Source organism: Theropithecus gelada, chromosome 6 (assembly GCF_003255815.1).
Source record: "Theropithecus gelada isolate Dixy chromosome 6, Tgel_1.0, whole genome shotgun sequence".
Classification (NCBI taxonomy): domain Eukaryota; kingdom Metazoa; phylum Chordata; class Mammalia; order Primates; family Cercopithecidae; genus Theropithecus; species Theropithecus gelada.
The window spans coordinates 32,418,383-32,562,561 of NC_037673.1; the positions used below are offsets into that span (position 1 = coordinate 32,418,383).

Here is a 144,179-nt window from a genome sequence, read left to right on the forward strand (position 1 = left end):
GAGAAAGAGAGACACAAAGGGAGAGAGACAGTGAGACAGAGGGAGAGACTTCATTGGCTCACGCCAATGTCAGGGCTGGCAAGTCTAAAATCTTCAGGGCAAGATGACGGGCTGGAGACCGAGGGAAGAGTTGATGTGGCCATAGTCCAAAGACAGTCTGGGGGCTGAATTTCTTCCCCAGGATGCCTCAGTCTTTTTCTCTTAATGTGTTTAACTGACTGGATGAGACTCACCCACATTATGGGGAGTAGTCTACTTTACTCAAAGTTCACATCTACAGATTTAAATATTAAGGAAGGCATCCAAATGCCTTGACAGCATTGATTTGGGGAGGCAAAGGTAATAAATAGGAAATAAAGCAAAAGAAATAGAACAAGGACAAAATACCTTCACAGCAACATCCAGACTGATGTTTGACCAAAAACTAGGTACCATGGCCTTGCCAAGTTGACACATAAAATTAACTTTCACAGGCTCTTAATCTTCAACCTGGACAGGACACATCTCACTTCTGCTCATGGGTCATTGACTAAAGTATATCACATGGCCACATCTAACCTCAGGGGGGCAGAGAAATGCAAATCCTACCATCTGCCCCGAAAGAGAAGAGTCAGAACATTTGTGAACAGCCCTGATGGCCACCATAATCCTCATTTCACTAAGGGAGTGCAAGCATGTTCTGAGTCAATTTGGTATCCCTTTCTTTCCCTGGGTTCCACCTACGGAGGTGGTAGGAGGACTCACATATGCCATGGCAGTAGATGATTCCTGGACCTGGTTCATTATCTATTCAGGTTGGCATGTCTTGAGACATCATCTGTTTGCAGTTGTCTGCCTACCACATTTCAGTTTACAGGGCTCCATGAGAGCCAGTCACTTTTGTGGGCATATCAGCACCTTTCTGGGACAAGCAGGAATTATACTGTTCTTCCTGGGCCATCCTAAGTCATAAGAAATTATTTGAGGATGGGGTGGTGGAGTCTGCTAGTTGCCCCCAGTGTCTGTTCTCTTCTTCTCTAGATATTATTATTACTTTTTTAGAGACAGGATTTTGCTATGTTGCCCAGGCTGGGCTCGAACTTCTGGGCTCAAGGGATCCTCCTGCCTCAGCCTTCCAAGTAGCTTGGACTATAGGTATGCACCACTGTGCCTGGCTTAGAACACTCAATTTTTAGCTGGGCAGACATCCAGAATAATGAATACAATTCCCATACTTCTTTGCCGCTTGGTAGAGTCACCAGTCTAGAGTCTGGTCACTGGCATATAGGCAGCGGAGAATATATATATAACATCTATTATGGGACCTTAAAGGCCAAGGCTGGGCTTTCCTTCCTTATTTTCTTCTTCCTGCTGTCTGGAGCATGGATGAGATGACTGGACTATGGGCAGTCATTTTGGAGAATGAGGAGACTTTGGGAATGGAGGTCATACATAGTAAAGCAAAACTCGGAGTGCTACAGCAAGCCTCGATCACCAATCTGCTATGTGAAAGGCAAATTTACTTCCTACCTGTTTAAGCCACGTGCTTGATTTTCTGTCACTTGCAGAACGTAATGTAATGATAGCACAGCAAGAATTTCCATACCTGGCTGGGCGCGGTGGCTCATGCCTGTAATCTTAGCACTTTGGGAGGCCGAGGCGCGTGGATTGCCTGAGGCCAGGAGTTCGAGATCATCCTGGCCAACATGGTGAAACCCTGTCTCTACTAAAAATACAAAAATTGGCTGGGCGCAGTGGCTCACGCCTGTAATCCCAGCACTTTGGGAGGCCGAGGCGGGCGGATCACAAAGTAAGGAGTTCAAGACCAGCCTGGCCAATATGGTGAAACTCTGTCTCTACTAAAAATACAAAAAAATTAGCTGGGCATGGTGGCACATGCCTGTAGTCCCAGCTACTCAGCAGGCTGAGGCAGGAGAATCGCTTGAACCCAGGAGGTAGAGGTTACAGTGAACTGGGCTCGTGCCACTGCACTCCAGCCTGGGTGACAGAGTGAGACTCCCATCTCAAAAAAAAAAAAAAAAAAATTAGCCAGGCGTGGTGGTGCACACCTGTAATCACAGCTACTCAGGAGGCTGAGGCATGAGAATCTCTTGAACCCAGGAGGTGGATGTTGCAGTGAGCTGAGATCATGCCACTACATTCCAGCCAGGGTGACAGAGTGAGACTGTCTCAAAAGAAAAAAAAAAAAAAATTTCCATACGTGGTAGGAGATAGATCCCTGAGCATTGATGAGGCCTCTCCCTCACTGAGTGGTATGAGAGGCAGTGAATCCATAGCTCCCAACTGCCCTGCACGTTCCCACCTCTATGGCTACACCTCAGAGAGGAGCTAAGGATATATCCCCTCACCTACTTGAATCCTCGTGTGTATCTTTGGCACTCTGTTTGCCAGCTCAGATGCCAGCTGAAGAGAAAGTAGTCCTGAGGTGTATACAGCTTGTCATTCACGTCACTCTTTGACCCTGCCCTCGACTTTGATGAAATGACTTGTCTTTATTCAGGTTCCCGCTGAAGTGTCCTGATATGAGGATTTGAGTGCAAGTATAAATCGTTGATTCAGGAGATAATTGCGGGAAACTTATTCTCCATAGGGAATGGAGAATAAGATGGGGAGGTAAGGGAAGCCAGTGAAGTGTGCACATGGGTGAGCAAGCACCTTTCTCCCACGGGCAGCTGGCGCTCACTCCTGGGGAGAGCACTGGGAATTGGGCAGGGCATGCCTCAGAATGATCCCGAACATCATCCTTCCTGAGGGTCGAGGACTTTGAGATCCATAACCACCAACTCTCTGTTGGCCAAAGGTTGCTTCTACAGGCATTCACTCTCCAGCACTTCAGGATTGCTCCAGCTGCAGGCCAAGCAGCTTCCTGTGGCCAGATAAGAGTCTGAGAGAATTTGTGGGTGTCGGAGGTGAACCGCCTTCAGAGTGTAGCCACAAGTGTCCGGGGGATCTGGGCAGGGCACTCATCCATGCCGGCTTTCCTCTAATTTATTCTCCAGTGTGAAATTAATGTGATTAGGCCAGGCTCGGTGGCTCACACCTGTAATCCCAGCACTTTGGGAGGCCAAGGCGGGAGGATCACGAGGTCAGGAGTTCCAGACTAGCCTGGCCAACATGGTGAAACCCCGTCTCCACTAAAAATACAAAAATTAGCTGGGCATGGTGGTGCAGTCCTGTAATCCCAGCTATTCGGGAGGCTGAGGCCAGAGAATTGCTTGAACTGGGGCCTGGGAGGCTGAGGATGTAGTGTGTCAAGATCACCCCACTGCACTCCAGCCTGGGCTACAGAGCGAGACTCCGTCTCAAAGATAAAAAAGAAAGAAAAAAGAAAGAAAATCAATGTGATTTGAGGAAGGGGAAGAAAGCCTCTCCTTCAAAAAAGAAATTAACTTTACATAAAATGAAAACACTAAATAACTACCTAGAACTTCTGTTTTCCAGGTTCCACACAGTAAGTTCTTTGCCGGGACTAGCTACATAATTTTCAGGGCTCAGTGCAAAATAAAAAGGTTTGGGACCTTATTCAAAAATTATTAAGAATTTCAAGATATTGACTGTAAAGTGTTAACTAAGTGCAGTGCCCTTCTCTGTACAGGAACGTGCAAATGTGCAGGTCACACACCCATGAAACCTACTGGGCTCCTACTCGGGAGAATTGATAATATCTTGTAAATTGTAGAGTTCTTTGGAAGATCTGTTAGTCCGAGCTCAAAGTTTCCATCTTGGATCTTATGCTTCTCCCCTCAGCTTTCTTTCACAGATTTTTTCCTGCCTCTGATTTCTGACACTGAAAATCCAGGAAGATTAGAGCTCTCTCGAAAGTGCCTCAGAGCCCGTCTTCCTGTTTTTGACATGAAACAGCCCCTTTCCTGGATTAACTTCATGCTAGATGAAGTCATGCAATATGGTTAGTGTGGAAGACAGGGTTTTTTGTTGTTGTTGTTTTGTTGTTTTAAATTTGTTAGTTGTAATGAACTCGGCCGGGCGCGGTGGCTCAAACCTGTAATCCCAGCACTTTGGGAGGCCGAGACGGACGGATCACGAGGTCAGGAGATCGAGACCATCCTGGCTAACACGGTGAAACCCCGTCTCTACTAAAAAAAAATACAAAAAACTAGCTGGGCGAGGTGGCGGGCGCCTGTAGTCCCAGCTACTCGGGAGGCTGAGGCAGGAGAATGGCGTAAACCTGGGAGGCGGAGCTTGCAGTGAGCTGAGATCCGGCCACTGCACTCCAGCCTGGGCGACAGAGCGAGACTCCGTCTCAAAAAGGAAAAAAAAAAAAAAATGAACTCGTATGCTGTTCTGTAGGTCCCCGGCTCTCCTTTTTTTGTCTCCTGAGTTTTGTTCCGCCTTAGTCTAGGGGTTGAGGAAGCTGTTTAGGTCAGGCCCACAGAAATTCTGGCCATGGGCTAGTGCATGGTCCAAGTGAGACATAATGGCAACTGGAACGGGGAAGAAGCCTTGGAGATAGAAAAGGGCTGATTCAAGAGAGAGGAAAAGTGTACAATCAATAGGAGTAGGTGGTGAATTGAATAAGAGAAACAAGGGTATCAAGGACTTCCAGCTTGAATAGAACATTGTTCCTCTTTCATGTGCTGGATCAATATTTAATGAATTTCCCCCATGTATCAGGCACTGTCAGACTGTTTCAGATATTTAACCCCTTCCCCCCTCATCATTATTGTTATTATTTTTGAGACAAGGTCTCACTCTGTCACCCTTTCTGGAGTGCAGTGGTGCAATCTCAGCTCACTACAACCTCTGCTTCTTGGGTTCAAGTGATTCTCCTGCCTCAGCCTCCCAAGTAGCTGGGATTACAGGCATGCACCATCATGCCCCGGCTAATTTTTGTATGTTTAGTAGAGATGGGGGTTTCATCATGTTGGCCACGTTGGTCTCGAACTCCTGACCTCAAGTGATCTGCCCACCTCTGCCTCAAAAAGTACTGGGATTACAGACGTGAGCCACCGCACCCGGCCTGATCAGGAGGTGGATCTTAAGACTCTCCCATGAGAGGGCTCCCACCCTATACCATGGGGGAAGGAATGTTGATGTCATGAAGCTTCCATAAAAACCCAAGAGGACATGGATCAGTGAGTTTCTGGGTATCTGAGCTCCTGGAGGTTCCTGGAGGGTGGCGCCCAGGGAGGGCATGGAAACTCTGTGCCACTTGCCCCACACCTCGCCCTATGCATCTCTTCTCCTGTATCCTTTACTATATCCTTTATAATAAACCAGTAAATGTGTTTCTCTGAGTTCTGTAAGTCACTCCAGCAAATTTATTGAACCCTCAGTAAGAGGTTCTGGAGGGCCGACCTTGCAACTGGTGTGTGTGGGGGGGTTCAGGGGGGGCAGTCTTAGGGACTGAGTCCTCAACTTGTGGGATCTGACACCATCTCTGGGCAGATACAGTTGGAACTGAATTAGAGGACCCTCCCTGGTGTCCGTTCCTTGGTGTGTGGGGGAAAAACCCCCACACATTTGGTCACAGAAATCTTCTGTGTTGATGATTGTTGTGTGAAAGTAGAGGAAAAACATGGTTTCAGGAGAGTTTTTCCCTACACAGTTTGGTACGCTGAACGTCCCTAATTTTGGTGAACACCCTTAAAATTAGTGCTTTTGGGGGAAGAAGGGACTAGATTGATGGGTTTTTCCAGGAATAAAGAGAAGAAAAGAAGCTTGAGAAGCTTTTTATTGGCCGGGCATGGTGGTCCCATGCCTGTAATCCAGCACTCTGGGAGACAGGAGGATTCCTTGAGGCTAGGAGTTGGAGACCACCCTGGGCAACAAAGCGAGACTGCCACCTGCCCCCAATCTCTACAGAAAAAAAAAAAAAGCTAGCTGGGTATGGCGGAGCGTGTGCCTGCAGTCCCAGCTAATTGGGAGGCTGACATGGGAAGAGTGCATGAGCCCAGGAGTTTGAGGCTGCAGTGAGCTGTGATTGCACCTCTGTATTCCCACCTGGGTGACATGATGAGACCCCGTCTCAAAAACAAACAGGCTGGGTGCGGTGGCTCACACCTGTAATCCCAGCACTTTGGGGAGCCAAAGCGGGTGGATCACTTGAGGTCAGGGGTTCAAACCAGCCTGGCCAACATGGCAAAACCTCATCCCTACTAAAAATACAAAAATTAGCTGGGTGTGGTGTCATGCACCTGTGATCCTAGCTACTGGGGTGGCTGAGGCATGAGAATCTCTTGAACCCGGGGGACAGATGTTGCAGTGAGCCGAGATTGCACCAGTGCACACCAGCCAGGGCAACAGAGTGATACTCCATCTCAAACAAACAAACAAACAACAATAACAAAACAAACAACAACAACAAAAAGAACCTTTTATTCATGGAACCCAATAGAAAAGGTGGAGAGACACACACACACAAAATTAAATTCTACAGAGGCATCCACCTATCCCTGTGCCCAGTCTGCCACCCAGAGGTTTGGTTTCAGTTTTTAGTCATTACCTGTGTGTCTAAATACACACACTGCTTGCTGTTTCCTGGTTTATCATCTTTAGACATTATCTCTTGACTTCCTGTTGTGAAAGATAAGGATTTAACTTGTTCACACTCCTGCCCCAGTAGAGCTGTATCATTATTTTTAGTTCCTCTACTGGTTTCTAACAGTAAGTAATGGACTGGAATCTCTCCTGTTCTAGTGATTTCAAGGAGTATCTTCTTCTCCCTCTATTGAAACAGAAAGAAAGCTTACCTTTCCATTAAACACTTCTGTCCATCTTTTACTTCCCAATTTCTGACATCTGTCGTTTCACTTTCACCTCGTCAGGCTGATAAGCTTTACATTCTGTTCTGTATCCATAGTTGACTCCTCCATGCTTTGTCTGTAGAGCTGGATTCTAAAAGGTGAACATCTCCAGGGGAGGATGGGAGTAGGGATCAAGGTTTGGGCGTTTCTCTGAGAGAGGGCCTGACCTGAAGGGACCACCTGGACAGGAATAAGGGACTTTTCTTTAAAGGGTTTTGTTCAAGAACCCAGGAACTGGGTGGGAGCTGAGTTGTTATCTGCAGATCAGTGGTCCTTACGGGTCCTTACCTGTCCCCAGGGGCTCGGCTGGCTCTGCTTCCCACTGACATCCCTTGAGAACCATCTCTTTAATAATGGCCAGCATCTCCTTCAATGTCAGTGCAATCTAGTGACTCCTATCCATCTCCAAACCTTTGCTCAGCCCCTATATTACTTTTCCTGTAAGGTTAACCCACACTTCATAACACCCTGTGACTTCAATAAGCCCCAGAAAAGGAAGCTGTAACCTGAAATTCATGGGGTGGAATCCCCCTACATTGGTCTTGGAGTTTGAGAGGGTGGAGAGGTACCAGCTTATGACTTCCCTATCCACCCACCTAGGACCGGAGCAGTGGCTATCTAGACATTTTCCCTCTTACACAGACCTTTCTTTTCCTTTCTCTCTCTCTCTCTTTTTTTTTTTTTGAGACAGAGTCTCGCTCTGTCACTCAGTTGGAGGGCAGTGGCACGATCTCGGCTCATTGCAACCTCCAGGGTTCAAGCAATTCTCCTGCCTCAGCCTCCTGAGTAGCTGGGATTACAGGCACCTGCCACAGTGCCCAGCTAATTTTTGTATTTTCTTAGCAGAGACGAGATTTCACCTCATTGGTCAGGCTGGTCTCCAACTCCTGACCTCAAGTGATCTACTTGCCTTGGCCTCCCAAAGTGTTGGGATTACAGGCGTGAGCCACTGTGCCTGGCCCACAGATGTTTCATTGAACTCTTTTTTTTCCACTTCACTTCACCATCTGCCTCTCCTACCTACAGAATGTTGGGAGGCCTTTCTCTTGGTATTTGACACGTTTTATGGCAACTTTCGGCCAGATAATGGCCTTAAAGATTGTTTGTTTAGCAGACATCTTTGGAAGCCAGAGACGTGTCTCCCTCTGGGTCAGAGGACAGTTTTGTTTCCTGACCTCTGTTGTTGTAGGAAAAGGGGTCCTTGGGAAGTTTTCACTTTTTAAAGCGTCTCCGGAAAAGTTTCTTGTAAAGCCCTGGCTGTTAGAGCCAGGCCAGCTACCTTTGATATGCAATGCAAGCCATTAGAAACTGGGTCCACCCAAACATGGAGATTCCTTCGGCCTTCTTGCCCTTTCTCCACAGGTTCCTGGCAACGTGGCTGCCCCAACATATCCCCGCGTGTGTAGAACATCTTGGTGCCCTATATTTGCATATTAAAAGGCTGGGGTGGGAAGGCCAGCTTTTTCTCGGGCGACGTGAATGACGTGCCTAGTCAAACCAATCCCCTGAGCCCTATGCAAATCAAACACCGCCTCCTCTAGCCTTTGCTTATATACCTGGCTGGTATCCCTGGCAGGTGGAGACCTCCTCTTTTGGCTTTGGAGCCCCTCTCCCTTTGTCTCTGTACAGGGAGCTTCTTCCTTCTGTCGTCTCCTTTCCTTCTTGCCTATTAAACTCTCCACTCCTTAAAACCACTCCACCTGTGTCCATGTACTTTTATCTAAACCGACATGAGGACCAAGAATTCTGGTGTTCCTCCACTATTCAGAGCCATATCACTGTGATAAAGACAGTGTCAGCCAGTCACGGTGGCTCACACCTATAATCCCAACACTTTGGGAGGCAGAGGCAGGTGGATCACCTGAGGTCAGGAGTTCGAGACCAGCCTGGCCAATATGGTGAAACCCCATCTCTACTAAAAATACAAAAATTAGCCGGGCGTGGTGGCGGGTGACTACAGTACCAGCTACTGGAGGCTGAGGCAGGAGAATGGCGTGAACCCAGGAGGCAGAGCTTGCAAAGTGAGCCGAGATTTCACCACTGCACTCCAGCCTAGGCAACAGAGCAAGACTATGTCTCAAAAAAAAAAAAAAAAAAAAAAAAGATAGTGTCTTCCTCTGGGGCAAAGTTGGGGCAGGTGTGCTAGTGGTTCCCTTGGAAAACTGGGGGTTTCATGAACTCAGTGTTCCTCAGGGGCAGTATTCACCTGACCAGCACTGGTATTGCCCCCATGAGGCTTGAGGGCAAGCAGAACTGATGGGAACATTGGGGTCATGCTGTCTGCTGTGTTCTGAGTAGTAAATGACATCTATTTGGGAAAGTGGGGCAAGTCAGCGGACCCAGCAGCTGCTATTTGGGGACAGCTTGGCCGCTTGACACAGACTCTGTGAGGGGCTGCCCACTTTCTTCCCTGGGTCAGGCACACCCTGTATTTTAAAGGTGGGGACATCCTCCACTCTCAGGCCTCTGAAACCCTTAGCTGTTGACACCTCCTTTGCATTCTCCTCCTTTACAGTCATTTTAATGAGGCATCGGGTGGTGGGAGTGGTAATTATTCATGTGTGTGCTCAGATTACCTAGTTGAAGCGGAGCTCATTTGCATTTCAATATACTAAAGAAATATATCAAGAGAAAACTTTTTGAGATTTTCAGCAGCTTTGTAAATAGAATACAACATTCAATAGTAAATTGCAAAACATAATGCATTGTAAAAAGGGACATTTTTGCTGATTCCAGAATTTCTCTCTCCTGCATAGCTTCTCAGATTTACGCCACAGGGATCAGCAGAACCTTTTAAAGATCAGAGGCTGAGTGGTGTTTTTCAGAGGCTGCGAAAAGTGGAGAGCAGGGGCATGATGTGCTTGCTTCACTGCAAATCTGAGATTGTGACTGCAGATTGGTTTGCAGAACGTCATTCCATGAATTCCCATATGCAGGGGCTGGACAGCAGAAGCCTATAAGTACTAGACTCCTTTGTAGTTAGGCTTCCTCAGGAGACCCTACTCCATCAGAACACCCACTGGGTGAGACTTCAAGGTAGAAGTGTGAGACCCTGGCTGAGGGGTCGAAGGCAGCATCTTCTGAAAGCACCCCTAGGGGGGGGTTTATTTTTTCTGACACAGGTGTGGTGAAGTCTCTATTGTTTCATTTCTGGTTTCATGGGTATGGTTACGGCTAACCTGTACAGCATCTTTGTATTAATTAGAAAAAGACACCTAATTTTGCCTGAAGCACCTCAATTCCATCTGTAAAATACATGAACTCCTTGTATTTTAAAGGCAGCAATTTCCTCCACTCTCAGGCCTCTGAAGTCCCTTACCTTGATACCTCCCTTCCATTCTAATATGTCAATCATTAGTATACCAGTGTATTAGAATAAGACTCCATCTGGTGGAAATTGTAAGATGTCTACAATGTGACTACCATGCGTTGGGATTATAAAGAGAATCCTGGTCAGAGATGCCAAGAGGCATGTAGTGGCAATAGTGAGGTTCTTGTTAGAAGATCCTACCAGGGTGGTTCCCTAGTTCAAAGCTGGTCCCTTAGTCCTCTCAAAAATGCATTAGCAGGCTGGGCACGGTGGCTCACATCTGTAATGCCAGCACTTTGGGAAGCAGAGGTGGGCAGATTACTTGAGGTCAGGAGATCGAGACCAGCGTGGCCAACACGGTGAAACCCCGTCTCTACTAAAAATACGAAAAAATTAGCCTGGCGTGGTGGTGGGCGCCTGTAGTCCCAGCTCTTCTAGGGAGGCTGAGGCAGGAGAATGGCGTGAACCTGGGAGGCAGCGGAGCTTGCAGTGAATGGAGATCACACCACTGCACTCCAATCTGGGTAACAGAGTGAGACTCCGTCTCAAAAAAAAAACAAAAAAAAAAAAACAAAAATTAGCCGGGTGTGGTGGCACACACCTGTAATCCCAGCTACTCAGGAGACTGAGGCAGATGAATTGCTTGAACCCAGGAGGCAGAGGTTGCAGCAAGTCAAGACTGTGCCATTGTACTCCAGCCTGGGCGACAGGGCAATACTCCATCTTGAAACAAAAAAAAAAGCATTAGATTACCTAATACCTTTGAATTAATCTCTTTGTGTTTAAACTAGTTAGAGAGGGTTCTTGTCTGCCACTAATAATCCTGACCAATACAGACACAAAAGACACAGAAAGTAGAAACAGTGATGGGGCCAAGGGAGAAGAAAACCAAATGAGTCTTTGGGGTCTGTAGGAAGAAAAGAAGGGTTCCATTGGAAGAAACCAAGAAATAGAGAAGTCAGCTTTCACTTAACTGATGAGAAGACAGAGTGAGTTCCTTGAAAAGGACTCGTAGTATTCACATGTAGGGGAGTTTTACAGGTTCAGTAGAGGAGAACAAATACATTCACTTGAGAAATACATTCAATAGAGAATTTTGAAATCAGCAAAATATCCTTCTTATGATACATTATGCTTTGCAATTTACTAGTCAAATGCTTTTAAAATAAATAAATCTATAATCCCATAGGTTTACCCCTGTGTTGGAAGAAAAGTAGTTGTCTGATCTGTGGCACACATGGACTTGCTGATGGAGTACAGACACCGAGTCTGAAAGGATGTCCATGAGAGGGTCCACAAAGCAGCTGGAGATTTGTGGGTGGTCCTGAGACAGGAATAATACAGCATGGTCACAGGAGAATAAAAATTCCAGACAGCAGTTTCACATGACTGAAGGCTATGGGCTAAAAAGACTTTGCAAAACCACTGTGTGGGCCGGGCGTGGTGGCTCATGCCTGTAATCCCAGGGCTTTGAGAGGCCAAGGTGGATGGATCACAAGGTCAGGAGTTCAAGACCAGTGTGGCCAACATAGAGAAACCCCATCTCTACTAAAAATACAAAAATTAGCTGGGCATGGTGGCGCATGCCTGTAGTCCCAGCTACTCCGGAGGCTGAGGCAGGAGAATTGTTTGAACCTGGGAGATGGAGGTTGCAGTAAGCCAAGATTGCACCACTGTACTCCAGCTTGGACAACAGAGTGAGACTTCATCTCAAAAAACAAAAACAAAAACAAAAACAAAAAGGGGCCGGGTGCGGTGGCTCACACCTGTAATCCCAGCACTTTGGGAGGCCGAGACGGGTGGATCACGAGGTCAGGAGATCGAGACCATTGTGGCTAACACGGTGAAACCCCGTCTCTACTAAAAATACAAAAAATTAGCTGGGTGCGGTGGTGGGCGCCTGTAGTCCCAGCTACTCAGGAGGCTGAGGCAGGAGAATGGTGTGAACCCGGGAGGCGGAGCTTGCAGTGAGCCGAGGTCGTGCCACTGCACTCCAGCCTGGGCGACAGAGCGAGACTCCGTCTCAAAAAAAAAAAAAAGAAAGAAAGAAAGAAAGAAAAACCACGTTGTTTTTTTCTGGCTAAGATAGGCTGGATCTGCCTAGGCACGGTGGCTCATGCCTGTGGTCCCACCGCTTTGAGAGGCTGAGGCCGGCGGATCACAAGGTCAAGAGTTGGAGGTTTCACCAACATGGTGAAACCCCATCTCTACTAAAAATACAAAAATTGGCAGGGCATGGTGGCGCATGCTTGTAGTTCCAGCTACTCGGGAGGTTGAGGCAGGAGAATTGCTTGAATCTGGCAGGCGGAGGTTGCAATGAGCTGAGATCCTGATTCCTTGAATTCCTGATCTCTACCTCTTATGGTGCTCTGCCTTCTCTTAACCCCTTGCCCTTTTTCCTCAATTTAAATTGCCAGTCTCTCAGCTTCATCCTGTTCTTTCCTGGATGGATCCAGGGCTTTGAGCCAGGAGAGTGCTGGAAAAAGAGGGCCTGCTCTCAGGGAGTCGCAGAGGGAGGGATCCAAACATTGGACACTTCCCAGCTTCACACATTTTTAGGTTATTATGTTAAGAAGCCTGTCTGCCTCATTTTGTTATTCTAGTCTATTTTGCATTCAACCCCAGGAGGAAGAAGGGTAAAGGAGAAAAAAAAAATCCTTCCTGCCACGAATAAAATGTAGCAGATGTTAGCTGATGATTACAAAAAGACAGTAAAGCAGGCCAAGAAACCATGGGAGGGAGGGGGTGGACCACAGCAGAGGGCGGGGGAGTGGGTGTTCCTGGAGCTGAATGTTCAGGGCAGATGCTCCGGAGGATTAAATTACACCGAGAGTGAGGCTGCTGGTGCCGTCCCTCAGCCCTGCTCTGTAGTGCTGGGAGCTATTTCAAGCCAGTGAGAAAGAGAGTCTGCACTGTTTGTCTCTAGGAGGCACTTTATTTCCTTCCCTGTTTTGGAAAATGATACCTAGCTCTGCATGTATGTGGGTGCCCTTTTTTATGAAGTGCTACTCAAGGACCCAAAAGAAGGAACAGTGGTTAGATGGGACATCTGTGGGTTTTGCCTGTTCTGCAGCCGTTCCCCGCTCCTCTGGTAACAGCACTATGATTTGGTGGCGGGGGAGGGCTGGGGGGTACACCTTTTTCACTGTAAGTCCCTGTGGTTCAGGTGAGACTGATTCCATCCTACCCAATGCCCCTGCTCCAAGCTGGGCACTTATGCCAGCCTCAGCCATTGATTGCCCTGGAATGTTCATGTGACCTAAGTTAGGATGAGGAGAGTCAGCTCTGGGACTTTTGCTGACACTGTTGTGAAAGAGGGGCTTTCTGCTGCAAATGCCAAGCGGATGGTATGTAAGTCTGGAGCTGTTCCTGGCTTATTCTGTGAAAACCTATGGGAGAATGAAGCCAACTAGAAGAGATCCATTTGAGCAATGAAGAAAGGAGTTTCCTGAGGACATTGAGCATCTGGATCCGGCTACAGCTGAAACTGATCCTACCCTAGGACTTTGCAGGTATATGTGCCTCTAAGTCTTCCCTCACCTCTTTGTTCTCACCACTTTGAGTTTGGGTTTCTGTCCCTCGCACCTAATACAAGTGCCTTCAGAAGGCCCGGGAGGCTTGTCCAGGTCACTGTGCTGGGCAGAACAAAATGAGGGCAGCTATCTGCCGTTGCCTCGATGCTGCTCTCGCTGCGGATGAAGCCTGGAGGCTTATTTCCAGGTCATGTTTGACTCTGAGTACACAGCTGCCTCTGAGAAAGATTGCCAGGCAGGAGTCAGCAGCCAGAACTCAGCTCAACAATCGTATTCAGTTGTGCCATTGTACAGCAGTGCTCTCCAAGGACACCCTTGAATAGAAATGAATGCACATAAAGGTCCAACACGCATTCAGGAAGCCAGAGTCTACACTTGCACCCATATGCAAAGGAATCATTGTTCTCAGACCCCCTGGTAGAGACAGCTCTCAGCTCACTGACATGAACTGATGTGAAAATGTTCTTTAAGTGGAAAGCAGCAGGAAGCAGCTGTTAAGGCGGTGGGCAATTAGAAAGGAGAGACTACTTTACCGTTTATCCTTTGTCCAGCATGCATTGATTGAGCACCTTCTATTGTGCTAGGGCCAGAAATGATAATAAAAGACAAAGTTCGTGCTCTCAGGAACATGCAGTTGAGTCAGGGAGTCAGCAAGAAAAATCAACTGGTAAATAAATGTAATTGTGATTATTTAAATGGAAATAATAGGAGAGTGCCATCTACCCATCAGCATAACTCTCTTCTTCTTAGTTTATAGAATCTGGATTTTATTCTAAAAGGCAGGATGCTCAGGTCCCTCCCCCAGGCTCAGGATTAACTATGATACATCTAAGCTAGTGATTCCAAATTTTGGCTTGCATGAGTCACCTGGAGGGCTTGTTGAAACCCAGAATCCTGGGCCTCACTCCCAGAGTTTCTGATTCAGTAGGTCTAGGTGAAGCCTAAGAATTTGCTTTTTTTTTTTTTTTTTTTTTTTTGAGACAGAATCTCTCGCTGCAATCTTGGCTCACTGCAACCTCTGCCTCCTAGGTTCAAGCAGTTCTCCTGCCTCAGCCTCCCAAGCAGCTGGGACCATAGGCGTGCATCACCATGCCAAGCTAATTTTTGTATTTTTAGTAGAGATGGAGTTTCACCATGTTGGCCAGGGTTGGTCTTGAACTCCTGGCCTCAAATGATCCACCTGCCTTGGCCTCCCACCGTACTGGGATTACATGTGTAAGCCATCGTGCCTGCCCCCAAGAATTTGCATTTCTAACAAGTTCCCAAGTGATGCTGTTGCTGTTGGCCTGAAGATTACTAATCGCAATCAAGCATGGTGATTTGGTTTACCTGTTCTAGTATTTGGTTTAGGGTTAGGCACATGACCAAATTCTGACTGATTAAATGAGAGGAAAAGTCAATGGAGTTTTAGGCTAACTTTTTGCTTCTTGGTAAAATGTGACATGGGAAGGCGGCCTATCTTTTCATCCCATCCTGTGTTGCAGAACTTTATCCTTAGTTCAGCTAAAACTGGGTTCTTGTCACACAACTAGGAAAGATTAGGCTTGTGGACACACGGAAGGGTGAGGAAAATGGAATTTATTAGGCAAAAAGGAAAAAGAAAGAAAAACCCTCAGCAAAGTGAGAGGGGGTCTTTCCAACAACCTCCCACCTCACAGTCTGAATCCCAGGTTACCACACAGGCACTGAAGAGGCCAGACTCCTCCCCGTCGCAAAACGGTATGAACTTCCCAAGGCTCCACCCGATCCTCTCAGTGCACAAGCAGGCATTATTCAGAATCAGCTGGGAAAGAGCAGACTTCATTCTCGACCAGCAGACAGGTTTTTCAGCCTTCAGGCTGTTTTAGGCTGGAAGGCAGGGTTTCACTCGGGGACTCTTGGCTGTCTTCGGTCTCTATCTCCTGAAATGAGGTTATGTGGGGAGCTGCTGTTTAGAGCTACTGGTATCATGTGATGAAGTGCACTTGGCCAAGAGGCTTGCAAAAGTCCTGATCCAGACCCCTGACATTGTTGAGGAGCTGAGCAAACCCTGGAACCACCCACCTCGGACTCCTTGTTGTGGAGAAATTAAATGTTGTTATTCCCATTTTCCATCAGAGTTGGAAGTATCCCAGCTGATTCAGAGGGCTATCAATCTGAGGCTGACTAGGATGGAATATCAGGAAAGGCTTCCAAGAGGAAGTAGACTCACTTTTCTCCAGCTCTTTAGTGAGAACGATTCCCATTTGTGCTTTGGCAAAATGACAAATGATGACATCCCATAGACTCACTTTGTAGACTAACTTTTGAATTGCCTAAACGAGGAATTTTAAATTTATGAATGTCAAGGGCTTATTTCATGTGTAAATAACTGTGTTGGAACAGAGATTGAGAAAACCATTAATTTTATCTGTGGCGAAGTCCAGGAAAAATTTGTGAAGGAGGACTGGGCCTGGTGGCTCATGCCTGTAATCCCAGCACTTTGGGAGGCCAAGACGGGCAGACCACTTGAGGTCAGAAACTTGAGACCAGCCTGGCCGACATGGTGAAACCCCATCTCTACTAAAAATACAAAAATTAGCTGTGCATGGTGATGCATGCCTGTAATCCCAGCTATTTGGGAGGCTGAGGCAGGAGAATTGCTTGAACTGGGGAGGAGGAGGTTGCGGTGAGCCAAGATCACACCACTGTGCTCCAGCCTAAGTGATAGAGCAAGACTTTGTCTCAAAAAACAAAACAAAACAAAACAAAACCAAAAAACAAACAAAAAAAACTTTGTGAGGGAGATGACATTGGGCCAGGCTACTAAGAGCTGATGGCGCGGGTTGGGGATTAACATAGTGCTGGAATCTAGCAAAGTGTGTGTGTGGTGTATAATAAATACCCATATGCTTCCATGGCTTACCTAACCTTAAGAATATATCATCCAGAGGAAATGGCATGGCCAGCAGGCCGAAGCCGTGACAGTTTGGTGTCTCTGGCTATGAGTACACAGCTTGGTGTGGTGATCTAGAGGTAGTATGGGTTACACTGAGCCATGATATGAAAAAAGTGGGGAAGCGTTGGATTAGATTAAATTGGAAACCGAAATCACGGGTCTCAGTTAGGTTAACAACAGCAAATCCCAGTCCTCAAAGACTTCTGAAACTAGGAAGGTTGAGTTTCAAGAGGGTTGCCTCAAGAAGAACCCTTGCCTAACAAGGGTTGGATTGCCTCTCCTCTGCCTAAGGAGGCAGTCCCTCCCTTGGAGTATGAATTGCTTCATGACCTACTTCTCGTTTTGCTATGCCAGTAACCTAAATCCAAATACAATATGGCCTGGGGTGGAGCAGGGTGGGATTGAGCAGGATGTGAAATGACCAAGGATATGATAATAGAAAATGATCATTTGTGCAGCATGCTGGGTTAAATATGAGATTGCTTAGAGTTCCGAGTGGGCAGCCCAGGGATTCCATTCACCCAGAACACAACCACAACAATGAGAACACTATTGCTACATATCTGTAAGCTGTTGCTTATTTACATTTTCAAAAGCCCTGATGATGTTTCTAAGAATGAATTTTGAGGATGTATAAACTAGGCTCGTGGAATATAGTTTTAGCTTGGGCTAGATTTAGTGATGTGAGTATAGTTATATGCTAGAGAAGACAGGAAGATCATTTCTCTTTGTGAAAATAGCCTTCAAAATAATTTAAAACAATGTTCATTAAAACAATTCAGAAAAGTATAAGAAAGAAAATTAAATCACCTGAAATCTCATTACATTGATAATAGCTTAATAATTGTTCTAAGTTTGCTGCAGTTGGCTGATGTAGCCCTGGATCCACTGCTGGTCCACTTTTGATAATAGGGAAAGGCCAGAAATAGCTTGGCATGACAGAGAGCAGTGGATCTCAGGCTGAGTGCAGTGGCTCATGCCTGTAATCCCAGCACTTTGGGAGGCCAGGGAAGGCAGATCACTTGAGGCCAGGAATTTGAGACCATCCTGGCAATATGGTGAAACCCTACCTCTACAAAAATTAGCTGGTCATGGTGGCACACGCCTGTAATCCCAGCTACTCAGGAGACTGAGGCAGGAGAATCGCTTGAGCCCAGGAGGCGGAGATTGCAGTGAGCCATGATTGCGCCACTGCACTCCAGCCTGATGACAGAGCAAGACTCTGTCTCAGAGAAAATGCTTAAAAATGGAGCAGTGGATCTCAGAGTTGGCTGCACATTGAAATCTCCTGGGTGAGTTAAAAAAGCTCTGGTGTCTGAGCAATTCAGCCAGAATCTCTGAAAGTATAGAGCATATAGGCATCAATGTGGTGTTTTTGGGGTTTGTTTTGTTTTTGTAGTGTGTGTGTGTGTGTGTGTGTGAGAGAGAGAGAGAGAGAGAGTGAGAGAGAGAGAGAGAGAGAGAGAGAGAGACAGGGTCTCACTCTGTTGCCCAGACTGGAGTGCAGTGGTGTGATCCTGGCTTACTGCATCCTCCGGCCCCCTGTGCTCAAGTGATCCTCACACCTCAGCCTCCTGAGTAGCTGGGACCACAGGTGCACACCACTATGCCAGCTATTTTTTTGTCTTTTTAGTAGAGATGGGGTCTTGCCATGTTGCCATGCTGCCCAGGCTGGTCTTGAACTCCTGAACTCAAGCAATCCTCCGACTTTGGCCTCCCAAAGTGCCTGGATTACAGGCGTGAGCCATTGTGCCCAGCTGGCATCAGTGTTTTTAAGCTTCTAGATGAGTCTAATAGGCAGCCTGAGTTGGGAACAACTGATATAAACAGAAGAATTCTAAAACGTTAGGAGACAGTTCTGGATTGGCTCTTTCAAGCCTGTTGTGTCAATCAGGAGTCCAGTCCAAAAAACACAAACCATTCTAGATATTTCAAGCAGAAAGGGATTGAATGCAGGGGACTGGTTACAAAGGTTTTGTAAGGGCTGGAGTTGCAAAATGGAGACATGGGTTTATCTAGAGATCAGGGACCTCCCACCACCTGGGGCTGACACCTGTGGGTTCACACTCACCGCTATGCTGCTCCAGATGACAAGTGGCCTGAGTAGGAGCTGTGATTGCTGCCACGATGGGAACTGGTATTCTGCTGCAGCCCATTTCTTGTCTGCAATTGGCTGCTTCTGCCAGAGCCAGAGAAGGCTAGGGGTCATCTTCTTCCTACCTTCTGTCTCCCTTCAGTGGCAGAACCTATCTATCCAGTACTCAGCTGGTGAGAGAATTTGGGAAATGTAATATTCCAGTGGCTCCAAAAAATACACAGAAGGGTATGGAAAGGGGGATATGAAGGCTGAATATCAGTCAACCAATATCTGAATGTCAATCAATATCTGACATGCATTTCTTGCCCACTTGCCTGCTGACTGCATCTCCTTCACAGAGCTTGGAAGACTCTTACTGGGTTTTGAAATTGAAGAGCCCATCTTTACCAAATGCTGACATATTTGGGTGCCATGGCAGGAGATAAAGACAGGACATCTGGGCCAGAGGTGGTTTGTTGAGGGCTGGCGTGTCTTAGGTGTTCTGTTTCATTACTATTATGTCACTATATAAAATTATCTTCATTTTGCAGATGAGGAAACGGGCTCAGAGGGACAAAGGACAAGATCCCATAGTTCAGAAGGGGCAGGGTGTAATTGGCACTGTTTGCCTGACTACAAAATTCAGTTCTCACACCTTGCACCACACTGCCTGCCAGGGTCCCAACCCCAGAGGGCGAGGCCACCAGCACCAGACCTCCTCAGGGAGCAACTTTATGGAATGGGTGTGGGAAAGGAGGCCTGGGGGCAGGGGACCCTGCCTGTCACTGCTCTCACAATCTCTTAAGCTCTTCTTGCCTGTGGGTGTCAGGACTGACACCAGAAATCCCCTGTGATCTTGCTATCTCCCCTGCAGAGGATCACAGGCATATGTCCTGTCTCATCACTCCCACCCTTTCTGGCCTGGCCCACGTGCCCCTGCTTCTTAGAGAGTCATGGCAGTCTGGATGTCAATGTGGGCAGAGCTTGAGGACACTCTAGGTGCAGCTGGTTTGGGCCGGCAGATGAGGTGAGGGGGTTGGGAGGATGTCCCTGCTTCTCACAATTCCGGGGAGGGAACAGAGCAGGAGGGCAGGCTTTGGGCGAGGTCCCACCATGGTGGACTTGGCTGAGCCAGCAGGCTGCCGCACTCCTCTCCGCCCACAGTGGCCTCATTGTTTCCAGTGGCTAAGCAGTTTGGAGAAGGTCCCTTGGCCACTGCTAGGCCCCTAAATAGGGGCCAGCTTATCAGAAACATATCAGAAGTCTGCAGGCTAGAATTGCTGGTAGGCAAATGCCAAAGTTGAAACTTGTTTTCTATTATCAGCAAGTGTCTTGGAGTGAACTGTGGCAAAGTACAAGTGATGTCAATTATTTAATGACTGTAGGCAACTTGGGCACGGTTACATGAGGCTCTAGGGCAGGCTTGGGAAAAATATTTGACAAGGGTCTGATCCTCCAAGATCTCTGCTATGGCATCTGGGGTAATGAGATCAACAGATGACCTGCGCAGGTTTTCTGTGATGTGAATAACTAACTCAAACCAAACAAAGCTTCAGCTTGGTGAATAGAGGCCTGATTTGAACCACCGTGGTAGACATAGCTTATCTTCCAATTCACAGGTCTGAGATTGGTAACAGAACCAGATGCACAGAATGGAGAGGACACCAAATGCCTACAAGGAAGGACCCATATAACAGCTCAATTACATACTTGAAACCTCCTGCTTGCCTTTCTCAGAGGAACTATTTATCTGGATAGCTGTGTACGGGGGCAAGGGAGAGACACAAACTTTTCAGGGAATAGTGAATATTGGCTCTGAACTTACATGAGATACATAAATCTACTGTAGTTCCTGATTACAGTGGGTCTAACGCTCATCAGGTGGTAAGTAGGATTTTAACCTGGGTCTATTTATAAAAAGCCCAGTAATTATTTCTCCAGATCCTGAATACAGCACAGAGTTGGATTGGTAGGTCCCCAGTAGTGGCTCTCCGACACACACAGTAAGAATGACTGTCGTTGGAAGAGCCAAGAGGGAACCATTGAAGTTTCTTCTCCCTACCAGAATAATAAATCAAAACCAATACCACACCTCCAGGGGAATCACGAAGATTAGCCCCATAGTTAAAGATTTTGAAACTACAGCTAAGTTCCTCAGAATGGCCAGTATGAGGATAGACGGATTCTGGAAACAACAGTGGATTAAGTAAGCCTAATTAGTTGATAACTTCTCCTACAGCGACTGGCCAAGACATGGTTTCCATTTTGGAGCATATTAACACAGTCCCTGGCACCAGCAACTGATCTAGCAAGTGTATTTTTTTTTTTTTTTTGAGACAGAGTCTCACTCTGTTGCCCAGGCTGGAGTGCAGTGGCGCAATCTCGGCTCACTGCAAGCTCTGCCTCCAGGGTTCACACCATTCTCCTGCCTCAGCCTCCCAAGTAGCTGGGACTACAGGCGCCCGCCACCAAATTTTTTGTATTTTTAGTAGAGATGGGGTTTCACTGTGTTAACCAGGATGATCTCGATCTCCTGACCTCATGATCCACCCGCCTCAGCCTCCTAAAGTGCTGGGATTACAGGCGTGAGCCACCACGCCCGGCGCAAGTGTGTTTTTTTACCCATTCTGATAAAGGGTATTCCAGAAATGGTTAGCTTTCACCTAGCAGACATATATACTTTTACCATGCTGCCTCGGGGATATATTGAGTCTGGTAGGGATCATGACCATCTCACCATCCCATAAGACATAAGGCTGGTCTACATTGAATACAGCACACGTATAAGGCCTGGGGAATAAGAAGTAACCAGTATCACAGATGTTGATCTAGATATCTTAGACCCATATATGCTAGCGGGTGAGAAACAAATCCGATGAAAATACAAGGACTTGCTACTTCAGTTAATCTTCTGGGGGAGGGTTGGGCACCATAGCTCATGCCTGTAATCCCAGTTTTTGGGGAGGCCAAGGTGGGAGAGTCACTTGAAACTAGGAATTTGAGACTATCCTGGGCAACATAGTGAGACCCTGTCTCCACAAAAAAATTTAAATATTGGCTGGATGTAGTGGTGCACACCTGTACTTCCAGCTACTCAGGAGGCTGAGGTGGGAGGGTCACTAGGTCTGGAGAATTCAAGGTTACAGTGAGCAGTGATTGCACCATTGCACTCCAGGCTGGGTGACAGAACAAGACCCTCTCTGTAAAAACAGAAAGAAAAATAAATGCTAGGAGAGGACCTAGTGGACTGAAATATCGATAGATAATCCTCTCCAATTGATAGGGCTCCTTGCATATTAGAGGTAACAGAGAACACATTTGGGGCCCTGCTTCAACCCATTTACTTGGTGAACCCAGTTATGCTAGCCTTATTTGGGTACAGAACAAGAGAATTCTCTCTAGCTCATCCAGACTGTAGAAGAAGAGGAGGTACCAATTGGTCTGTATGACCCAGCAGATAAAATGATGGTCCAAGTGTCTGAGGGAGATAAGTCTTCAGTTAAGGAACTCACTTCACAAGGAAAGTAAAAGACAGTGAGATACCATGCTAACAGTTAACTAGTTTTATCATGTACTTAGGAACTTGAAGCATCTGATACCTGGAAGGAAATACAGGTACAGGAAATACAGGATTTGGCAGTGGTGCCTTTCAAAATTTTACCTCATTACTCAATTATAAAATGTTTGCTTCCCATGTATGCAACTCTGGGCTTTGCTGTCTTGTTTAGTTTGCTCTCTTATTTATTTATTTACTTTACTTTTATTTTATTTTTTGAGACGGAGTCTCGCTCTGTCACCCAAGTTGGAGGTCAGTGGCACAATCTCGGCTCACTGGAACCTCCACCTCCTAGGTTCAAGTGATTTTCCCGCTTCAGCCTCCTGAGTAGCTGGGATTACAGGCATGCGCCACCATACCTGGCCTATTTATTTATTTTTAATTTTTAAAAACTTTTGTTAAAAAATAGAGATGTGGTCTCACTGCATTGCCCAGGCTACTCTCCAACTCCTGGGCTCACATGATCCTTCACCTTCCCCTCTCAAAGTGCTGGGGTTACAGGGATGAGCCACCATGCTCAGCTGGTGGTCTTACTCTCTAAGGGAGGAATACTTCCCATAGGGGACACAATAATGGTTTCTGTCCTAGCCATGAGCAGGCAAAAAAGGGTAATGGCGTTGGCTGGGGTGAATGACACTGTGAAACGGGAAATGAGGTTGCTCCCACACGACGGGAGTAGAGGGGGTACACAAGAAACCCAGCAATTCATCAGGAATTGCTCCTTGTTTTATTATTTATGTCCATGCCCAGCAGTTGTGGTCAGTGGAAGATTATTTCAACCTTCCATTGGCAGGTGCACCAAAGCTGAGATCATTTAGAAATGCAGAGTTGGGCGGAAAAGTTGCCATCTATCCGAGGTGCTGGCCAGCATTCAGGGGGACAAGGAATTGGATAATGGAGGAGAGAACACCTAATTATTAGTGGTGGTCTAGTGACCAGATAGAGTGTTTCCTTCTAAGTGTCTACTCCTTCAATAAGCTGATGTATAAATATAATTATCACACATATACACACACACGTGTGTATGTATATTCTTGAATAATAAAGTGGTGTTTTTTTTTCTCCTCTGACCACCCTGTTCAGACCAGGGAACATGGGTACACCGTGGGTCTCAGGAGAAAGCCAGAAATGGACAGAGTAGACTCAGCTTCCAATTCTAGAGCTGAGAGTTTAACCTAAGATGGAAAACTTGAAAGGATTTGCAAATGGCAGGAATCCTTTTTTCCTGAGTCTTTCTCACCCCAACTAGAAAAAATCCTTCAAGTCAAGAAGAATAAAGCAGTTGAAGAGTTAGGAAGAATATAAGGGCCATACATTACACCCCCAACCCTCACTGTCATGGGCCTGGGTGATAAGAACCCCTCTTTATGTCCGCAGATCTAAGAGCAATATGGACTTCTGCTTTGCGTCTCACCTAGAATTTTAAGAAGGTGGCAGACTGGCAGATGTGACCCACCACAACGTGAGGAGAACAGAAGAGATGGTGGCCTCGTGAGACTAGTTAGAGACAGTCAGGAATTATCCCTTAAGTTTCCTGCGGCTCCCAAGTGGTAAAGGAGAGCTGAAGGTTCCCGTGGGCCATGAGAGAGGGAAGGAGTGCGGCTGAGAGGAATTGGTTATGGATCATGAATTTATACCGGGAGAACTGGGCGTGCTTAGGTTATTTTTTTTGTTTAGATAATCAATGTGAAAACATTCTTGCTATACAGAGTTTTGATATTTTTTATTTTTTAGGACACTGTATTTTTGAAAGTAGGGTTTGAAGAGAATTTTATTATAGGCAACCCCACTGACAAAATGAAGTCAATCTATCAGTTAATAAATAAAACTTCCAATAATATTATTTTCATTATTTTAGTACCTCCTTTCTTTTTCTTTTCTTTTTCTTTTTCTTTTTTTTTTTAGGTGGAGTTTCACTCTTGTTGCCCAGGCTGATGTGAGGTAGCAGGATGTCAACTCACTGCAACCTCCACCTCCCAGGTTCAAGCAATTCTCCTGCCTCAGGCTCCCGAGTAGTTGGGATTACAGGTGTCCACCACCACGCCTGGCTAATTTTCTGTATTTTTAGTAGAGATGGGGGTTCACCATGTTGGCCAGGCTGGTTTTGAATTCCTGACCTCAGGTGATCAACCCACTTCAGCCTCCCAATGTGCTAGGATTACAGGTGTGAGCCACAGCTCCTGGCCCGTACCTACCTCCCTCCCTCCCTCCTTCCTTCCTTCCTTCCTTCCTTCCTTCCTTCCTTCCTTCCTTCCTTCCTTCCTTCCTTTCTTCCTTCCTTCCTTCCTTCCTTTCGAGACAGAGTTTCACTCTGTCACCTAGGCTGGTGGGCAATGGCGCGATCTCCACTCACTGCAATCTCCGCCTCTCGGGTTCACGCTCTTCTCCTGCCTCAGCTGCGGGAGTAGCTGGGACTACAAGCGCCCGCCACCATGCCCGGCTAATTTTTTGTATTTTTAGTAGAGACGGGGTTTCCCCATGTTAGCCAGGATAGTCTTGATCTCCTGACTTCGTGATCCACCCTGCTTGGCCTCCCAAAGTGCTGGGATTACAGGCGTGAGCCACTGCGCCCGGCCCCGGTACCTCCTTTCATTCAAAAGTTTTCTGGTTTGGATGATAAATTAGTCACCCTAACTATGTGGGACCCGGAAAGGGAGCAGATAAAACATTTTTTGTTATTCTTGTCCCTTTATCCCCCTCAAAGTCATAAAAGATTGAGTTGAAGATCAAAAAGTCTGGAAACGATGTCTGAGTATGGTGGCTCATGCCTATAATCCCAGTACTTTGGGAGGCCAAGGTGGGAGGATTGCCTCAGCCCAGAAGTTCAAGATGAGCCTGGACAGCAAGACCCTGTCTCTACAAAAATTAAAAAATTAGCCGAGCATGGTGGGACAAGCCTGTGGTCCCAGCTACTCAGGAGGCTGAGGTGGGAAGATCGCTTGAGCCTGGGAGGTTGAGGCTGCTGTGAGCCAAGATCATACTACCACACTCCAGTCTGGGTGACAGAGAGCAAGACCCTGTCTGAAAAAAAAAAAAAAAAAAGGATTGGAAAGAAAGGATTTCTTTGGAGAGAGTGGTTAATGGGCCATACTTGCAAGAGAACTATCTAAAAAGCTTGACAAAGGTCCCCCATCCTAGCCTACTACAGTTTGAAAAATCCCCAGGGCAAAACCACAGTTGGTGATGCCTTTCAGCCAGCTTTAAAAAGGAGGCCAGGATCCAGAATATATAAATAACTCTAACAATTCAACAACCAAAGCACAAAAACCCAGTTTAAAAATAGGCAAAAGGGGACAACCAAAGCAATCCTAAACAAAAAGAACAAAGCTAGAGGCATCACACTACTCGAATTCAAACTATAAGGCTACAAAAGTTAAAACAGCATGGTACTGGCACAAAAACAGGTGCATAGACCAATGGATAGAGAACCCAGAAATAAAGCCACACATCTACAACCATATGATCTTTGACAAAGTTGACAATAACAGGCAATGTGGAAGGGACTCCCTATTCAATAAATGGTGCTGGGATAACTGACTAGCCATTTGCAGAAGAATGAAACTGGACTCCTGCCTTTCACCATATACAAAAATTAACTCACAATGGATTGAAGTCTTAAACGTAAGACCTTAAACTCTACAAATTCTAGAAGAAAACCTAGGAAACACTATTCTGGACATTGGCCTCGGCAAAGAGTTTATAATGAAGTACTCAAAAGCAATTGCAACAAAAAATTGACAAGTGGAACCTAATTAAAATAAAGAATTTCTGCATAGTGAAAACAAACAAATAAAAACCAAACAAACCAAAAAACTATAAACAGACTAAACAGCCTACCTACAGAATGGGAGAAAATATTTGCAAACTATGCATCCAACAAAGGTCTGATATCCAGAATCTATAAGGAACTTAATTCAACAAGCAAAAAACACACAACCTCATTAAAAAATGGTCAAAGGACATGAACAGACACTTCTCAAAAGATGATATACATGGATGGCGGTTCCAAGATGGTCGAATAGTAACAGCTCCAGCCTCCAGCTCCCAGTGTGAGTGACACAGAAGATGGGTGATTTCTGCATTTCCAACTGAGGTACCGGGTTCATCTCACTGGGGTGTGTCGGCAAGTGGGTGCAGGACAGGGGGTACAGCACACCAAGTGAGAGCCGAAGCAGGGCATGGCATCACTTCACCCAGGAAGTGCGAGGAGGAAGGGAATTCCCTTTCCTAGCCAAGGAAAACCATGACACACAACACCTGGAAAATCGGGTCACTCCCACCCTAATACTGTGCTTTACCAAGGGTCTTAGCAAACACCACACCAGGAGATTATGTCCCACACCTGGCTCAGAGAGTCCCACACCCACAGAGCCTCCCTCATTGCTAGCACAGCAGTCTGAGATCTAACTGCAAGGCAGCAGCCAGGCTGGGGGAAGGGCGCCTGCCATTGCTGAGGCTTGAGTAGGTAAACAAAGCGGCTGGGAAGCTCGAACAGGGTGGAGCCCACCGCAGCTCAAGGAGGCCTGCCTGCCTCTGTAAACTTCACCTCTGGGGACAGGGCATAGCTAAACAAAAGGCAGCAGAAACCTCTGCAGATTCAAATGTCCCTGTCTGACAGCTTTGAAGAGAGTAGTGGTTTGCCCAGCATGGAGTTTGAGATCTGAGAACGGACAGACTGCCTGCTCAAGTGGGTCCCTGACCCTGAGTAGCCTAACTGGGAGACAACCCCCACTGGGGCAGACTGACACCTCACACCTCAGACCTCACACGGCTGGGTATCCCTCTGAGATGAAGCTTCCAGAGGAACAATCAGGCAGCAACATTTGCTGTTCAGCAAAATTCACTCTTCTGCAGCCTCCACTGCTGATACCCAGGCAAACAGGGTCTGGAGTGGACCTTGAGCAAACTCCAACAGACCTGCATCTGAGGGTCCTGACTGTTAGAAGGAAAACTAACAAATAGAAAGGACATCCACACCAAAACTCCATCTGTACATCACCATCATCGAAGATCAAAGGTAGATAAAACCACAAAGATGGGGAAAAAGCAGTGCAGAAAAGCTGAAAATTCTAAAAATCAGAGTGCCTCTCCCTCTCCAAAGGAACGCAGTTCCTCACCAGCAACAGAACAAAGCTAGAGGGAGAAAGACTTTGATGAGTTGAGAGAAGAAGGCTTCAGATGATCAAACTTCTCCGAGCTAAAGGAGGAAGTTCAAAACCATTGCGAAGAAGCTAAAAGCCTTGAAAAAAGATTTGACGAGTGGCTAACTAGAATAACCAACGTAGAGAAGTCCTTAAATGACCTGATAGAGCGGAAAACCATGACACTAAACTATGTGACAAATGCACATGCTTCAGGAACTGACTCAATTAACTGGAAGAAAGGGTATCAGTGATTGAAGATCAAATGAATGAAATGAAGTGAGAAGAGAAGTTTAGAGAAAAAAGAGTAAAAAGAAATGAACAAAGCCTCCAAGAGATATGGGACTATGTAAAAAGACCAAATCTACGTCTGATTGGTGTACCTGAAAATGATGGGGAGAATGGAACCAAGTTGGAAAACACTTTGCAGGATATTATCCAGGAGAACTTCCCCAACCTAGCAAGGCAGGCCAACATTCAAATTCAGGAAATACAGAGAATGCCACAGAGATACTCCTCGAGAAGAGCAACTCCAAGACACATAATTGCCAGATTCACCAAAGTTGAAATGAAGGAAAAAATCTTAAAGGCAGCCAGAGAAAAAAGTCGGGTTACCCACAAAGGGAAGCCCATCAGACTAACAGCAGATCTCTTGGCAGAAACTCTACAAGCCAGAAGAGAGTGGGGGCCAATATTCAACATTCTTAAAGAAAAGAATTTTCAACCCAGAATTTCATATCCAGCCAAACTAAGTTTCATAAGTGAAGGAGAAATAAAATCCTTTAGAGACAAACAAATGCTGAGAGATTTTGTCACCACCAGGCCTGCCCTACAAGAGATCCTGAAGGAAGCACTAAACATGGAAAGGAACAAACTGGTACCAGCCACTGAAAAAGCATGCCAAAATGTAAAGAACATCGATGCTAGGAAGAAACTGCATCAACTAACGAGCAAAATAACCAGCTAACATCATAATGACAGGATCAAGCTTACACATAACAATATTAACCTTAAATGTAAATGGGCTAAATGCTCCAATTAAAAGACACAGACTGGCAAATTGGATAAAGAGTCAAGACCCATCTGTTTGCTGTATTCAGGAGACCCATCTCACATGCAGAGACACATATAGGCTCAAAATAAAGGGATGGAGGAAGATCTACCAAGCAAATGGAAAACAAAAAAAGGCAGGGGTTGTAATCCTAGTCTGTGATAAAACAAACTTTAAACCAACAAAGATCAAGAGACAAAGAAGGCCATTACATAATGGTAAAGAGATCAATTCAACTATTGATCTATATTTAGAAGAGCTAACTATTCTAAATATATATGCACCCAAAACAGGAGCACCCAGATTCATAAAGCAAGTCCTTAGAGACTTACAAAGAGACATAGACCCCCACACAATAATAATGGGAGACTTTAACATCCCACTGTCAACATTAGACAGATCAATGAGACAGAAAGTTAACAAGGATATCCAGGAATTGAACTCAACTCTACACCAAGCAGAACTAATAGACATCTACAGAACTCTCCACCCCAAATCAACAGAATATACATTCTTCTCAGCACCACATCACACTTATTCCAAAATTGACCACATAATTGGAAGTAAAGCACTCCTCAGCAAATGTAAAAGAACAGAAATTATAACAAACTGTCTCTCAGACCACAGTGCAATCAAACTAGAACTCAGGATTAAGAAAATCAATCAAAACTGCTCAACTACATGGAAACTGAACAACCTGCTCCTCATGACTACTGGGTACATGATGAAATGAAGGCAGAAGTAAAGACGTTCTTTGAAACCAATGAGAACAAAGATACAAAACCAGAATCTCTGGGACACATTTAAAGCAGTGTGTAGAGGGAAATTTATAGCACTAAAAGCTCACAAGAGAAAGCAGGAAATATCTAAAATTGACACCCTAACATCACAATTAAAAGAACTAGAGAAGCAAGAGCAAACATATTCAAAAGCTAGCAGAAGGCAAGAAATAACTAAGATCAGAACAGAACTGAAGGAGACGGAGACACAAAAAACCCTTTAAAAAAATCAATGAATCCAGGAGCTGGTTTTTTGAAAAGATCAACAAAATTGATGGACCACTAGCAAGACTAATAAAGAAGAAAAGAGACAAGAATCAAATAGACACAATAAAAAATGATAAAGGGGATATCACCACTGATCCTACAGAAATACAAACTACCATCAGAGAATACTATAAACACCTCTATGCAAATAAACTAGAAAACTTAGACGAAATGGATAAATTCCTGGACACATACACTCTCCAAAGACTAAACCAGGAAGAAGTTGAATCCCTGAATAGACCAATAACAGGCTCTGAAATTGAGGCAATAATTAATAGCCTACCAACCAAAAAAAGTCCAGGACCAGACGAATTCACAGCCGAATTCTACCAGAGGTACAAGGAGGAGCTGGTACCATTCCTTCTGAAACTATTCTAATCAATAGAAAAAGAGGGAATCCTCCCTAACTTATTTTATGAGGCCAACATCATCCTGATACCAAAGCCTGGCAGAGACGCAACAAAAAAAGAGAATTTTAGACCAATATCCCTGATAAACATCGATGCAAAAATCCTCAGTAAAATACTGGCAAACCAAATCCATGATCAAGTGGGCTTCATCCCTGGGATGCAATGCTGGTTCAACATATGCAAATCAATAAACATAATCCATCATATAAACAGAACCAAAGACAAACACTACATGATTATCTCAGTAGATGCAGAAAAGGCCTTTGACAAAATTCAACAGCCCTTCATGCTAAAAGCTCTCAATAAATTCGGTATTGATGGAACGTATCTCTAAATAATAAGAGCCATTTATGACAAACCCACAGCCAATATCATACTGAATGGGCAAAAACTGGAAGCATTCCCCTTGAAAACTGGCACAAGACAGGGATGCCCTCTCTCACCACTCCTATTCAACATAGTGTTGGAAATTCTGGCCAGGGCAATCAGGCAAGAGAAAGAAATAAAGGGTATGCAATTAGGAAAAGAAGAAGCCAAATTGTCCCTGTTTGCAGATGTATATTTTGAAAACCTCATTGTCTCACCCCAAAATCTCCTTAAGTTGATAAGCAACTTCAGCAAAGTCTCAGGATACAAAATCAATGTGCAAAAATCACAAGCATTCCTATACATCAATAATAGACAAACAAACAGAGAGCCAAATCATGAGTGAACTCCCATTCACAATAGCTTCAAAGAGAATAAAATACCTAGGAATCCAGCTTACAAGGGATGTGAAGGACCTCTTCAAGGAGAACTACAAACCACTGCTCAATGAAATAAAAGAGGACACAAACAAATGGAAGAACATACCATGCTCATGGATAGGAAGAATCAATATCATGAAAATGGCCATACTGCCCAAGGTAATAGATTCAATGCCATCCCCATTAAGCTACCAGTGACTTTCTTCACAGAATTGGAAAAAACTACTTTAAAGTTCATGTGGAACCAAAACAGAGCCCACATTGCCAAGACAATCCTAAGCCAAAAGAACAAAGCTGGAGGCATCACGCTACCTGACTTCAAACTATACTACAAGGCTACAGTAACCAAAACAACATGATACTGGTACCAAAACAGAGATATAGACCAATGGAACAGAACAGAGCCCTCAGAAATAATACCCCACATCTACAACCATCTGATCTTTGACAAACCTGACAAAGACAAGAAATGGGGAAAGGATTCCCTATTTAATAAATGGTGCTGGGAAAACTGGCTAGCCATAAGTAGAAAGCTGAAACTGGATCCTTTCCTTACGCCTTACACAAAAATTAATTCAAGATGGATTAGAGACTTAAATGTTAGACCTAAAACCATAAAAACCCTAGAAGAAAACCTAGGTAATACCATTCAGAATATAGGCATGGGCCAGGACTTCATGTGTAAAACACCAAAAGCAATGGCAATAAAAGCCAAAATTGACAAATGGGATCTAATTAAACTAAAGAGCTTCTGCACAGCAAAAGAAACTACCATCAGAGTAAACAGGCAACCTACAGAATGGGAGAAAATTTTTGCAATCTACTCATCTGACAAAGGGCTAATATCCAGAACCTACAAAGAACTCAAATTTACAAGAAAAAAACAAACAGCCCCATCAAAAAGTGGGCAAAGGATATGAACAGACACTTCTCAAAAGAAGACATTTATGCAGCCAACAGACACATGAAAAAATGCTTGTCATCACTGGACATCAGAGAAATGCAAATCAAAACCACAATGAGATACCATCTCATACCAGTTAGAATGACAATCATTAAAAAGTCAGGAAACAACAGGTGTTGGAGAGGATGTGGAGAAATAGGAACACTTTTACACTGTTGATGGAACTGTAAACTAGTTCAACCATTGTGGAAGACAGTGTGGCGATTCCTCAAGGATCTAGAACTAGAAATACCATTTGGCCCAGCCATTCCATTACTGGGTATATACCCAAAGGATTATAAATCATGCTGCTATAAAGACACATGCACATGTATGTTTATTGCAGTACTATTCACAATAGCAAAGATTTGGAACCAACCCAAATGTCCAGCAATGACAGACTGGATTAAGAAAACGTGGCACATATACACCATGGAATACTATGCAGCCATTAAAAAAGGATGAGTTCATGTCCTTTGTAGGGACATGGATGCAGCTGGAAATCATAATTCTCAGCAAACTGTCGCAAGAACAGAAAACCAAACACCGCATGTTCTCACTCATAGGTGGGAATTGAACAATGAGAACACCTGGACACAGGAAGGGGAACATCACACACTGGGGCCTGCTGTCGGGTGGGGGGAGAGGGGAGGAATAGCATTAGGAGAAATACCTAATGTAAATAATGAGTTAATGGGTGTAGCACACCAACATGGTACATGTATACATATGTAACAAACCTGCACGTTGTACACATGTACCCTAGAACATAAAGTATAATTAAAAAAAAAAAGATGATATACATGCAGCCAACAAATACATGAAAAAATGCTCAACATCACTAATCATTAAAGAAATACAAATCAAAACCACAATTAGATACCATCTCATGTCACTCTGGTTGGCTATTAAAAAGTCAAAAAATGGGCCAGGCGCAGTGGCTCATGCCTGTAATCCCAGCACTTTGGGAGGCCGAGGTGGGCGAATCGTGAGGTCAGGAGAACGAGACCATCTGGCTAACACAGTGAAACCCTGTCTCTACTAAAAATACAAAAATTAGCTGGGCGGGTGCCTGTAGTTCCAGCTACTCGGGAGGCTGAGGCAGGAGAATGGCATGAACCCAGGAGGCCAAGATCACGTCACTGCACTCCAGCCTGGGTGACAGAGTGAGACTCGTCTCAAAAAAAAAAAAAAAAAGTCAAAAAATGACAGATGTTGCTGAGGTTGCACAGAAAAGGGAATGTTTATACACTGTTGGTGGGAATGTAAATTAGTTCAGTCCCCATGGAAAAGGGTTTGGCGATTTCTCAACTTAAAACAGGACTACCATTCAACCCAGCAATCCTATTACTGGGTATATACCCAAAGGAAAGTAAGTCATTCTACCAAAAAGACATGTGCGCTCATATGTTTATCACAGCACTTTCACCATAGCAAAGACAATACATCAACCTAGGTGCCAATGAACGGTGAACTAGATAAAGAAAATGTGGTACATATACACCATGGAATACTATGCAGCCATAAAAAAGAATGAAATCATGTCCTTTGCAGTAACATGGATGCAGGTGGAGGCCATTATCCTAAGTGAATTAATGCAGGAACAGAAAACCAAACACCACATGTTCTAACTTATAAGTGGGCGCTAAATATTGAGTACACAAGGACATAAGAAGGGATAATAACACTGGGGACAGAGTGAGAATTAATTAATTTTGAGACAAGATCTCACTCTGTCACCCAGGTTGGAATGCAGTGGCACAATCACAGCTCACTGTAGCCTTAACCTCCAGGGATCAAGTGATCCTCCCAACTTAGCCTCCTGAGTAGCTAAGATTACAGGCATGTGCCACCATACCTGGATAAATTTTTTAAAAAGACAACTTTTTTTTTTTTTTTTTTTGTAGAGACAGAGTCTTACTATGTTGTCCTGGCTGTTCTCAAATTCTTGGGCAAAAGCAATCCTCCTTCCCTGGCCTTCCAAATGCTGGGCTCATAGGCAAGAGCTGCCTTGTCCACTGACACTGGGGGCTACTAGAGGAGGGAGGATGGAAGAAGGGCGAGGGTTGAAAAACTACCTATGCCCACTACCTGGGTGATGGGATCATTTGTACACCAAACCTCAGTGACACACAATTTACTAATGTGTCAAACCTGGACATGTACCCCCTGAACAAAAATAGAAGTTGAAAAACAATGGGCAAAGGATTTGAATAGACTTTCTCTAAAGAAGATATACAAGGGACTAGTAAGTACATGAACAGCTGCTGAACATCATCTGGTAGTTTGGGAAAATGCAAATCAAAGCCTCAGTGAAATACTACTTCATGTCTGCTAGATGTGTAAAATAACAAAGAAAACAAAATAGGAAGCACTGGCCAGGATATGGAGAAATTAGAAACCCTCATACATTGCGATGGGATTGTAAAATGGTGCAGCCATTTTGGAAAACAGTCTGGCAGTTCCTCAAAAATTTAAACATAGAGTCACCATATGACCAGGCAATTGTGCTCCTATGTATATGCCCAAGAGAAATGAAAACATATGTCCATACAAAAACTTGCACATGAATGCTCATAGTAGCATTATTCATAATAACCAACAAATGGAAACAACCCAAATGTCCATCAATAAACAAACATAAATAAACAAAATGTGGTATCTCCAAACCATGGAATATTTTCAGTCATAAAAAGAAATGGTGTTCTGATTCATGCCACAACATGGATGAACCTTGAAAACATAATGCTAAGTTAAAGAAGGCAGACACAAAAGACTACATCTTGTACAGTTCCATTTATATGAAATGTCCAGAATAAAAAATTCATAGAAACAGGAAGCAGATTGGTGGTTTCCAGAGGTTAGAAGAAGGAGGGAATGCAGAATGATTGCTAATGCGTCAGGGGTTTCTTTTTGGAGTGATGAAAATATTTGAAATTAGAAAGAGGGGATGGTTATGCAACCTTGTGAATATGTTAACACCCATGGAAATGTGCTTCAGTGCTGAATTTTATGATATGTGCATTATATCTCAATAAATTTGTCATTGAAAAAAAAAGGTTTCGAGGCTGCCTTAGAAGCAGCTGCGTTCCCCAAGCAGTGGGTCTAAGGTGCTTATTTTCTGGGACCAGAGGTGAAACATGATGTATGAATTCTGACCTGGCATCATTTATAAAGAGATTTTGCCTGGCACTGTGGGGTGTGACTATAGTCCCAGCTACTTGGGAGGCTGAGGCAGGAGGACTGCTTGAGCCCAGGAGTTGGAGGCCACAGCGAGCTATGATCGCGCCTATGAATAGCCACTGCACTCCAGCTTAGGCAACATAGCAAGACCCTGTTTTTAAAAAAGAGAAAAAGAGATCTTGCCCAAGAGGACTGCCTGAGGGTGTGATGGGACACAACAGAGAGAGAGTCCGTGTGGAGATGGCCACCCCATGCTAAGGTTGCCAGTGGTGATGAGTGACCAACCAAAGCAGAGGCCATCCCCTACCTCCAAGTGAAGAGGAACAATCAGAGAGCTTCCTGGCTAGCCCATCGGAGTAACCAGGAGAGAAGCATCAGCTCAAATCATTTAACATGTTCAGAGAAACTCCAAGCCCGAAGGGTTAGAAGTCCCAGAAAGTGCAGGCCGTGGAGGACAGGCTCCCAGGGGAAAAAGAGAAGCAGACAATCACCCTCTTCTTGACTGCAAGCTTCTGCCTTGAGCAGGCCACGCTGAGGAAAGGAAGGTGCTTTAAGTTGACATAAAGTCAAGAGTTCCGATTATTATACTGCATCAGACATACTAATTTCTAACATTAGTTTTTCATGTGGCTGAAAGCAATCAGAATATTTTCTTTCTTTTCTTTTCTTTTTTTTTTTTTTGAGACAGAGTTTTGCTCTTGTTGCCCAGCCTGGAGTGCAATGGCTGATCTCGGCTTACTGCAACCTCTGCCTCCCAGGCTCAAGTGATTCTCCTGCTCTAGCCTCCTGAGTAGCTGGGATTACAGGTGCAAGCCCCCACGCCCAGCTAATTTTTGTATTTTTAGTAAAGACAGGGTTTCACCATCTTGGCCAGGCTGGTCTTGAACTCCTGGCCTTAAGTGATTTGCCTGCCCCGGCCTCCCAAAGTGCTGAGATTACAGGAGTGAGCCACCACGTCGGGCCGTGATCGGAATATTTTTTACCTCTTAGAATGAAAGATAAACTATGGGGCTTGCCCAGGTTTCATACATATATGGGTAAGAACTAGCGCCACAGAGCATCCGGTGCCTATTCCTCAACATAGATCTAATCCGAATAAATCACTACAGAGAGTGGTAAGTCCTATGATGAAATAATAGTTCAGATGAGAGATGAAGAGGTGACATCAAGTATATGGGGAAAAGGGGAAAACATGGGTATAAAAATCGACAAATTTGGCCGGGCATAGTGGCTCATCGGGGCCTGAGGCGGGAGGATTTAAGCTCAGGAGTTTGAGGCCATGGCGAAACCCCGTCTCTACAAAAAATACAAAAAATAGCCAGTCGTAGGCGAGTTAGCGGCCTCCGGTGTGGGATGGCCGCGGAGCCGGGCGGAGCTGGCGTGCGGCTTCCGGGGCCTGCTCTCACGCGGGAGACAGGACCCCGGGCCCCGCCCGCTAGGCAGGCCACGCCCCGGTACGGTCGCCATGCCCAACGGAGGAAAGCGACCCAAGTTCCAGGCCCACGACGCCTGCTTCGGCCGAGTGACCGAGACGGATTACGCCAACTCGAATCCGCCGGTCGTGAGGTCTGGACGAGTCAAGAAAGCCGTAGCCAACGCTGTTCAGCAGGAAGTAAAATCTCTTTGTGGCTTGGAAGCCTCTCAGGTTCCTGCAGAGGAAGCTCTTTCTGGGGCTGGGGAGCCCTGTGACATCATCGACAGCAGTGATGAGATGGACGCCCAGGAGGAAAGCATCCGTGAGAGAACTGTCTCCAGAAAAAAGAAAAGCAAGAGGCACAAAGAAGAACTGGAGCGGGCTGGAGGAGAGGAGTATCCCATGGATATTTCGCTGTTGCTGGCTTCCTATATCCGTCTTGAGGACCTTGTGAAATTTTCTCTGATTTGTAAGAATGCTTGGACTGTCATTTGCACTGCTGCCTTTTGGATCAGGTTGTACCGAAGGCACTACACGCTGGATGCTTCCCTGCCTTTGCGTCTGAGACCAGAGTCAATGGAGAAGCTGCGCTGTCTCCGGGCTTGTGTGATCCGATCTCTGTACCATATATGTATGAGCCATTTGCTGCTCCAATCTCCAAGAATCCAGCCATTCCAGAAAGCAACCCCAGCTTTCTGGTGCTTTAAAGAATTTCTGGTACTTTCTGGCACTTTCTGGTGCTTTAATGTGCTTTAAAGCACATTAAAGAATTCCAAATACTTACTTTTCTGGTGCAGAAAGATTGTTGGGAAAAGACAGGAACCAATGTGGAAATTCAACTTCAAGTTAAAAAAACAGTCCCCTAGGTTAAAGAGCAAGTGTACAGGAGGATTGCAGCCTCCCGTTCAGTACCAAGATGTTCATACTAATCCATACCAGGACTGCTGCCTACTGCAGGTCACCACCCTCAATTTCATCTTTATACCCATTGTCATGGGAATGATATTCACTCTGTTTACTATCAGTGTGAGCACGGACATGTGGCATCATCGAGTGAGACTGGTGTTCCAAGATTCCCCTGTCTGTGGTGGTCGGAAACTGCACAGTGAACAGGGTGCACAAGTCATCCTGGACCCAGTGCACAGCTTTTGACTCTGACTGGTGGCACCCTCAGTACCCATTCTCCCTGAGATCATAGTTACTGCTTCCCATCCCTTGAGTGCAGCCCTGATTCTCGTCCATTAGTAATCAGATTCCTGTTTGGACAGGGCGGCTGGATTGTATATTTGGTTAGTAATGTACATGCTCTTCAGGCTCTAGGGCTCCTGTTAGGGGAGGGAGAAATGTTGAATCAAGAGGAAAAACAATTACTATGATTTGTAAACATATTTATTTATTTATTTTTTGAGACGGATTCTCGCTCTGTCGCCCAGGCTGGAGTGCAGTGACGGGATCTCGGTTCACTGCAAGCTCCGCTCCCGGGTTTATGCCATTCTCTTGCCTCAGCCTCCCGAGTAGCTGGGACTACAGGCGCCCGCCACCTCGCCCAGCTAGTTTTTTGTATTTTTGGTAGAGATGGGGTTTCATTGTGTTAGCCAGGATGGTCTCAATCTCCTGAACTTGTGATACGCCTGCCTTGGCCTCCCAAAGTGCTGAGAGTACAGGCGTGAGCCACCGACCCCTCAAAGTTTTGTTTTGAACATGCTGAGCTTGAGGTTCATGTGTTACAGAAGGGTCAGAAGCCAGGAACCAGTTAAAAGTACAGCCTAGAGCTTTAGGTGGCAATTCAGGTGGAATAGATTTTTAAATTTTCAGGACGTTGGCCAGGCACGGTGGCTCACGCCTGTAATCTCAGCACTTTGGGAGACTGAGGCAAGCAGATCACCTGAGGTCAGGAGTTTGAAACTAGCCTGGCCAACATGGCAAAACCCTGTCTCTACTAAATGTACAAAAATTAGCTGGGTGTGGTGGCAGGCACCTGCAATCCCAACTACTCAGGATGCCGAGGCAGGAGAATTGCTTGAACCTGGGAGGCGCAAGTTGCGGTGAGCCGAGATTGAGCCACTGTACTCCAGCCTGGGCAACAGAGCAAGACTCTGTCTCAAGAAAATAAATAAACAAACAAACACATTTTCAGGACATGGGTAGCAAGGGAAGCGCAAGGCTAGATAAAATCATATAGGGAGGAAGAGCATAGGGTGAGAAAAGGGCTTGAGATTGAATCAACATTTAATGATTAGTGGAAGGTGCCAAGGCAACTATAAAGGAGAAGATAGAAAGATCTAGAGAAAAAGAGAACATGTAATCACACAGTCAGTACAAGAAATGAATGAGGATGTCTGAGACACACAACCACTCCTTTCAGTAGCACAAAATAAATATTGGTGATGGCCGATCCAATAGTAACAAGGTGCTGTTTTCCATAACATATTAGCTAATAGTCTTGACCAACTGATAAGGAATGTTGCCTGAGCAAATGGTGAACTTGCCCCTTACCTTTGCCTGAAATGTGTGACTTAAACTTGCAAGGTAATTGGATTGGGCTGGGCTTTGGACCATGGTTCAGAATGAAGTGAATTGTTGACTTCTGGATCATTTATAAGATCCCGAATACCTTCACATGGTGTAGAAGGCCCTTCCTGCTGTGGCCCCTGACTCTTTTCTAATCTTATCTCTCACTGCTTCCCTTGCTCATCCTACCCTTCAAGCAATCCAATTACTTGAATATGCCAAGTGCTCCCTCACACCTGCATGCCTTTCACTATACTGTTTCTTCAGCTCAGAATACCAGTCTCTGGTCTAAAACCCTTTGCCAACCTCCCCTAGTCTTGGAATCACTTCAAATCTAATTGTGTGCGACACTATCTTTACCTACTGATGAACAGAAACAACCCCACAATAGAGCTTCACACGACTTAAACTCCCCATGAGAGAAAGGGTTCAAACCTTAGCGAAACCCCAGCTTTTAAAAATTTTGCTGGACACTGTGTCCTATTTGATATGCATGCTATCAGAGTATTTGACTGAAGCCAGACTTGTTTTAGAGACGGAGTTTCGCTCTGTCACCCAGGCTGGAGTGCAATGGCATGATCTCAGCTCAATGCAACATCCACCTCCTGGGTTCAAGTGATTCTCGTGTCTCAGCCTCCTGAGTAGCTGGGATTACAGGTGTGTGCCATCACTCCTGGCTGATTTTTTGTATTTTTAATAGAGACAAGGTTTTGCCATGTTGCCCTGGCTGGTCCTGAACTCCTGACCTCAGGTGATCCACCTGCCTTGGCCTCCCAAAGTGCTGAGATTACAAGCGTGAGCCACCACACCCGACCCAAAGCCAGACTTTTGAACTTACTCACTTATGATCATGTTTCTCCCTCTTTGTGAAATAACATGAAATCCTTCTCCCCACCTCAGTTTCATGAAAACCTTCCCCTTCTTCACCTGAATATTACAATATCTCTCCTCCCCTGAGTGTCACAAGACAGTTCTCAGCCAGGCTTTTTTTTTTTGGTCAGCCAAGAATGAAAAAAAAAGAAGTAAAAGAATGCTTGTCACATGACCTCTGTTGTTTCGTCCTTAAAATTCATAACCTGAGTCTAATCATGAGAAAACATCAGAAAAATTCAAATTGAGAAACAGTCTACAAAATACCCGGCACTCTTTGAGAGTGCCAAGGTCAAGAAAAACAAGGAAAGACTGTGAAACTGTCACAGATTAGAGGGGACTAAAGAGATATGACAAATGATGCAATGTGGTATCCTGGAACAGAGAAAATAATATAGTGGAAAAACTGGAGAAATTGGAAGAATCTGAGTTTAGTAGAATAGTTAATAGTATTGTACCAGGATCAATCTTTTATTTTTGAAAAATGTACTGCACCATGGTATGTAAGATATTAACATTAAGAAAGCTAAAAGAAAGCCGATAATCTGATGTATTAAAATAACTAAGTTGTGGTCAGGCATGGTGGCTCACACCTGTAATCCTAGCATTTTGGGAGTCTAAGGTGGGCAGACTGCTTGAGCCTAGGAGTTCAAGACCAGCCTGGGTAAAATGGTGAAATCCCAACTCTACACAAAATGCAAAAAATTAGTCACACTTGGTGGTGTGTGTCTGTAGTCCCAGGTACCCAGGAGGCTGAGGTGGGAGGATCACCTGAGTCCAGGAGGAGGTCAAGGATGCAGTGAGCCATGTTCGAACCACTGCACTCGAGCCTGGGTGACAGAGTGAGACCCTGTATCAAAAATAAAATAGTATAATAAAATAATTAAGATGTGAAGGCCACCCAGTTTCTAGGTGGCGATCAGCCCCCTTCTTCCTTCCTTAGTTCTTAGTAATGACAAGTCCTGACATTAAAAGTTTAATTTCCACACTACCTCTTTGACTACATCTCAGGCCATCTTGCCTTTGATGGATCCCACCCTTGTCATCTGGCCTTCTAGTTCCCAGGACACTCTGAAGCTGGCTCCACTGCAGGGCCACTGTGCTTGTTGCTTCCTTCTTGGAACCTTTCCCTGCTCCCTCTTTGCAGAGCTGGCTTCTGTCTTTCAAGTCTCAGCTTCATGTCACCTTCTCAGAGAGGCCTGCTGTGACTGCCTACCCCAATAATCTCTGTCACAGCACTTTACGTATTTTTCTTAATTGCCCTAATCATAGTCTATAATTTATTGATGTATTTGCAATCTTTCTTCCTTTAGAATGTTTGCTGTGTGAGGGCAGAGACCACATGTATTTTGTTCTCTGTAATATCTCCCCCTGTATTTTCTTTTTTTTTTTTTTTTGAGACAGGGTGACAAACTGAGACCCTTTGCAGTAGGGCGAATATGGCTCACTCCAGCCTCGACCCCTGGGGCTCAAGTGATCCCTGAGGGTTAGCCCCCCAAGTAGCTGGGACTTGGCAGCTACTGGGCACCACCATGCTAGGCCGATTTTTGTGTGTATGCGCGTGTGTGTGTGCACGCACGCATGTGTGTGTATATATATACACACTATATATATGTACTATATATGTATATATACACACTATATATGTACTATATATGTGCTATATATATACTAGATATATGTATTTATATATACATATATATATATATTTTTTTTTTTTGGTAGAGATGAGGTTTTGCCATTGTTGCCCAGGCTTCCCTCAACATTTATATGTTGAACTCCTAACCCCTAGTGTGATGATATTAGGAGATGTGGGTCTTTGGGAATTGATCAGGTCTTGAGGGTAGTACCTTCAAAAATAGAATAAGTGTCCTCATAAAAGGAGCTCTAGAGAGCTCCTTTGCCCCTTTTGCCTTGTGAGGCCATCTGTGAAACAGTAAGTAGGCTATCACTAGATACCAAATATGCCAGTGTTGTAATCTTGAACTTCCCAATCACCAGAACTGTTAGAAATAAATTTCTGTTGTTTATAAGCTACCCAGTCTATGGTATTCTGTTCTAGCAGCCTAAACAGACTAAGATGCCTATAATAGTTGTTCAATAGGCCGGGTGCGGTGGCCCACACCTGTAATCCCAACACTTTGGGAGGCCAAGGCAGGTGGATCATTTGAGGTCAGGAGTTCGTGACCATCCTGGCCAACATGGCGAAACCCCATCTCTACTAAAAATACAAAAATTAGCTGGGCATGGTGGCACGCACCTGTAATCCCAGCTACTTGGGAGGCTGAGGCAGGAGAATTCCTTGAACTGGGACCTGGGAGGCAGAGGTTGCAGTGAGCCGAGATTGCGCCACTGCACTCCAGCCTGGGCGACGGGACGAGACTCCATCTTAAAAAAAAAAAAAGAAAAAAAAAAGTTGTTCGATAAATATTTGTTAAATGAATGCCAAAGGATAATTTTCTTTATTTTTTTAGGCTGAGTCTCCCTCTAAGAGTTAAAAACATGCTGTCATCAAATATATAGTGAGCATGTGTCAAATACTAATCTAACACATTTAATGAAGGGACCAGAGAGATAATAAATCTGGGTGAAGGAGAATTCATGGAACAGAGGTTTATATAGCAGAAAAGACATGCTGAAATAAGTTAGCTAGGTTAAAGGGAAATCTAATTTATGTCCTACAGGTGAATAAACTATAATGTTTAGGATTGTCTTTTATACAGAATAGGAATCACTTGCATCTCTAACAGACAAAAACCTACAAGTTAACAGGTAACTTCCTAGAATCTGGACCCTAATAATAATAATTAACGAGTCAAACAAAGGTACGTTCTCCAGATAAATAACACTTGGGTGGACCTGTTTGGACAAAGATCCAGCATGACAGTGAAAGGACATACAATTATCTTTTTGCCTTAATTCTAAGATTAGGACATTTTAAAAGATAGAAGACTGAAAAATATAGAATGAATGTACAAGTGCTCCAACTGAAGTTTGGAAAGGGGAGGTCAGTCAGTTCAGGGGCAAAGCATGGGCATCTATCTGCTTCATCAGGTCTTCCCCCAAAGCCATCATCACTGGATCCAGCCTTCATTCTTTGAGAGCCAGCCAATGTTTCATCTTCTCTGTGAAGTCTGTCTAGATTTTCCTCTCACTCCCTATCAGGCAAACTGAGGTGGACAAACCTTGTTATCAAGATGGTGATTGTGGCATGGCATAGTCGCTCACGCCTCTAATCCCAGCACCTGGGGAGGCTGAGGCTGGAGGATCGCTTGAACCCAGGAGTTCAAGACCACCCTGGGCAATATAGTGAGATCCTGTCTCTGCAAAAAATGCACAGAGTCTGGGTCGGGCACAGTGGCTTATGCCTGTAATCCCAGCACTTTGGGAGGCTGAGGTCAGGAGTTCAAGACCAGCCTGGCCAATGTGGCAAACCCTCCACCCCCACCCCTCCGTCTCTACTAAAAATACAAAAATTAGCCAGGCTTGGTGGTGCACACCTGTAGTTCCAGCTACTAGGGAGGCCGAGACAAAAGAATCACTTGAACCCAGGAGGTGGAGGTTGCAGTGAGCCAAGATTGCGCCACTGCACTCCAGCCTGGGCAATACAGCGAGACTCTGTCTCAAAACAACAACAACAACAACAACAACAATTCACCATGCATGATAGCATGTGCCTGTGGTCCCAGCTACTTGGGAGGCTGAGGTGGGAGGATGGCTTGAGTCCAGGAGGTTGAGGCTGTAGTGAGCCGAGATCGCACCACTGCACTCTAGCCTGGGTGACAGAGCGAGACCCTGTCTCAAAAATAAAAAAGACAATGATTGCTATCAAGGCCCTAGATTTTTTTTTTCCTATGAGTTGCATATCCCTGGTTTGAGCCAAGACGCTCTATTACCCTTGTTACCCTTACATCCCAGGCCAAATTTTTGTTTGTGGATTATACATAAGAGCCCATGTGAGGATTTTCACAAATAATTGAGATAGGCTGTAAAGGAGAATTTGAAAGTGAGAGCCCAGTTTTTTTTTTTTTTTTTTTTGAGACGGAGTCTTACTCTGTTGCCCAGGGTGGAGTGCAGTGGTGAAATCTCGGCTCACTGCAACCTCTGCCTCCTGGGTTCAAGTGATTCTTCTGCCTCAGCCTCCTGAGTATCTGGGACTACAGGCACGCACCACCACACCAGGCTAATTTTTGTATTTTTAGTAGAGATGGGTCTCACTATGTTGCCAAGGCTGGTTTTGAACTGCTGAACTCAAGTGATTCTCCTACCTCTGCATCCCAAAGTGTCTAGTTTCAGAACTTACTTTATTCAGAGGTATAGCTATCTTTGTGACCAAAATTGTGAGCACTGAACCAGTGACTAGCTTGAGAAGAAAGCATTTCCAAGGCAAATAATACTCCAAGCTGAAAACAGTCCTCTTAGTGCGCCAGTAGGGACCTTTTGGCAAGTGGCATCTTGCCAGAAAATTAACTCAAAACAAATCCCTAACAGCTCAGAGATGGTGGAGGGGAATTTCAGAAACAGTCAGCAGGGCAGGGCCGTGCAACTGCTTACAGGAATTGCCTTACTCACACTTTGATGTTGATTCTCTGCAGAGCTTCCGCTGCTTCAAAACTGCGTGCAGGAATCAGAGACATTACATCAGGAAGATACTGCAGAGATATTCTACTCCATCTCATTCATTGTACAGGTGAGGAACCAAGGGTCAGAGATTTTAAGGAATTTGTCCAAAGCCACAGAGTGGAGAACTGTGAGTAGAACTCAGATCGCTTGTTGCCTAATTCAGGTGTTTTCAACCCCTTATAAATGTACTAGGGAGGTGTGGCATCCACATGATTTGCTTTCTGGCTGATGTATCTCGATTCCTAGTGCAGAGCTCAGGCATCAATTGGTAAACAAAAGGAAGAGATAGATGTGGCTCTATCTATCTAGTGTATGGGAGCAGCATGTGACATTGTGATGAGATGTGTTAGCACAGGCACAATTTAAAGCAGTGCCATGGCAACCGGCATTCACTCTGGCTCCAGATAACACCGTGAACTACAGGGTGTAGTTGAAAATGGCTTCTCACTCTTCTCACTTAGTGAGTGGAATGTTCCAGCCTCTGTGTCCTGCAGTGAGTGACTCTGAAATCTACCAAGCAATGTAGCAACAAGACTGGTTCAGGTTATTTACTAAGGGTTGGGGGTTTTCAGCATAACTCACAGGAGAAATAAACTCAGCAGCCTTGGGAATCCCCAAGAATTACTGTGCCTATCTGCAAAGCAGTATGGGTTTGCTTCCTCTGAGCAATGCATTGTTTCAGTGTCTTCCCAGAGCACTATTATTTCAAAGAGGTGCCCTGGGCATGAGGGGAAGGTAATGGGGAAGGGCACCATTTGTTTCTTTCTTACATATTGCAGAATCTGCTGCTACCCTCCCCACAAATTCTTTTTTTTTTTTTTTTGAGACAGGGTCTCATTCTGTCACCCAGGCATGATCACGACTCACTGCAGCCTCGACCTTCTGGGTTCAAGTGATGCTCCCATCTCAGCCTCTCGAGTAGCTGGGACGACAGGTGCGTGCCACCACACCCAGCTAGTTTTTGTATTTTTAGTAAGGATGTTGCCCAGGCTGGTCTTGAACTCCTGGGCTCAAGCAATCCACTCACCTAGGCCTCCCAAAGTGCTGTGATTACAGGCTTGAACCACCACCCTCGGCCCCCACAAATTCTTAAACCATGGCAGTAGACAAGGGGAGATCTGGAATGAGTTAAGTTTCATCAGTAGGATTGAATATTAGGGTCATTCGTCCTGAGATGCTAAAGCCTTCTTGATTTTAACTTAAATGCTCATGTCATCATTTCTAAAACAGAACTGAAACAGAGACCACTTATGGTCTCATCTCAAAAATAAAAGAGTATATACATGCTCTTTTATTTTTATTTTTGTGTTTCTAATTGTGCGCATTCAACTAAAGACTTCCAGCTTCCCTGACAAGTAGGTGTAGACGGAGACCAAGTTCTGACCAGCGCGCTGTGAATGGAAGTGTTGCAGCTTTCTGGGGTGTGCCCTGTCTTTGGGCCTGCCCCTCTTTTCTTGGCTAGCTTGCAGTTGTATTTGTGGCAAGTCATCTTGGACCATGAGGATGAGGACAACCCCCAGGAATGGCAGTGCAATAAAACATACTCTTATATAAAAATATTGCTACTTATTTTATCACTACTAAAAAAAGAAAGTGAGAGGTATCCAATATGCTAAATAAAGAAAACTACTTCTGAGCAAAACTCTCAAAGCAGAGCTGCACTACCAGTCCTCCTTTTAAAAAAAAAAGGCAGGTGGGGGGGGGGGCGCTGGGCGTGGCAGCTCACACCTGTAATCCCAGCACTTTGGGAGGCCAGGGCTGGAAGATCACCTGAGGTCAGGAGTTCAAGACCAGCCTGGCCAACATGGTGAAACCCCGTCTCTACAAAAAGTAGCCAGGCATGATGGTGGGTGCCTATAATTCCAGCTACCCGGGAGGCTGAGGTGGGAGAATCGTTTGAACCCGAGAGGTGGAAGTTGTAATGAGCTGAAATCAAACCTTTGCACTCCAGCCTGGGTGACAAGAATGAGACTCCGTCTCAAAAAAAAAAAAAAAAAAAAAAAAAAAAAATTCTTCCTGTGTTAGCAGCTGAACCAATATCCTGACTAATAGCTCCACTAAAACTGCCAGCAGTCATGTTAAAAGTATGTTTTAGGATGCTTGGGACTTACTTGTAGTCCCAAGCCTTGCTAAAAGTAGCTTACAAAATTTGGAGTTTAACAAATGATGCCATTTTACAAGAAATCAAGAGGAAGCATGTTCCCTGGGTTGGTTCAGTTTTAGGTTGTTGTATTAATTTCCTACTGCTGCTATGACAAATTACCACAAACTTGACTTAAAACAGCACAACTTTATTCTTTTATAGTTCTGGAGGCCGGAGTCTAAAATCAGTTTCACTGGACTAAAGTCAGTTGGCAGGGCTGTTTTTTTTCTGGGAGCTCTAGGGAAGATCTGTTTTCTTGCATTTTTTAGTTGCTGGAGGCTCTCTGCATTCCTTGGCTGGTGACTCCTTCCTCAAATCACTCCAACCTCTGGCTTCCATCATCTCCTCCCCTACTTCTGTTGTCAAATCTCCTTTGCTTCCCTCTCATGAGTACACTTGTGATTATGTTTAGGGTCCACCCAGATAATTCAGGATAATTTCATCTCAAGATCCTTAACTCAAATCTATAAGGTAAAATTGATAGGTTCCAAGGCTTAGCATATGGATATCAGCCTACCAAAGTTGAAAAAAGGTTTTCATTTTCCTGCTCCGCTGTTCTAATGTTTTAGTGCCATCTCCTTTCATGGTTTTAAAATCACTTTGGACCAAGGTGGGCAGATCACTTGATGTCAGAGGTTCGAGACCAGCCTGGCCAACATGGTGAAACCCTGCCTCTACTAAAAATGCAAAAATTAGCTGGGCACTGTGGTGGCTGCCTGTAATCCCAGCTACTCGGGAGGCTGAGGCAGGAGAATTGCTTGAACCCGGGAGGTGGAGGTTGCAGTGAGCGGAGATCGCGCCACTGCACTCCAGCCTGGGTGACAGAGCGAGACTGCGTCTCTGGAAAAAGAAAAAAAAAATCACTTTGGAGCTCCCAAGCATTACATCCTTACCAGGCCATGTCCAGGCCAGGAAGGGAGGGGTGTTCCCATTCCTGCATCTTTTAGTTATTAATGGAGATGTGCTTTGCCAAAGGTTCCCAGCAGAAGCCACATCAGGTCCCGATAGCCAAGACTGAGTCACCTGCCTGTGCTCTGTCTGCACACTGAACTGAGAATTTGCATGTCTGGCAGTTTTAACCTCTGCATCACAATGTCAGTGCTCCCACCAAGAGGTTGAAGGACTGCTAGGGAGTCACATTTATTTGTTTATGTATTTATGTATTTATGTATTTATTTATTTTGTAGAGACGGGAGTCTCGCCATGTTGCCTAGACTGGTCTCAAACTCCTGAGCTCAAGCAACCTGCCCACCTTGGCCTCCCAAAGTGCTGGGATTACAGGCATAGCCACTGAGCCAAGCCTAACAACTCACTTTTGAAAGTCCTGCAGGAGATTCCACAGGCACGAGCGACTCCAAAGAGCCCTTGTTTTCTAGCAGTCATAAAAAGCATGTGTGAGACCAGGCATAGTGGCTCATGCCTGTAATCCCATCCCGGCACTTTGGAAGGCTGAGGTGGGCAGATCATCTGAGATCAGGAGTTTGAGACCAGCCTGAGCAACATGGAGAAAGCCAGTTTCTGCTGAAAATGCCAATATTAGCTGGGTGTGATGGTGTGCACCTGTAATCCCAGCTGGCTGGGATCTGAGGCAGGAGAATCACTTGAACCCGGGAGGCAGAGGTTGCAGTGAGCCGAGATTGCACCATTGCACTTCAGCCTGGGCAACAAGAGTGCAACTCTGTCTCAAGAAAAAGAAGAAAAAAGAAAAAAACATGTGTGATGAGAAGATCTGGGGGCTGGGGTGGTAGTGTGGTAATGGGGTAATTAAAAAAAAACCTTTTGACTGGAGATCTAGAATTCGAACTAAGCCAGGAACACATCCTCATCTGTAGTGCTTCCAGGGCATCTGCATGACAGTTTGAATTGTATTCCCCTCCAAATGAATATGTTGAAGTCCTAATCCCCGGTACCTCAGAATGTAATCTTTACAAGGTAATCAGATCAAAATGAGGTCACTAGGGTGGGCCTTTGTCCCATATGCCTGGTGTCCTTATACAAAGGGGAAATTTGGAGACAGACATGTACACAGGGAGACTGACATCTGAACATGAAGATGGCCATCTATAAGCCAAGGAGAGAGACCTGGACAGATCCTTCCCTCATAGCCCTTAGATGGAACTAACACTCCTGATATTTAAGTTTTGGACTTCTAACCTCCAGAGGTATGAAACAAGAAGTTCTGGGCTGGGCGCAGTGGCTCATGCCTGTAATCCCAGCCCTTTGGGAGGCTGAGGTGGGTGGATCACCCGAGGTCAGGAGTTGAAGACTGGCTTGGCCAACATAGTGAAACCTCCTTCTACTAAAAATACAAAAAATTAGCCTGGCATGGTGGCAGGTGCCTGTAATCCCGGCTACTTGGGAGGCTGAGGCGGAGGTTGCAGTGAGCTGAGACCACGTCATTGCACTCCAGCTTGGGCAATAAGAGTGAAACTCCATCTCAAAAACAAAACAAAACAAAAGTTCCTTTTGTTTAGGCCAGGGGCCCTCAATCCCAGGGTCATAGAACAGTACCATAGACCAGTTAGGAACTAGGCTGCACTGCGGGAGGTGAGGTGAGCAGTGGGCAAGCGAACATTACCGCCTGAGCTCCGCCTCCTGTCAGATCAGAGCTGGCATTAGATTCTCATAAAAGCACAACCCCTATTGTGAGCTGTGCATGCGAGTGATCTAGGTTGTGTGCTCCTTATGAGAATCTAATGCCTGATGATCTGTCACTGTCTCCCATCATCCCCAGATGGGACTGTCTAGTTGCAAGAAAACAAGCTCAGGTCTTCCACGGATTCTACATTATGGTGAGTTGTATAATTATTTCATTAAATATTACAATGTTATAGTAATAGAAATAAAGTGCACAATAAATGTAATGTGCTTGAATCATCCTGAAACTGTCCCCCCACTTCTCTGCTGCTCCTGATCCAGGTCCGTGGAAAAATGGTCTCCCATGAAACTGGTCCCTGGTGCCAAAAAGATTGGGGACCACTGGTTTAGGCCACCCGGTTTGCAGTACTTTGTTACAGTGGCCCTAGCAAACTTAAAAACCCCGACTTTCTCACTTCTCTTGCACCCTCCAAGGCTGTACCAGCCCCATGCTCCTACCCAGTATGCACCTGGCTCTCCCCTGTGTTTCCTGATCTCCAGGTGGTCTCTTTGCAGTGTTTTGAAAGCTCTTTTGATAGCACCTCTTTCTTGTCATGAATCCTCCTAGATTCCACAGAGAAAATGTGCTCTCCACTGTCGTGGAGAATTATTATTAAATCCATTCTCTACAACATTATGTGGGGTTTTATAAGTCATTCATAAATATACAATATTTTGATTCTGCTGCCATATGTTTTGTGTAAATAGTCATGCTTATTTACAAAAGAGTATTCTATTTAGCTGTCAACCCATGGATGGCAGAAAAGATGTTTCATATTTGTGTGTGTGTGTGTGTGTGTGTGTTTAAAGCACCAAACATAATATCCAATACTTTTTGTTATGACACACATGTTCTTTCAGGATAGTGTGTGATAATCAAGTTGTTCTTTTATTTATTCAACTGACATTTGAATCACTTTCTCTGTGCCTAACTATTCTACCATGGGCTGTTGTTACAAATCTGAATTTAAAAAGGTCCCTGGCTGATTGTGAGAGAAGCAGACATTATAAGTGAAGAAATAGTGTAGCTATGATGGAGAAATGAGATAGTGGGATGACTCGCAGTGATGCTTTATGGAACCTAAGGGCCACGAAGGTTCAGAAAGTAGGGGAGCAGGAAATGAACTACCAGGATCCAGACTTACTGGTCATCCCTCATTTTCCCATTTCACACTTTCTTTTTTTTCTTTTTTTGAGACAGAATCTCACTCTGTCACCCAGGCTGGAGTGTAGTGGCGTGATCTTGGCTCACTGCAACCTCTGCCTCCTGGGTTCGAGCAATTCTCCTGCCTCATTTCATTAAATATTTCATTAAATATTACGAAGTTATAATAATAGAAATAGCTAGGATTATAGGCGCGCACTGCCACACCCAACCAATTTTTGTATTTTTAGTAGAGATGAAGTTTCACCATGTTGGCCAGGCTTGTCTCGAACTCCTGACCTCAAGTGATCCTCCCGCCTCCGCCTCCCAAAGTTCTGGGACTACAGGTGTGAGCCACTGCACCTGGCCCCATTTCCCACCTTCTTCCCTCTGTGGTTTCTCTCTATTTCTAGAGAGAGATACGACAGAAGTCAGCTGCTCTAGAATCAACAGACTCCTCCCCAGTTGGCGTCCCACCACAGAGCGGTGGCGTCATACATGCATACATATGCTACAGCCAAAGGGGAAGGCTCGCCAATGCAGGAGGAGGCACCCACAGGTGCCTCTCAGAGGTGGTGAAAGAGGAAGTGGGGGTAGGCAGAGGTAGTGGTTGTAATTTGAGTCACTTCTGTTAACTGTACCCACTTTTAGACAGCTTAATCCACTTTGACTCTGGAAAAGTGTGAACAGAAACCTTGCTGGGTTTGGAGGAGAGAGAGCCTCCCACTGCTCTTCCCAGGGGAGTCCTGGAACAGGCTGCCGTGGAGGCTTAGGGCAGGTCTGGAGATATGGCACTGGTCCAAGTCCAGACCCTGCTGTGTTTTGGATGGACTAGGAAAAGTTCCTGTACAGAAATAACAGAGACTGGAGATTATGTGTGGGAATTACTCTACTCTTATCCTGAGTATGTCTGTACTTCAGACCTGGTGCTCACTTCAAGAAAGAGGAGGATGGGGTTGCCATTGCTCTAGCAGACTATTGTTACTCCAGGAACTCACTTAAAGGTTCCATTTCCATAACCAATTACAGAGCAAATGCTTTTTCATAGGAATTGGTCTTTGCGGGGTTGACATTTCAGGTTGTGAAGACCCTGAAGCTTTAGGAAAGCTGAACTTTGCTGTTGAGAAATTTAGAGGGGTAGAAATTACAACACTATCTTAGCTGCAATTAGCTGGCATTTCTGCCAAATGCTAATACATATTTCACCCTAACTTCCAGTGATAAATGACATTGATAAGAAGATATTGGGAGTAGCTGTGAAAGTTCATCTGGTTTTAAAAGGGAAACATTGTCCTTTTCTCTGCTGATTGGAGAACAGGTCAGACATGAGGCTGGCCTCACCCAGGAAGGACTCACATGGTTCCTTCTGTCTCCAGGAATGGTAGGAAAAGCAATGTGTTTTGAAATACTGGGTTTTCCCTGGCCCGGGAGAAAGTGGATCAAAAGAATTGCTGTTTCCTTCCCTGTTGTTGGGGTCCTCTAGTTTGAAAGGGTCATGGTGGTGTTTCCTGATGGGCCATTAAAGGCAATGTTTAGGAATAGAGAAAATACACAAAGAAAGAAGAAGGAAAAATCAGACATTTGGCAGAAAAGCCCAGGATTCCCTGGAGAAAAGTTGGAGGTAGTGCTGAGAGAGTCTGCTATACCAGAGGTGCCCCACCAGGGGCCCTGCCAGAGGACTCTTTAGAATGTTCTTGAGCTAAAATCCTGCCAACCTTCCCATGTAGCTGGTGCAATTTTCACTCCATATTCTGCTTTCTTTATTTTCTACTGCAACTGAATTCTGAGTTCCTAATCCACTGGGACTCGCACTTAATAGCCTGTCCGTCTACTGGCATTTGTTTGCATTGTACAAATACAACCAAAGGCTTTAGACTTTTGGGAGCCACAGTCAGGAAGAAGTCTATCTGTCTCTCTCTCTGTTTTTTAGCCTCAGTCTTCTTACACCCTTTCCAAATGGCAACGGGCACAAAATGGCCTATCTACTGGAAATGGGCAATGAGCAAAAGAGACACATACATGGAAACAATGAGTTAAGAATTTAAAATATTATTCTGCACACACATAAGTGGCAACTTCATGTCCTCTGTTCAGAAGTAAAGCAGTTGGAACTTCTGGAATCAGAATCATCTGTGCATTTGCTAAAAATGTAGATTCCTGTGCCCTACCCAAATTCTGCACCCGAAAATTCTGATTCTGCCTGAATCAGAATCTTTCCAGGCAATTCTTATGTGCACCAAAGCCTAGATGCAGCCTCAGTTGAACCATCTACTGTGTTTTAATACTGAGTTGTGCTTGTTCTCAAGCTGGTTCAGAGCACTCTAATGTGCATTCAAATCATGCCGAGGTCTTGTTAAGTTAGGTGGTGGGAAGTGAGATTCTGCATGTCTAACAAACGCTTGGGTGATGCTGCCACTGCTGGCTGGAGGATCACCCCTTGGGTGGCAAAGTGCTAGAGAGACTATTTTTATCTCCTTTGCACTCCTGTGAGGCCATCTTGAGGCTTCTTAAGTCCCTGGGGCCAGTGATCTGCTGGCGCTGGGATTGGAGATTGCTGCACATTCATGGGTACTGTGCTTTGTTGACTGGGCTCTATCTCATGCTCATCCAGATTTGCCCTGCCTTCTGCTTCCCCTTCCATCTCCTCAGCCAACACCCCTATTCCCACCCTCACTCTTCTACCCCCACTCTGCCTAAGGGGCAGCCCTATTGCCATAGCCTGGTCTTCCTCACACTGTGGGTCTACTCTGACTATAGATGCATAATTGAATATCTTTAGAGAATCTTCAGATTTGCTAGTATGATAAAGTCCTTCTTCCTCCTAGGAGTAAAGGGGAAGTGGGACTCAAAGCAAGCCTGTAAAAGTGAGTCAGGAGTTCTTTCTTCTCTTTAGGGCCACCATCAGTGGGTGGCCCCAGGGTAATTGAATGGAGTGGAAGATGTTACCATTTCCTACACTGTCCTTGACCTTGAAAGAAGAACTGAATCTGTGGGACCTACTGCCACTTTCCATAGGTGGAGGGGAAAGGGGAACCCCATTGCATAGCGTAAGCTTACCCCTCAAGTCCTTGGTGAGCGGGTATCGGGGTAAGGGGGAAGAATTATAGGGTATCAGAAGTGGTGAGATTCTTTTCTCCAGCCATGGAGAACTTCTGATGTCCAACCTAGCATGACTTTAATCACTACTAGTTAATAGTAAGAAAGAAGGTCTAAAGTTGAGGTTTAGGGAAAGACTGGCTTGTAGTGCTCTTCAGGCTTGCAGTCACATTGAAAGGTCTAATGGTGGCCGGGAGCGGTGGCTCATGACTGCAATCCCAGCACTTTGGAAGGCCGAGGTGGGCTGATCACCTGAGGTCAGGAGTTCCAGACCAGTCTGACCAGCACGGTAAAACCCCATCGCTACTAAAAATACAAAAATTAGCTGGGCGTGGTGGCAGGTGCCTGTAATCCCAACTACTTGGGAGGCTGAGGCAGGAGAATTGCTTGAACCCGGGAGGCGGAGGTTGCAGTGAGCTGAGATTGTTCCACTCCACTCACACGAGATCATGCCACTGCGGCAGAGCAAGACTCCGTCTCAAAAAAAAAAAAAAAAAAAAGAAAAGAAAGAAAGGAAAAAGAAAGGTCTAATGCGTAGAGTGAAGCCAGCCGTAGCCACTGGACTGTCATGACAGTAGACCTGGATAAAAATTCCTGACTGTACAGTTGTTGACTGTGGCTCTGGGCCAGAGTAAGATCTCTTAGGCCTGGGAAAGTAACCACAGATGTCACTGGCCCTGAAGCCGAGCAGAGCCAGTACCTCTCACAGCAGCGGCTTGCAAACTAGGGTCTGCAGAAAGCTCTTTCAGCATCACCAGGGGAGATTCATAACAGTACTGTGAACACCCACCCTAGAGAGTGATTCAGCAGGGCCTCCTGGGCTATATTTAAAAAATATATTCTATGGGCAATTTAACAGTAAGTTAAATTACAAGTTTTGACTTTGTCAGGTTTAGAAAGCAACGCCTTAGCACAATGGTTTCCCAAATTTTTAGCAGAGAAAAATTTATTTACTAGAAAAATATTTATCGAGCAATTACTATATGCCATGTATTGCTGTAAGTCCTGGCCAAAAAGTGGCAAATAAGACTGATGAGGTGGCTGGGCCCCTGCAATCCCAGCACTCTGGGAGGCCGAGGCCGGCAGGTCTTCAAGACCAGCCTGGCCAACATGGTGAAACCCCCATCTCTGCTAGAAATACAAAAATTAGCTGGGTGAGGTGCTGAGCGCCTGTAGTCCCAGCTACTCGGGAGGCGGAGACACGAGAATCGCTTGAACCCTGGAGGTGGAGGTTGCAGTGAGCCAGGATCGCACCACTGCTCTCCAGCCTGGGTGACAGAGCAAAATTCTGTCTCCAAAAAAAAAGAAAGAAAGAAAAGAAAAGAAAGACTGACAAGGTTTCCATTGAACTCTAAGGTAGATAAAAATGAGGAGTGGATTTTTCAGGAATGTTAAAGACTCATTGGAAGAAAATGCTGTTTGTTGTTGAACCCCCAAAGTACCATCAGGTTCCGTGATACACAGTTTGAGAACCATTTTCTTGGGAAGGAGCTTGGAGCAATAAAACTAGAAGATGGCAGAAGGAATATCCAACACAGTGGGGTTCAAATGACAAACCTGGAAGGCTTTTCCACTTCCTCGTTGATCAAGTGGGGACAATGACATCTCCCTCAAGTCTTACTGAGAGTAAGAAAAGAACTGAACACATATTGTGGAGCTCAATGCTGGGTGTGCAGCGGGGCCCTGCTGCATTTTTGCTCTCTTTCGTTTCTCTTTGCTTGGGAGCAGGTCACTTCACTTTGATTGGGAGTAAGTTTGAGGAGAAAACAAGACATTCCTGGAAGTGTGTTGCCGTTTGAGGCTCAGGTGGGATAATGAGGAGCACAAAAGGCAGAAGCCAAGAAAAGGCCCTGCCACGCCACAGCCAAAAGCAACCACAGATGTAAAATGGTCTGTGGATCTGGCAGTTCTCCTCAAAACGTTAAGCACAGAGTCATCATATGACTCATCAGTTCCACTCCTATGTATATACCCAAGAGAACTGAAAAAGATGTCTGCACAAAAACCTGTACATGAAATTCACAGAAGCATTATTCATAATAGCCAGAAAGTGGAAACAACCCAGATCTCCCTTAACCAACGAATGGATAGACAAAATACGGTATACCTATACAGTGGAATATTATTCAGCCAAAAAAAGAAATGAAGCGCGGACACACGCAACAGCACGGGTGAACCATGAAAACATTATGCCAAGAAAGAGGCCAGGCACAAAATAACACATATTATAGAATTCTTTTATGTAAAATGTCCAGAATAAGAAAATCTATAGAAACAGAAATTAGGCCAGGTGCAGTGGCTCACACCTGTAATCCCAGCACTTAGGGAGGCTGAGGCAGGTGGATCGCCTGAAGTCAGGAGTTTAAGATCAGCGTGGCCAACATGGTGAAACCCCATCTCTACTAAAAATACAAATATTAGTTGGGTGTGGAGGTGTGTGCCTGTAGTCCCAGCTACTCAGGAAGCTGAGGCAGGAAAATCGCTTGAACCCAGAGGCGGAGGTTGCAGTGAGCCAAGATTGTGCCACTGCACTCCAGCTTGGCCACAGAGCGAGAGTCTGTCTCACAAAAAAAAAAAAAAAAAAAAAAGGAAACAGAAATTATATTAGTGGTGTCAAGGGACTAGGAGAAGTAGGAAATGGGATGACTGCTAATGCACATGGAATTTCTTTTTGAGGTGATGAAAATGTTCTGAAATTAGATAGTGGTGATAGCTCTACAATCTTGTGAATATGCTAAAAGTCACTGAATTGGACACTTTAAAAGGGTGAATTTTATGGCACATAGATTATCTCTCTCTCTCTTTTTTTTTTTTTTTCTGAGACAGAGTCTCACTCTGCCGCCCAGGCTGGAGTGCAGTGGCGTGATCTCTGCTCATTGCAACCTCCGCCTCCTGGGTTTAAGGGATTCTCCTGCCTCAGCCTCTTGAGTAGCGGGGATTTGCCACCACACCTGACTAATTTTTCTTTTTTGAGACGGAGTCAGTGTTTCACCATATTGGCCGGGCTGCTCTCGAACTCCTGACCTCAAGTGATCCACCCACCTCGGCCTCCCAAAGTGCTGGGATTTACAGGCGTGAGCCACCACACCCAGCCCATATCTCAATTTTTAAAAAGAAAAGAAAGAGGCCGGGCGCGATGGCTCAAGCCTGTAATCCCAGCACTTTGGGAGACTGAGAGGGGCAGATCACGAGGTCAGGAGATCGAGCCCATCTTGACTAACATGGTGAAACCCCCTCTCTACTAAAAAATACAAAAAACTAGCCGGGCGAGGTGGCGGGCGCCTGTAGTCCCAGCTACTCGGGAGGCTGAGGCAGGAGAATGGCGTAAACCCGGGAGGTGGAGCTTGCAGTGAGCTGAGATCCGGCCACTGCACTCCAGCCTGGGCGAAAGACCGAGACTCCATCTCAAAAAAAAAAATAAAAAAAAAAAAAAAGAAGCAACCACAGAGAATGAAGCCAACCAGTGATCCGTGGATAAGCACCAAGAAAATGCTCAAAGCCTGTCATGACTCAGATGGAACCCACAGGAGAGGGCAGAAAGAATATCCCACATACTGGGGTTCAGATGACAAACCTGGTCAGGTTTGAGACCCTGCCTTTCCTTGCTGGGGCTTGAAGAAGTTACCAATTTCTCAGAAAAGACAGGCAATGAAAAGACTATGCCTGATACACTTCTTTTTTTTTTTTTTTTTTGAGACGGAGTCTCGCTCTATCGCCCAGGCTGGAGTGCAGTGGCGCGATCTCGGCTCACTGCAAGCTCCGCTTCCTGGGTTCACACCATTCTCCTGCCTCAGCCTCCCGAGTAGCTGGGACTACAGGCGCCCGCCACCACGCCCGGCTAATTTTTTGAATTTTTTAGTGGAGACTGAGTTTCACCGTGTTAGACAGGATGGTCTTGATCTCCTGACCTCGTGATCCGCCCTCCTCGGCCTCCCAAAGTGCTGGGATTACAGGCGTGAGCCACGGCGCCCGGCCTGCCTGATATGCTTCTAATCGTCATTATTTTCAGTGCCACATGAATTGCTTACATATGCTTATATTTCTGCTATCATGATGGTTTGGTAAGTTCTTCTTTTTCTTTTCTTTCTTTTTTTTTTTGAGACAGGGTCTCACTTTGTCACCCAGGCTAGAGTACAGTGGTACCATCATAGCTCACTTTAGCCTCAACCTCCTGGGCTCAAGCGATCCACCCATCTCAGCCTCTTGAGTAGCTGGGGCTATAGGTGTGTGTGCATGCCACCACACCCCGCTAATTAAAATTTTTTTTTTTTTTTTTGTAGAGATGAGTTCTCACTATGTTGCCCAGGCTGGTCTTGAACTCCTGGGCTCAAGTGATCCTCCTGCCTTGGCTTCTCAAAGTGCTGGGATTACAGGCATGAGCCACCGCACTTGGTCAGGTACGTTTCAAATGTTTCAATTTTTTTCCCCAAGACTCAGTTCTAGAAGCTCCATTTAGGCTATTCAAAATACAGCTCTAGGTCCTTGTGTAATGTGGGCTGATGATCTTGGGGGACTAGAAATGCCCTGCACGTTAGCCCCCAGACAACCAGCACAGGGACCTTGACTGGGCAGAGCTTCTTCTTTTTTTTTTTTTTTTTGAGACGGAGTTTTGCTTTGCTGCCCATTGTGGAGTGCAATGGTGCAATCTTGGGTCATGGCAACCTCTGCCTCCTGAGTTCAAGCAATTCTCCTGCCTCAGCCTCCCGAGTAGCTGGGATTACAGGCAAGAGCCACCATGCCCAGCTAATTTTGTATTTTTAGTAGAGACAGAGTTTCTCCATGTTGGTCAGTCTGGTCTCGAACTCCTGACCTCAGGTGATCCACCCGCTTTGGCCTCCTAAAGTGCTGGGATTACAGGCGTGAGCCACCACTCTGAGCCTTGGGCAGAGCTTCTTGAATAAGTCTTACAGGCTCCTGTAGGGTGGGTGAGAAAGGTATTTTTGGGAGAAGCCACTTGAAATTTACATGCTGTGCAAAAATGTGTTATGGGGACAGAAGGTGTTTTTAAGCATGAAAAGTTTGGATCATTGGCGGGAATAAAGGCCTGCCAGTGAATTGTGGTTCCACTTTCAGCCTCACCACTGCCTTCGGGCTTTCTCCCGCGAATGGTTCTGACAATGTGCCATTTTACAGAATGTGTCTCTGTTGCTTCCGAGCTGCCACATATGCTCTGCTGCACATTTGGGACTACCACATCAGGTTTTAAAAACTGATTTAAAAAAAAAATAAAACTTTTGAAGTTTGCCTTTAGCATTTTGCAAGGAGGCTGCTCACCAGCTGTTTGTTTATAGTCTCTGGTGATTGTTTTTGCACATTATCCATGAATAGAATGCAATTACATCATTATAATGACAAGTAGTAAACTGAATTCCCTGTAGGGCATTTCTAGGGGAAGAGATGTACTGCCTCTAGCCCGAATGCCCCAAAGAGACTGTATAGTTAGATACTCCTGTGGCTCCAGAGAAGTGTGAGTCCTGTGGTAAGTCCCAAAAGCCTAGGGCTTTTTGCAGCTCTAGGCAGGTGTTTAGTCGCAAATCTCAAAGTTTCCTGGTCACTCAGGAAACCTTCTTTCTGCTGAGATCGACATTGAACTAAAACAACCCCAATGATCTGTTTAGAATTTAGAACCTCATTTATTCTTTTTTTTTTTTCTTTCGAAACAGAGTCTCACTCTGTCTCCCAGGCTGGAGTGCAGTGGCACTATCTTGGTTAACTGCAACCTCCACCTCCTGGGTTCAAGCGATTCTTGTGCTTCAGCTTTGCAAGTAGCTGGGATTACATGTGTGAGCCACCACACAGGGCTAATTTTTGTATGCTTTAGTAGAGACAGGGTTTCACCATGTTGAGCAGGCTGGTCTCGAACTTCTGACCTCAGGTGATCTGCCTGCCTCAAAGTGCTGGGATTACAGGTGTGAGCCACTGCGCCCGGCCTTTGTTCATTTTTTATGACAGATTTATTGAGATATAATTCATACCTAATAAAAGTTATGATAAAAGTTACTCCCTCATTTTTTTTTTTGTTTGAGACAGAGTATCACTCCCGTCACCCAGGCTGGAGTGCAGTGGTGCGATCATAGCTCACTGCAGCCTTGACTTCCCAGGCTCAGTGATCCTCCCACCGCAGTCTCCTGAGTAACCGGGACTACAGGAGAGTGCCACTACATGCAGGTAATTTTTTGTATTTTTTGTAGAGACATGGTTTTGTCCTGTTTTCCAGGCTGGTCTTGAACTCCTGGGCTCTAGCGACCTGCCTGCCTTGGCCTCCCAAAAGTGCTGGGATTACAGGCATGAGTCACTGTGCCCGGCCAAAAGTTAACCTTTATAGGCATACCTCTTTTTTTTTTTTTTTTTTTTTTGAGACGGAGTCTCGCTCTATCGCCCAGGCTGGAGTGCAGTGGCGCGATCTCGGCTCACTGCAAGCTCCGCCTCCCGGGTTAACGCCATTCTCCTGCTTCAGCCTCCCAAGTAGCTGGGACTACAGGTGCCCGCCGCTGCGGCCGGCTAATTGTTTGTATTTTTAGTAGAGATGGGGTTTCACCGTGTTAGCCAGGACGGTCTCGATCTCCTGACGTCGTGATCCGCCCGTCTCGGCCTTCCAAAGGGCTGGGATTACAAGTGTGAGCCACCGCGCCCGGCGGCATACCTCTTTTTGTATGCAGATACTGTGGTTTTTAAAAATTGAAGGTTTGTGGCAACAAACCTTGGAGAAAGTCTATCAACGCCACTTTTCTAAACAATTTTTTCTTTCTTTTTTTTTTTTTTGAGACTGAGTCTCACTCTGTCACCCAGGCTGGAGTGCAGTGGTGTGATCTCGGCTAACTGCAACCTTTGCCTTCCAGTTTCAAGTGAACCTTCCACCTCAGCCTTCTGAGTAGCTGGGACCACAGACAATTATGCACGCCACCATGCTCAGATAATTTTTTATTATCTGAATAATAAAAAATAATAATAATAAAAAAGATGGGATTTTGCCGTGTTGCTCAGGCTGGCCTCGAATTCCTGAGCTCAAGAGATCTGCCCGTTTGGGCCTCTCAGAGTGCTAAGACTACAGGGGTGAGCCACTGGGCTCAGCCCTGGCTAATTTTAATTTTTTTTGTAGAGACGTTATCTAGATGCTATGTTGTCTAGTCTGGTCTTGAGCTCCTGGCCTCAAGTGATCCTTCTGCCTCATCCTCCCAAAGTGCTGGCATTACAGGTGTGAGCTATTGCACTTGGCCAATAAATTTTCAATGTAGATGAAACAGCCTTGTATTGGAAAAAGATGCTACCTAGGACTTTCATAGCTAGAGAGAAGTCGATGTCTGGCCTCAAAGCTTCCAAGGACGGGGTGGCCCTCTTGTTAGGGGCTAATGTGGCTGCTGATTTGAAGATGAAGCCAATGCCCATTTATCATTCCAAAAATCCCAAAGTCTTTAAGAATTATGCTGTATCTACTCTGCCTGTGCTCTATAGGTAGGACAAAGTCTGAGAGACAGAGTATTTGTTTACAGCGTAGTTTTCTGAATATTTTAATCCCACTGATGAGACCTACTGTTCAGACAAAAATACTCCTTTCAAAATAGTATTGCTTATTGACAATGTGCCTAGTTACTCAAAAGCTTTGATGGAGAAGCACAAGGAGATTAATGTTTTCATGCCTGTTACTAACAAAATATCCATTCCGTAGGCCATAGATCAAGGAATAATTTCAACTTTCGAGTCTCATTATTTAAGAAACACATTTTCTAAGGCTATGGCTTCCATAGGTGGTGATTCCTCTGATGGATCTGGGCAAAGTAAATTGAAAACTTTCTGAAAAGGAGTCACCATTCTAGATGCTATCAAGAATGTAACAATTCTTTCAGCTACCATGTGGAGATTAAGATTAGAAAAAGAGGCTTCTGGCTGGGCACAGTGGTTCACACCTGTAATATTAGCAGTTTGGGTGGCTGAGGTAGGAGGATTGATTGAGCTCAGCCTGGGCCACATAGTGAGAACCTGTCTGTACTAGAAATTGAAACAATTAGCTGGATGTGTTGGTGCATGCCTGTAGTCTCAGCTACTCAGGAGGCTGAGTTGGGAGAATTGTTTGAGCCTGGGAGGTCAAGGCTGCAGTGAGCCATGATTGTGCCATTGCACTCCAGCCTGAGCAAAAGAGTGAGACTCCGTCCCCCCACCACCCCAAAAAAATCATGATTCATGAGAGGAAGTCAAAAGAGCTAGGTTAACTATGGAAGAAGGTGATTCCAATCCTTATGGATGACATTGAGGGGTTCAGGGCTTCAGTGGAGAAAGTCATTACAGATGTGGTAGAAACAGCAAGAGCCTGAAGATGTGACTGAATTGCTGCAATCTCATGATAAAACTTGAACAGATGAGGAGTTTTTCCTTCTCCTTCTCCTTCTCCTTCTGCTCCTCTTCTCTCTCCTTCTCCTTCTCCTTCTTCGTCTTCTCATGAGCCACTGCACTTGGCCTGGAGTTGCTTCTTATGAATGTGCAAAGACAGTGGTTTCTTGCAGTGGCATCTACTCTTGGTAAAGATGCTGTGCACATTGTTGAAATCACAACAAAGAATTTAGAACACTACGGAAATTTAGTTGATAAAGCAGCAGCCAGGCTTGAGTGACTCCAATTTTGAAGGAAGTTCTACTGTGGGTAAAATCAAACAGCATCACATGCTACAGAAAAATCTTCCATAAAAGGACTAATCAATATGACAAACTTCACATTTTCCTACTTAAAAAAATTGCCACAGCCACCACAACCATCAGGACCCACCACCCTGATCGATCAGAAGCCATCAGCACCAAGGCAGGATCCTCCACCTACAAAAAGATTATGACTTGCTGAAGGCTCAGATGACTGTTAGCATTTTTAGCAATAAATGATTATTAGTAGTAGTATTATTTTGAGATGGAGTCTCACTCTGTCATAGAGACTGAAGTGCAGTGGTGCAATCTTGGCTCACTGCAACCTCTGCCTCCTGGGTTCCAGCAATTCTCCCGTCTCAGCTTCATGAGTTGCTGCGATTACAGGCGTGTGCCACTATGCCCGGCTAATTTTTGTATTTTCAGTAGAAACGGGGTTTCATCATGTTGGCCAGGCTGGTCTCAAACTCCTGACCTCATGCAATCTGCCCTCCTTGGCCCCCCAAAGTGCTGGGATTACAGGTGAGCCACCGTGCCCAGCCAACAATAAATTATTTTTAAATTAATGTATGTACATTTTTTTAAAGACATAATGCTATTCTATACTTAATAGACTACAGTATAGTATAAACAAAACTTTTATATGTAGTGGGAAATAATTTTTTCTTTTTTTGAGACAGGGTCTCACTCCGTTGCCCGGGCTGTAATGTGGTGGCATGATCTAGGCTTACTGCAACCTCTGCCTCCTGGGTTCAAGTGATTCTCCCACCTCAGCCTCCCAAAGAGCTGGGATTGTGCAGGTGCGTGCCACCATGCCCAGCTATGTTTGTTTGTTTGTTTTGGAAACGGAGTCTTGCTGTGTAGCCCAGGCTGGAGTGCAATGGCACGATCTCGGCTCACTGCAACCTCTGCCTCCCGGGTTCAAGCGATTCTCTTGCCTCAGCCTCCTGAGTAGCTGGGACTTCAGGTGCCCACCACCACGCCCAGCTAATTTTTCATATTTTTAGTAGAGATGGGGTTTAGCCATGTTAGTCAGGATGGTTTCGATCTCCTGACTTCGTGATCTGCCTGCCTTGGCCTCCTAAAGTGCTGGGATTACAGGCGTCAGCCACCGCGCCCGCCTAATTTTTGTATTTTTAATATAGACGGGGTTTCACCATGTTGGCCAGCCTGGTCTTGAACTCCTGACCTCAGGTGATCCATCTGCCTCGGCCTCCCAAAGTGCTAGGATTACAGGTGTGAGTTATGTGACTTGTTTTATTGCAGTATTCGCTTTACTGTAGTGGTCTGTAATTGAACACAAAATATCTCTGAGGTATGCTTTCATACAATTCAATGATATGTATATATTCATAGAATTGGAATCATTGCTATCTAATTTTAGAATATTTTCATCACCCCAAAAAGATACCTTGTATCCATTAGCAGTCACCCCTCATTCCTCCTTCCTCTCAACGCCTGGCAACTGCTAAACTACTTTCTGTTTCTATGGGTTTGCCTATTCTGGACATTTCACGTAAATAGAAGAATACAATAGTGGTGTTTTGCATCTGGCTTCTTTCACTTAATCTAATGTTTTCAAGGTTTATTTATGGTATAGCATATGTCAACACATTTATTCATTCCTCTTTATTAAAAATGTTAATTGTGGTAAATACACATAACACAAAATTTACCATCTTACCCATTTTTAAGTGTACACTTCAGTAGGGTTAAGTATGTTTACACTGTTGTTCAACCAATCTCTAGAACTCTTCATCTTGTAAATCTGACACTCTGTACTTATTAAATAACTCCTCATTCCTCCTTTCCCCCAGCCCCTGTCAACCACGATTCTGTCTCTATGATCTATTCTAGGTCCTCGTGTAAGTGAAATCATGCATATTTGTCTTTTTGTGACTGGCTTATTTCACTTAGCATAATCTCCTCCAGGTTCCTCCATGTTGTAGCATGTGTTAGAATTTCCTTCCTTTTTAAGGGTAATACTCCATTATATGTATATACCACAGTTTATCTATTCATCCATCAATGGACATTCAGATTGCTTCCACCTTTTGGCTACTGGGAATAACACTGCTATGAACAAAGGTGTACAAATATCTGTTTAAGCCCCTCCTTTCAATTATTGTTTTATTTTATTTTATTTTTTGAGACAGGGTCTCACTCTGTCACCCAGGCTGGAGTGCAGTGGCACGATCCTGGCTCACTGCAACCTCCACCTCCCGGGTTCAAGTTATCCTCCCACCTCAGGCCCGAGAGTAGCTGGGACCACAGGCATGCACCGCCACACTTGGCTAATTTTTTTTTTTGTTTTTGGTACAGAGGGGTTTTGCCATGTTGGCCAGGCTGCTGACCTGACCTCAAGTGATCTGCCTGCCTCGGCCTCCCAAAGTGCTGGGATTACAGGCGTGAGCCACCACATCCGGCTCCTCCTTGCAATTCTTTTCGGTGTATACTCAGAAGTGGAATTGCTGGATCATATGGTAGTTTTATTTTTAGCTTTGTGGGGAACTGCCATACTGTTTTCTATAGCAGCTGCACCATTTTGCATTCGCATCAACACAAAGGCTCCAATTTCTTCCAGATGTCTGAACATTTGTTGTTCTCTTCTCGTCTCGTCTCGTCTCTTTCTTTTCTTTTGGATAATAGCCATCCTAATGAGTGTAGATGGCATTCATTCATTCTTTTTTTTTTTTTTTTTGCCACAGGGTCTCACTCTGTCACCCAGGCTGGAGTGCAGTGGTGCGATCACAGATCACTGCAGCCTCAGCCTCCTGGGCTTAAGCAATCCTCCCACCTCAGCCCCTCGAGTAGCTGGGACTACAGGTGCCCGCCACCACGCCTGGCTAATTTTTGTATTTTTTGTAGAGATGGAGTTTCACCATGTTGCCCAGGCTGACCTTGAACTCCTGAGCTCAAGTGATCCACCCACCTCAGCCTCCCAAAGTACTGGGATTACAGGCATGAGCCACCGCGCCTGGCCTGGCATTCCTTCATTCTTAATTGATATCTGACACACTGTGCTAGGTGGGCAAGAGGGTGGGCTATCAGTAAAAGAAACGTGTGAACAAGATATTAGATATAGTCCTTGCCTCAATCTTACAATCCATTTAAATCATAATTGAACTTCAACATTTATTAAGCAATTATCTTGTGCCAGGTACTGTGCTGAGTGCTTACTTAACTTGTTTTCTCTCATTCAGTCTTTTCAGCAGCCCTTTGAGTTAGATAGATTGTCGCACCATCTTCCAGGGGAGGAAAGTGCAACACATCAGTGATTTGCCAAATGTCTTCAGGCCAGAGTTGAAAGCCTGGCTGTGTCTCTTTCACTCTGAAGCCTGTGTTCTTACTTTCAACAGAGGATGATATTAGCCCGATCTTGTTAACCTGACTTGCAGGGTTGGAGTAGCTGGCCTTGGTCTTCATAGATCAGGACAGGGCTTGCCAGGGCCCACATTTGAAATGGTAGTCTTCTGCTGTAATACACTTTTACCCCACTAATGGAGCTAGAATAAAATTCGTAAGTAGAAGGGATGAAGAATTCTCACCTGATGCCCTCCATCCTCTCCATTGCTGTTTTTACGGAGGAGGGAACAAGGCCCCCAAGCCTCCAGCTTGTGTCTTATCCAATGTCATATAGATAGTTACGAGAGGTGGGAGACCAGGAGCAGAACGCTGGTCTATGGACAAGTCTGGTTGTTGTTTATCCTAAGATTGCATTGTTGTTTAACACTTATACCAATTATATATTGTAAAATAAAAATCAAAATGGAGGCTGGGGCTGACCTTTGCCTCTGAGCCAGTGGCCTACAGCCAGCTCAGCAAAACTCATTAAGCCCCATTTCCTGAAATACTCACTAAAATTATAATGAACTCTTGAAATTTATTTCCTCCTTCGGCATGAATCAACACATTGTAGTCAATCAGCTACGGCCTAAGTAAGCTGCTTGCTCTAAAAGGAAAATATACTTTAAAATAACCAATGAAAATTAAGCTCTATGAACTTCCTCTTTTACTCTTTATAAGCCTTACTCTAACCTTTACAAGGAGGCCATTCTATGTGTGAACAGTTTGTTTCTTCCTCAATAAAAAGTTTATATCAGTCAGGTGCAGTGGCTCATACCTGAATTCCTAGCATTTTGGGAGGCTGAGGCAGGATTGTTTAAGGCCAGGAGTTTGAGTCCAGCCTGGGCAACACAGGGAGACCTGTCTTTAAAAAAATTGAAAAAACAGGCTGGGTGTGGTGGTTCACGCCTGTAATCCCAGCACTTTGGGAGGCTGAGGCAGGTGGATTGCTTGAGGCCAGGAGTTCAAGACCAGCCTGACCAACATGGTAAAACCCTGTCTTTACAACAAATACAAAAATTAGCTGGGTGTGGTGGCACATGTCTGTAGTCCCAGGTGCTTGAGAGGCTGGGGTGCGAGAATTGCTTGAACTGAGGAGGCGGAGGTTGCAGGGAGCCAAGATTGTGCTGCCGCAATCTAGCCTGGGCAACAGAGCGAGATCCTAGTTCAAAACACACACACACACACACACACACCCCACAAAGAACAAAGAACAAAAACCAAAAAACCAAAATCACCCAACAAAAAAGGTTTATGTTAAATTGAATGAAACCAGAATATGCTACTTCAAAATGTATCTTTTTGACATAAAAATTATTTTAGATCTAAAGACAATTAGGAGACAGCAAAAGAAGGAAAACTCTCTCTATCCTTCCTGTTCTCTGTCTAAAGACAGGAGATAAATTCTCCTTTACTGGAGACAGTTCTAAACTCTTAACAGACCAACGATAGCACAGAAGAGTCTGCAGATAAACCTCACTCCGTTAATTTCCTCCCATCTACTTACCTTTCCACAGTTTTCTGCTGTTGCAAGCCTAGAACTGCTTTCTTTTTTCTATCATTTCCACATAATTTTATTGTTCTTTGTTAAAGATGCTATATAAGCCAGAGTTCTAAGCCACTGCTTTGAGATATGTTTCCTTGAGGTTTCTTCTGTTTGATGTGTGCCACGGGCATTCATAAACTTGTTTATTTTTCTCTTGTTAATCTGTCTTTTGTTATAGGTGTCCCAGCTAAGAATTATGTAGGGTTGAAGGAAAAATTGTTTTTTCTTCCTGGAAAAGTAAAGCTCCCTGAATCTTCCTGTGACTATGTATATATAATAGAAAAGAAATACAGTTTACACACACACGTACACACACACAATTCTCACTGTGAGTATATAAATTGCTGAATTTTCTTTCAATTATATATACAGAAAAGAAATATGTGTGTATATATATACTACCTGTGAATATATGAACTTTCATTTGAATGTGTGTGTGTGTGTGTGTGTGTGTGTGTGTGTATATATATATATATTTTTTTTTTCCTTTTTCTCCCTGTGAGCCATTTTCTTCCTTGTTTGGTCAGCAACCACAGAGGCACCCAGAGATAAATCATGCTGGGAATCCCATTTCCCTTCATCAAGATTAGCCTAGGGTAGGTAGTGTGACCCAACTCCAGATGATAAGATAAAAAGGGAAGTCTGTTGTGCACCTGGAAAATATTTTTTTTTTCCTGAAGAAAAAAAGTAGAGCCTATCAGGCAAAAGCTTTTTTCCTTATGCCTCTACCTTCCTTTTAGGCATTAGTGTGAAGACAGAGAGCTTGGCATGGTAGCAGCCATGATGTGTAGGCCTAAGGACTTGCTGCAGAGAGGCTGTCAGAGAGGGTCTGTGTCCTTGATGATTTCACTGAGCCCCTGATTCAGTCCTGGAGCTGCCAGCTTCCAGAAACAAAACAAAACAAAACAAAACAAAACAAAACAAACCACGTTATTTTATTTTTTAGAGCAGTTTTAGATTCATAGCAAAATTGGGAGGACGATACAGAGGTTTCCCATACACCTCCTGCTTCCAAACGTGTCGGGAAGTCGAAGTCCACCTCCAATCCTCCTTAAGCTCTAATGCGGGCTCTTCTGCTGGATCTAGAATCCAAATTGACACAAGGCAGATTAACTAGAGAAAAACATACACATTTTATTAGTTTTACTTGTCCATGGGGATCTTCACAAGAGAGTAAAGTCCAAAGAAGTTGCCAAAGAAAGATGCTTTTATACTTTTTTTGTAAGTGGCACAAGGGCAGATATAACCAGGTCTATGGGCATTTGTGTCTTTCTACAAGGTCAGGTTTTCATCGACACGGTCTCAATCACAGGAGCCACGAGTCTATGGAGTCCCCAAGGAGGCAATTCTCCTAGTACTTCCGTTCACTCAGTAGTTAGAGCTGCATGCACACAGGCTCAAGCCATTCCACCCGTCAGTCAATATTGCAAACCATACATAATGATACACTTAATCAATATATAAATGTTACAGATAAACATTCCACAACAAAGTAACATTTTACATCAAGAGAAAAGGGATAGGGAAAGGGTTAACAAACCAGCCCAGGAAGAGTGATATAGAGAAAAAGAATATCCTGGTCTGGCCTGAGAGGTCCGCAGGTCTTGCAAGGGGGAGACTTTGAAGTGGGCAGAGCCTTTGCCTGGCAGATGCTAGGTGCTTATCACAAGTGACAGCAAGATCATGTCTGTCTTTCTTTTCTTTTCTTTTTTGAGATGGAGTTTTGCTCTTGTTGCCCAGGCTGGAGTGCAATGGCGCGATCTCGGCTCACCGCAATCTCCGCCTCCCGGGTTCAAGCGATTCTCCTGCCGTAGCCTCCTGAATAGCTGAGATTATAGGCATGCGCCACCATGCCCGGTTAATTTTGTATTTTCAGTAGAGACGGGGTTTCTCCATGTTGGTCAGGCTGGTCTCGAACTCCCAACCTCAGGTGATCCACCTGCCTCAGCCTCCCAAAGTGCTGGGATTACAGGCGTGAGCCACCGCACCCGGCTGGTGTCTTTTTTCTTCTTTTGTTTTTGAGACAGAGTCTCACTCTGTCGCCCAGGCTGGAGTGCAGTGGCATGTTCTTGGTTCACTATAACCGCCTCCTGAGTTCAAGCAATTCTCCTGCCTCAGGGCCCTGAGTACCTCGTGTAGCTGGGATTACAGGTGCCCGCCACCACACCCAGCTAATTTTTGTATCTTTCGTAGAGATGGGGTTTCACCATGTTGGCCAGGCTGCTCTTGAACTCCTGACCTCAGGTGATCCACCTGTTTCAGCCTCCCAAAGTGCTAGGATTACAGGCATAAGCCACTGTGCCTGGCCAAGAAGATGTCTGTTAAGATGGTCATTTCAAGCTGCTGAAGTCCTGCTCTTTTCCTGGACACAGAGTCCTCCAGTAAGGACTGATAGTAGAAGACTGTGCTTGGTTATGTCCATATTTGGTTGGATTCAATCTTTATTAATCAGACGAAACATCTAGCCCCTGTTGGCAAAGTGCCTTATGAAATGTAAGATGGAGTCTTTCTCTAAGATGGAGTTACTTATGTCAAGGGTGCCCTACGCAACTTTTAAGACACAGAACAATAAGTTTGAGAAGAAATAACAGGACAAAGAAAACCAGAAAATCTGGCTAGGGGCAGTAAATTTTCTAGGGGAGTCACTAGGAGATATATTGGGAAGGTGCAAAGCTAGTGAAAGATAAGAATTACTTCATTTAGTGCACGCGTGTGTGCACGCACACACACACACACACACACACACACACACACACTCTTAGGGTCTCACTCTGTCATCCAGGCTGGAGTGCAGTGGTGCCATCGTAGCTCACTGCATCCTCAGTTCTGGGCTCAAGGGAACCTCCTGCCTAGGCCTCCCAAAATGCTGGGATTACAGGCATGGGCCACTGTTCTCAGTCCCTGTCAAGTATATTTATTCAGGTCCATTGCAGCCCTCAGTGCCCAGTGTCTGGTGATAAGACCTATCTTCTTGCCCTGGTGTGGCGAGGGTACCCCTCCCAGAGGAGTCTTTATGGCTTGCTGTATGCAGGAAGAGAAATGTCAGCTAGGCTTTTCTGAAACTACGATTCCTCCAATGTTTTCAACATGATGTACACAATATACCAATCCAGCATGTTTTGGGATGGCATGTCCTTCACTCCTTCACATGTGTAGCCGCCAGTCATCAACATCCCCTACCAGAGTGGAACATTTGTTATAACTGACGAACCTACCTCGACACACCATAATCACCCAAAGTCCTCAGTTGACATTAGGGCTCACTCTTGGTGTTGTGCAGTTTATGGGTTTGGACAAACCTGTAATGTCATGTATCCACCATTACAGTGTCATACAGAGTAGCTTCACTGGCTTAAAAATCCTCTGTGCTCTGCCTAGTCATCCCTCTCTTCCCTGTAACCCCTGGCAACCACTAATCTTCACTGTCTCCATAGTTTCTCCTTTTCCAGAATGTCCAGACTTCTTTTTTTTTGCAGATGAATGAAGGTCTACAATGCTTAGGCCACTGTTGTTCAGGAATTCTGCTATTCGCAGCCAAACACATCCTAACTGAATTATTTCCCAACCGGATTTTAAGTTCTTTGAGGCAGAGACACTGCATTTAATGTATTTGTATTTCTCATAATACTATGGAAGATTTTCTTACATAGGGTAGGCACAAGTTTAATAAGTGAATGGATAAAAGGACAAATAATAGCAATCCAGTCTGGGCATGGTGGCTCATGCCTATAATCTCAGCACTTTGGGAGGTTGGATGGGAGGATCACCTGAAGCCAGGAGTTCGGAGGCTGCAGTGAGCTCTAATTGTACTACTGCACTCCAGCCTGGGCAACAGAGCAAGAACTCATCTCTTAAAAAAAAAAAAAAAAAAAGGCAATCCAAAATACTCTGGCTCCTAAAATATGGGTCAGTTTGCCTGTGGATTGGGTGGCCATCCTGTAGTCAGACCCCACATTACAATAGCCTAATGAAATCAACAAATCTAGAGCTGGAATGGACTATACTGCTCAGGGTCACTGAACCCAACCCTCTCATTTTACAAATAAGGACATACATACACAGTGCTTAATCGATATTTGTTAGTGACAAATACAGTGCTAGGTTACCCTGCTCCCAGGCTAGTAATCTTTCCATTACATTGTGCTTACTTATCTTGGCTCTTGGTTCCAACCCAGGCTCCTCCATCCCAGAATAGCTCCAGGCTCCCCACATTAGTGCTCCAATAATTGTGGCCTAGGCCTACTTGAGGATCTAGCCAACCGTTCTGATTTTGAACTACCAGCAACTACAAGGGGCTTGTGTAAGCATTACGGAAATGCTTGGAAAGGAAATGTGGGGTTCTAGCAGGAGTTATAGTTTTAGGGCAGACTTGAACAAGATGGGAGCAGACAGGTAGGTGGAAGGCAGACCTGCCTTCCCATTTATCAAGTTCCGATCATCTCAGAGAGGCTCCCTAGAGGCAGTTGCCTATCTTTCAGCCCTGATTCAGATCCTATTGTACTTGGTAGGTTGTAGGATTTACTCTGATGGTCAATTGTATGTGTCAACTGGGTGAAATGCCAGTCTAGATGTTGCTGTGAAGGTATTTTGGATGTGATTAACATTTAAATCAGTAGACTTTGAGTAAAGCAGATTACCCTCCATAGTGTGAGTGAGCCTCATCCAATCAGTTGACAGCCTTAAGAAAAAAGACTGAGATCCCTCAAGGAACAGAGAATTTTGCCTGCAAGCAGCCTTGGACTTGAGCTGTAGCATCGACTCTTCCCTGGGTCTCCAGTCTGCTGGTCTGCCCCTGCAAATGTTGGACTTGCCAGCACCCATAATCTCTCTCTCTCTCCACACACGCGCGCACGCACACACACACACACACAGACACACACACTATATCCTGTTGGTTCTCTGTTTTTTGGAGAATCCTAACTAACAAAGCTACCCTGAAGTCTAAAGATGTACGGCCATTGTACTCCTTATCAGTTGTTAGGGTAGCTATTTACAACTGGTGGGGATGGCTTAGCCCTCAGACTCTGTCTCACTGGGGACCAACAGGAAGCATGGAAAGAAATACAGTGCGCCTTAACAGCCCTGTTTAAACAGCACCTGAAATCGTCAACAGCCTGCCCTTAAGGAACCTTTTTTAAAGTGGAGTTTTCTTTCCCCATTGTAGCTTTCTGTCTGTTCCATTCATCCTTCTGCTGTAGTTTGCTTTTCTCACTCTTATGGGAAACCTGCAAAACAGCTGCCTCCCCGACATCCCGGACTTCTTCACAGGGAGATAGTCAAAGAAATGATGACATGCCTTGGGAATTAATGGTCCATCTCCGTTCATTCCCAGAGCTAATCACTGAGCCAGCTATACAGGAGGCATCAGGGGAGGTGCTTTAAGGATGCTCAGAGACCTGGCTTGAAGCAATGAAAAATGGGTGTTACTGAGAGGAGAGAACTGCAGAGCAGTAACTGCAGGCAGAACTAGCATGGGTGGGGATGGGGGCTGGAGGAAGGGGAGATGGTGGGGATGGCAGGCCTGGGCCTCCTTATAAATAACAACTCGATTACCTTGTCAGCCATAAGACAGGACATAGAGGCTGCAGAGAGGGGTGGTCCTGACAGGCGGTTTCTCTCCATGCAATGTACAATGTGCACCACGTTGCACTTCCTCTTTGGTGTCAGCGGTAGTTAAAGGCCTATTATCTATGTGACTACCATGGACACCAGATGCGTAAGAAATGACACTAATCACTTCCCCACCTTATTGTGAGCATCCATGGAGAGGATGTTGCGTTGAGGCACTTGAAGCTGCCCCAGCATCCATTTTACTATTATCTTTGGTTCCTATAAAAAACTAACTCATTTTTGTCTCTATAAATTACCCAGCCTTAGGTTTTCTGTTATAGCAACACTAAATAGACTAAGTATCAAAGTCTAAACAGGATTTTTTTTCTTATTATGATTAAAAAACATATAACTTCTCTTGATAAGGCTGTCCCAGAGAAAAAAACAAAACAGTCTGAAAACAGGAGAAAAAATGAATCCAGGGTTATTTGATAATTACATTTTAAGCTCATGTGCTCTACAAGGGTTGGGAAGAGGGGCCAATTGATATTACTATATACAATAAATGTATATGTATATTGTATATATTACTATAGACAATAAAATTATATATAGTGTATATATAATTTCATATATAAAAATATAAATAGGCCGGGCGCGGTGGCTCAAGCCTGTAATCCCAGCACTTTGGGAGGCTGAGACGGGCGGATCACGAGGTCAGGAGATCGAGACCATCCTGGCTAACACAGTGAAACCCCGTCTCTACTAAAAAATACAAAAAACTAGCCGGGCGAGGTGGCGGGCGCCTGTAGTCCCAGCTACTCGGGAGGCTGAGGCAGGAGAATGGAGTAAACCCGGGAGGCGGAGCTTGCAGTGAGCTGAGATCCGGCCACTGCACTCCAGCCTGGGCGACAGAGTAAGACTCTGTCTCAAAAAAAAAAAAAAAAAAAAAAATGTATATATATATATATAAATAATTTCATTTATACAGCACACATATATATGAACTTTTTAGGTCTATGTAAAGTTCAACACTTTAAAAAAATTGTCATCTATCTAATGATCTCCATTGAGAGTCCCTGAATTGTAGATTTAAAAAGATGTAGCTGTTGGCATCATTTTCAGATAAGAAGGGTGGGATGAGGGAGCATCTGCAGGTGAGTTGTTGTGGATGGAGAGGCACATGGTGTTTTGGAAGTCTCCGTGAGGGGCATAGCGAGCCCCCTGTGTCTCCCCTTCTCCACTAATTTAGGGCTTCCATATAATATATAAAAATCCATTTGTAATCTATTTTTGGTTATTATTCTAGGGTAACTGGAATGATGAGTTACTGTTCTGTGACATGTCATTTTGAAGAATACTATTGCCTTTCTTCTCATTCAGAGTTAACAGGAATTCTATGATGGGAAAGTTACTTCGATGAACTCAGCTGAAGCACTGATAACTCCCCAGAGCTGTGGTTCTCAGTCAGGGACTATATTTGTTCCCAGGGAACATTTGGCAATATATTGGGACATGTTTTTGGTTGTCACAGTTGGGGCAGAGGCATCACTGACATACAGTGGGTTGAGGCCGAGAGTGCTGTCAAACATCCTGCAATGCAGAGCAGAGTCCCCACTGCCAAAGACTTATCTGACCCCAAATGTAATGTTGTCAGGGTTGACGAACCCTGCCCAAGAGCCAATCATCAGTCTTTCAAACTGGCCCCTCTTCCCAACCCTTGTAGGGAACATGAGCTTAAAGGGTAATTATCAAACATTCTTGGACTCATTTTTTTCTCCTACATTTTCAGATTGTTTTCTTTTTTTCTCTGGGACAGTCTCATCCAGAGAAGTTACATGTTTTCTAGTCGTAACAAGAAAAAACATTCCTGTTTAGGCTTTGATGGTTAGTCTATTTAGTGTTGCCATAACAGAATACTTAAGGCTCAGTAATTTGTAGAGAAAAAAAAAGTTTATTTGGTTCATGATTCTGATGGCTGTAAAGTCCAGGATTGGACATCTGCATCTGGTAAGGGCCTCAGGCTGCCCCTACTCACGGTGGAAGGTGAAAGGGAGCTGGTGTTTGCAAAGATCACATGGCAAGAGGAAGCAATGGAGAGAAGGTGATATGGTTTGGATGTGTATTCCCGCCCAAATCTCATATTGAAACATAATCCCCAGTGTTGGAGGTGGGGCCTGGTGGGAGGTGATTGGATTATGGGATGGCTTTCTCATGAATGATTTAGCACCATCCCCCTAGGTACTGTCTTTGTGATAGTGAGTGAACTCTCATGAGATCTGGGCATTTAAAAGTGTGTAGCACCTTCCCTACTCTCTCTCTCCTGCTCTGCCTTTCATCTTCTGCCATGAGTGTAAGTTTCCTGAAGCCTTCACAGAAGCCAAGCAGATCCCAGCGCCATGCTTCCTGCACAGCCTGCAGAACCATGAGCCAATTAAACCTCTTTTCTTTATAAATTACCCAGTCTCAGGTATTTTTTTATAGCTATGTGAGAACGGACTAATACAGGGTGGGAGGTACCAGGTTCTTTTTAACAACTGGCTGTCTCCCAAGAAGTAATAGAGCTAGAGTGTAACTCACTCACCCTTGAGGGAGGGCATTAATCTGTTCACGATGGATTCACCCCCATGACCCAAATTAATCCCACTAGGCCCGACATCACCATATTGGGATCAAATTCAACATGAGTTTTGGGGGGCAGAAATAAGCCATATCTAAACCATAGCAGATACTTTCAATCCTTATTTCTTTTTCACCTTTAGCTTTTTTTTTTTACCATCAAACTAGCAAAAGAGCCATGCACAGGCAGGCCATAGAATCCAGATCACAGAGGGGTATGAATAGCAAGGCCTCCTGGGTGCCTCCTGTGTCCTCACAGAGATCTTCTTGAGGTTCCTGTAGGCCTGCTGCAGGGAGGAATTCCCTGGGGTGGGTCCTCCTTTTTAAGACACTTGAACTTTGATGACTTGAAAGTTAATCTAAAGAAGCCGGGCGCAGTGGTTCACCCCTGTAATCCCAGCACTTTGAGAGGCCAAGGTGGGCAGGTCACCTGAGTTCAGGAGTTTGAGACCAACCTGGCCAACATGCCAAAATGCTGTCTCTATTAAAAATACAAAAAATTAACTGGGCATGGTGGCAGGCACCTGTAATCCCAGCTACTGGGGAGGCTGAGGCAAGAGAATCACTTGAACCTGGGAGGTGGAGATTGCAGTGAGCTGAGATTGTGCCACTGCACTCCAGCCTGGGCGACAGAGTGAAATTTCATCTCAAAAAACAAAAAACAAACAAACAAACAAAAAGGCCAGGCACAGTGGCTCACACCTGTAATCCCAGCACTTTGGCAGGCCAAGGTGGGTGGATCACGAGGTCAGGAGATCGAGACCATCCTGGCCAACATGGTGAAACCCCGTCTCTACTAAAAATACAAAAATTAGCTGGGCACGGTGGTGCATGCTACTTGGGAGTCTGAGGCCCGAGAATCGCTTGAACCCAGGAGGTGGAGATTGTAGTGAGCCGAGATTGCACCACTCCACTCCAGCCTGGCGATAGAAGGAGATTCCATCTCAAAAAAGAAAGAAAGAGAGAGAGAGAGATTGAGAGAGAGAGAGAGAGAGAGAAAGAAAGAAAGAAAGAAAGAAAGAAAGAAAGAAAGAAAGAAAGCTAACCAAAAGCAAAAGCAAATAGTAGGAGACATTCAGCTTTTGTTTGAGTGCTCCCCTGGGTGAAGGGATGCCTTGCTTCATCAAAATTGTCTAGACTCAGAAACTGAAATGTCTTCAAGGGCTCATAATAGGAGGAAGGTTGGTAAATTATACAGCTTAAAATGGCTTCCTTCATATTGTTCAGGGTTTGGTATACTCCTCAAGACCTCAAGACCTTGCTTATCTATAAGCTCTCCAGAGCTGGGGACTGGGGTGAGAGAAAGTGAGGTACCTAGTGTGCAAAATTTAAGGAGTAAGGAGGCACTTAGGGTGATGCAAGTCCAGGGTCAGTGTGGGCACCAGGCATCTCTCTTGCTTTATCGGAGCCCTGATTTTGAGGCTCTCCAAACTTTAGGAGGAGCCAGAGCTGCCTTCTATCACTGGAAAGGACACAGGAGGGTATAAAAGGCTTGGAAGACATTCCCAGGGCCATGAATAATCTTTTTGTTTTCTTTCTTTTTTTTTTTTTTGGAGACCCAGTCTCACTCTGTTGCTCAGGCTGGAATGCTGTGGCATGATTTTGGCTCACTGCAACCTCTGCCTCCCAGGTTCAAGCGATTCTCAAGCCTCAGCCTCCTGAGTAGCTGGGATTACACACATGTGCCACCACACCAGGCTTATTATTATTAATATTATTATTTGTATTTTTAGTAGAGATGGGGTTTCACATTGTTGGCCAGGCTGGTTTTGAACTCCTGCCCTCAGGTGATCCACCTGCCTCAGCTTCCCAAAGTGCTGGGATTATAGGCATGAGCCACCATGCCCGGCCGCCGTGAGTAATCTTGAACCATCTTTTGTCTAGATTTGGAGATAAACCCTTACTGGGTCTCTTGGTCTCAAAGTTTCCCCCCAGCTCTGATGCAGCCTGTTTGTAGTCTAGAGTTATTTTACCTGTTCCCCATGATGTCTGTGTTATCTTTCCATTTCCAGATTGTTTATACTCTTCTTTTGGGCTCTCCAAGTAATATTTCTCTTTTGGCCTTCTGAATCCTATGTTTCTCAGTTTGCTTGCTCTTTTTTCAAGGCAATTGCCAATGTGATCACCCTTTTTTATTTCCTTGCACTTAATAATTTCTAACTTACTATTTATGGTAGGCTGAATAATATGTCAATCATATATACCTTATAAAGCAAAAGAATTTTTTTTGCAGATAGGATTAGGTTAAGAATCTTGAGATGGAGAGATTATTTTAAATTGTCTGGATGAGCCATAAGTGTAATCACAAGTGTCCTTATAAAAAGGAGGAAGAGGGAGATTTCATTATGAAAGTAGGAGATGGGACACAGAAGCAAGAGCCTAGAATGATTCAAGAAGGGGGCCATGAATCAAAGAATGCAGGCAGCCTTCAGAAGTTAAAAAAGGGCAATGAATTCTCTTCCAGAGCCTCTAGAAGAAACCAGCCCTGCCAACACCTTGACTTTAGCCCAGTGAAACTGATTTTGGACTTCTGACCTCTGGAAATGTAAAACCTTAAATTGTTGTTATTTAAAGCTACTGAGTTTGTGGTAATGTGCTACACCAATAATAGGAAACAAATATAGTATCTTTATGTCACAGTAAGTAGTGCAAATGCATTTCTAGACTATATACTCCATGAAGGAGTCAGCATCACCTGGGGTTAGCAGTGCTGGCTCAGGAGCAGTCAAACCTGGGTGTAAATCCTGGCTGATCCCTGTAGTAGACATTTGCCCATCTTTGTCTACCCAGGCTTTTGAACTTTCTTCCTGTATGAGGCAGAATGTGTTAGTTGCCTTCCTACTGTTCACTCTTCATTTTCCATTACTAACAGCATCCTAATTTGTACAGGGTGATAAATTTCACCATCTTAGAAATAATCAAATTTTAGTCCAGGCACAGTGGCTCATGCCTGTAATCCCAGCACTTTGGGAGGCCAAGGCAGGAGGATTGCTTGAGCCCAGGAGTTCAAGACCAGCCTGGGCAACATAGTGAGACCCCCCCATCTAAAAAAAAAAAATTCCTATTTATAAAAATAAAAAAAAATTTTACAGTCTCCCTTGAAATCACAAGCGGCCACTGAAATAGTTCTTGCCAAGTGGTCATTTCTGGGAGAGACTTCAGAGGGGGCCTAAAAAGGTGTTAGTTTGACTGGCATGTGCCTTTGTCCTTTGACTTATCCTTCCTCCACAGAATGCCACACGCTAAGGATGGTGGCATGGAAAGGAAGATATATCTCGGGTCGCTAATGGAAATGTGAGGATGATCTTCTAGCTCTGGACTGTATCCTCGGGCTTCTTGCTTTGTGAAAAGAATAAAGGCCTACTTTGGTTAAGCCACTGTTTTCTGTGTTCTCTGTTATGTTAACCTCATAATTCATTATTTGTTTCACTCTAGTGGAACTTACCAATTTCTATTTTTGATTCTAGTATTCTAGTACATTGTATATGTATCTGTCAACAGATTCTAAACTCCCTGAAGGAGACAAATTACCAGTGGATAAGAACACAGCCTCTGGAGTCCAATAGACCTGGCGTATTTGTTAGCGTAAGTGGTGCTAGGTGCTATAACAGATAAAACTCAAATTCTTTGTGACTTCACACAATAGAACCTTATTTCTTCACTCATATGAAGTTGTTTTTAATACACATTGCCATTTATGGACATAGGCTCTTACCTTCTCATGATTCTTTGCTGCTTAATCTGGCTAGAGTGGTTTCCTGATGTACACATTTTTGAACTCAGAGAGAGCTACTTACTAGATTGAGCTATGAGAAACTGATGACATATGAACATAAATACTGTCTAAAGATGGCAGTTTCACATGATTATACCTAAGTTCATGTGTGATTTTGAGCAAGGGACTCTTTAAATCCATTTCTTTAGCTATAAAATGGGGTGCCAACACTCATTCCCTCCAAGGAGGTTACAAAGATCAAATAAGAGGATGTATGCAGAGAACTTCGCATACAGGCTGATACAGAGTCAGCGACTCAAACAGGTTAGGTATGATTTACCCAATGACTAGCACAGACTCTCTGGCACATACTAGCTATTCTTTAATTATAGATATGCATGCATGTATGTATAAATTGAGATAGAATTCACATACCATAGGCTGGCCGCGGTGGCTCATGCCTGTAATCCCAGCACTTTGGGAGGCCAAGGCAGGCGGATCATGAGGTCAAGAGATCGAGACCATTCTGGCCAACATGGTGAAACCCATCTCTACTAAAAATACAAAAATTAGCTGGACACGGTGACACGTGCTTGTAGTCCCAGCTACTCGGGCGGCTGAGGTAGTCTCCTACCTCATCGCTTGAACCTGCTCTCCTATTCTCATCGCTTGAACCCGGGAGGTGGAGCCTGCAGTGAGCCGAGATTGCACCACTGCACTTTAGCCTGGCAACACACAGAGACTCCATATCAAAAAAAAAAAAAAAAAAAAGGAATTCACACACCATAAAATTCACCCTTTTAAAGTGTACAATTCAGTGATTTTTAGTATATTCACAGTTATATACTCATCATCACTGATTCCAGAACATTTTTATCACCACAGTCAGAAACCTCATACCTGGCTGGGCGTAGTGGCTCATGCCTTTGGGAGGCAAAGGCAGGCGAATTGCTTGAGGTCAGGAGTTCAGGTCAGGAGTTTGAGACCAGCCTGGTCAACATGCTGAAACGCCATCTCTACTAAAAATACAAAAAATCAGCTGGGCGTGGTGGTGGCACATACCTGTAGTCCCAGCTACTCGGGAGGTTGAGGCAGGAGAATCACTTGAACCCAGGAGGCAGAGGCTGCAGTGAGCCGAGATCACGCCATTGCACTCCAGCCTGGGTGACAGAACAAGACTCTGTCTTACAATAAACAAAAGGAAACCTCATACCTGATAGCAAGACTCTGTCTCTATTTAACAAAGAAAAAAGGAAAAAAAGAAAAAAGAAACCTCATACCCATTAGCAGTTACTTTACCTTTTGAATGAATCATCCCTTTTGTTTCAAAATGGCTGGCACAGTACCTTGCTCTTCAAATTCACTCTGTATTTATTGATTTTATTGGCATCTCCTGTAGAGTTGACAAAACATTTCTTGTTTATTCAACAATGGATAGTATGTCATTTAATTTGTCATTTAATATGTATGTGTGTGTATGCACACACACACACACACACACATTTATGCCCAGGGAATCAGATTCTCCCACATCAAAATAATAAAATGACAAAAATAATAATAACAATAATATTGCTGATAACAATCCTGGTTATGCATTTAAAATGACACAAGGAGGTTATTGTAATATGATGCCATGGGGCTTTCCACCTCTGAGAGAATTCACAAGGGAGGCTGGAAAGAAGAGCTCCAGTTTCCATGTTCTCACATGCAATCACCTTTTTTCTCTCCCTGTCGGCAGTCACTGCAGCTCAGGTTGCTGAAAGAGAAGAAACTGAGCCAGTGTCTAAGAGGGTGCCTCGAAAGTTACTCGATTGTACTAATCTTTTGATTTCAGAACTTTTATAAATAGCACTCCTTTGAACACACACAAAGAAGGGCAAGTCAAAGTGAAAATAGCCCAGTTCTTCTTCTCAGCTAAGAATGCCTACTTTCTGTACCTATTAGATGCGCCACTGGGGGACTTTGCTTGATTCTGTTCAGAGTCACAGCTGTAAAAGCAGGTGCATTTTTTGCCATTTTACATTCTTAAAGAAAAGTCATCCTGGAAAACAACCCAATTTAGTATTTACTTTACTCTGCATGGTTGATGGTTTCAAAAGATTAATGTTTATTTTGGGAACGGTTCATTGTTTTTATCTTTGAAACAGCCAATTTCTCTTTTGCACCTGCTGTGGCTATGAGAGCACTGTGCTGGCTTGGGTCCTTCATTAAAACTGTGAGCTGCTGTCAAGAAGGAGAAAGAAATACTGTGCTGAAATATATTACCTTTTTTTTCCCTTTCTTTCTTTCTTTCTTTCTTTCTTTTTTTTTTTTTTTTTTGAGACAGGGTCTCACTCTGTTGCCCAGGCTGGCCAGTGGAGCAATTATAGCTCACTGCAGCCCTGACCTCCTTGGCTCAAGTGATCCTCCCACCTCAGCCTCCTGAGTAGTTGGGACTACAGGCACATGCCACCATGCCCGGCTAATTTTTGTATTTTTTGTAGGTGGGGGTAGGGGGTTCACTTTGTTGCTCAGGTTGGTCTCAAACTCCTGGGCTCAAGTGATCCACTCTCCTCAGCTCCCAAAGTGCTGGGATTACAGGCACGAGCCACTATTCCTGGCCCTATTTCCATTATTTTAACTTCTAATGCCTGAAAATGAATAGATGCAAGAAGAAACATTTAAATGGGAATGTAACTAATCCAATGGCAAAACATTAAAAAAAACCCCCAAAAATGATTAAAATAAAACTGACCAAAGAAAGAAAGAAAAGTAGAAGTTAAAATGTTTCACTATTGGGTTCAATATACATTATTCAGAAGACAGATACACTAAAAGCCCAGACTTCACCACTACACAATTCATCCGTGTAGCCAAAAACTACTAAACCCTTAAAACTACAAACTACTGATTTTTTTTTTTTTTTTAGACGGAGACTTGCTCTGTCACCCAGGCTGGAGTGTAGTAGTGTGATCTCGGCTCACTGCAACCTCTGCCTCCTGGGTTCAAGCAATTCTCCTGCCTCAGCCTCCCGAGTAGCTGGGATTACAGGCGCATGCCACCATGCCCGGCTAATTTTTATATTTTTTTAGTAGAGATGGGGTTTCACCATGTTGGCTAGGCTGGTCTCGAACTCCTGACCTTGTGATCCACCCACCTCGGCCTCCCAAAGTGCTGGGATTACAGGCATGAGCCACTGCGCCAGGCCAAAAAATTTTTTTAAAAGGTCTGGGGTGGACCAGCCAACTGGTTACACAGTTGTCTGAGATCCCATGGAATGTTTAACCTGACCTCTGATGGGAACAGGACATTGAGACCCAGGGAGGTAAAATAACTTGCCCTAGCCCTGTTATGGTCAATATCACTGTAGGTCTCTGGACCCAGCTCTTTAGCAACCTTTCCATGCCTCTATGCAGCTCCCCATGTATCAATTCTCTGAGAGAATGCAGCTTGGGCATCTGTAACTATTAGCTTGAATTCAGGCAGTTTATTACTTCTTCTTGGCTCATAATGTCTAGGACAGCCTTGAATAAGTTCAGAAATCATGTGGCAACAAAATCCCCGCTTGATATCATGGTATATGGGTTATGTTTAGTATTTGCAAAGCAAACAACTGGGATCAAATTCCAGCACTGCTACTTAGCCACTGTGTGACACTGGTGTCTTTGTGTTCTAGGACTGTAATAAATTGTCACAAGCTTCGTAGTTTAAATCAATAGAAATTTGGCCAGGCGAGGAAGCTCATGCCTGTAATTCCAGCACTTTGGGAGGCCGAGGTAGGTGGATCACTTGAGGTCAGGAGTTTGAGACCAGCCTGGCCAACATGGTGAAACCCTGTCTCTTCTAAAAATACAAAAATTAGCCAGGTGTGGTGGCAGATGCCTGTAATCCCAGCTACTCGGGAAGCTGAGACAGGAGAATTGCTTGAACCTAGGAGGCGGAGATTGCAGTGAGGGGAGATCATGCCACTGCACTCCAGCCTGAGCGACAAGAACAAGACTCTGTCTCAAAAAATCAATCAATCAATCAATCAACAGAAATTTATTATCTTAAAGTTCTGGATGGTAGAAGTCGAAAATCAAGGCAACGGAAGGGCCATGCTCCTCCTGAAAGCTTTAGGGAAGAGCCCTCCCTTGCCTCTGCCTAATTTCTGGTACCTGCCTACAATCCTTGGTGTTCCTCAGCTTGTAAGATGCATCCAAATTTCCTTCTGCTTTCTGTGGTAAAGACAGGAGTCATTGTATTTGAAGCCCATCCTAATTTAGTATGACTTCATCATACCGTGATTACATCTGCAAAGACCTTATTTTCAAATGTAGTCACAATCACAGGTACTGGGGTTAGGATTTGGGTAGACTTTTTTTTGGGGGGGTTACAATTCAACCCACTAACTCGGGTAACTCCCTTCACCAATCTGAGTACCGTTTCTTCCTTTCTGTCATGGAATAAAATACCTCTCTCCCGGGCTTAAAGTGAACACACTGAGATGACACACACAAGTGCCCGGCATATGCAAGGTGCTCTGAAGATGCTGCCACCTCCCCCTTGTATGGCTTTGTTCCTAAAGTCAAGTTCAGTGATTGCACATAGTAGATATTCAATAAGTTTGGCAGTTGATTGATTTTCTAAATCAGAAGTGTTAATGCCCAGTGGACTTCTCACCAGAGGACCCAGAGTTCTGGCTATGCATTCTCTAAGTGTCTCTTCACGAGGCAAGACTCTCCCAGTCCCTCTTGGAGAATCACTTTTGATATACTTTACTAGTTCTACATGCTTTCTCCTTAAACCACCATGGATAGCAGCATCCTTTCTGCATATCTAGGGTTCTGCTTGGATTTAGCAGCAACTCCTTGATAACAAGTTATGAGGACAAAATCTCTGCTTTCTATGTGGAATTGACACAAAGACATTTACACTATTGAATCAAGGCTTCTCATTTGGCTTTATAGGTGAGCTCCTGGTCAGAATACTGAAGAATTAATAAAAATTACATAAATGACCTAAAGAATTGTGAATTTGTATAGATTGTTTAAAATGGGCAAGTTTTATTAGAAAACTATCCTATTTAACAGCATACCTGGTAAATAAGAAAACAAACAAACAAAAAATGGCCAGGCGCAGTGGCTCACGCCTGTAATCCTAGCACTTTGGGAGGCCAAGCGGGGCTGATCACCTGGGGTCAGGAATTCGAGACCAGCCTGGCCAATGTGGTGAAACCCCATCTCTACTAAAAATACAAAAAAAAAAAAAAAAATTAGCCAGGCGTGGTAGCAGGTGCCTGTAATCCCACGTACTTGGGAGGCTGAGGCAGGAGAATCACTTGAACTGGGAGGTAGAGGTTGCAGTGAGCCAAGATCACACTGCTGCATGCACTCTAGCATGGGCGACAGAGAAAGACTCAGTCTAAAAGAGATAAACAAAACAAAACAAAAAACCACCAACCAACCAAGCAACCAAACCAAAGCAAACAAAACAAAAAATAGAAGAGAGAAAAAAGAAAAATATCTTCCAGAAGAGCAGTTCGAATTCATAGAGGAAATACCTCATTGGAAAAAAAAGGCTCCAGGTCTTTAGAGAAAATAAATTAGTAATCTGATAATATATTTCAGCAGAATCTAATGTGGTAGATGTCTTTAGAAGTTTCTTTAAAGCCCAATTTAGAGCAAGGGCTAAAACGAGAAAGAACAGAAAACTAAACCAGCAGGGCACAAGAAAGGAGAATTGTTGAGGAATTTGCTTAACAATTATAACAGTTGAAGTTCTTTTAGCAAATAAATTAAAAACCCATTGGAGATAAATTATTTACTGATTTATTTACCTTGCTACTTTCTTCTGTGTGTAGATCCCAGTTTTTCTTGTTGGATGCTATGTCCCAGACGGACTTAGTCGGATATATTTCTGCATGAGTTTTCATTTTCAGTATTGTCCTGTTCAGTGATACAAAGTCAACTATGTCCTAGGTTGTGCCATGAAACAATACACTATTTAACTATTGAAGTCTAGGGCTTGACAATCTAGCAGAAGTCACTGAGGAACAAGAATGTCCATATAAGGGGTTACTAAAAAGTAGACCTTTTAAAAAACTGAGAGACCAGAATCAATACACCTGTCTTGGTTTGTTAATCATAGTTAAAATTTTGAAACTGAAAGCAATAAGCTGATCTTTCAAACAGCAAATACATTAACTGAAGACACAATGATGTGAAAAGATCACTGTGAAGTACCAGTGGTATGAAAAGTTCAGGACGTCATTGAGTAGCATTGTAATCTTGACCCTGCGCTGCTGGTTTCTCTGACAGTTCAGAGGTGAACATTCTGCATATCTATGATAAACTGTAGTACTCTGAAGGTATTGCCCAATTAAATAATTTGGGTTTCTCAATGCAGGTATCACTTTCTACTGTGATTTCTGGCTAAGCAGGGCTGTTGGCAGATCAAGTTCTTGTTTCAGTCGAGACCATGATGGTATTTGATTGTCTATTCCGTCACTATACCTAACCCATTGGCTGATACATCTCATACTATGCTTCCTGCGAGGGGTGTGATGGTCAACCAGTCAGCCTAGTGCTGGGCCCCAGCTAAGAGGGGGATACTTGGATTGGATTTTTCAAATTTTTTTTATTGACTATCACAAGCATAGCAACATAGTATGCATGTTAAGTATTGAGCACTCCAGAAAATTTAAGACTTAAATAGACTATCTTTGTAACACGTAACACATAACATGTGAAACCAGAACACGTAAATGAACTATCCTCCATAGTAGTCTTCTTGGGACATTACATATTTGTTCAAACAGTGATCCCACATTTGCACTCAACATTTTTCTTTTTTGGAATTGTTACCAGGGTCAATTAGTAATCCATAAAATTATATCATTTTTATAAATTTCTTAATTACTCATATTACTGATCATGGAACTTAGAAACTTTTTTGCTCTTCACAAATAGAAATTGACTGCAAAAGCTAAAGATTTCTTGTTGCTGGGAGCCTATAAAAGACTATGCCTCAGCTCTGACAGCCATTTTCAAAGAGGAATTCTAAAAGTTAACTTTGACCAATGTCAGAATCATTACAATGATTTTGCAGCCTCCAAGAAGATGATTTTTGAAGGAGAAAACACTCATTTGAATATAAGTTGCAGCATATTTACTAGAAAGTAATTACACTATTTTATAGCACATTAAATAAGTCAGGTATAGCTAGCAAGAGGAGTTGTGCTATTCACCTACTAAAAATTGTGTACGTATATTTGCTATTACAAAATGCATTCTTCTATAAACGGTGACACTGCATTTCTAACGAAAGTTGGATCTAAGAATAGCTCTAGTACTGAGTTCAGAAAAGTCACCCTAGGGGAGAAATGCTTAGCAGTTTGTAATTAAATAGCTTCCTTAAATATATTGCTGTTACTCATTGCATATGAGTTTACACCTAATTCATATAATTCATGTTTATTTATAATTACTTGAGTAATAAGGAGTATTAAACTTTTGGAATTACGTATTCTCAGCTTTTTAAATGTTGTACTATGAAAGTTAATTTTTGACAGTAGATAAAATACAAGGGTCTGTAGCAACTTGTTTGGTAGAAGAAAATTTTAGCGCATGGGTCATAGCGCTGCTATGGGGAGCAAGTTCAGTCCTTCCTTTTCTCCTCTCGTCCATATCAGATTGTCCACTTTGGTCTCCAGATGACCAGAATTACCACTGTAACTGCTGACAGAGGAATTTTGCTCTCTTTGTTTTTGACTGCCGTTGTTGGCTTTCTGATCTGGGATTATGTCTCATTGAAGCCAAGCCTACATAACACCAGGTGAACACAGTTGCTGGTTTCTTCCTGTCTGTATCTAGGCTTAACACTCCAGGGTTTAGCAAGGCAGGAAAGGGAGAAAGTAAATTATTTTTCCCAGCTTTTTCAAAGCCTGTGAAGCAAGCCTTTTGTTTTTTTGACAGAGTCTTGCTCTGTCACCCAGGCTGGAGTGCAGTGGTGCGATCTCAGCTCACTGCAACTTCACCCTCCTGGGTTCAGGGGATTCTCCTGTCTCAGCCTCCCAAGTAGCTGGGATTACAGGCATGTGCCACCATGCTCAGCTAATTTTTGTATTTTTTGGTAGAGATGGGGTTTTGCCATGTTGGCCAGGCTGGTCTTGAACTTCTGGCCTCAAGGGATCCACCTGCCTCAGCCTCCCAAAGTGATGGGATTACAGGCATGAGCCACCAAGCCCCACCCACAAGGCTTTTTTTGCCTTAACTTTTTCTCACATCACTGCATCTGATGGATATAACTCACACCCTACAAAGAGTAGGTGCTCCCTGTGTCTCCTCTTGGGAAGAGTGTATATTGCCCCTGTCTTAGTCTGCTGTAATACAAATACCGTAGACTGGGTGGCTTAAACAACAAACACTTATTTTATTCAATTGTGGAGGCTGAGAAGTCCAAGATCAAGGTGCCTGCATATCCGGTGAGGGTCCACTTGCTGGTTTGCAGATGCCTGTCTTCTTGTTGTATCCTTACATGGCAAAGAACAGAGAGAGAATTAGGCTCTCTCTTGTCTCCTCTCATAAGAGCATGAATTCATTTATGAGGGTTCCACCCTCATGACTAAGTATGCCCCAAAGTCCCCACCTCTAATACCATTCCACCGGGATCAAGGGTTCAACATATGAATCTGGGGGAACAAACAAGCATTCAATCCATAACTTTACCTGGTACTGTCCTGGTACAGTCTTTACCTGGTACAATCCTTACCTGGTACTGTCTCCCTTCCCAGTTCTTCAGAATCACTAAACTGGAGGATGCCCAGGTTTTTGTTTTATTTGTTTCCTCTTTTGCATGTATGATCCACATGGCCCCATCCTAGGTGTTCCTAAAACCTCTAGACATCCAGAGCCACCATCTCCTTTAATACCCAAATTGAATGGTTGGTGCTACCATTCCATATGCCATAGGACCTCCAGAATTCTCCTTAAGTTTTCCCAAAATATCCTGGAAGAAGTTATGGTCTCCTGGTCATTCATGCTGTGATCTGCTTTCCTGCTTTAGCCTGGATGTTAAACCAGAGGCGGCTGACCTCCCTATATGCCCACCACATCCCTGGCACATAACCCTTTTCCTCTCCCTTTCTTTCTTGTTTCCTTTTCTTTGTATGTTACTGGTATGTCTCTTGTGCTACAAACTCAGGCTCTCAGGAAATGTGACTTTCTTGATCTTCTTATATTGTGTTTAATGATCACCATTTCACCTAGTGATAAAAGCTTAATCTTAGCCAATTTCAGGTCAAACTCATAATTTCTCCCTTTCCCCCTTTCTCTCCTAAATTCTGACAGAGGTGGGGAGGACTACATGGTGTCAGAGCACCAAGGGTGGTGGTAGAGTTTGGCCTATTTTCCCCATCTGTCCATGACAGCCGCATTAGTCTGTTCTTGCATTGCTATAAAGACTTACCTGAGACTGGATAATTTATAAAGAAAAGAGGTTTAATTAGCTCATGGTCCCACAGGCTGTGCAGGAAGCATGGATGGGGAGGCCTCAGGAAGCTTACAATCATGGTTGAAGGTGAAGGGGAAGCAGGCACGTCCTACACGGCTAGAGTAGGAGGTAGAGAGAGAAGGGGGAGGAGCTACACACTTCTTTATTTTTTTAGATGGAGTCTTGCTCTGTCGCCAGGTTGGAGTGCAGTGGCACAATCTCAGCTTACTGCAACCTCCAACTCCGTGGTTCAAGTGATTCTCTTGCCTTAGCCTTCCAAGTAGCTGGGATTATAGACATGCACCACCATGCCCAGCTAATTTTTGTATTTTTAATAGAGACGGGGTTTCACCATGTTGGCAAGGATGGTCTCTATCTCCTGACCTTGTGATGCACCCTCCTTGGCCTCCCAAAGTGTTGGGATTACAGGCATGTGCCACTGCGCCTGGCAAGTGCTATGCACTTTTAAACAACCAGATCTCGTAAGAATTCACTTACTATCATGAGAACATCAAGGGGGAGATATCTGCCCTGAGGATCCAATCACCTCCCACCAGGCCCCTCCTCCAACATTGGGGATTACAATTCGACATGAGATTTGGGCAGGGACACAGATGGAAACCTTATCATTGGCCTTTGCTTAAGAGTTCATCTTGTCTGATTCTTGGTCCTTCTCACATCTTCACACTGGTATTTGTTGAGATGTCCTTTGTTACACCACTCTATGCAAGTCAAGGGTGGTGAGATTTCCTCTTCCTCACTGCAAGGCCCCCCCAGGTCTGCTGGCTGTCAGTGACACATCTGTGCCACTCTTGGCCAAAGAGAAAGACATTCCACTGAGTCCTGCAGTACCCTGGGGGCAACTCTGAACTCGATGAGGCTGCCTGAGGTCTGCCATCCTGATACACCACACAGACATCTCTACCCCAACTCTGTGGTGGAGGGAGGGGCGCTTGGGTTGCAGAGGACCTCGGAGAGCTTGGCCACCTGGAAAGCAAGGCATTAGTTTGCTTTGCTCTCTCAGATCCCCAAGCCCTCTGGGGATTTGATGCTTCCTTCCTTCCCCAGGGCTGGTAGGGGGACAGAGAGCAGAACTACTTCTCTACTCCTCAGACACTGAAGAGGGGCCTCATCTCCTTTCTCTTCTGACCCTTCCCTTTCACAGTAGCAATAATCTCTACAGGCTAGTGGGGTGGGCTAAAAGGAACTGTTTTTGTTTGTTTGCTTTTGAGACAAAAACACGCAGGCTGTCACCTAGGCTGGAATGAATGCAGTGGCGCACTCACGGCTCACTGCAGCCTCGACCTCCCAGGCTCAAGTGATCCTCCTGCCTCAGCCTCCTAAGTAGCTGAGGCCACAGGAGCATACCACTACACCCAGTTATTTTATTTTATTTTTTTTTTGAGATGGAGTCTCTCTCTGTCACCAGGCTGGAGTGCAGTGGCATGATCTTGGCTCACTACAACCTCCGTCTCCTGAGTTCAAGCGATTCTCCTGCCTCAGCCTCCTGATTAGCTGGGACTACAGCCGCGCACCATCATGCCCAGCTAATTTTTGTATTTTTAGTAGAGACGGGGTTTCACGATGTTGGCCAGGATGGTCTCAATCTCCTGACCTCGTGATCCACCCACCTTGGCCTCCCAAAGTGCTGGGATTACAGGCGTGAGCCGCCATGCCCGGCCCATTTTTTAGTATTTTTTGTAGAGACAGGGTCTCACTATGTTGTCCAGGCTGGTCTCCAGTGATCCATCTGGGCTCCAGTGATCCGCCCACCTCGGCCACCCAAATTGCTGGGATTACAGGCAGGGGCCACAGCACCCAGCCAGAAAAAACTTTAATAGCATATTATCTTAAATCTATAGTTTATGCCTGGAATCCTTATAGTTTAAAAAAGTCAAAAGCCAAGAATCTGGTCTGTGTGTTCTGGTCTAACATCCTTCTTCTAGTCAAATGATGGGGAAAGGGTAAAAGTCAGAAAGCAGGAAGTGCTAGTAACAAGAGCCACATTGGGTAAGATGTCAAAATAATATCCTGATACTTGAATAAGCCTTTTTCTGAAGCTTTGAGAGAAGTGAGTAACGGAGGGTGTCGACAGCATAAGGCCTTGGAGGGACTGCATTAACAGTCCGGCGCGATACTCCAGGCCTCCAGGAATTTCTTCCTGGCAGTCTCCTCCTCAAGCTCTGTCCCTTTCACAGTTTGTGAGCTAGTTCCCTTCTCAGCCCTACTTCCCAATCTACCTCCCTTTCTGGGACACCTACAGATTCTCCAAATTCAGCACATTCCTTTTTGTGCCACCCTCTTCTTCCAGACCAAGGCTTGGAGTAGAAAGTGGGAGTTATTTCACTTTTAAAGATGCCCTCTAGGAATCTGCCTATAAAAGGAGCTATTCCCCACCCCACAATGTACAAATGCATGTGAATTACACTTCCTTCCCATTCTATTATTTGAAAGCAACTGCTGTCCTATTTTTTTTTTTGAGATGGAGTTTCGCTCTTGTTGCCCAGGCTGGAGTGCAATGGGTACGATCTAGGCTCAGTGCAGCCTAGGCTCACTGCAACCTCTGCCTCCTGGGTTCAAGCAATTCTCCTTGCCTCAGCCTCCCAAGTATCTCACATTACAAGTGCCTGCCACCATACCTGGCTAATGTTTTGTATTTTTAGTAGAGACAGGGTTTCATCAGGTTGGCAGGCTGTCTCAAACTCCTAACCTCAGGTGATCCACCCGCCTCAGCCTCCCAAAGTGTTGGGATTACAGGTGTGAACCACCATGCCCAGTCTCTATTTTGTTTAAAATAAAAAAATTTCCTTCCTCTTTCACCTATGTAAAAAATTATTTTTGTTTATTTTCTTGAGTTATGTTTACCTTTTAAAAACGGGCAACGCTTAGGATCAAGGATTTTTGATTAGTTTTACAAAGTACCACACCCAGGAAAATTGAGCCAACAAATTTGCATGCAAAGCTTCAGGTCTCCCTACTTCTAAAAATGCATACCTCCTTAACAGCTCTCCACCTCCGACGCTTAGAGAACCGAAACCCAAACCTACAGCAGGCACACTGCCCAGTTCCCTCAGTGACACAGAAACTGAATGAAAACTTGTTAAAGCAGGAAGGGTTGCAGATGCAGGGGATGCCATATTAGTTTAAGTGCACGTGGTTTACCTTGAATATTAAGCATTTCTTTAGGTAGGTGTGGAGCTGCGCAGTGTCCCATGACAGTGTATAATGTCAACGTTTTTTTTCTTTTTTCTTTTTCTTTTCTTCTTCTTCTTCTTCTTTTTTTTTTTTTTGAGACGGAGTCTCACTCTGTCACCCAGGCTGGAGTGCAGTGGTACAATCTCGGCTCATTGCAACCTCCACTTTCCAGGTTCATATGATTCTCCCGTCTTATCCTCCTGAGTAGCCGGGCACATGCCACCACGCCCACCTAATTTTTGTATTTTCAGTAGAGACCGGGTTTCACCATATTGGTCAGGCTGGTTTTGAACTCCTGACCTCAGGTGATCCACCTGCCTCGGCCTCTCAAAGTGCTGGGATTACAGGCGTGAGCCACCGCGACGTCAGTGTTTATTTTCATGGCTGCTTTGATTTCATTATGATCAAGAGTTTCAGAACAAACTAAGGAATTAATTTGTATTTTTGTCTGCATTTAATCCTTTAAAAGTCAAATAATTCTAGAAAGGCACGTGTGGGGGATGCGTTCACGTTTAGTGTTCAGACTTTGATTCCATCCGCTGTATTCTTTGCGTCTCAACCTCATTACACATTCTGCCCCCAGCTTTAATGTTTCCAGGCAATATATAACTCTTCTCCTATAAGGGTGGAATGGGTGGGAACCATAGGTCTAATTGCTCCATATGTAGATTCAAACACTCCTCCCTTTCTGCAACCCACTGCCCTTCCTCAGCCTCTGTTGCATCTCCGATGGATGTGCAATTCTGAGTTTCAACAGGATTCCATCCTCTACTTTGTACAATCTCATACCATTCCTCTACCTGAGGTAGGAAAATAGGGTCTGGAGGCAGGGAACATAAGGCCAATTCACGCTTCAGCTATAACAGGAAATATCCTCTCCATAGGGCGTTAACCTTGGTTTCCTCGTCTATAAAATGGAGAGAGTAGTCATTCCTGCTTTGGAACGTGCTTTTTAGGATGAGTAATGTAAATTGCCTCATGCAGTGTCTGACACATAGTGGGTGCTTGATAGATCTTTGTTAACAGATATGCCTTTATATTGATTCTTAGCTGTAGGAGGCATTCATTCAAACACATATTCAAATAATCTTTTAGCTATATTGCTGCTTGTATATGAATTTCTCTTGCCTTCTGTGAACTCCCTTATATCTCCAAGATTTCAATACAGGAATAAGGAGTACTCCAAAGATTTCTTGCACTTTCTGGAATTAGACGCTGTGACTTTAGCTTCCTTCCTTTGGATTTTAGGAGGCAGAGTCATGTATTGAGGTGGGTGCAGTGGTGTAGGAAGAAGGCCATTTCTGGGAAAATGGGACAGAGTATCGATCTTTTTCATTATGGCCCCTTTGCTTCATTAGAATAAACATTTATTGAACAAGTGTAAAGCATGGCGCTAGTAACTCATGTTTTATTGGCGTTTTCTTTTCCTTTTTTTAAAAGCTATCTCCTACAGGAAGGATATTAGCTCTTTCATTCTCTCAAGGGTCAGATGTAATCTTCCAATATCTGACTTTCTCGTCACCCATCTGGGAAAGACGCCGTCCCTTTAAGGCCCTGGAAAGGGTTTAAGTGTTGGTTTCGGTGGGGAGGCCACGCCCCATCACGTGACCGCAGCCCCAGCGGGGCGGGGCCGGCGTCTCCTGGCTGCCGTCACTTCCGGTTCTCTGTCAGTCGCGAGCGAACGAGCAAGAGGGTGTTCGACTGCTAGAGCCGAGTGAAGCGTGAGTGCGCGGGATCCCCTACCCCTACTCCTCGGGGGCCCCCCACCGTCCCAGCCGGGCCGTGAGCTGCCTTTGGCCCTCCACTCCTCTCGCCGGTAACGGCCGCGGGAAATGGCGGCTCTGCCTTACCTCCCCTTTCCCCTCTTCGGCGTCCCCAGGCCCCCTGCTCGGTTCCTGACTCCGCGCCTGACGCGCTTTGGGCCCTTCCGCGCTAGACTCCCGTCCCCGGGGAGCCGAGCCCAGGCGACGGTCGCTGCGGCCCTGGGCGGCAGATTGAGGCCGGCCGGGGGCAAGGAGCCGCGGGGAGGGGTCGCGGTCCCTCTAGGGACAATGCGGCGGCGGCTGGCCTAGGTGGGGCGCGTGCAGTTATATACTCTTCCCCCGGCCCTCGCCCTGAGCGAGGTGGTCTGGATACTGGGAGAGCGGATGCGGGCGGGAGGGGGCGGTGGAGCGGTGGGAGAACGGCTGATGTGCTGGGGGAGGGAACCCTTCGAGAGAAGAAAATGGCGCTTGGTGCAAGTCCCGCCCCTTCCCACGCCGTGTTCTCCGCACTTCGCCGCCTCCCACGCCCCCTCCGACCAACCTGTCTACCCTCGCCCGAGGGGCTGCTAGCCACGGGGTTCTAGCAGCTTGCTGGGTCCTTGCGACCCGTTCCCAGGTCTTGTGTTTGTCACCTTCCTGTTATGCCGAAGTCGTGTGCCCTTCAGTCCTGGTTCATTTTCACCTCGGTTTTTCTGATCTTCCTCTCAGTCAGCAAAGGCTGAAAGATTCCGTTTCTCTTTTTAAAGTTGCGTTTTGTATAAATTCTACAATAGCGGTTTCAGTATCAGTTACTTGAATTACAAGCTGCTTTTCCCCTCACCCCCACATTGGAACAGGTAAAAATATATTTGTTAAAAGTTGAGAGGCTGGCTTTAGTTACCGTTACCTTTCTTTTCCAGTGGACTTCTTTGGGTTGAATACCAGGTGGTTCTTTGAAAAATTCTTGGGGCGGGGGGTGGGATTGCATTGGGAGTTATACCTGATGTAAATGACGAGTTGATGGGTGCTGACGAGTTGATGGGTGCAGCACACCAACATGGCACAAGTATACATATGTAACAAACTTGCACGTTGTGCACGTGTACCCTAGAACTTAAAGTATAATAATAAAAAAAGAAAAAAAAGAAAAATTCTTAGGCCCCCAGGCCGTTTTTAATAACAGACGGTAGTTATGATCGAGAGTTTCAAAGTGAAAAATTATATTCAATTTAGTTACCTTTTTAAAAAATATCTTTTTGTCGTATTAACTAGCATAAACTGAACTAAATTGATTTTGGAGATTAGGTTGCAAAGTGGAGCAGAAACAGAAAAAATGGATAAAACGTGGTCATGAACGTTGCTTTTGCCTTCTCAATTTACTCTTGAAGACGTTACCAGTTAAAATCAGATTGAGCTTTTTGAATTTAATGGCTAGGATTGGGGTGGCCCACTTCTTTTTCCTTGACCTCCTCTTTTGGAACACATGCAACATCAGTGCTAATGCAGGTTTCGTCTAGAGCGCTAGATTATTTATGATTTTTTATTTTGAGGAGGAATTTTAAGTCTTTTTTTCTTGTATTCAGCAAATACACTGTGTTGTGTTTAGGCCCTTTAAGGCGTATAGAAATTAACCTATTTATGGCTAGTGTTCCGTTATTGGAACGCTAAGCATGTGGCAGTTTTTTATATCCTACTGCTCAAGGTCATCGCCAAGGTCTGGTTGCAAAATTCAAAAAATTGTAACCTCCGGCATAAATGGGTTAATAGGACCTAATCTCCTCTGAGATGGGGAGAGCAAAAGATATTTTGATAATCAGCGTTTTACGATCTGGTGTTATAAGTGCCTTGAATAGAGGTATCCACATGTTTTGGAATTCCTTGATATTTGGGACCTAGGCTTACTGATAGTTTGCTCTCTGCAAACTTGCACTCAGGCACTCAGTAAACACCCACTTGTAAGCAATGCACTAAGCTATGTGTGTCTCTGGGGGAACCTGGGGAGCTACCAGCACGGTAGGAATTTGCGGGAAGGTTTTGCACCTCACATAAGTAGGTTCTTCAAATTTTAATTATGTTCCAGAGTAGAAAATCTGTGTGAAATGTAATGAATTGCTGAATTGCTGTGAATTGTGTAAAAATTTTTTTTTTTTTTTGAGACGGAGTCTTGCTTTGTTGCCCAAGCGGGAGTGTAATGGCGTGACCTCGACTCACTGCAACCTCCGCCTCCCAAGTTCAAGCGATTTTCTTGCCTCAGCCTCCCGAGTTGCTGGGACTGCAGGCGCGCCACCGTGCCCCTCTAATTTTTGTATTTTTAGTGGAGATGGGTTTCACCATGTTGGCCAGGCTGGTCTGGGAACTCCTGAGCTCAAGTGATCCACCCGCCTCGGCCTCCCAAAGTTTTGGAATTACAAGTATGAGCCATCGTTCCTGGCCTGAATTGTGTATAATTTTGTATACTCTTGAATTAGTACCTGTTGTTATTTTGGTGATATGACCAAAAAGGCAAAATATGAATAAAATATGTGAAAATTAATTAGATGTCACATTTGCATAGTACAGCTAGTTCCCTGTTGTGTAAATGTTGGAGTCAGTTCCCCACAGTGAATAATTTTACATTAGTTCTGATCTCATTGGTGTGAAGTCTAAAGCAGTAATAGTAGAATTACATTTTTTCTGGTTTTAACAGTAATTGTTATCTGTTGCCTTCTTGCAGTCTACCCTACCCATAGTGTGTAATGCCACTAAAACGAAGTATAGAAAGATCCATTGGCTTGGAGAAAGGTTAGAGGTGTAGGAGTGTATGACGTTTAGTTCATTGTTCTTACTGAGTTCAGCACATTGCACCCTGCATGTTATTTGCAACTTAAAAGAGTATAAATTAAAACTTGTGTTCAGTGTAACAACTCCAGTACCACAAAAATGGTAGAATGAACCATGGAACTTGTCCTTGATTTTTTTCTTTGACTGGGGGAGAGCTAAGTTGAAAGTAATAGAGTACCTTGATTTATGTAATGTATTTTTCTTTCAGGATGCCTAAATCAAAGGAACTTGTTTCTTCAAGCTCTTCTGGCAGTGATTCTGACAGTGAGGTTGACAAAAAGGTGACTATTACTGCACCAAGTCGTTTTTGTGATATTCAACAATATTGTCCATATCCCATTCTGAAGGATAGTAAAAGGCATATTGACATCTTAAAATGAGGATCTAGATGGGAGTGGTGGCTCATGCCTGTTACCCTAGTTCTTTGGGAGGCTGAGTTGGCAGGATTGCTTGGGGCCAAGAGTTCAAGACCAACCAGGCTCATATTGCAAGACCCTGTCTCTTTAAAAATAAAAATAAAAAATGAGAATGTGAATGGGTATTTCTGGTGGTGTGGTTGGTCTGTGGACCACTTGAGTAGAAGTGCCTAGGATGCTTTTTGCACATTCATACTCATAGGCCCTAATCAGACTTAACAAGTCTGTTGAGGACCATTAGGAACCCTGAAGTTGCAGAGCCACTGCCTTGGATCCTAGGGTCATATAATTCTAAGTAGGCCAAAGTCACTATTTGCCATTATTTAGAAATTTACCTGATTTTTTTTGTAAAATGTTTATTTTTTTAAAGACGGGGTCTTGCACTCTTAACCAGGTTGGGGTGTGGTGGCAACATCATGGCTCCCTGCAGCCTCGACCTCCTGGTCTCAAGCAATCCTCCTGCCTCTGCCTCCAGAGTAGCTGGAACTACAGGTATCATGCCTGGCTAATTAAAAAAAAAAATGTTTTAGTAGGGTCCAGGTGTTGCTGTGTTGCTAAGGCTGATTTCAAACTCCTGGCCTCATGCTGTTTTGCCTCAGCCTCCCAAAGTGCTGGGATTACAGGTGTGAGCCATCATGAATGGCCATAAAATGTTAATTATGACAGTTCTCTCAGTTACTGGTGTTTATTCTGCACATAAGGTTTTCTGAATTTTAGACTTGGTACATTTTAAGTTGGAATGTACCAAGTTTGTGCTCTGGTCCTTTCCATTTAACTAAATCAGCACCCAGTAAAGCTAACTTGAAACCCATTTTGACAAGATAGGCTTTTTCTGTGTTAGATGACAGCTGCACCGTAATTGGTGCATTTTGCTAAATTGAGCATCTCAGTGGAGCATAACTGAGCGTCTCACTCTGCGGTCAAGTCTTCCGTCAGAATTGTCCTTTATCTCATAGAACTTTACATATCTGAATAGATATTTATATCCTAGAAATAGAATAAGTTGGTGGTGTTTTTCCTAATCAGTATATATCCTTTGTAAAATAGCAAGTAATGACTAGCCTTAGTAGACCTGTGGTTTCTAAAAGTTTATTAAAAAGAAGCAGGCTCCCCATCTTTTTTTTCCTCCTGAAGCTTAGCAATTTTAGCTATAAAAAAAGGGGAGAGCCTATGGGAGATTGGAGAAGTTGTAATGTTAAAGTATAAATATAGACTATAACAACACTTGGAAGGGTAAAATAAGGCTTCAAAGACTATACTTGAGTAAATTTCTTAATTTAAAAATTTGCACCCTATATAGTATTTGAATATGTTCATAATAACAAATGTGTATTGAGCTTTTATTTGCCAGACATGCACTAGTCCACAGGGAAAACTTAGAGCCTGATTTATAGAATAATTACTTTCTGCATACTGAGCTGAGTTAACTTTTTGTTTGTCCCAAGTAGTAATATTAATCTTGTAAACACTTAACCTTATATACCATGTTTTTCATTTCACGTTTTACATGTATGTAATATTTTTCCTAGCTTCATCTAATTTGATAACTTTCAATTAATTTAGTAATATTAAAATATTTATATTATTTCATCAAGAAGGAACATGACTGCCCTCTCCTGTTTGGATTGGGAATTCTAGTGGTTTTTATGGGTTGTTAGCTCTTTTTGAGAATGAGACTTTCTAATAAGTTTTTAAAATAATGCAGTTTTTAAAACACTTGTGATTTTTGAAAGCTAGTCTAACACATAGCTGTCTATCTTCAATGATTTTTTTTTTTTTTTTGTGGTGAGGAAGTTCTTGAGTTGTTGGCTCTCAGTGCCCAGTGCAAAATAGCTCTCTTCAGATTTGCCTAGTCATAAATTCCTTTTTTTAAAAATTTTGAGATGAAGTTTTGCTTTTGTTGCTCAGGCTGGAGTGCAGTGGCGTGATCTCGGCTCACTGCAACCTTTGGGTCCCAGGTTCAAGTGATTCTCTTGCCTCAGCCTTCCGAGTAGCTGGGATTACAGGCGTGTGCCACCACGCCTGGCTAATTTTTTTTTTTTTTTTTTTGAGACGGTGTCTCACTCTGTCGCCCAGGCTGGAGTGCAGTGGTGTGATCTTGGCTCACTGCAACCTCAGCCACCTGGGTTCAAGCAGTTCTCTGCCACAGCCTCCCGATAGCTGGGATTACAGGTGCCCGCCACCAAGCCCAGCTAATTTTTTTGTGTTTTTAGTAGAGATGGGGTTTCACCATTGTGGCCAGGCTGGCCTCGAACTCCTGACCTCAAGTGATCCTCCCGCCTCGGACTCCCAAAGTGCTGAGATTATGGGCGTGAGCCACTGCTCCCAGCCCATAACTTCCTTAAGCCAGCATAAATCCCTTTTGGAATAGGCAGGACATATCCTGGAAATGGAGTAAGTTGGTTGTATTCTTTTTTTTTCTTTTTGAGGCGGAGTCTTACTCTGTCACCCAGGCTGGAGTGGGTTGTATTCTTTCTAATTAATATATCTGCTTCATAAAATAAGTAACTGACTAGCTTTAGTAGACCTGTGGTTTCCAGGTTTATTCAGAAGCAGCAAGGTCCCTCCTTTTTTTTTTTTTTCTACCAAAGAAATCATACGTGGGATCCCAAACCACAAAATAACTGTTCCTGTGGTTAATACCATTCTAATGCCTGAAGTGTCTTTGGGATCCTGAGAACAGAGTTTGAAAACATTACTAGTTAGAAGGATTGGTCAGATTCATAGTTTTGTTGTCAAGTGAAATTTGCTTGTGTATATATTTATGATATTTTGGATATAGTCTTTTGATTGTTTAACACTGAGATGTGTTTTATTCTTATGTGTGCAAATTTTAACCATATTCTTTTCTAGTTAAAGAGGAAAAAGCAAGTTGCTCCAGAAAAACCTGTAAAAAAGCAAAAGACAGGTGAAACTTCGAGAGCTCTGTCATCTTCTAAGCAGAGTAGCAGCAGCAGAGATGATAACATGTTTCAGGTAAAGTTGGCTACTTTTTTTTTTTTTTTTTACACATGGAGTCTCGCTCTGTCAGGCTGGAGTGCAGTGGTGCGATCTCGGCTCACTGCAACCTCAGCCTCCTGGGTTCAAGCAGTTCTGTGCCTCAGCCTGCCGAGTAGCTGGAATTACAGGCACCTGCCATCATGCCCAGCTAATTTTTGTATTTTTAGTAGAGTTGGGGTTTCACCATCTTGGCCAGGCTAGTCTTGAACTCCTGACCTTGTGATCCACCCGCCTCAGCCTCCAGAAGTGCTGGGATTACAGGTGTAAGCCACCGTGCCAGGCCAAAGTTGGCTATTTCTTTAGATTCAGAGGAATTATTATCTGGCTTGATCTGAAGAGTGTTAAAAGTACTATAATCTGATAATTGCATAATATGTGTGTTACAATCCTCTTAACTAGAGACATTTATTAAAACAGAACAAACTAGTTAAAGTATTTTGTACAATGCTGGATTATTGGTAAAGTCTCTAAAGTCCAGTTTTGCTGTATTTAAACCAATGCAAATTTAAATGTTACAGAAATCCAAAAAATGAGATTGAGAACTGCACATTTTGAAAGCAACTTGGAGGAGGCAGGTCAAGTGTTGGGACAGTAAGCTATGAATAGATTATTATGTGCCTAATTTTGGCCTGATGAGCAACAGAAAGGGGAATGAGTTGAATAGGTAAAGTGAAGGAAGTTCTTTAGAGGGACTTGATGAAATCACCTGGAGAGGACTCGTATAGCTTCTCTTGGGTTTCCTATCTTGTTTTAGGGACATCTGGCATCTTTGTACAAGAAGGATTTGTGAGGAAGGGGTGTTGGGGTTAAATGGAAGCAGGTGAGATTGCTTAGATGATTGTAGGCTTTAATCTGTATGTGAGGTGATAAGGGCTTAGATGGGTTTTCCTAAAGGAGAAATTGTGCCGATTACAAGATACAGGTTGGAAAGAATGGACCAGAGGAATTAGGCAATCAGTGAAGATGTGGACTTGATTGTGGATGTGATTAAAAAAAAAAATTGGCCGGGCGCGGTGGCTCAAGCCTGTAATCCCAGCACTTTGGGAGGCCGAGATGGGCGGATCACGAGGTCAGGAGATCGAGACCACCCTGGCTAACACGGTGAAACCCCGTCTCTACTAAAAAATACAAAAAACTAGCCGGGCGAGGTGGCGGGCGCCTGTAGTCCCAGCTACTCGGGAGGCTGAGACAGGAGAATGGTGGGAACCCGGGAGGCGGAGCTTGCAGTGAGCAGAGATCCGGCCACAGCACTCCAGCCTGGGCAACAGAGCGAGACTCCGTCTCAAAAAAAAAAAAAAAATTGAGTTGCTTCTGTAGCACCTGAAGGACTTAGTTGGGAAATGTTCATGTGGGATTATCAGCATGGTTGACTAAAGTTGCCTACTAAAGTGTTAAACAGGAAGAACAGGAAGCAGATGAGGGCATGTCTTGGGTTATATTCAGATAAAGAATGGAAGGAGAAAGAGGTGTAGGTTAAGAGAGAGGGTGAAGGAAAATTAGAAGAGTGCAGTAATGGGAGCAAGAAAAGGATGAGTGTTTCCAGAAGCCATAAGTATTAGTTGAAACCAAAAAGTTGGGTGGAATGAGCGACGACTTTTTTTTTTTTTTTAGACAGGGTCTCTGCTGTGTCACCTAGGCTGGAGTGCAGTGGTGTGATTTCTGCTCACTGCAACTTCCGCTTCCTGGGTGCAAATGATCCTCCTGCCTCAGCCTCCTGAGTAGCTGGGACTACAGGCAATGCTCCATGATGCATGGCAAATTTTTTTTTTTTTTTTTTTTTTGGTAGAAATGGTGTTTAGCTGTGTTGCCCAGGCTGGTCTTGAACTCCTGAGCTCAGGTGATCCGCCCACCTTGGCTTCTCAAAGTGTTGGGATTACAGGCATGAGCCACCCTCCCTGACCAAGACTGTAAACATTTATATGACTAGAAAGCAAGGCTAACATACATGTATTTTTTGACCTGTTGATAGCTTTGAAAGGTGGAGTGCCAAGATTAAGGTGAGAATGGGAAAATTTAAGTTTTTTTTTTCTAATGCTTATTTTTGCCTTGTTATACTTCTGGGTAAAGAAGATAGACAAAGTACCGATGAACTATTTAGTTCGGAACACACATTTTAGAGATTCGATTCTGTTAAGAGGAGTTTGTGAAAACTAGATCAATTTTTAGGAATTTTCTCACCAGAAAAACGGAGCTTCATTTCTTAAACCCTCATCTGGAAAGATTCCCAAGCCTCCTAAGGCTGACATTGCATCTTTTGAAAGCCTGCCTCTAGGAGGAACATAGGTCATTTTTTTTTTTGAGATGGAGTCTCACTGTGTCACCAGGCTAGAGTGCCGTGGCATGAATCTTGGCTGACTGCAACCTCCGCCTCCTGGGTTCAAGAGATTCTCCTGCCTCAGCGTCCTGAGTAGCTGGGACTACAGGTGTGCGCCACCACCTCCAGCCAATTTTTGTATTTTTAGTAGAGACAGCATTTCACCATGTTGGCCAGTATGGTTGGCCAGGATGGTCTCGATCTCTTGACCTCATTATCCGCCTGCCTTGGCCTCCCAAAGTGCTGGGATTACAGGCGTGACCCACCGCACTGGCCTAGGCCTTATTTTCAGAGTGGCTTTCAGGGATCTAGTAGTGTAGGCATTGTAAGAGATAATATAATAATTTCATTGCCATTACAGCTTGATGTACATTAAACATCAGTACATAAGCCGTTCTCTAAATGTAGTAAAGAGTTGTACCAAGGGAAAATCAATACACTAGTCTTTTAAAGTCTGAAATAATTGAGGCAGAATCGTGACTAGAGAGAAGATATTAGAGATGCTTGCTTCCTGGTTCCTTCAGCCCTGATTTTGAAGAACTTTCTTCCGTAGGGACATAACCTACCTGGAGTGACATCTGTTATTATAAAGAGACTGGAGAATTATCTCATAATCACCTAGTACCTGTGTCTTGAAAGGTCAGAATAGTTGAGGCAGGAAACTTTGATCCATATTTTTCTTCGAGTTAGGCACAAAGGGTCAGTAATAACTACCTTAATTGATTTGATGATTTAAGGATACTTGATACTTTGAAATTATTTAATTTAAAATGATTATAACTGGTCATTTTAATCTGGGGCAGGAGTCTGTAGAATTTTTTTTTAATTTGAATTTTCTTTTTTGTGTTTGAAGGAATTATTCATAACCTTTATCACAGGGGTCCCCTGCACAGGAGGTGAGCGGCGTGTGAGTGAAGATTACCGCCTGAGCTCTGCCTCCTGTTGGATCAGCAGTGGCATTAGATTCTCATAGGAGCGCGAACCCTATTGTGAACTGCGCATGCGAGGGATCTAGGGTGTGCGTTCCTTCCGAGAATCTAATGCCTGATGGTGGGATAGTTTTCATCCTGAAACTGTCACCTTTCCCCTTCCCTGCCTGTCGTGGAAAAATTGTCTTCCATGAAACTGGTCCCTGGTGCCAAAAAGGTTAGGAACCGCTGCTTTATCAGATCTTCACAGGGGACAGGGAATCAAATTCATATAAGAATCACAGTTCTTTATGAGGTATATGGTATTTTTTGCTGCTAATCTCCAGATTTTGTGGATATAAAATATTTTCTGTCATCTGATTTTATTTTCTTCCAATAAAATGGGATTTCAGTGATCTTTATTTTTTCTACCTTTTTTTTTTTTTTTTTGAGGTGGAGTCTCGCTCTGCTGCCCAGGCTGGAGTGCAGTGGCCGGATCTCAGCTCACTGCAAGCTCCGCCTCCCGGGTTCACGCCATTCTCCTGCCTCAGCCTCCCGAGTAGCTGGAACTACAGGCGCCCACTACCTCGCCCGGCTAATTTTTCGTATTTTTTAGTAGAGACGGGGTTTCACCGTGTTAGCCAGGATGGTCTCGATCTCCTGACCTCGTGATCCGCCCGTCTCGGCCTCCCAAAGTGCTGGGATTACAGGCTTGAGCCATCACACCTGGCCTTATTTTTTCTACCTTTAAGTAATATGTCCCCTATACTAATATCTCATCACTTGTTTAATTTTTGCTAATAAGAATTTGTCAATTTTACTCTTTTTTTTTTTTTTCTAAAGGAGAAGCAAATGTTGGGCAGATTTCTTTTTTTTTTAAGAAATGTTTTTGAGGTATAGTTTATGTACAATAAAATGCACACATTTAAAAGCATACTTTGATAGACTGTGATAAATGTACATGGTTTTGTGGCCAGACCATTTTCATCACCCCAGAAAGTTCCTCTTGGCTTTGCAGTCATCGCTCGTGTCCTAGGTAATCACTGATCTTATTTCTACCACTATAGATTTTTGTTGCGTGTTCTAGAACTTTGTATAAATGGATACATGCAGTCTGTTTTTTGTGTCTGGTTTTTGCTTAGCATAATGTGTTGAGATTAGTCCTTGTTGCATATATCAGTAATTTGTTTTTATTGCTGAATAGTATTTTGTGTGATAATACTACAGTTTGTTAATCCATTCACTTTGGATGGACATCGGAATTGTATCAAGTCTTGGGCTATTAGGAATACAGCTTCTGTGAATATTCTTGTACAAGTCATTTTGTGGACATTTTTGCCCTTTTGGGTAAATACCAGATATATTTGCTGAGTCATAGGGTAAGTGTGTAAACTATATAAGACACTGTCAAACCACTTTCCATAGTAGCTGTAGCATTTTACACAGCCATCAGTACAACTTACGAGATTCCAGTTGTACCACATCCTCACTAGATATTGTCAGTCTTTTAAGTTTTATTCTTTTTAGTTACAATGAATGTATAATAGTAACTCATGGTGGTTTTACTTTGCATTTCCCTCATGTACAGGTCTTAATTCATTGTACATCTTTAGTGTGTTTATTGGCTATTTTTACATCTTTTGTGAAGAGCATCTTTTGGCCACTTAAAAATAATGCCAGGTCATTTGAGTTGTAACGCTTTATGTATTTTGGATATAAGTCCTTTGTCAGATGTAAGTATGATTAGTTTTTTTTTTAGACTTCAGGGAGACTTTAGTTTTCAAAGCAGTCTAGTTTAAAAATGAATGAAGGTTAACAGAGAAGAAAGAATATGAAACCAGAGAGACAGAATCAAACAGACAGGATAAGGGCGGACTGGCAGTTGATCAGGGGCATCTGTGACAGATCTTCTCTCTTGGAAAGGTGGTTCTCACCAGTTCTGGTCAGTTCATCATTTTCTTCATGTTCACAGTTCTGCTCCTTCCTTAGGCTGTGCTGGAAGGCCAAGACCCCTGTGGCTGCACCTTGAGTGAATATTTTCTTTAGGTTTCTGGTTTACCTTTTTATTTTCTGAAGCATCTTTTAAAAAAAGGCTTTAGTGTGATTGTCTATTAATTTTTCTCCTCTTTTGCTTAATGCTTATTTTCTGTCCCAGACATATTTTGTCTACCATGGCCACAAAAAGTTTTGCCAGTGTTTTTTCGTAGAAGTTTTATAGTTGTAGTTTTCACGTTTAGGTCTATGCTTCATGTAGAATTAATTTCTCTGTGTGTGGTGTAAGATAGGGATTTAGAATCTTCCCCACCCCCAATGCAGACGCTTGTTGTTTCAACACCATTTGTTGAAAAGAGTATATTCTTATTCCTTTGAATTACCCTGGATTTTACCAAAAAAAAAAAAAAACAAAACCAAACAAAAACCAGTGAGTATATCCCATGTGTGTGTAATTTTTGACTCCATTGTGTTCCATTGACCCCTATGTCTGTCTTTACTGCAGTGCCACATTGTCTTCCCTTACTGTATTACAGTGAGTCTTAAAAAGTGCTTAGAGACACTTTGTTGAGGAAAGCCTGTTTTCTCTGGAGTTGGTAATTTGTGGTAAGCAGATACGTAAGATTTTTGAAAAATAATTTTCTGTGAATATTTTTAAGTTCTCAATCTTTGAGTGAGGTGCATTAAAGATGTTATTTGAAGTGAAATGAAAAGGAAAAACTTTGTTATTATTGACTGGAACTCTGGATTTGTATATGGTTGAATGGTTGGTGAAGCATTGTAGCTAGTTGCATCTGTGGATTCCTGTTGGTTGTAGTTTGTACTGCAAAATTTTGCTTCCTTTTTTTTTTTTTTTGTGGTAAAAATCATAAAAGTGTATTCACATTATTGTGTAACAGATTGCCGAAACTGTTTCGTCTTGCAAAACTGAACCTCTGTAGCCATTAAACAACAGTTCCCTTTCTCCCAGCCCTGGGTAACCACCATTCTACTTTTTGTTCCTATGAACTTGACATCATGTAAGTGGAATCATAAAGTATTTACCTTTTTCCTTTTTATGACTGGCTTATTTCATTGACATACAATGTGACAGGATTTCCTTTTTTAAAAGCTGAATGATACTCCATTGTGTGTCTATTCCACCCCCCTCCCGCTTTTTGTTTATCAGTTCATCTCTGGGTGGATATTTGTGGTGTTTCCCCTTCTTGGCTCTTGTGAATAATGCTGCTATGAACTTGGGTATGCAGATGTCTCTTGGGGTCTGTGCTTTTACTTCTTTGGGATATATACCCAGAGGTGGGATTGCTGGATCATATGATAGTTTAAACAGTAATTTCCTTTGGTTGCAGTTCTGATATCGAGAGTATTACAGTTGACCTTTGAACAATGCAGGGTCAAAATGTAAGGCACCAACCCCTGTGCAGTTGAAAATCTGGTTATAACTTTTGACTTCGCCAAAACAAAACTGCTAAGTATAGCCTACTGTTGACTGGTAGCCTTACCAGTAACATAAGTGGTTAACATATATTGTATGTTATATGTACTGTATGCTGTATTCTTACAATAAAGTAAGCTAGAGAAAAGAAAATATTACTAAGAAAATAATATGGGAGAAAAAATACATTTTACTGCACTGTATGGTGTTTATCAATAACACTAGTTTATGTTGTCTGTTTATAAGATATATCATGTTAGAAATTGTAGGCAACCATAGCTGCAGATTTCAGTCCGTGGTACATATGAAGCAATTCAACTTTTAATTATTATTTTTTTTTTGCTTTTTAAAATTAAAGACAGAATCTTGCTGTGTTGCTCAGATTGGGCTCAGGTGATCCTCCTGCCTCAGCCTCCTGAGTAGCTGGATCATAGGCATGCACCACTGCTTCTGGCATTTTTTTTTCTTGTGATGTCATGCCTTCTCTCTGCTTCTTGGGAGCACTTTCAGCATCTCTAGGGGCACTTGTATAGGACTCATCGTGTTAAGGTTTATGGTATTGCACTAATCATGATGAAAAATATGTGAAAACCGTGAGAGATCACTTTTTGCTGCAATACACAATTTGTTGGAGACATGAACTGCTCAGCAGAGATGATTAGCATCACATGGTGTTTTACACAAGGTGTTTTAAGCAGATATTTGTAACATTTGAGCACACTGAGATAGCAACAGGAAGTGGCCATGAAATTATTAGCACTACTACACTATGTACTGCGGTTAATTTTATGCAGTTGTGATTTAATCTTTGTTTACATTTCTGCTGTGTCCGTGTGCGTAAGTTTTGATACATTTTAACTTCATATAATAGATTTGTATGTTTTATGATAGTAATTGATAACCTCATATCTATGTATGTTTTATGCATTCATGACATACCTTTTTCTTAGTGTTGTCGTTATTTCTAGGCTACGCAGTTGTTCTGTGAGTTTTTTCAAATTGTTAAGTCTGCAAATTTTTTTCCAGTATGTTCATTGAAAAAAATATGCATATAAGTGGGACCTGCACAGTTCAGAGCCATGTTGTTCAAGGGTCAGCAGTAACCATTTTCATGATTAGATGTAGAGTGAGCATGCAGCAGGTTGTGAATATGAATACAGTTGAAACAGATACCACTCTTGTAAGGAGCACCTCTTTTTATGTTTGTTTCTTTTGCAGATTGGGAAAATGAGGTACGTTAGCGTTCGAGATTTTAAAGGCAAAGTGCTAATTGATATTAGAGAATACTGGATGGATCCTGAAGGTGAAATGAAACCAGGAAGAAAAGGTGAGGTCTAATTACTTGAATTTTGTTATAGTGTTAGGACTAAACTAAAACTTTTCTGAGTAGCTTACTTAACTTGAAATGTTGGCAGGACACACGGGGCAAGGAAGAGTCTTAGTTGATTCTCTATCTTCTGTAGTCATTTTGGACATGATACTTAACATTTTTTTAAAGAGATGTCTTAATACAGCTTTTGGGAATAAAACCCAGAAAAGTAACACCCCCTAGTATCACTTCAATTGGCTGCTAATATACTTGAACAATCTTTAAAAAGGTTTATAGCAATTCTGAAGCAGATTAGGCACTATCTGGGAACTTGTAAAATCTGGAATGGAAAATCTCGGTTTACAATGCTTCCTTTTGATTCAGCTCGTAAAAGCTATTCTTTAGGGCGTTATTCTTCAAGCGGATCTCTGCTTTCCTTCCATTTGTGCTTCATCCAGTCCCAAGCCTCTTAGCATTCTGGAAGCATATTTTATATTATTCACCAAACAGCTAGAGAAGGTGAGCCAACCTAAATTTGTATATTTGGATTGCTGCTCTAGGTTGACCCTCAGCTAAAGAAAAATGCTTCCTTATTTAGTTTTACTCTGCTTGCCTGTTAGTTTGAAAGGTACCACTTGTTTGCTTTATTCAGTTTTTTGTTAAACTCAGCCTCTATATGTGTTTATACGCTTTCGTATTTTCTTCAAGTCACTTCGGGATTGGTCATTCACGTACCAGAGTGACTGATGCCATATTTCTTGTTTATTCTTTTTTTTTCAATTTCATGGCCTTCTGGCAGTTTTCGGGGAGTACCTTCTGCTAGTTCTTGTTTACTTCTCTGTTTATATGCATCAGTATTAGAATGCTAGAACATTAAAGTACAAAATATAGAAAATATAAAATTTCTGTTCATACTTTTACATCTTAAATAGGAAAGACATATCTCACATTTTTTAACCGTTTGTGTGTTGGGTTATATGCTAAATTCATTATTCGTGTTAATCATTTACAACAACTCTTTGGGGTGTAGATACCATTTTACTGGTGAGGAAACTAAGGCTTACAAGGTGTTGTAGTTCTTTTTTAAGGATCATACGCTTAGTGAAAGTGAGGCTGGGATTTTAACCCTGACAGGATGACCCTGGAATGCAGTTACCTGGTATATACTTTCTGAGGAGTCCTATATGAATCAGGTCCTGGGAATTTTTCCAAAGTGAAATGAATGCTTCTGGAAGAACTCAGCACAATTACTCAGCTTGAATTTCTGTGGAAATTTTGGGCAAATATTGGAACCAACTGGAAATATAGTAATGGGGTATCACATGCCAAATCTGGACCTGACCATTTTAGCCTGATAGTTGGCAGGTATTAGTAAGATGTGTCTTCAAACCCTCATTTATTCTCATTGGTTAAAATAGGTACTATGCAGGATGCACTGTGGAAAGTAAGACTGGATATGAGATTGATCTGCTTAGTAAATTGTGATGATGATTTGTTAATTAACAAATGTAAGAGATGTACATTTGATTTCAGTATTGTAGCATTGTGTCAAAGTGGCATTTTTTTTTTTTTTTTTTTTGAGATGGAGTCTAGCTCTGTTGCCCAGGCTGGAGTGCAGTGGCGTGATCTCGGCTCACTGCAACTTCCGCCTCCCAGGTTCAAGCAATTCTCCTGTCTCAGCCTCCTGAGTAGCTGGGATTACAGGTGCCAGCCACCATGCCCAGCTAATTTTTGTATTTTTAGTAGAGATGGGGTTTCACCATGTTGGCCAGGCTGGTCTTGAACTCCTGACCTCAAGTGATCCACCCGCCTTGGCCTCCCAAAGTGCTCGAATTACAGGTATGAGCCACTGCAGCCGGCCTAAGGTGACAATTTTGGTAAAACAGTATTCTAGTTGGAAGTATGAATATCCTCAATGCTTAAATAGATTTTCACCTTTGAATTTTTAAACTTTGTTTTAGGTATTTCTTTAAATCCAGAACAATGGAGCCAGCTGAAGGAACAGATTTCTGACATTGATGATGCAGTAAGAAAACTGTAAAATTCGAGCCATATAAATAAAACCTGTACTGTTCTAGTTGTTTTAATCTGTCTTTTTACATTGGCTTTTGTTTTCTAAATGTTTTCCAAGCTATTGTATGTTTGGATTGCAGAAGAATTTGTAAGATGAATACTTTTTTTTAATGTGCATTATTAAAAATGTTGAGTGAAGCTAATTGTCAACTTTATTAAGGATTGCTTTGTGCCCACCACCTAGTGTAAAATAAAATCAAGTAATACAATCTTAACTGTTGTGGCCTTTTTTGATCATAAGAATTGGTACTGTTTAAGGCCAAAAATAACAGTTTTTATAGATCTTTTAGTTTCAACTCAATTTTTACAATAAAAAGGATTCGTATTGCATTGAGCTTATAAACTTACGGTTTGAGAACTCCATATTTGATCTATTCTCTTCCAATCAAATGTCTAGGCTTGTTTGACTTTCACCCCAATGATTTTTCACTCTTTTTATAATTGTTTACTTCAGTTTCCTTTAATAACTTAATCTCTTCATGTTCAGTTTTTACTTCACTCTTTATTCTTTTCTTTGAGTATGTTATGCTTATTTGGAAAGTCAGTGAAACTGTCAAAATGTTATCTCAATAGGATACTTACATGAGAACTACAATCACCAAATCTACTGTATTCAACATTAGCAGATCTAATTTGATAAACAACATGGCTTGTGTGAAAATTGAGCAGGTGTTTGTTTACCCATAGTGTTCTGTGTAGTTATTGCTTAGTCTGCAGAAAATAATGACTTAGATGAGATGTCTGACTTGCTTTCACTTATTAAACATGTTCACCATGGGATGATGTCTGTAACATCAGATATTGTTAAACTAGACTAGGATTTAATAAAAATTGTGAAAGCTTACTGGCCTAACATTTTATTTTATAGTATTGAGTATGAATTATATGTAGCCAGAGATGTCATTAAGTTTTACTGTTACAGTAGGTAATATGGTTGGTTTGTAGGGAAAAGAGCATATGAGCAAATGCTTGTGTATTTTGGCCTTTGCCCCAGTAGAAGAGACCAGTGGCATTCTAGGCTTGGTGTTACTAAGTTTTAGCAGACACTAGTAAGTGGTTTGTATTTAACCATACTGATGAAGCAGACAGATTGAGGCACAGATTTTAGTGGCTTTGTGGCAATAAATAGGGCATGGTGTGCCTTAGGAAAAGAATGTTTATGAAGGGAATTATAACTGAAATTAAAGGAGGCAGCAGTGAAGAACAACTAATTCTCTTCTATCTAAATGATAGACGCATGATATTTTGAGATTTTTATAACGAGTGGAACACAATTCTAGGTAGACTAGAAAAAGGAAAGGTTTAAAGACATATAAAAGATTCTTGTTGACAAATTATTTTCGGTAGCAAATCTCAAATGGTTACCTGCTATTAAGGGCTGCCATATCAGAGTTTTGCACTATTTTGCTACCAAGTTTGATTCGTACATCTAAAACATTTTGTAGTTGATTGTCAAGGACTTAATTTGCAAATCATTTGCCAGGCCACATAGTTATCAATTTTTTTTTCTAGTAGCTATTCTGTTGTATTTTTAAAACATTTTTTAGATGACTTTTTAAAGTATATTTAGCAGTAACCTTAAGAGGTTCAAATTGGTGAAATCTCTTCTTGTAATTTAGCCTTCATCAAATAATAGGTACCAATGTATTAAAAATGTTTTTTTTTTTTTTTTTTTTTTTTTTTGCAGCCCCTTGAACCTAGAGTAGGTTCAGAGAAACTCCCAAAATTTGTATGTTAGACACATCATGCTTGATTGGTAACTTCCCTCCTTTTTTGGGGAACATGTTTGTGTCCTATTAACTTAATTGGATAGATTTGTAAATATTTCTTATTTTTGGCACACAGGAAGGGTAGTTAGAATACAGAACTTTGATTTTTGGTGTAGATGCAGAGGGAATGATGGGTAAATTTCCTAAGTTTATATGAATTTGGGGGGTGTATGCATTTTGAAACAATCTACTAACAGATGGTGCTGAAATCTATTACCTACATGTTATCTAGTTGTTTAGCATTATGTTAATGAAACCTCCTTGTAAGGAGTGTTTCTTTGGCACAGTTGGTAGGTTGACTGCTAACTTCATTTAAATGTGTTACTGGATATGCAATATACTGAGATTATTAATCTGTTTTTTGTGTATGGGAAAAGAGAACTGGGTTAAAAGAAGCAAATTAACTTGTTCTGAAAAGAAAGTATAGATTAATTTTGTTTTCTGTTTAAATTTTATCTCCTTGGTAAAGATTTTTTTTTCCTAGGCAGAAAGCTTGGCATTTTTAGGCATAGATACCTTACCTTACAATGCCAAAATGAATTTAATTCCAGTACTCAGGTTTTTCCCTTTAACAGACTCTATGTGTATCAGGGCTTTCTAATGGGTTTTTCTTCTGTTTTTAAAATGTGAGCAGCATTTGACCAATTTCCAGTGCTCTTAGCATTTTACTTAACGAACAACCACTACAAAAGAAAATATTTGTAATTTGATTGTGTTTTGCTTTGCTTCATCAATGCCTAAGAACTTAAGAATACTCCTACTTCATTAGCTACTCAAGATGCTGTGACAATCACATCTACATAATGTGTTTAGAAACAAAGAATTGGGTGAAAAATGAAATAAGTATATTCTGACTTGGCTATTGAGGGGAAAAAGAAAGAATTCAGTATTAAGTGTTCCTCACAGGAGATATGTTAGCAGAATACCATAAAAGTTTGAAATCTTTAAAAAGTACTAATATTTAGATCTCTCTCCTGAAATTCTTTGCAGTTCATTTTTTATGGCAATTAACCCAATGAAACACTCAAAAGTTTTTTTTTTTTTTTTTTTTAAGTGGTGTTTTTCCAGATAAACTCTAGGGTGAACATTCACATAATCACAAATATGTAATTCTGTACTTGTGGAATGCCTGTATGCTTTGTTTTCGTACATCTTCCATGGAGATGTCTGAATATAATACTCCATCTGTGAATATTTTAAATGTCGAAATAAAAGAAAGAAATCTGCCCTTTGTGTTATCCCAGTTTCACAAACCTGAAGGTAAATGGGTAATTTGTCTGTTGAATGGGTTTGATTAATAGAATGCCTTTCTGTGTGAATGCTTTGGAATGTGGATTAGTCTTGGGTCCGTCCTTTCCATCTACCTGATCCAAATGGAAAAATGCAAACACTTAGGTGTACACAGACTCTTTTTTTTCTTTCTCCCTGTAAGTGCCTTGTAGTCTAATGATTCCTTCATATACTTGACTGTGTCATGGACTCCTTTGAAGATTTCAGACTTATATTTTCATTTATAAAGTCCCTATTTTGCTCTTGGTTAGTGTTTTTGCTTAAGATGATACGTTGAGGGCCCGTTTCAATTTCTGTTTAGGAATAGAAAGATCCATGGTATATTCACTTAACTGTAAATTTGCTTTTAGTAAAACATAATTCAGCCAGAAGAAGGAAAAAAAGTAGTACTTGGAGTTTACACAATCACTGACTTGATAGTTTTGTAGTATGGCTCAAAGGAAGTTACTGGGATAGGAAAGGTATTTGCAAAGTACTAAACATTTAAAAAATTATGTGAAATTAATTATTATATAACAGTTCACCCAATAGTTACGTACATTTTAGTAAAAGATCTTGCTGCAGCCCAGCATGGTGGTTCACTCCTGTAATCCCAGCACTTTGGGAGGCCAAGGCGGACGATCACTTGAGGTCAGGAGTTCCAGACCAGCCTGGCCAACATGGTGAAACCCCATCTCTACTAAAATGCAAAAATTAGCTGGGCGTGCAGGTGAGCACCTGCCATTCCAGCTACTCGGGAGGCTGAGGCAGGAGAATTACTTGCACCCAGGAGGCAGAGGTTGCAGCTAGCCGAGATTGTGCCACTGCCCTCCAGCCTGGGCGACAGTGAGACTGTCTTAAAAAAAAAAAAAAAAAAAAAAATCTTGCTACATGAACAGGACTTTTTTTCCCCACTTGCTTCATTCACATAAGCCCCTTAAAGAGTTCATACCTTCCCAGACCTGCTTTTATAGACATTTTAGTCCTGGATTAATAATGACCCACTATCTAAGTGAAATGCTCCTGTTATTTCACTTTTTATGTTCTTGATAGCTTAAATGATTTATCCTTCTGCTGGATAATTTATTGTAGTTAGGAGATAAGATTTATGCCACTTCTGTAACTGCTTCTGAATTTCAACTCATTTCAATAGTTGGATAATGTAACCTCCCTGGGTAACAGAAAGACTGTATATGTAGTTCAGAAATCAGCTGAAATTGTCTATGTAGTAACTCACGTATCTTGAAAAGTGATGTGAAAGTTCCAGTTTTGCCCTCCTAAGTAAGCTAAGCCCAAGTCTTTAAAAATGTTATTTATTTTTTGAAGACACAGAGTCTTCCTGTGTTGCCCAGGCTGGAGTGCAGTGGCTATTTACACCTGTAAATACAGGTGTAAATAGCCACCATGGCTTTGAGCTTGTGGGCTCAGGTGATCCTCCTGCCTGAGCCTTCCTAGCACCTTTACAGGTGTACACCACTGTGTCTGGCAAGCCCAAGTCTTTTAATAGCTGCTATTCTGAAGGCTTTATTTTTCAAGTATGTAGTTGTTGCAGGAATGGTGCAGAAAACTCCCATGTACCCCTCCACTCAGAGACCCCATTCAGATTGTGTGAGTTTCAGTGTCTTTTAGCAAAAACATCTAACTCAGGATCACGTGTCTCATTTGATTATCTCTGTAGTCTCCTTCAGTCTGACAATTTCCTTAGTTTTTCCTTGACTTTTACAACTTTGATGTTTCTGAAGATTTGGTAACATGAAGGCCATTGGTGGTGGTGACAAGGGTGGGGAGGGCAGAGGCTAGTTGAATGAGGAGTGGAGACAGGGTGTGTAGACAGTTTATTTGAGCAGCTCGGTTGTGAAGGATAAAGAAAAATGGGATGGTGGCTGTAGAAGGGTGTGGGATCCAGGGCAGAGTATGATTGAAATTACAGTGTGCAGCATCTGAGGGAAGGTACACGTGTAGGTTCCTAACTTGCTTCAGTGTGAATTTAAGTTGACCTTGGGTGTCAGCAGCAGTTTCAACCACTTCGCACTTTTTTTTTTTTTGGTGACTAAGTGCCACCTGAACCGTGAGTACTTCTAGTAATTTTAAAGAAAAATATGAATTACTACTTTTTTCTTTGAGACAGCGTCTTGCTCTGTCACCAGGCTAGAGTGCAGTGGCACGATCCAGGTTCAAGCAGTTCTCTGCCTCAGCCTCCCAAGTAGCTGGGATTACAGGCACCCACCACCAGGCCCGGCTAATTTTTTGTACTTTTAATAGAGACAGGGTTTCACCATCTTGGCCAGTCTGGTCTTGAACTCCTGACCTCGTAATCCACCCGCCCTGGCCTCTCAAAGTGCTGGGATTACAGGTGTGAGCCATGAATTACTTCATTTTAACATGAATCCGATCACTTGGTTCTCACGCCGCTCTTCTCCACAGTCAGGCTCTCCGAATTCAGACCATGGCCTAGTCAAACCTTGGGTTTTGGGATCTGGCACTAGTCATGTCTAGCCATGAGCCATTCTCATTTATTGTTTTTAAGGCACCTGAGGTCTCCATTCCCTGTTGGAGTACAGGGCCTGCTCTGGATGGGGAGCCTAGAAATGAAGGGAGGAAGTTTAAGACCTCTTTAATCTATTGGAGGAGCCTAGGGAAATGGCTCCTAGGCCACAGGGTCGCAGATGGAAATGGCCCCTCCAACTTGGAGAATGTTTGCTTCATATTTCAGTGACCTTGCACTTGGGTTTTTTCCCCATGTATGTTATCTTTATTTTTTTTGAGAGACTCTTGCTCTGTTGCCCAGGCTCGTGTACAGTGGCGTGATCTTGGCTCACTGCAACCTCCACCTCCCAGGTTCAAGCGGTTCTCATTCCTTAGCCTCCCTAGTATCTGGGAGTACAGGCGTGTGCCACCATGCCCGACTAATTTTTGTATTTTTAGTAGAGATGGGATTTCACCATGTTCGCCAGGCTGGTCTTAAACTTCTGGATTCAAGCAATCTGCCCACTTTGGCCTCCCAAAGTGCTGGGATTACAGGCATGAGCCACTGTGCCTGGCCCCCAGTGTATTTTATTCTGAAAAATTTCAAACCCAGAGAAAAGTTGAATGAATAGTGTAAGGAACACTCATATGCTTCACCTATTATACTGCAACATTCTGTCTCTTTTTGCTGAACTGTTTGAAAGTAAATTGTAGAAAGTTACATACACATATGCTGAGCTTTTTTACTTCTGAGACCAAGTATGTGTGTTTTTCCATCACCACTTTTGTTACTTCATTTGGGTGTCCCACAATTCAATTCTGATACCATCTACCCGGAGTTAGTGTCAGATCCCACAAGTTAAGGGCTCAGTACCACAAGACAGCCCCCTCTTCAGATGCCAGCCCGTAAGTCCATGGTTGTCACTGGTACTTATGACCAGTAAATTCAGAGGGTTTCCACAATCCCCTTCTCACATTTGATAATTGGGACCATTCACAGAACTCAGGAAAGCACTTTATTCACGATTACAGGTTTATTATAAAGGATACAACTCAGGAACAGCCAAATGGGAGAGATGCCCAGGGCAAGGTATGGGGAAGGGATGTGGAGCTCCGTGCCTTCTCTGGGAGCACCATTCTCCCAGCACCTTAATATGTCACCAACTGAAGTCTCTGAGCCCCATCATTAGGGTGTTTTTATAGAGATCCCATTACATGTGATTGATTAAACCTTTAGCCATTGGTGAGTAACACAGTCCTCACTTCCTCATCCATCCCCAGAGATTGGGAGGTGGAGCTGAACATTCTAAGCTTCTAATCAAAGTTTCGTCTTTCTAGCAACCAATCCCCATCCTGAAGCTATCTAGGGGCTCTGCCAAGAGTTCCTCATTTGAACAAAAAATGTTCCTATCACTTTTAACTCAATAAATTAGGTTTTAGGAGCTCTGTGCCAGGAACCAGGGACAAAGACCAAGTATCTGTGATGCCGCTTGGGCATACGTGTTTACACACATACCTACATGTGTATACATCTATACAATTTTTTGGATGAATATTTGAAAGTAAACTGCAGACCTATTTCATTTTAAGTACTTCAGTAAGTATTTCCTAGGAATGGAAAGATACTTTTTAAATTTTTAACATTTTTTAATGGAAAATAATCATTTTACAAAACAAATTATGAGTGATATTATTTTACATTTTACCAATCTCTTTAATAGAGGATGGGTGGATTCTCCTGTTTGCTTCTGCAGATAGTCTTTTGTTTGGGTTGAGGTATGTGAAGAAAATGTGGCCTCATGGAGATGTGTAGTTGGAAAAGGGAGGAATACTTTATTTTTTTATTTCTGAGACGGAGTTTTGCTCTTGTCGCCCAGGCTGGAGTACAGTGGCACCATCTGGGCTCACTGCAACCTCCGCCTCCCGGGTTCAAGCGATCCTCATGCCTCAGCCTGCAAAGTAGCTGAGATTACAGGCGTCTGGCACCATGCCCAGCTAATTTTTACATTTTTAGTAAAGAGAGGGTTTCACCGTGTTGGTCAGGCTGGTCTCAAATTCCTGAGCTCAAGTGATCTACCTGCCTCAGCCACTGAAAGTGCTGGGATTACAGGCGTGAGCCACCGCGCCCGGCACAGGAATACTTTAATAGCCTTTCCAGGTAATTGTGGGTATCCTTTGATAACAACCACAAAATTTGACAAGTGGTAGTTTCTTAAAAATTGTAGTATGTAATTTTCCCCTTGAAAACTTGAATTTCATCATGGATAACACATGCTGTCAGTTTTTTTTTGAAGTGATAGGCTCAGTTTGTTTTTGAGAAGTCTGCCAAATCCACAGGTCTGAACAGTGACAAAGTGTCAATCTTGGAAGTTAAAATGGTGCTCCATGCAAAGTGCTGCTAGTTCAGTTCACACTCCAGACAGTTCTGCTGGTGCTTTTCTTTGAGACTGCCTTGGAACTTCAATGTGCGTTTCCCGAGAGTAAAGACATTCTACCTAGCCTCAATATTATCATAACTTAAAACATCAATAATTTTATCAACCATTCAGTCCATATGTAAGTTTCCCCAGTTCCCAAAAATGTTCTTTATTTCTTCTCCCAATGCAGTGTCTTGATCGAAATTCATCCTCTTCATTTGGTTATTAGTCTCTTTTAATCTAGAATAATTCCCTACTATTTTGTTTTCCATGGCATTGACCTTCTGTAAGAGTCCAGGCCACTTGTAGTATGTCCCGTATTCTAGATTTGTCTGTTTCCTCATGGCTCAGTTCGGGTTAAATGACTTTTGCAGGAACGCTACATAAGAGTTGCTGTACTTACTGCACCACACCAGAAGGTCCATCAGGCCAGGTTGTTTCACAACTGGTCGTGTGGATTTTGATCACTAAGTTATTTAAAATGGTGATTGCCCGATCTACTTTATTTATTATTATTATTTTGTGAGAGAGTCTCACTCTGTCACCCAGGCTGGAGTACAGTAGTGCGATCTCGGCTAACTGTACCCTCTGCCTCCTAGGTTCAAATGATTCATGTGCCTTAGCCTCCCAAGTAGCTGGGATGACAGGCGAGTAACTGGGGTGACAGGCGTGCGCTACCACGCCTGGCTAAATTTTGGCATTTTTAGTAGAGATGGGGTTCTGCCATGTTGACCAGGTTGGTCTTGAACGTCTGGCCTCAAGTGATCCACCTGCCTCGGCCTCCCGAAGTGCTGGGATTACAGGTGTGAGCCACCGTGCGCCCGGCCACAAATAAAAATTTTTTACTCTCAAGGAGCATTCAGTCTATTTCATTCTTTGAAAAGCATGTACGTTTTGGGAGCCTAGCGTGGAAGGGAGTGATTGTTCCAGTGCATTGGTAGTGGAGACTGCCTTTTGGTCATTTTGGGCTTCTCATGCCATTGAATTAATAGGGAAATAAGGAGGTGATTGTGTTGTTTGAGTTCATTGATCTTTAGTGTCTGAGGGAAATCGGACTGTTCGTTGCTACACAGTGGTGGCAAGGAGAGTGATGTTTGGAAACCAGGGGGTTTACTGGTGACTCTGCTCACTTAACCAATTGTCTTGATGAAGGAAAAACTTCAACCCATAAATAGAAGACCTCCAAAGACTCACTGTAAGAATGTTTTGTACTTCTCATCTGGTACAAAAGGTTTTGTACTTCTCATCTGGTAAAGAACCCTGGCCCAGCGAAGGTGCTGGGGGAGGCTAAGTGGGACTTGGAATGGGCAGAGGGCAGAGGCAGCTAAGATGACCAATATAAACCTCATAATTGTTTCTCCCTCCCTTTTCTCTGAAATAAGTTCAATGAATAACACCGATGTTGGCTAAAGTTTTAGGCTGTGGGAGTATGAGAATAACTTGTATTGAAGTAGTAGTTGGTGGAACATCATTCTTGCCCTGTATTGGGCACTAAGTTTTTCCACCAGGTGAAAGACAAGAGATGATGCTGAAGGCAAAAGGCTCGGATAGTGCCAGATATGTATGTATCTTATCTGTTCCCCTAGATACTCCATCTATTCCCCTAGATGCAGTCTTACCCTGCTCTCTGTCCTGGGAGGCTGGGATGTTTGGTTGGATTTTGTTCATGGTGAAAGGACCTCAGGTTGTCTGTGTTTCTTACACCACTCCTCTCAAGGTGACTTCCTCTATGTGAGTTTCTTATGGCTTCTAGTAACTACTTGGTCCCTACAACTTTCAACTGTGGGATGTTTAGTTCCTGTGTTACTACTAGCTCAGGGTTACTCTTTTGTTTTCCTAAGGCTTCACTCACACCTTTGTAAATAATATGTTTTAATAAATCTTACTCCTTGAATTGGCATAATTTGAGTATTTTTTCAGGTTGGGAGCTTGACTAATAATGGGCAAATAAGATTAGCAGAGACAACTATTATGGATTAGGATTAAAAACCTCTGTTACCTAGTTCTGTAGATTAAAGTCAAAGACAAATGAATGTCTTCAAACCTTGTGCAAAAGAATTTCGCTTGGATATTTTTAATGTGTTTGGTCTTTCTTGCCATATGAGGCCTCTAAAAAGTCTTGGCAATGACCAGAAACAACTGTTAAAATCATCAACTGGCAAATAAATTTAATAGGCAAACTTGTATCTATCAAGGCTACATAATCTCTTTGTGTTGTCTCACTACCAAAGATAATCAAGATTATCAACAGGAACATGAGATTATTGGCAATAACTAGGGCTATTGCCTATTTCCACGCAGGGATGATTCCCAGTGGCTGCTATTCCACGGCGTTCTCCTTGACAGACTGGGTATTCATTCCTAGCACGTTCAACCCCAAGCAAAACAAGGTCAGAGTTGGATGGAGAGATTTACAAGTTTTTGAGGACTTGGGTTGACAAACTTGAAGAATGGCCAGAGCAAACCCTCAAGGCAGGTACACAAGTTGGAAATCAGACTTCTAGTCACAAGTGGCAGGCCTGGAAACCTTGACAAGTCATCTCAAGGGATGATGTCGACCTTGGCCATACACAGCTCTGCATTCTTGATGTCGACCTTGGCCATAGGTCTGCATTCGTGTGGTCCAGGTCCGCATTCTTCTTGCTGTCTGCCTCAGTGGTGCAGAAGTCTTACAGAGGAAGAATGTATTGAAATCTAAAGGCTTTGACAATTTATGTGTTGGTGAAAAGCTGGTCTTTGTTAGCACTGTCCTAGTGAGGCTGAAGGAATAAATTTCTCTGCTGAACTTTCACATAGGTTATAGCTGTGGCAGGGCTCATAAGGGTTGGATTCTCAGATCTCTGAATGGAAAGCTTTGATATATTTCATGTGCCTTTTTTAATAGCATTCAACGTATGTTTAAATATAGGAGTGTCTTGTGAGTGACTCCCCAGGGAGCAGCGGGAAGTGTCGTACTGGGCTATTGTGTGTGGGAGAGCCTTTCTGTTGACTGTGGATCTCATATTTATGAGGACTGCATGCAAGGATTGCCTCTCGAGGTCTCGTTTATAGACTGATACCAGCCAGGTATTTTTCAGAATTCTGTTCTGCCATTCCACTGCCCTCCTGATTCTGGGAGATGCGGGCATTGGAAAGACTTTGTAGATTTCCTTTATAATTTGGCCTGGATGTGGTTGGCTCCTGTCACTATTATTGAACAAAGGCTCTCAAATAGTCTTCTTGATACAACAATAGTTGTAACAGCTTTGGTGTTTAGAGAAGCTTCTATTTATTCATTTGGGAAGCCTCCCAACAATTGGTGAAACATGAAAATATATCTTCATTTGTGTAAGTCAACTTCAACTATTTATAGATGTCCCCTACAAAGGAAAGTGAGTTGCCTTCTCTGTGGACTTGACAGGTAGGAAAGGTCTGACAATTCTACCCGTCTACACTGGAAAAGCGCCTTATCACTTATACACTGCCAAGCGCCTTATCACGAGCATGCCATTGCAAAGATCACGCAACCAGCCGGGAAGAAGATCCTTGGGCACCACCTAGTGGCCATCTAGGGAATATCAAAGGCGACTGCATTGCTTCTCAAATTGTGGTTATTTCCAATGGGTTGTGGACCACTACTTTTGTTAAATACAAATAAATTACTAGAAAAACATTTAAAAATATAAAATACAAGTCTTAATGTTTTATTATTAGGTTTAGCAAAGAATAATTTTTTTTTTTTTTTTTTTTTTTGAGACGGAGTTTTGCTCTGTCGCCCAGGCTGAAGTGCAGTGGCCGGATCTCAGCTCACTGCAAGCTCCGCCTCCCGGGTTCATGCCATTCTCCTGCCTCGGCCTCCCGAGTAGCTGGGACCACAGGCGCCTGCCACCTCGCCCGGCTAGTTTTTTGTATTTTTTTTAGTAGAGATGGGGTTTCACCACGTTAGCCAGGATGGTCTCGATCTCCTGACCTTGCGATCCGCCAGTCTCGGCCTCCCAAAGTGCTGGGATTACAGGCTTGAGCCACTGCGCCCGGCCAGCAAAGAATAATAATATTTTAATACATCAACAAACGTGAAGAAAAAGTAAAAACTGCACAATGTTCATTGTAAGTATAAACAAAGAGTGAAATGGTGGAAATAGCCATTGAAATACCCACATTAAATGCCTACACATAGTTTTGAACAACATGATACATACCAATATTTAGTTTTTAATGTGATAAATGAACTTGTTTCTTGTTAAAACTTATCTAGACTGAGGTGATGACAGTCACAGGGGATAATGTGTATCTAAACTGTTTCTGTTTTGTTTTAATAATATATGTAGTAAATAAACCAGCTCACAGGGAAATATTAGCAGGGGTGGGGAAAGATACTTTGTTTTATTTTAGTTTTTGAAACAAGGTCTCACTCTGTCACCCAGACTGGAGTGCAGTGGGGTTTGGTCATAGCTCATTATAGCCTTGAACTCCCAGGCTCAACTGATACCCCTCTTCAGCCTCCCAAGTAGCTGGGACTACAGATGCATGCCACCATGACTACTTTTTTGTTTTTACTTTTTGTAGCGATGGGGTCTTGCTATGTTGCCTGGACTGGTTTTGAGCTCCTGGGCTCAAGCAATCCCCCAGCCTTGGCCTCCCAAAGCGTTAGGATTACAGGTGTGAGCCACAGTGCTCAGCCAGGATATTAATTTTTTAACTTTTATATAAAATAAAGTGAGGCTATATTTTCTAGAATTTATCTTCAGTCCTTCATAAATAGCCAACTCTAACAATTAGCCGAGCACGGCCAATTGGAATGCCATCAGTGAAGTATCTCCAAAAGCACAATTCCAAACACAATCCAAACTTGATTTCTTCAACAGTGGGATTGTGAGTTTACCAATGACATGAAGAAAGGTTATCTGGCAGTGTTAGTGCACATTTGGTAGTGTTTGTTAGTGTTAGTGTTAGTGCAGGCTAATACTATATGCATGGAGGCTTCGTAGGTCCAATCCGCTGGCGCGGACTCTGCCTCCCGGGTTCAAGCGATTCTCCTGCCTCAGACTCCAGAGTAGCTGGGATTACAGGTGTGTGCCACCATGCTTGGCTAATTTTTGTATTTTTAGTAGAGACAGGATTTCGCCATGTTGGCCAGGCTGGGCTCAGGCGATCCACCTGCCTCAAACTCCCGGGCTCAGGCGACCCACCTGCCTCAGCCTCTCAAAGTGCTGGAATTACATGTGTGAGTCACCGCACCTGGCCAAGTTCTTTTTGTTTTGCAGTAACTTCAGACTTTAAAGAAAAGTGTAGAAACAGTACAAAGGATTTCTGTAGGTACTTCACTCAAATTCTTACTTCACTCAAATTGTTAATATCTTATGTAACCACAGTACAATTATCAAATGCGAGAAACTAACATTGATATGATTATCTAATGTACCGATTTTACAACTGTCCCACCAGTATCCTCAGTTTTGGTCTCAGATCCAATCCAGAATCTCCCATTGTGTGTGTGTGTGTTTGGTCATGTCTCTCTTTCCTCTGAATTGAAGTACTTACTCGTTCTTGACCTTGACATTTTGGAAACATACGTGTCGTTTATTTTGTAGGATGTCTCTCAGTTTGGGTTGTCTGATGTATGCTGATGATTAAATTCTGGTTATGCATTTTTGACAGAGATACCACAGAAGCGATATAGGCTTCTCAGTACATCTTATCAGGAGGTACATGATGTTTATTTGTCCTATTACTGGTGACAACTTTGATAGTTTTGCCAAGGTGGTGTCTGTAAGATTTCTCTGGTGTAGTTTTTCAAGGGTTGGTTAGCGGTATCCAGGGTAGTGTGAGGGGTGAGAGACCAAATGACAGATGCTCCAGGGGCTTGGAACACTAGTGGGATTGAGGTGAAAGGGGTTGTAGGGCTTGATTTCATTAGGCTGATGTCTCCTAGTGTTGTTCCTTAAAGAATGAGAGCAGCGGCATCTATCTTACCTGGGAGCTCATTAGAAATGTAGAACTCAGGCCCCACCTCAGATTTCCTGAAGCAGGATCTATGATTTTAACAAGAACCCCACGTGATTTGTAGGCATCTTTAGGTTTGGAAAGCACTGTCTTCCAGAAAACTGTGAGCAAACAGTTTAAGAAGCAACTGTGCGGCTGGCAGGTCACTGATGTCAAAAGCCTACGTGCCGGTGATGTGGGTATAGCACCAGTGAGTCAAGCAGTCTGTGGCAGCTTGCTTTCTTTTTTTTTTGTTTTTGAGACAGGGTCTCGCTCTTTTGCCTAGGCTGAAGTGCAGTGGTGTGATCTCGGCTCACTGCAACCTCCACCTCCCGGGTTCAAGCGATTCTCCTGCGTCAGCCTCCCTAGTAGCTGGGACTACAGGTGTGCGCCACCATGCCCGGCTAATTGTTGTATTTTTAGTAGAGACAGGGTTTCACCATGTTGGCCAGGTTGGTCTCGAACTCCTGACCTCGGGTGATCTGCCCACCTCAGCCTCCCAAAGTGCTGGGATTACAGGCGTGAGCCACTGTGCCCAGCCTGCGGCAGCTTTCTGATTCTGTGTTCTTGGCTAACAGGAGCAGTAGCTTTCTGATTCTGCATTGCCTGTTGATGAGGGGTAGCAGCTTCCTTGTTGGTTCAGTGTGGTTTGGCACTCATTCTTGGAAGTTCAGTCTTCCTTTTAGCCCTTGTATTGATTCTGTGAGCTCCATGTACCCACTAACAAATCTCTTTGTACTTTAACCAACTGGATTGGATTGTCTTGTCTATAACTAAGAACTTGGACCAGAGTGGGTAAGTCACAGCAATATCTCATGGTTAGACGAAGGTGGAAGCGACCTTGGTGTGTGCCCTGGTTCACTGTGGAGTCACTAACGGGACCTCAGACGAAGCAATTTTGAGAGATAGGATCTAGCAAATTCATGGGGGGAGACCATTGAACTCCACTGATGAACTGCCGTCACTACCCTCAAAAATGTCTTTCTGAGGAATGATCGCTGCACAATGAGGCCTTTTTTGCAGTGAATGACTTGTGGATAGCATGATACCATATTGTATTATTTTCAATATGTAAAGAGTTTGTTACAGAATTGATATGCACCAAGAGTTAAAAAAATATGGAATGTCAATAAGAAGGCAATTGGGGTAAAATTGTCAGGAGTTGGGAGAGATGTAATGTGCTGTTCACTAGAGACAGACATGCCCTGCTCACATCTACCCCCTACAAGAGGAGTGAGGATTCTGACTTCTCACGGCATGATATCTAAATAGAATTTTTGCACTGAACTTCTTTCGTCAGCATTTTGTGCATGAGGTCCATCCATGCTGTTGTGCGTGGGGTCCGTCCATGCTGTTGTGCGTGGGGTCCGTCCATGCTGTTGTGCGTGGGGTCCGTCCATGCTGTTGTGCGTGGGGTCCGTCCATGCTGTTGTGCGTGGGGTTCGTCCATGCTGTTGTGCGTGGGGTCCGTCCATGCTGTTGTGTGTGGCGTCCATCTATGCTGTTGTGTGTGGGGTCCGTCCATGGTGTTGTGTGTGGTTATAGCTTGCTCACATTTATTACTTTAGTATTCCATTGTGGCATTTCTCTGCATATCATGTTTAATGTGGACAATTCTGTCCAAGCCTAGTTCCTCTTATATAGGGTGGGTAAATTCTCCTGGACATTCTCCCTATCTCATTTAGGACCCATTAGTCTTAACTCTCTGAATGATGGTTGGATGGGTGGTTGTTGCTTTACCTTCATTTTCTGTACACCCGCAGTCCATGTTCTTTGTGGAGAGGAGGTACGTGTAGTAGGCAGGATCAGCTCTTTGGGGATCAAGTGCAGTCATCGGTGGGGGTCCTGGGCTTTTATTTTCTTCGGAGCCATTGACATGTCCTGCTGGGACTCACTCCACCCAGCCATTGCTGGGTGCCAGCCACCCTGATGGGCTTCACCTGTTCCCTCAACTCAGCCCAGTTCCCTGGAGGAGACCGGACAACACTTCCGCCTTCTGCCTCTGGCAAGGCTATGATGGGGGGATCACTGAGGGTTTTCCTTAGAATTTTTCCTTCTGGCCAGGCATAGGGCACACGCCTGTAATCCCAGTACTTTGGGAGGTCAAGGTGGGAGGGATCGCTTGAGCCTAGGAGTTTGAGACCAGCCTGGGCAACATGGTGAAACCCCATCTCTACAAACAAACAAAAATTTTCCTTCTGAATTTTCTGCTTTTTTTCCCCCCTGGCTGCCATTTTGTTTTAGTTGCCACTGTTGTATATTGGGTATTCAAACATTTAAAATTTTGCATTTCTTCAGGTATTAGAGAACAGAGATTCTGTGATCTTGTTTTCCTCTGCTATCTTTGCCTTTTAATAGCTTTTGCTTTAGCTGCAGTAGGATGCAAGTGAAAGCAGTTTATAACATGAAATAAACAAAATTGTGGAAACTCATTCTAGTCAAAGATCCTAAGATGGTCATTATTTTGCCAGAAGATGGTAGCAAAGTTACAATCAGACCTTAAGTAAAAGTTTTCAGTCTCAACACCCAATATAAACAAACCAAACCAAATGAAAACAAAAAACAAGAACAAAGTAGGAAAACAATGAAATGTCACCTGTTTATTGAATATATGATTTTTATCTTTTAATTTCTATTTTTAGAACTCAGTATTATTTACAGAAAAAAGCTATAAAATAAGAATGACCTCTGAAGTTTGATAAAAATGAATGATTATTAAAAAATTCTCTAGGAGTCAAAGGCTCTTCATCAACCTAAATTTCTACCATGTCAATAGTACTCCCTATTGGAATTGGAAATGAAATTAATGGCAAACTAAAAAATTCACAACATTCTATACACTTTCACAATGGTATGTCATTTGTCAAATTATGTTAGTCAACACATTCTCCAATAGGAGAATACTAGGAAAGACACTAAGATCCAATAATTAAAATATTCTCTTAAGACTATCATGATTAAATTATAAAATATTGGAGTAAAGAGATGAGGAGAAGAACCTAAACAAATACTTTATTTTCTTGCTTCCATTTTCACTCCTGTTCGGATTGTTCCAGCATTCCTTCACCTCGTTTTCCAGTGTTGTCCACCCAAGTGCCATTCGTTCATTCAACTTCAGTTCATTCATTCAACTCATTCATTCATTCCTTACCCTTTATTGAGCCTACTGTATGTCAGTCACTGTTCTGGATGCTGGAGAAATAGCAGCGACCAAGACAAATAAGGAGCCTGCTTGAATGGAGCTTGCATGCCAGTGCAGCGCTATCCCACAGGACATTCTGACAGTGGTGATTGTACTGTGCTGTCCAATCCAGTAGCCACTGCCACATGTGGCTGCTGAACACTTGGAGTGTGGCTGGTGGCCTTTCTACTGGACAGATAAGTTTTGGTGGATGACAGAGACAGCAAGCTACCAAACAAATACATGGAAGAATTTTGGAAAATGATAAGTGGTTCAAAGACTTTAGGAGTGGAATTGTTGGGTCATTGTTGGTCATAGTAACTCTGTGCTTAATATTTTGTGGAACTGTCAAACTGTTTTCTAAGTTGCTGTACCGTTTTACATCCATGTCAGGTCAGCAGTGTATGTGAATTCCAACTTTTCTACGTCCTCACTTTGAGATTTTCAGAGGATACACTTATTGCCCAAAACCTTGTATAACATAGCTTTTAGACATTTTTGTGAAACTGAGTCTAAGTTTTGCTGTCAATTGACAAGTTCCTGGTGATTGGATTCCTCTGTGCTCTGGACATGAATGCAAAGGCCAGTCCCGTATGAAGTCATTCGTTTTATTCTTTATAGTTTTCCTTCAGGGCTGACCAGTTCATCATAGAGTTTGGTGAGCAGGGTAGGGAGGGGACACATCTTTTAGCAAGCTCAAGAGAAGGAAGTCTAGTTGTTTAGAAAGAAAGCAGATCAAAGTTTTAGAACAACATGTCTGGAAGGATTACCTTCTAAGATGTACTTCTCTAGCTCCAGTGTTCTCTAATTTATGTAAGAAACTCACAGGTCAACCAATCGAAGCCCACAACTGACCAAGGAATTCCTTCTCTTACCTGCTTTTCAGATTGACTTTTTGTTTTAAGACTTAATTTTTTTAGAGTTTAAGTTCACAGCAAAATCGAGAGGAGGATAGAGATTTCTTATGTGTTTTCTGCCTGACACATACACAGCCTCCCCCATTATCAACATCCCCTACCAGAGTGGAGCAATTGTTATAATGGACGAACCTACCGATTGACACACCATCATCACCCAGAGTCCATGGTTTCCCTGAGGGTTTCCTCACGGTGCTATACATGCTGTGGGCTTGGGCAAATGTATAATGACACATGTCCACCATCATGGTATCACACAGAGTATTTCCACAGCTCCCAGATCCTCTGCACTCCACCTGTTCTTCGCTTCCCCGCACAATGACTTTCTGTTTGAACATTTGAGACAATGGGAGGTCACTATGGCTTCAGGAGACAATTCTGTCTTTGGAAGTCTGTAATTTTTCGAATGACTCTCTATATATTGAGCTGTAGTTTATTGCTCCATAGGGTCACCCTAGTTTATGCTTTGGGAGCCAAAAAGGAAAGGTTGACTCTTCTTTTCACTTGAGGACCTGTCAGGCAACCCACCAGTGCCCTGGAAAAAATCCACCCAAGGTTCTCCAGGAGGCCACGAGGAGGACGTCTCCCTGCAGGCTGCTCCATTGCCGGCGCATTTCTCCCTACACCCTCCTATTAATGACAGCTGTCATGGTCTCCTTTGCCTTATGGGGAGTCATATTCCCCTGCCCCCCACCCCAGCTTCAATGCTCCTTCTTATGTCCCTTAATTCCCCACAGCACAGCCAAGACGAGAGTAATTCCCTGCTACTGTTCGTAAGTTTTTGGTAAAAACAGTGATTTGTAGCTAAGTCTTGCACTTGCTTTTTGGAGGTCTCAGGGGCATTTGAACCACACAGGCGTCCAAGGAAAGGAGGGCATGCGCAACGATTTTATTCCAAACCTACCTCTCTTTCAACATCTGCTTTGCTCCACCCCCTCGCAGCTTCTGGCTGAGGCCAGCACAGCGTGATCACTCGATCCGGTCGGTGCTGCAGACTCAGGCCACTGTTTCCTCTTGGGCTCAGGGTGGGCAACAGACCTGGGGGTTCTGAGGAGGTGGGAGCCTCCTCCCGGCAGCAGTCAGCGCCGACTGAGAAAGCAAGTCCTCACCAGCCTACCTGCTCCCCTTCTTCTCAGTCCCATCGTAGTTACTTTTTCATATACGCTTTTTCTTGATTTGGCAAGGACAAGGTGAAATCCAGATAGAAAACCTGAGCATGGTTGCTGTTTCCAAAAGGAAAAGAAATAATAAACTGAAAAGATGAAGAAGAGAATTGGGTAAAGGAAATATTTATGACTTTTCTTCTTACACGTGCCTGTCTGGGGGTGAAAGCTACAGGCTGGGAAGGAGAAGCATGTTTCAGCCACAGCGTCTTTCAGCGAGGGTTTGCATTCAGCCCGGCCTTTGGTAGCAGTGGACTTGGAAGATTTCTTCTAGCCTTAAAATTCCGTAATTCTGTTTCCACGGAACAAAATTCCACAAACTCCTCTGGCAACAGAACTTCAATTTCCAATGTTTCGCAAGTCCTAGAGTCAGGAAATTTCATGGAAATATCCTAGCAAAATCAACTGTAATCCATGGTACACTTCCAAGCATGTCCACAGGGAAAGCTCCCCTTAGGGTGTGGGGATGTGCACCGTGAGGAGGGCCAAGTATTAAAGAACATTTCTCTGCATTGATGAACTCAATCAATCTGAATTCTGGAATGTTTTAAGGGAAAGATGAAAACCTCTGGGAATGAAATTCAGGAAGCTGCATGTGCTTTTGCTTCACAGTTGCAGGGACCCCCTGAAGTCAGGAACGGGGAGACAGCTCTCAGGCACTTCAGGTGCAGTAGCAGTGCTCACTGGCTAGTACAGACACCAAGTCTCCACACCAGGGCATTGCGGAGACCCCACCTGCCTTTCCAGACACTAGCGTGTTTCCGAATGCCTTAGAATTCATCCAGACGCCTTCACTGTGTACTCCTGGTATTTGCTTTCAGAAATGACTCCATTTTTCACAAGAAGATAGATAGCTTTGTTTACTTTACAGTATTGTCTTCTTATAACGTCCTGACCGTGACATGAGCATAGGATTTGAGTTTGGGTTTGAGTCTTGGCTCTGCCATGTGTTGGCAGTGGGGCCATTGTCAAATTGCTTAGCTTCTCTGAGCTTCAATTTTCTCATCTGTAGAAAAGGGATGATATTAGTAACAGTATTATCAAGGGAATAGGTGAAGTGAACGTTTTATCATGTCTGAGCATATATAGAAGATGCTATGTAAGGAATTATTCTTGCTTTTCTCCTTCTCAGTGGGCCTATGACAATATAGTAAGACAAGTGGCTAGTTAAACAAATTCAATATGTGGGATAACCAGCCGTATTTCCATATTCACCAGTGCTAAGGAACTCATCCTCCAAGTCCTCACTGGTTGTAATTTGTTTTATAAATCACCAAGAAGAAGTTGAGAGGAGAGGTTTTGGTTGTATTTTGGGAGCAGAAGGGGACAGTAGGGAAAGAGCTTCTGTTCCAAGCATTTTAATGGAAGCACAAGCACCACACAGCTGCGGGAGACCACAGCCCCTTCTCATGCGGCGTTGGGAAGCCTTTGAGTCTGCCTTTGATCTCTGCTCCTCCCTAAGCACTCCGCTGTGCCTTTGGGGCTGTTCCTTCTTCTGCCTTTGCTCCTTGAGGGTCCCTGCCTTCCACTGGCATCCTAATTGGGCCCCGATTCTCTCAGGAAAAGCCCCAAGATCAACTCATACCCTCTTCTTAGAAATTCCTTTCGTCTCTTTCTCTCAGGGGTTTGCTCTGTTTGCTAGGCCAGTCCATAGAGTACATATCGGCAGTTGAGCCCAACAGGTGAGAAAGGGCCCATGTATTAGACGTCTCCCAGGAACCCTCTATGCTTTCCACAGGTGTCCTCCATGATCTCAAGTGATTGGAAAGCAAGACGGCAAGTAGAGAAGGAAGGCTCTGAAGATCAGTTACTTTGGGTCCTCTTAAATTTCAGTATATAAATGACTTCTAGTGGTTTTCCATGTCCTGGGCATTGGGAGTAGACGAGAGGAAGGGAGTTTGGGGAGTTTCGAGTTGTTTGGCCCCACCAACTTCTCTGGTCAGTAAGATACGGAGTACTGGTGGTATGCAGGGGCTCCCCAAAGAGCATCTAAAATGAAGGTGCCTATTCTGATCCCAAGGAAAACAATAACAGACCAGCATTTGCATGTGGTTAACAAAATCTTTCAATCTTATAATCTCTCATGGTCTAGACCAGAACCGTCCAATAGAACTTTATGTGATCGTTTTATGTTTAAATTAAAAATTCTGTTTGTGGTCACAAGAGCCACATTTCACACACTCGGTGGCCATGTATGGTTAGTGGCTACCCTACCGGACACGGCAGGTCCAGACAGCAACTGTGTAAATGTGGGGTGGACATTGCTGTGCTCACTTGATCTACTAATCGAGGTCTATGTGAGGCAGGAGAAGGGGGTCTGGAGGCAGGGAACATAAGGCTGATTCACGCTGACTTCCTAGAACTAAATCAAATGGAAACACTTCAGCTATGACAGGAAATATCCTCTCCATTTGCATAGGGCATACACTGAGTAAATGACTTGTAACTTTATTTCATCCTCTTCATTTACATAGGGCATACACCAAGTAACCAGTGGAAACCTCTAGAGGGTATTTAAACCCCAGAAAATTCTGTAATGGGGCTCTTGAGCCCCTATGCTTGGGCCACTCGCACTCTGTGGAGCATACTTTCATTCAGTAAATCTCTGCTTTTGTTGCTTCATCCTTTCCTTGCTTTGTTTGTGCATCTTGTCCAATTCTTTGTTCAAGACACCAAGAACCCAGACACCCTGCACCGGTAACATTAGTGCAGATAGGAGGTCTTGGGCTCATCAGCCTCCAGGAAGCAGACAGGGAAAGAAAAGGAATGTGGTGGCTGGGGAGCTGTAGGAGTGGCAGGGACTGGCTCAAATCGAAGAGGTCATGCTTGGTTTAAGGGGGCAGCTACTGCTCGGCCGTTTGAAAATGCATGCCCAGGGATGCCAGATCTTTTCTTTTTTTCTTTTGACATTGATAATGAATTTTTAAACTGTTGGCATTTTATAGGCTAATAAAAAAGAACCAAAAAACTAAAAACCTAACCACATTGGAGCCCTGATATAGCCACTGAAGTTCAAATTCTGCAGATGGACCAAACCATTGCACCTAAAACAGCATCTGTGGCATCAGCTTCCATGGAGATGAGGGGATTGTAGGAATATTGGCTGTAGGAAGATAGAACCTGGGTTTGAGTTTCTTCCAGAAATGGGCAGACCAAGTAGATTGTGGTAGGGGTCAAACAAACAAACAAACAAACCAAAAATCCTTTTTGTTGTTTCTTTTAGGAGTCAAAGTCAAGAAATGTTCAAACTGCACACAGGCTGGATAGAGAGCAGTGGTAGGGATAGGCCCCCAAATATGAAGGAGCCCGAATTAGGTACAGAGATTTCCCCAGCTGTCTTACCATTTCAGCGTGTCATCATTTCATGGTGGTGCTGTTACTCTTCCACAGGTAAGGAAGAGGAAAACTGTTTCCGTGCTCCAGTGCACAGACAGTTGTTAGTTGCTCCCGAAATTTTCATTGTAAGACCCCAAAATCATAGCATACGAATACGTCATGAAATAAAAACACAAACATTTCAATAAAAGGAATGGATGAGGGGAAAATGATTTAGTTAGTTACAGAGACGTTGATTATCTTAATGAATAACTATCCTTTTGTTAGGTGATAAAAGTTATTACATATCCAATCCATTGTTCTGACCTCTAAAGGCTAGAAACAGTTTTCAACTTATCAGAAGTAAAGATCATTGTACAGAAAGTATCTGTTTTATTAATCTAACACTGCAAACATTCGCCATATCTTATAGTTCAAGTCTCTGTAACCTCCTGTGTTTTTAGTATGGTTATTACTATTATTATTTTGAGACAGGGTCCCACTCTGTCATTCAGGCTGGGGTGCAATGGCACAATCTTGGCTCACTGCAACCTCTGCTTCCCGAGTTCAAGCAATTCTCCTGCTTCAGGTTCCAGAGTAGCTGGGATTATGGGCGCCTGCCACCACGCCCGGCTAATTTTTGTATTTTTAGTAGAGATGGGGTTTCACCATGTTGGCCAGGCTGGCCTCAGACTCCTCACCTCGCCTCAGGTGATCTGTCCGCCGCGGCCTCCCAAAGTGCTGGGATTACAGGTGTGAACCACTGCACCTGGTTTTGTGTTGTTTTATTAAACTTACTCTGTGTTTTTGGTTCAGATACTTCAAGAAAAAGTGGCCTATTTGCATCTCGAATTCCAGAATTGTATCTTACTTATGATTCAGATGTTCTGCTGATTGTCTTAAGGCTGCTATTTGGTAATGTATTTTTGACACAATGTCAGGAATATTGTATAAAAAATAAAGAAAAAAAAACCCAACAGCTTGAGAAACCAGAGTCAAACTGAGGCAAGCATGGGCAAACTACATCCAAATGAGAAAGAAACTTGCGGTTTCCACCAGATGTTTAAAAGGGCAGGGTTTTTGTTTGGTTAAATTTCGTTGCATGAAATTAATTTCAACATTTCTTGAGTGGCTATTGCATACTCTCTATTCAATTCTCTTGGGTTGGCATATGGGGATAAGTTCAACATTCTCATTCTTGCCCTCAGCAAGTTTGAAATTCAGAAATACCATTGTTGATATTTTCTTTTAAAGTTTGATTCAATCTGACGACGACTGAAGGCCTAGTGTGTTCCATGCAACATACTAAGCATTTAAAAGTCATTATAGCACCTGAGGTCAGGAGTTTGAGATCAGCCTGACCAACATTAGCCGGGCATGGTGGCACTGTAGTCCCAGCTGCTCAGGAGGCTGAGGCAGGAGAATCGCTTGAACCTGGGAGGTGGAGGTTGCAGTGAGCAGAGATAGCACCATTGCACTCCAGCCTGGGTGATGGAGCGAGAGTCCATCTCAAAACAAAAATAAAAACAAAAACAAAACATAAAAAATAAGTCATAGGATGAAAAACAGAATATGTAGCTGATTGAGTAATACTGTAAGATACCACTGAGGTGTTTACAAATACAAGAATTAAATTCTCTTTCAGAATGCTGATGTTTTCTGGGAAAGGAAATGCTGTTAAACCACAAGCATGCTGCCATCTTTCCATCGTGGGGTCTCTTCCCTCTTGGAACCTTGGAGCATGTGCTCTATTTTGTTCAAACCATCACTGAGTTTGTTGAGATGCCTTTTTCCCCTGGGTGGTCAGTCTTTGAGAGAACTTCCATCAGTCCATGGATATTTTAAATTTTAATGAGCACCTCAGCACAGGGCAAGATTACTCTAGGGGCTGGGGAATTGCCTTCTTTTATTTACATATTACTTACTAGATTTCATTTAGGAAACAGTAGTGTCTGTAAGTAATTATCTCCCACCCCCAATGTTATAAAAAATAATAACCAGGTCCTTCAAAGTTCATGTTAGTAAGACAATGTCCTGGGGGGAGGAGCAGCTGAATCTCATAGCCCTGGTGTTGGTCCCCCAAGGCTCTCTGTCCTGTGGAGGATCTCATGTGTAGTCCTGCCACTGCCTCCACCCTGGGTGGAGTAGGGATGGGAGTGGGGCTATCATTTCCTTTTGAATAAAGCTGGCTTAAACAGAGAAGCATGGGTCTTTCACTCATGCCCTAGAGCCCAGTCCAGCCAAGGCTCGGTTATTCAGGGGAGGCTTTCCTCAAAGCTATGGAATGACCAAAGGCAGAGACTTACTGATGGCACCAGGGAGCACAGTAGCCTTTGGACAAATCTTCCCTGTTTCTGGTTCACTGGCGAGCGCTTCCTCACTCCCCAGTTCCTGTGATGTTGAAGATACCTGAACCTGCCAAGTTCCAGCCCAAGAGAATGCCAGAGCTCCCTCTCCTTAGTTCCCATTCTCCCTCTAGCGTGTTACACCAGCTGTGACCACCCACCCCTCTCAGAGGAGCCCATAGTTGGCCATGGAGGCAGAACTGCAGCCAGAATGTCCCTAGACATTTAGTAACAGGACAGCCCCTTCCCAGGAGTCATCACTACCTTGTACCATGGATGTGGCTAAGGAGTGAGTCACGTGTGTTTGTCCAGCGTTTGAGATTAAGCGTGTTAGGCCCTGTTTGTGGAATATGTAGTTCACGTGTCACCTTTTTATCCGGGCCCTAGGTGATCTTTCCTTTCAACATCAGCCTATTCCCTCTTGCCTCATTCTTCCCACTTCACAGACATCCAGTGCCTCCAATAATGACATCAAAAGGGATGAGACTGAAAAACATCAGAACTTGCTTGGATAACCTATTTTTCCTAAGTACTAAACAACATGAGACAACATGAAAATCTATCCTAAAACCCCTATAGGCTCACCCATAGTTGCAAGCAATAACGAAAGATCTAAAAATATTTACATTTAGACATTATGAACTTTCAATCTTTGTGGCATTTTTAAAAATTATGTTTTCATACTTGCATTTTTATCTACCAAATAAAAATCGATAGAAAATGTTTTAGTTAATGAAAGAGAAATTTGGCCAAAAAAACCAAGATCTCATTAATTTTTCTAAAGCAACTGAAGCTATAATTCTCAGCCTCCTGCTGTCACTCTTTATAGCAGGTCCTCAGTCTGAGGTCTGGGGAGACAATGCTGGTTTCCAGTCCAGTTCCTGACTCTCAGTGCTCAGGATCCGCTTTGGACATTCCCTTGATCCACTCTGAAAGAGAAAACTACAGAAACACGATAGAGGAGACCCTGGGCAAGGCCGAGGCGATGGGAAGGCGCGGGAAAGGCAGCGAACGGGGAGGGGATAGGATATGAAAGGATAGGCCAGGAAGACAGCTGGAGAAAAGCCTGATCGAACAGATAACATTGTTTTACGGGGAGCGGACGTTAATCTTGGAGATATATGATACGTCTTTTCATATACAGCATGAGAACAATGATGACAGGACAAGCCAGGAAGACAGACTCAGTTTTTCTTTGAGTGTTTAATTTGCATGGTTCCAGTTTGGTGTATTTGAGCCTGATGATAGCTGTGAGCAAAATCTCCTCAATTCACTGATGTCCTGGAATTAAAACAAGCGTCTGCATCATTCTTTCACATAGGAAGCATTTGTCAAGGTCCACCTGTGAGCATAGTGCACCAGAGAGGTCCTGAGGGATACAGGAGAGGCAGGCGATGCACTCCTGGTTTCAGAGGGTTTATGGAAAGGACCTCTGCTGGGATGAACAGTTCCTTGAAGGAGCCCACAGCAGGTGGTTTAGCTTAGTGGCTTTGGTAGGGAGAAAGGCGGCTGTGCAGTTAGGAATGAATTGGGGTTGTGTGTCTTGCAGGACCTGAGCTGCTGGGTGGTTTACAGCTATATGAAATGGTACGTGAAGGGGAAAATAGGGCTGTGTGGATTCCTGGCTTCTGCAGGAAATAGCCAGAAAACAAGTTATTTAGATGACTCAATAAAAAGAAGAAATGGAAACCCGTACTTCTTGATTAAACGTGGCTTATTTGCAGGGGGATGAGGCAAGGAGAGGAGAGAAAGGGGAGAAAAGCATGCGTGTTTACATCAGTGCAAGCACATGAGTCTAAAAGGCAGATGGGATTGCCTGGAAAGGGAAACCTCAAGGTGAATGCATCAGAATGGCCTGATGATTACAGAAAAGTTCTAACACGATGCCTAATGAATCTACAGTACCTCTCCTGGAAAGACTCAGAGGACTTTGTGATGTTATGAAATTAATTTTTATTAAGTGTGTATAACACTCTAAAACATATTCCCATCTCAGCGATCTCTCTTCTGCTATTAATTTATTCCAGGTCTTACTAAACTATCCATGGGAATCCTCCCATCTCCCATTTAACAATTCTTTGAGTCCTCAGGCTTAGCTAATTCTTATTTGATCTGCAAGGTGGCAGTGTGTAACAGTCAGTAGATGCCACTGTCTAATAGTGAAGGCGTCCACTCAACAAGCTCATAGGTCAGAAGCTTCAGGTTCCCTTTGATGGATTAGCTCCCTGCTTGGTCGGCTGTGTAAGGTCTCAAGTCTGTGCATAGTATTTACTTAAGTCAGTGATGTAGCCACCTCTCCATTTCAGAGATGACGTTAGCGATGTGATTTGCCCCGGGTCTGTGATCATTGCTTTCACCGGCCTCTGGCTGCAGCACATTGCCTCATGCACTAAGAAGCCACAGTTGCCCTTCAAGGCTGATTCAATGGCATTTCATGGTATCTAACCCTGGCCCACTGCCCTCTGGACTTAGATCTTCAGGTTGTGGCCAAAATCTTAGCTCGGAAGATGGAGACAGGATCAGGTACCACATGGTCCTGGGTGTAGGAGCCAGTCTGCATGTGTTCTGTCACTTGATAGCAGACAGACACTCTTCATCAGCTACTCAGGACTCCAGGCGCCAGGAAGTAAGTTGAGGTCAGGGAGTTTGCTTTATCTACTGATTTGGAGAAATATTTAGCCTCCCTGGAACAGAGATGTGCATTCCGTGTGTCTGAAGCCATGAAATTTGGCAAGTCCCATATCAGATACCTAAAACTGTTATACAACTCAGTCTAATTTACATTGTAAGGCTGCCAGAGGGAACTAGGTTTTTCCCTTGGTCTAAAAGTCCCCTCTGACAATTCTAAGGTCCCAACAATCAATATCAATCAATCAACAACAATAATAATAACAATAGTAGTAATAATGATATCCCTCTCCCATATTTGACCTACATTTCAAGGCCCATAGCTTTGGATAATCAGAAGTTAGAATTTGGCTCAGAGGGACATGTGAGTGACTTGTGCAATACTTTGGCCATCTTACAAATGAAGACAAAGGTGTCTGACAGTGTGAATTAGAATGAAAACATCTCCCAAGCTAGCGTTTCTTCCACAATGGGCTCTTCCTGCCAGAAAAGAAAAGCTATCTTTCTTGTCATTTTTCACCAAAGAGGCCATTGCATGTCTGATAATTTTTCTTCAAAATTGTTTCTTTTTATATTTAAATGTTTATTTTTCCTAACCACTAGACTACCCAGGGACAAATTGTTTTTAAAAAACCTTAATTCTGCTACTTAATTTTGCATGCTATATGTGAATCTGCAAAGGCAAGTACTTAAAACCGTGCTCTCTGGGGAAAAAGCACTTGCGGTGGAAAAGCCAACTCCAAATCAGTGTGTCTAGCACTTGCCTTTCCAACGATTAATGGTCATTGTGGTGTGTATACGTACATGTGTGCAGAACTGTCAAAGAGCCTCCATTTTAGATTAAACAGCTCTGGGTTCAGCTTGAGGCTCAGCAGATTCTTCAGTTTTCTTATCTGGATTTTCTGTTCAACACACCAAAGCGTGTTCTGTGAAATGTTAGTTTTGCAGAATAGGAAAAAAAAGATCACAAGAAAAAGGGAAATCACAGTTAAATAAATGAAGTTCAACTGGGTTTTTAACCATAGGGTCACTCGGAGGCTTTAAGATATTAAAATACAATGTGACTCTCAAAGAAGAAACAACATATAAATTAAAATGCAATGAATATCCAAGAGTTTCCCAAACTTACCTGTGGACATTTTTTTTTTTTTTCATAGAGCCACTCATGAAACTGATGAATTTAGGGGAATCCTACATTCCTCCGGACTTAGGTTGCAAGTAATGAGACCAAACACTAGCTTAGGCAAAAAGAGAAAACCATTTGCTCCGGTCACCAAATCAAAGGCAGGACGAGGGTAGAGCGAGCCTCCTGGACAACTGGAGCAGCTGATAATAGTTAATATTTATTGTGAGACAACCATGTGCCAAGCACTGTTCAGCATGCTTCTCATGCATTAATTCATTCAGTCCTCACAACAGGTCCATGAGTTAAGCACTATTATTATCTTTTACAGAAGAGGAAACTCAGGTTCAAAGAGGTTCAGTTTCATAAGGTTACCTAGGCAGTCTGACTCTGAGCCCACACTTGGAACCACTGACTTTGTGCTTCTCCAGGGACTTAAATGCTGTCAAAGTGTATTTTTCCTGCATAACTCTTGCGTCCTTGGGTCTATTTAATTCTCTTCAACCAACTTTCCCCATCAGACAGAGACCTGGCTCCCACCTCTCAGCTGGCCCCCCTACCTCCTTCCTGGGAAAGGGCTCCTCTTCCAATTCCTATTAAAAACATTCTGGGCCGGGAGCAGTGGCTCATGCCTGTAATCCCAGCACTTTGGGAGGCTAAAGTAGGTGGATCTTTTGAGGTCAGGAGTTAGAGACCAGCCTCCACTAAAAACAAAACAAAACAAACAAACAAACAAACAAACAAAAAAACACACAAAAAATTAGCCGGGTGTGGTGGCACGCGCCTGTAGTCTTGGCCACTCAGGAGGCTGAGGTGGGAGAATTGCTAGATTCTGGAGGCGGAGGTTGCAGTGAGCTGGGATCGTGCCACTGTGCTCCTCCAGGCTGGGTGACGGAGCGAGACTCCATCTCAAAACAAACATTCTGGAGAAGAGCTATGATTAGCTCCTGACTTGAGGTCACATGCCCAATATTGGGCCAGTCACTAGGGTGGAGGGGCGGGTGGGGTGTTCTCATCAGCTCGGTTCACATACCACTATTGTGGCCAGGAGAGCCATGAATTATGATGGCCACTTCCATTATATCAGCATGGTCATAATGGGGTGGTAGGGAGCACTTCTTTGAAAGAAAGAAGCTATGTTTTCCAGAAGAGGTGGCCAGGGACACTGATATTCTGAACTGTGACACACCTGGGGATTTTAGAAACCAATGGGATATTTGTGTGGAGCTGCCAGCACGGTTCCAGGCATTGCAATAGGCTGTTGATTCATCGTGGCTACTCTTCTATTCGGGTGGCAGAAGAGAAAGATTTTAATGTGCAAATGCTTAAGTAAGCAGGCAGAAGAACTAGCTAGGAAGGCTGCTTTGTAAAACAAGTCCCACAGTTAAAAAAAGACAACCAGGTCAAGGTCTAGGTCTGACAGGTCTGGCAGACAAACGAAACAAGGTCAGGGAGTGGGGTGGCAAGATCCAAATTTATCATAAAGCATAGACACGTTCATGGAACAGGCCAGGGTCAACATCAGAGGTCCAACTTGAGTGAGACGGTGTGGGCAGGGGTCCAACCAGGCAGACAGGCCAGCCCACAGCAAGGTCTGGACGGACCCACTTGGGCTGGAGTGCAGGATCCCAGCAGGGTAGCGGTTAGGGAGCCATCCTCAGAGGCAGAACAGGGAGACAGAGAACAGAGCCTTAGGTTCCAAGATAAGGAAACAAGTGTGACCAAATTAAGTTAGGCGTTATCTACGGAGCCACGTGATGCCAGAGAGAATTTCAATGTCCTCCAAGTCCTAGAAGAGAAATGTTACACGAACAACACGTTGACTTACTTCCACAAGCTATACCCACATATCCTAAAGTCAGCAGTGACCACTTGCAGGAACGGGTTGCTGAACCCCAAAGAGGGGCATGCCTGGGCACTCGCCGTGCTGACAGCTTCAGTTCGGAAGGGCAGTCCTCCTCAGGCCTGTCTTTGTTTCCTCGGCCTTTTGCTTCACATTAGCCAGCTCCGTGTGCAGGATTGGTGAGGAATGCTGCCTCCTCTTCTGTGATGACCCACGAGGTGGATTCTCACCCACCTTCACTGTTGTAGTGTCTACTACTGCTGTAAAAAACCACCACACACCAGTGCCTCAAAACAGTGCACTTTATTACCTCACAGTTCTAGAGATCAGAAGTCAAAAATGGGTCTCACCGGGCTCACATCAAGGAGCTGGGAAGGCTCTGTTCCTCCTGGACACTCTTTCCACATTTTTTTTTTTTTTTTTTTTGAGACAGGCTCTCGCTGTGTTGCCCAGGCTTGTCTTGAACTCCTGGGCTCAAGCGATCCTTCTGCCTCGGCTTCCCAAAGAGATGGGATTACAGGTGTGAGCCACTGTACCCAGACCCTTTCTCTGCTCTTTCCAGCTTCTAGAGGCGTCTGCATTCCTTGGCTTGTGGTGCCTTCCTCCATCTGTGAAGGCAGCAGCACAGTATCTTCCAGTCTCTCTCTGACCTCACTCCCTGATTCCCTCTTGTAAAGAACCTTAAGATTACATTGGACTGCCCCCTCCCCCATAATGCAGGCTAATCGCCTCATCTCTAAGTCCTTGACTTGATTGTACCTGCAAAGTCCCTTCTGCCATGTGAGGAAACATATTCACAGGTGTCAAGGATCAGGGTGTGGACATCTTTTGGGGTTCATTAATCAGCCCACCAAAGTTGTCACGTTCACCTTTAAACCTCGTTTCCCAGTGCACTCATTTCTAGTTTCCATTGGCCTGTCCCAGATTTTATAAGCACCTGCAGAGGTACCACCGGGGTGGGAGCTTGTGTGCCCTGGTGCTACTTACTCTTTGTGGAGGAGGATAGGGATAGAAGGTATGTGCTGTTCCTGAGCGAGGTGGATTTCTGGAAGAGCTGTTGCATTTAGTAAGGCCTACTCACCCAGAGAGACCCCCACCATTACCTTTTCCTTTATGAAGGCAAGAATCTCTCAGCAGCTTCCAGTTGCGAACTAGTCCTATGTAGCTATTACACTTAAACAGATTTTATGGAAAAGCAAATGGGACCGATAGGTCTCTTTGGAAATACTCTCAGGCCTGTGCTCCAGGAAATAAGCATGATCACAGTCTTGTTTGTAACGGTGAAAAATCACAGACAACTAAAACTTCCCTCAGTAGTAGAATGGACAAAGAAACGACTGATAAACCTATAGTAATCACCACAAATGAATTAGAAGTATGTATATTGATATGAAAAAATATCAGGAATACAATGTTAAGTGAAAAAACCCCAAGTTATAAAATCGTATTGTCTATGGTTATGCACATGGGGGTAAAAGTGTAAAAATATGCCTGGGATGGAAGGACCCCCACTTCAGAGTACTGGGCCCCGCTGGACAGGAGGGACAGAATGGGATTGGAGAAGGCCACACAGAGGACAAGAGCCCCATTGGTAAATTTAAATTTTATTTATTTATTTATTTATTTTTGAGAAAGAATCTTGCTCTGTCACCCAGACTGGAGTGCAGTGGAACAATCTTGGCTCACTGCAACCTCTGCTTCCTGGGTCCAAGAGATTCTCCTGCCTCAGCCTCTGAAGTGGCTGGGACTACAGGCACGTGCCACCATGCCCAGCTAGTCTTTTGCACTTTTAATAGAGACAGGGTTTCAGGGTTTCAGTATGTTGGCCAGGCTGGTCTCGAACTCCTGCCCTCAGGTGATCCACCTGGCTCCACCTCCCAAAGTGCTGTGATTACAGGCATGAGCCACCGCGCCTGGCCAATTTCATTTCTTTAACAAAAAAACGGAATTGAATATGGCAAAATGAAAATATTTGTTATGGCTAAATGGTAGGCATCATGTGTTTATTATAGCATTCTCTATATTCTCTGTATAGTTTGAAATATTTAATAATAAAGCAATAATTCATTTAAAATCTAAATAAAAGACACACTGTAGCTATTTGAACTATTTTTAAAAGCAACACTTAAAAATAATGAAATGTTAAAAGGAATTTCAACTACTCTCATTGTAGACTACATACAGAGCCAGTTAATGATTTATAATTTTTCAACACTGTATTTTGACTTAACTGATTTCGTATCCAAAGTTTAAGCTCTTTAATAATTATGTAATTAGTAAATTAGTAATTTGCTTACTTGTCTTTTTAAACAGCACAGTCAGTGAGAATGCATTCTCTCATTTTCTTTTTTCTTCTTCTTCTTTTTTTTTTTTGAGATAGAGTCTCCTTCTGTCACCCAGGCTGGAGTGCAGTGGTACTATCTCGGCTCATTGCAACCTCTGCCTGCTGGGTTCAAGCAATTCTCCTGCCTCAGCCTCCTGAGTAGGTGAGGCTACAGGTGTGTACCACTATGCCCAGCTAATTTTTTGTATTTTTAGTAGAGACGGGGTTTCCTCATGCTGGCCAGGCTGGTCTTGAACTCCTGACCTTGTGATCTGCCTGTCTTGGCCTCCCAAAGTGCTGGGATTACAGGCATGAGCCACTGCGCACCTGGCCTCATTTTCTTTTTATGCAAAATCCCACTTGAAAAAGGAATAGGGATTTTATACCAACACTAATTCTTACCACAAACCTCTCTAAGTCCAGCATGAACTTGCTTTAGTAGGATAAAGTCAGCATTTCAGAATATATATATTTTTTCCTCCAGAGACTTATGCAACAGATGTTAATTTTCTCTATGGAGCTAGAAGGAAAAATATGTTAGTTAAACATTTTGTAATGAATACAGAATTATATCTCTTCACTATGGCAATATTGAATAGTGAATCGAACTTTATCCAAATAATGATATGAGAATCCAACTTCACCAGTTCTACATTTCCGCCTTATACAAAATGTTTCAGGCAAATTTAAAAGTAATTGCCATTTAGAAATTTATCCAATACCCTGTCCCTTCTTTCATAGTCCCCTCATTCTTTGTATACTTACTCTGCAAGTATCATATTGAATTCATTTTTTAGTCTTCCAAGATTGCAAGGATGAAGTTCCTGACGCCTTGTAGAGTAAGAAAATTTGTAGATGAAAAACATGACTTTATGGAGTTGAGGGAGTGCAATTAGAAGGGAACAGATAAAAGTCATACAGTTTGTTTTGTTGTTCACAAAGTTAAAGCAATAAAGATAATACATTCAGGGCGGCGGTTAGGCCATACAACTTCTCTGTTTGAAATTTAAAAGGCACCTCTTTCTCCGGGTGGTTACAGCCCCAACTGGACAGGTGCCCCAGGAGTTTAAGGCTACAGTGAACTATAATAGCACCACTGCTTTCCAGCCTGGGCAACAGAGCAAGACCCTGTCTCTAGAAATAAAAATTTTTTAAAAGGAAAAACGTTATCTGTACTTTTCTTACAACTTTTCTGTTTGTGATTAAACATTACATATATGTTGTGTAGAAACACCAGTTCAATTCTACTAATTGAAACAGTCAATGGTCTGCAGAGCACAACCTGCCTGACCCTACGTGGCTCTGAGAAGGATTATTCATAACATTTTACAAATCTTAAAAGAGTAATATGAGTATGACACGAACAATTTAAATTTGCAACCCCTTGCCTGAAACGTTGTGGGATTTCTCTCCTCTGCGCTTGCACTAATATGCATGCAGATTTGTTTGGCTTAGATGAGACAACATATACAGTAAGAGGCATTTGACTTCCTCTAGGTCCGTGTGTCTCTTCAAATGGGGTCGTCAAATGAGTCTGTTGACAGTCATTTCTCACACTCGCCCATGATTTCAAATATGATGCTCCCAACCCAACAGACCCTGGGCAGTGGAGGTGGAAGCAGGTGTCTGCTCAGGGTGGTAATCCATAGGGTGCTCAGGCAACAGGAATACAGAGGTGCAGAGGTCGGTTGGTTGTGCAGATAGAAAACAGCCTTGAGTAGGACAAAATAACTTGAGTCTGGGCATGGTGGCTTGGGTCTGTAATCCCAGCATTTTGGGAGGCCAAGGCAGGAGGATCATTTGAGCCCAGGAGTTTGAGACTAACCTGAGCAACAATATATATATATAAGATATAGATATAGATATAGATATAGATATAGATATAGATATGGAGTCTCGCTCTGTCACCCAGGCTGGAGTGCAGTGGCATAATCTCAGCTCACTGCAACCTCTTCCTCCTGGGTTCAAGTGATCCTCCCACCTCAACCTCCCGAGTAGCTGGGATTACAGACATGCGCCACCATGCATGGCTAAAATTCTTCTATTTTAAGTAGAGATGGGGTTTCGCCAGTTGCCCAGGCTGGTCTCAAACTCCTGACCTCAAGTGATCTGTCCCCCTCGGCCTCCCAAAGTGCTGGGATTACAGGTGTAAGCCACCATGCCCAGCCCTGACTCCTAAATATTTTTGCAGCGCTTCCTCATGCAGTCTCATCCAGTCCCAGGCAACTGGAATTCTGCAACTGAGTGAAGTGTGGCACAGGTAACTTCCTTATAGATGATTTACT

General features: G+C 43.6%; 1 protein-coding gene and 1 pseudogene across 6 annotated transcripts; both read left to right on the forward strand.

The window, feature by feature from the left end:
- Positions 1–36,106: 36,106 nt before the first annotated feature.
- Positions 36,107–37,289, forward strand: LOC112626587 (annotated as a pseudogene).
- Positions 37,290–43,878: 6,589 nt separating this feature from the next.
- On the forward strand, positions 43,879–112,169 carry SUB1 (SUB1 homolog, transcriptional regulator). 6 transcript variants are annotated; one of them, XM_025386884.1, is made up of 6 exons: positions 92,861–92,879; positions 93,130–93,135; positions 95,936–96,008; positions 98,997–99,119; positions 107,011–107,119; positions 109,063–112,169. In XM_025386884.1, exons 3-6 carry the CDS (start codon positions 95,937–95,939, stop codon positions 109,140–109,142), a joined length of 384 nt encoding a protein of 127 aa, XP_025242669.1. In that variant the 5' UTR covers positions 92,861–92,879; positions 93,130–93,135; position 95,936; the 3' UTR covers positions 109,143–112,169. The 6 variants fall into 6 exon arrangements, with proteins under 6 accessions (XP_025242666.1, XP_025242665.1, XP_025242670.1 ...); XM_025386881.1 differs by lacking the exons at positions 92,861–92,879; positions 93,130–93,135 and adding an exon at positions 43,879–44,162; XM_025386880.1 differs by lacking the exon at positions 93,130–93,135 and having other exon boundaries at positions 92,760–92,886.
- Positions 112,170–144,179: the final 32,010 nt, after the last annotated feature.

Bases quoted from the DNA above. Each gene is read 5' to 3' on its own strand.
- SUB1 (XM_025386881.1), top strand. From the start codon at position 95,937: ATGCCTAAATCAAAGGAACTTGTTTCTTCAAGCTCTTCTGGCAGTGAT. The intron at 96,009-98,996 runs GTGACTATTACT...ATTCTTTTCTAG, and splicing joins ACAGTGAGGTTGACAAAAAG to TTAAAGAGGAAAAAGCAAGT. The intron at 107,120-109,062 runs GTGAGGTCTAAT...ACTTTGTTTTAG, and splicing joins AATGAAACCAGGAAGAAAAG to GTATTTCTTTAAATCCAGAA.